Source organism: Alnus glutinosa, chromosome 10, assembly GCF_958979055.1.
Source record: "Alnus glutinosa chromosome 10, dhAlnGlut1.1, whole genome shotgun sequence".
NCBI classification, from domain to species: domain Eukaryota; kingdom Viridiplantae; phylum Streptophyta; class Magnoliopsida; order Fagales; family Betulaceae; genus Alnus; species Alnus glutinosa.
This window is the reverse complement of record NC_084895.1, coordinates 6,203,816-6,347,994: the sequence shown is the minus strand read 5'-3', so window position 1 is coordinate 6,347,994 and position 144,179 is coordinate 6,203,816. Positions and strand designations below refer to the sequence as shown.

Below are 144,179 nucleotides of genomic sequence, written 5' to 3'. Positions count from 1 at the left end.
CGAAACCGTAATAGGTGGTGGAGAGAATTCGAATCAATCAAATGAATCAAGTCAATCATCTCAATTTTAAATGCAAATTAATTTATCTATGAGTATTTTGATTTATTATATCCATGTTCAAGGAGAAATTAGTTTTCTCATATATATTTGATAGCACAAAGATGCTCACTATTTCTGTGTAATAAATAAAGAGTTTGTTTGATTTAAGATAACTCTCCTTATTATATAAGTTTTTTATGTTCAATTTCATTTTCTCATACTTGAAAAATGAATTTGAGTTTGAAGTTTGAGAAGATATGTTGTTATTCTTCATTCTCTACTAATAATCCTCTGCTTTGTACATTTGGCATATTGAATTAGATCAATCCTTGTCATTTGGAGATGATATTGTTGACATTCATGAAATTTATTTTTTGAATGTGGAAGCCAACAAACAATTTGAGCAACTATTTCTTTGAAAGGTGAAGAGTAGCATTAGTCTTCGTTTTTGCTCTTTTTCCTTTTGTAGATAAGCAAATAGTTGACGACCTTAGAACTAAAAAGGGCAAAAATAAATAAATAAAATAAATAAATAACAAAGACCCGTAGTTTGCCAGATATCATTTTCTTAATAGCCCATAACTGAGATTGGACTTGGGCCTTGCGTCGGGTTGGCAATTGTGGACGATAAAATTCAAGCTGAATCAGAGAATTCACTAGCTTACTAGATTTGCCATTTGGGTTAGCTTTGCACGATAAGAGATAGGAATCCACTCTTAACTTATAGTACGTTTGACATTGTGATTTTATAAACAAAAAATGTGATTTTAAACTAAATCATAGAAGATGTATCATTTTCATCTTTTTGACAAGAATTGGAACCATAAAAAAAGAAGAAAAAAATACCTTGACATATTAAATTACCTCACATATTTATGATTAATGTTGCTAAACATTAAATTTGTGTAAGTCATATTACACTATGTAGATACATAGCATTCAGTGTAGATAGCCCCAAAGTTCAAGGGTTGTTTATATTCTTATTTATTAACCATTCATACTATTTTATTAATTAGAGTCTATTGTATTTGTATAAATATATGCTTTTGTTGGTAATTTTCTTTGGTTAAAACCTCTACTTTGAACTGCCCTGGTTTGGTGGAATTTTTTTTAAGTTTTGGCATCTCTCTCATGCCCATTCATATTTTCTAATGTAAATTTAGTTACGACAAAATAAATTGTTGAATTTGAAAACTAGTGCTTTAGAAGTTGATGATTGCATTTATGCAAATACATTGCGCTTAAAGTTTATTTCTTTCAGATTTGTTAGCATATGTTTGTAAGGATAATTTGTTGGTCAGACTCCTCATGTTATTCTGAGGTCACTAAAAAAAAAACACTGTTGAGCAAATTATCATAAGTAAACAACAAATCAAACTAATTGATGACCACAAAGAGCAACTTAAGATATACTCAAAAAAGCACAACTCATCTGAAGGTGTACGTATGTAATTTGGTCCACCAATATTGTATTTACAATCAATTATTTCTTTGGAAAAGCACAACTTGTTTGTTCTTCTTTTCCCCTTTTGTTTGTGGAATGAAATGAAATTATTACTTTGAAACATGAAACAGGTAAAATCAATCCAAGTTTTTTTCTTTATGCATGTCTCATTGTTACACTGAGCAAGTCCAAATAAGACTAAACTATTGTCTGATCTAATACAGCAAAAGACCTTGTAAAGAATGAGCAACTAATTAAGTTCAGTTATCAACAGACAAATTCTCCACGTAGTTATAAAAATGCATGTCTCTCCATCTATGAGCTTCGATTTACCAGATGCCGCCATAGAACTCAATAAAATTACGGAAGACAAATATTCTGAGATTGTATACCGAAACCTATGATGACTATATAAATGAATACAAAACATTGACCTTTATAGGCAGAGCATATATCTTTCCCTTGCCATTACATTTCATACATCTGCAAAGACAAAATATTAATTCTGAGTGAATGAACCATGATCACCACTGCAAGAGTAATAGCTAGCTATCCAGTTCCAAAACATGAAGCTACCATTAAACTGCATATCCAACTTAACAGTCAAAACTGTCGATTTCAAATATCCTGTTGTAGTATTTGGGTAAAAATGAAGTACACAGATAAGTTCTAGTTAAAGATATGTAAAGAACAGCCATTGAAGTTTGACTGTGTAATAATTATGTTTCAGCTTAAAACCAGATGTGATTACATTCACTTAGAGATGAATTACTAACAAACAACTCACATTATGTCAGATCCATCTCTATGGGCAAATCCATAGGCATATAAAATGCCCAACCATGCAAATGCATGTACAATCTCATTTTAAATCCTTCTTAAATCCTAATAACTATTTTCCAAGTACAGAACTCTATGGAAAATTGGCTTGTCGCCTTTAATATCCATCAAATTAGAAATTTGATACAGATTTCCCAGAAATTCAGAATCCAATTCAAGATAACAGCTGAGCGTATTTTCTCATTTCAAGAAATCAATAAAATTTATCACTAACTTATGTTGTATATTTTGCAGATGGTTACCTCTAGGATGTTTATAATGAAGTTAAAGAAGGAAGGCAAGGCTCTGCCTCCTTACATGAACTTCTGCTTCAACGTTTAGGTGCTCAAATCGGACTTCAATTGCTGGAAGATCAATTCCAACTCAGAGAAAATTCCAAGAAACAAGAAAATCCATTATGGTACTGACGAATACGTATGAAAATAAAGTATAGTTCAGAAACAAAACACGTTAATCTCTGATTGGTTACCAGGAAAAATTGGAAAAAAAAAAAATGAAAGCATAAAACAAAATATATACCTGTTTTGGTGGTTGATTTTTGCCATTATAGAACCGGAATAAGTGGGAATAACGAAAATCTTCACAAAACAACCCAAATCAAAACAAAAATCAAGAAATCAAGCCTAAAAATTATACTTACCCAAAAAAAAATGGATTTTCTACTGCTTGGCTACCGAGAAAATGCCAGAACTCCAAGATTTTTGCCTCACTGGCGTTGAATCGTGACCCACCCGCCCCGGCGCCGTCGTCCGCCACAAACGGTGGCTAGCCCACCGCACGCCTCTTCTCTCAAGCTCTCTGTTTCTCTCCCTCTCTCTCGGTCTCTCTTTCTGTAAGGGATATTATGTTAGAACCTGTGGGCTTGGGTTTAAATGTAAGGGATATTGGGTTAGGGCCTTTGGGCTTGAGTTTATAATTGAATAGTTAGTTGGGCTGAATAATAATAGTTAGGCTCATAGTTAGTTTAGCTATCAGGGAAAGATTGTATGTGTATCAAAAGAATTATCAAAAGGATTATGCAGGGAAATGTTCTTGGAGATTAGCTGTTCTCAAATCGGCCATTGGAGTTCTTGGGCTTCTTGTTCTTTCTTCTTCATTTCTTCTTCTTCATTCTTCTGCCCGAGCGACCCACAGAGAGAGAAAAGAGATCGGAGAGAGAGTTTCAGAGGGAGAGACCGAGAGATGAGATCGGGAGGGGGGAGAACCGGAGTACCCACAACCTAGGGGAGGTCCGATCCTCCATGACCGGCGCCCCGATTCGAAATCCGGCGGAACCCGATGGATTTTCGGCGAGGCCGCAACCTGAAGAGACTCGGAGACCCGAGTAACCGCCAGACCCGTGTGTGTAACCCGCTGTACCCGTGAGGACCCGATCCTCCATGATCGGTGGCTAGGACTGAAATTCGGCGATTGAGGAGCTCCGGTGGAATCCAGGAGCTTGAACTTACGACCCGTGAGCCTAGAAAACCCGAGAACCCGATGCAGCCGTGAAACCCGAGCAACCCGTGACTCGTACCCATGTGACCCGGTTCTTCATAGCGATTTCTGGCGGGAATCAAAGGCGATTTTAATGGGTTTTTGAGGAAAATCCCCAAGATATATAAATCTTATAATTTTGTGGATTGATTTGATTATTATGGAGTTAAGGTTTGATAGTTTTGGAGTTTTTCAATCGATTGTATTTAAATAGGTTGATTGAGTGTTTGTGGGTATTCTGTTTTCTGTTTGGGCCGGCAGTAGGTGTGTTAGCCGATTGTCTATGGTGTTCGGTGTCTATGAATTTTAGTGAGTGCTTGTGTGGAGTTCGGTGGCTGTGATTTCTCTGAGTGTGTTATTGATGAATCCATGTTTTGGCTATAGCGTGTATTGTTTTGAGGTTCCCTGTTCCGGTTGTGTTGTGATTCATTGTCCATGTTCATGTTTTAAGTGTTAGTATTTCCTGCTTGTGGTGATTTGTGGGATATTAGCTGTGAGTGTTGTATTGATGATTTTGTGGGCTTTGGCGATTGGGTAACATGCTGTTTTGATAAGTATTGCAGTTAGAATTTCAGTGTGTTTGTGTGTTACTGTGATGTTTTAAGTATATGTAATGTTCGGGACATTTAATTAATAATTAAGTATATATTTAAATAAATAATTAATTAAAATTAATTAAGTGTCATTAAAAATACAAGTGAATATTTTTAAAAGTCCAAAGAAATAAGAAAATAAATAGAAATAATAGGAAAAAAAAAAAGAAAAGAAATATAAAACAAAATAAATTATAAAAGAAAATAGAATAGAAATAAAAATTGAAAAGAAAATTAAATAAGAAAATAATTAAAAAAAAAAAAAACTAATTAATACATGTGGGGCGACATGCGCCCCCACATGCTTAAAGTGAAGGGCCAGATGGCCCTTCACGAAAAAGAAAGGAAGGGTTCAAGGGCCACATCTGGCCATTCCCAAAGAAAAAAAAAAAAATAATAATAATAATAATAAGGCGTCCGGCGCCTTATCTCGAACAAAAAAAAGAAAGAAAGAGAGGCAGAACGCCTCTCTCTCTCTCTTGTCCTCTTTGATTTTTAACAAAAATTATGACCTACGAAGATCCGACCGTTCAAACTCAAATATGATTTCGAAAAAGTGATCTACGAAGTCTGATCTATGTTTCTACCGATTGATTTGAAGTATTTTCATAAACTATTGTCATTTGAGATTTTGAATGAAATCTTGAAATGTGGAGTTTAATCTTTGTTTATCTTTAGGATTTACATGGTTTGGAGTTTCCTAAATACTTTCCTAGTGTTAGATTTTATTTGGGCAAATTTTAGGTAAGTTTTCCTCAAGCCCTAACTTTTAGATATTTGATTTTAGTTGTATTTTTATGTGATTAACCTTTAGTAAATGCTATGGATTAATAATATTGCGTTTAGGATAGTGATTTATAAATTACGGGTTAAGATTAGAAACTCTAATTTGATGGGTTAAATTAACTTGGGTTTTTTATGTGCTTAAAATGTAAATTGTTAATTTGTGGATTAATTGTAGTTATAATGATGATTAATTTCAAATTGGCTATGAGTTTTGTAAAAATAAGTATTTATGGGTTAGGTTCCAATGTTAGTAAAAAATAAATAATTATAGGAATTTAGTTTAAATTGTATTTGTGAAGTTAACTCTAAGATTTTCTTATGGGTTAATGTTATTTTAAATACGGTAGTGTTTTATGTAAAAGTTTAATTAGTATAATTTGAAGGTTAATGTTATAGAGAAAATGTTAGTAAGAAATAATTTAGAGATTAGTGAATATAATTTTAGGGCTAATATTATTATAAGTGTTAATGAAAATAATTTTATGGTTTAGTGAAATTAATTGCGGATTAGTAAGTAATAATACGAGTAAATAATTTAAACCTTAGTAAATGCTTCGGGTTAGTATTGTTTGAGTTTTACTTAGTGTATAGGATTTATGGGTAGACGTATGGAACCTTTAAAAATATTATGAGTTTTCCAACGGTTTAGCCTTGAACGATTCAAGTGCTAATTAGAGTGTTAATATTTAAAGTGCTAAATAGTGCAGTGTGTTATTCCACAATAATACATTGCAAGGTGGTATTTAGGAGACCTAGTGATTGAATCCGCGCAGCCAAGGTGAGTATCTACTCACTGAGAAAATATATTTTTCATATTTTATAGAAATGCAAATGATATATGATTTTCTTACTGAACCAACGATATTTTTCTGCTGAAAATTTCAAGGATAAAATTAAGAAGCAATTGGTCATCATGGGCCTAGGGCTACAATCAAAGTTAGCCTTCTCTATTTCCTAAATACAGAGCTTGATAGCTTTTGGTTCTAGCTTGTTTATGATGCTACGCCCGGTAAGAGCTTTTTTGGTTGATGAGAGAACGGTAATATTGATGGTTAAATATTATTGAGAAATTTCCCTAAGGGAGAGTACCAACAACCCTTCAATTATGTACACATCTCCTTGTAGATTGTAAATTAATTTTCAACACCTGTTGCCATTAAACTTAAAAAGATTTTTTTTTTTTCAAAAAAAAAAAACCAAAATTTTGTTACCAAAACGAAAGAAAATGCAAATTAATTTATATATGAGTATTTTAATTTATTATATCCTTGTTCAAGGAGAAAATTAGTTTTCTCATACATATTTGATAGCGCAAAGATGCTTAACATTTATGTGTAACAAATAAGAATTTGTTTGATTTAAGTTGACTCTCCTTATTACATAAGTTTTTTATGTTCAATTCCATTTTCTCATACCTGAACAATGAATTTGAGTTTGAAGTTTGAGAAAAAATGTTGCAATTCTTCATTCTCTACTAATAATCCTTTGCTTTGTGAATTTGGCATATTGAATTGGACCAACCCTTGTCATTTGGAGATAATATTGTTGACATTCATGAAATTTTATTTTTGAATGTGGAAGCCAACAAACAATTTGAGCAACTTTTTATTTGAAAGGTCTGGAGGCATAGAATGTTAAAACAGTGGTTAAATATTTATAATCACCCTAAAAAGTTTTGGATAGTGAATAGTGATAGAGGACATCAAAAACCTTTTCCCAAAGATATCAATATCTAGAGGGCCATCCATATTCTTCAAATATTTTCTTCACCAAAAAGCATCAAGCACTATAGCCTATAAGTTTCTATTACTATGTGAAATTTACTTACTAATGGAAATTACAATTTCAAGTTAATTAAAAAACTTTAATTCAAGAAAAAAGTCCACATACCCCACTTCAAACTACCACACAATTGACAATATCCCCCATATACTTTAGATTGCGACAATATGCAACGTCAATCAATATATAACGAGGGTGAAGAATAGCATTAGTCTTCGTTTTTGCTCTTTTTCCTTTTGTAGATAAGCAAATAGTTGACAACCTTAAAACTGAAAAGGGCAAAAGAATAAATAAATAACAAAGACCCGCAACTTGCGAGATGTCATTTTCTTAATAGCTCATAACTGAGATTGGGTTTGGGCCTTGCATTGGGTTGGCAATTGTGGACAATAACAGTCAAGTTGAATCAGAGAACTCACTAGCTTACTAGATTTGGCATTTGGGTTAGCTTTGGACTATAGGAGATAGGAATCCACTCTTTACTTAGAGAACATTTGGCATTGTGATTTTGTAGATAAAAAATGTGATTTTAAACTAAATTACAGAAGATGTACCATTTTGATCTTTTTGATAAAAATTGAAACCATAAAAATAAAATAAAATAAAAGACCTTGACATATTAAATTACCTCACATATTTATGATTAATGTTGCTAAACATTAAATTTGTGTAAGTCATATTATACTATGTAGATGCATAGCATTCATTGTAGATAGCCTCAAAGTTCAAGGGTTGTTTATATCCTTATTTATTAACCATTCATACTATTTTATTAATTAAAGTCTATTGTATTTGTATAAATATATGCTTTTGTTGGTAATTTTCTTTGGCTCAAACCTCTACTTTGAACTGCCTCTGTTTGGTGGAATTTTTTATGAGCATGTGTAGTCTTGGGTTTAAGTTTTGGCATCTCTTTCATGCCCATTCATATTTTCTAATGTAAATTTAGTTACGACAAAATAAATTGTTGAATTTGAAAACTGGTGCTTTAGAAGTTGGTGATTGCATTTATACAAGTAAATTGAGCTTGAAGTTTATTTCTTTCAGATTTGTTAGCATAGTTTGTTAGGATAATTCGTTGATCAAATTCCTCATGTTATTCTGAGGTAACTACCAAAAAAAAAAAAAAAAATCATTGTTTTGAGCAAATTATCACAAGTAAACTACAAATCAAACTAATTGATGACCACATCGAGCAACTTAAGATATACTCAAAAAAGCACAACTCATCTGAAGGTGTACATAGGTAATTTGGTCCACCAATATTGTATTTACAATCAATTATTTCTTTGGAAAATTAAAGCACAACTTGTTTGTTCTTCTTTTTCCCCTTTTGTTTGTGGAATGAAATGAAATTTTACTTTGAAAAATGAAACAAGTAAAATCAATCCAAGTTTTTTTCTTTATGCATGTCTCATTGCTACACTGAGCAAGTCCAAATAAGACTAAACTATTGTCTGATCTAATACAGCAAAAGACCTTGTAAAGAATGAGCAACTAATTAAGTTCAATTATCAACAGACAAATTCTCCACGTAGTTATAAAAATGTCTCTCCATCTATGAGCTTCGATTTACCAGATGCCGCCATAGAACTCAATAAAATTACGGACGACAAATATTCTGAGATTGTATACCGAAACCTATGATGACTATAAAAATGAATACAAAACATTGACCTTTATAGGCAGAGCATATATCTTTCCCTTGCCATTACATTTCATACATCTGCAAAGGCAAAATATTAATTCTGAGTGAATGAACCATGATCACCACTGCAAGAGTAATAGCTAGCTATCCAGTTCCAAAACATGAAGCTACCATTAAACTGCATATCGAACTTAACAGTCAAAACTGTTGATTTCAAATATACTGTTGTAGTATTTGGGTAGAAATGAAGTACACAGATAAGTTCTAGTTAAAGATATGTAAAGAACAACCATTGAAGTTTGACTGTACGTGTAATAATTATGTTTCAGCTTAAAACCAGATGTGATTACATTCACTTAGAGATGAATTACTAACAAACAAACAACTCACATTAACGTCTCTATGGGCAAATCCATATGCATATAAAATGCCCAACCATGAAAGTGATTTAAAATGATTTACAATCTCATTTTAAATCACAAGTAGCCTATCGATAGAATTGAACACAAGTTCAACAAACCTTATTTGCCAAGTACAGAACTCTATGGAAAATTGGATTGTCACCTTTAATATCCATCAAATTAGAAATTTGATACAAATTTCCCAGAAATTCAGAATCCAATTCAAGATAACAGCTGAGCGTATTTTCTCACTTCAAGAAATTAATAAAATTTATCACTAACTTACGTTGTATATTTTGCAGATGGTTACCTCTAGGATGTTTATAATGAAGTTAAAGAAGGAAGGCAAGGCTCTGCCTCCTACATGAACTTCTGCTTCAATGTTTAGGTGCTCAAATCGGACTTCAATTGCTGGAAGATCAATTCCAACTCAGAGAAAATTCCAAGAAACTAGAAAATCCATTATGGTACTGACGAATACGTATGAAAATAAAGTATAGTTCAGATACAAAACACGTTAATCTCTGATTGGTTACCAGGAAAACTTGGAAAAAAAAAAATGAAAGCATAAAACAAAATATATACCTGTTTTGGTGGTTGATTTTTACCATTATAGAACCGGAATAAGTGGGTATAACGAAAATCTTCACAAAACAACCCAAATCAAAACAAAAATCAAGAAATCAAGCCTAAAAATTATACTTACCCAAAAAAACTGAATTTTCTACTGTTTCGGTACCGAGAAAATGCCGGAACTCCAAGCTTTTTTGCCTCACTGGCGTTGGGCCGCGACCCACCGGCCCGGGGCCGTCGTCCGCCCCAAACGGTGGCTAGCGCACCGCACGCCTCTTCTCTCAAGCTCTCTGTTTCTCTCCATCTCTATCGGTTTCTCTCTAACTTCTCTCTCGTTTGGGACGAAAAGAAAAGAAGAGCAAGAAAGAAGAAAGAAAGGGCAGGGGAGAAAGGAAGCGAAAAAGAAGGAATTTGGATCCTAAAACGACTCCATGTAAAAAAAAAAATCATTATTATTATTATTATTATTATTATTATTTTGGTAATACTTGATATAGCACAGCAAAGTAAAACAAATCTTGTAATGTCAGTAAGTGTAACAGCACAGCAAAATAAAACAGAGTAAATCCCTTCAAAAAAAAAAAAAAAAAAAGAAAGAAAGAAAACAGAGTAAATCAAAACTTGGTGAAATAGTTGTTGGGACAGTTGCATTCAGTTGAGGATTTCTGATCTAATGATTTAGTAGAGACATTATTTAAGTGCATAGAAGATAGTGAAAACAGAAAATGCTGAAATGAAATTTCAAGGTAGCTAAATTGGAGTTGTTTTAAAAACGGCTCCAACTGTTTTTAATTTTTACTCAATTTATTAATAGTAATCAAGGAAGGGTTAAACTAGCTAGCTAACATATTAATTTGTTACTAATACTTAGTATATAACATATATTGTATATTTAGTACATAATAATTAGCATATATATGTATATATAAAGAGAGAAATAATTCACCACCACCCAAAGATACATCTTTTCATCATCTTACCTATGTGACAATGTGGTGAAAAGGTGTATGTTTAAGTGATGTTGAATCATTATTTCTATATATATATATATATATATATATATATATATATATAAACACACATATATCACATCAAACATGGTTAATTAATAATAGTTATATAAAATATATTAGATTTGCTTCTTGCTTACATTATACATATATATACCATTAGTTTATGAACTCGAATGGCATTTTCAACGAGTTTGAGCTTGAACTCGCCCGAATTCTAAACGATCGAGCCGAGTTTTAACACACAATTCATAAATCAGCTTTAGTTCGAGATTGACAAGTTAAGCTCAAAAATAGTTATATATATATATATAGTTTATGAACTCTATTTATATATAATAACATATTGTTAATTTGTTACTTATAGGCTATAGATATGTTACATATTATATATTTATGTTATTAATATATGTATAGAGGTTGTTCACAAATTCAAATTTGAACTCCGTGATCATACATTGAAAAATATTTTAATAACCTAGCTCAAGCTCTAGTTGAGCTGAGCTTGTCGAGTAACCCGGATCGATTCGAATGGCATTCTCAATGAGCTCGCCCGAGTTTTAAACGAACTAAGCTTGAACACACATTCCATATATCAATTCTAGTTCGAGATCAACTCTTTAATTAAGCTTAACTAATAAACGAGCCAGTCTTGAAAGTCTTAAAGCTCGGATCGTCTCAATTACAACCTTAAATGCAACTTATGTAGTGCTATATATATAATATATCTTGGTTTATACATATTAATTAGTGCTATATATAGTATATAACTATATAAGTTTAGGGTTTATACATATTTTGGTTAATTTAGTGTTATATATAGAATATAGGGTTATAGTTATTACAAATGGAGTTGTTTTTATTTTTAAAAATGGCTCAAATTGGAGCTATTTTAACAAAAACGGCTCAAAATGGACCCGCTTTAGAAAAAACGGGTCCATTTTTCTTAAACGGCTCAAAAATACTGATTATTTTTAGTGGGTGTTCTACTAATTGATATGTTGTAGTTTGCTACTTTTGGTTTCACTTACTTGATTTTGGTTGGACCAATGGAGGGTAGTATCTTACTGAAGAGCTCTACTCAGAAAGTTTTGAAGCTATCAAAGATAGACTTAAGTTCTTCTTCAACTGCCATAAGTAAAAGAAAAGTGATTCACTTTGTATAGAAGTAATTCATCTCTTTTGATATGAATCTGGTAGAGCTGGGTGCTTGACTTGCTATCTTTATTTCTTTTATAATTATTTTTATTTTTTACTATGCTTTATCAAGACCTGTTTTTCAAAAAGGATTTTTGAAATTAAATTATAATAATAATAAAAAGTAAATTAAAAAAAAAAAAAAAAAAAAAAAAACAACAACACAGTGTGCAAGTTATATGCAAGTTTTGGATAATGAAAATGAATTTTTTTTTTTTTTTTTTTTACTTTGTAGTTTAGGACTTCCGATCCCCTTGAGTTTGATTTCCCCTTTGTAGGCCCAGATCTTGAAGAAAAGGAAAAGAAAGTAGAAATATATGGAAAAGTAGTAAGTAAAATTGCGTTGCTCAATGGTGCTCTCATGATGTTAGTGTTGTCAACGGTTATCTTAATCTTCCTCTGTTGAAATCAGTTCGTTTTCAACACTTGATGTTAGTTTACTTCTCTTATATGTTTCTCTCTCTCTTAGGTGGAAGGATACTTATCATTGGAGAACAGAATTCTCAGGTCAATTGAGGTTTGTCCTTGATGTTGTAATGAACCAGCACTAGCTATTTAATTTGTCAATTGATCTTAGCATTATTACAGCTGTTCTGCACAGGAGGAACATGATGAACTAAGAGTTGCCCTCAGAAAGAAGAGACAAGTTGCTCTGAGAAAGAGGAACCCATCGATATTGCCACCTTAGTATGTCTTTTAACTGATATCCTAGTTTTCGATTCCTTTGTTTGATATCAAATCTTGAAGTGTATCGAAGTACACATAGATATTGCTCATTAAAGGTGCATGTTTTTCTTTAACCTGGTGATTCTTGTCTCTTTTACTACATTGATCAGATCTTGCTCTTTTTGCAAGGTCCATAGCAATTGTAGCAAAGTACCTTACCATTATCTCCATATAATATATAGTGCTTCATACAGAGTTCCAGTGCTTTTTTTCCATGCTTACTACAGTGGTATGTTCATCTCTGTTTAATCACCTCATATATAGAATGTAGAGTATATTGTACACACACACACACACAACTACATAGATAAACACATGACAACATGATATATTTACATATATGTCTCTATGTATGGATGACGCGCACACAAATGACAGTATGATACAAGAAAATGCTTGCATATCCTTTTATATGTTTGACAGAAACCAATTATGTCTTTGATAATGTTACACAACTTTTTCCACAAACAAGTACCATCATAAATTTGGTCTTTGATAATTTCTTGTTTTCATCAACATATGGTAATATTTTTCTCTTTTTAAGAAACACGGTACAATTTGTTTTAACTCGACATACTTCTATAAATGATTGAAATCATGCATATTAGTTAGATTGGCCAGATTTGTTATTTCAATCAATGTGTTTTTTAGTGGTTATTTGCAACTTTATGATGTGTTCACTTTTTGGTTCTGTATTTTTGGTTGATCCTTAAAGAGCTTTCAGGTAATGCTTTAAAATTGATATTTCTTAGATCTTTCTCTTTCTTTCTTTTTTCTTTTTTTTTTTGGGATTTCTGCTCTTGGAAGTATTCCTATTTCTTCTCCTCTGGACTTTCCCGGTTTGTTGCATTTTAGATTGTATCCCTTTAGGAGAACTTGTTTTATGCTCCACTGTACTAGAGATGTCTTCCTTTTCTGATAAGTTTTGTTTTTTATACTTAAACGGAGAAAAAAAAAAAAATGTGGCTACAAAATGATGCAGGATATCGTTGAATTAATTGTTTCTAAGGTTGTCTTGCTGAGAAGATGGTGATAATTGAGTGGCGAAGGTTAGAAAAGAATAATAGAATCTTAGGTGGGATATAAAGAGGGAAAATAATCATGTTTTTGTTCGGGATCGATTATGAGAGAAAAAAATAGATTATATTTCTCAGAATTGCAGCAAGCAAGAGGAAAGAACTGCTGAGAACTTCAACAAGAAAGAAAATTGAGAAAGAAGATCAGATAGGAAGAGACAAAGGAGGGAAGGGATTCCAAACTAAAAATCAAACAACTACTCAACTTTCAATACATTGAATCACTGCCTAAAGAGTAGAAGTAACATCCTTTTATAGCCACGGTTACTTAAGGAAATACTCACACATTTCATCGAAAAGCAAGTAGAACAGCTCATTAGCTCATATATTTGAAATATAAGTTCCAACAAAACACTGATGTTGTTCAATTATATAGATGGAGAACCTTTGGGGTTTAATGAAATCGAAAAAGACCTTCCTGTTCCCTCTGCAAAAAAAGCATTGTTGGACTCGAAATGGACGTTCATAACCCAGGAGGTATGTTTTTATTTCAATTTTCTCTTATTTTAGTTTTCTTTTTGGGTTCTGTTATGAAAATTTAGCAATTTTGAGTCTTTTTTTTTTTTTTAGCCCTTTTTGGGCATAAATACGACTCAAATCGTTTTGAGTCCTTTTCTTGTAGTCGTTTTCAAAACGACTCAACATATAGTGTGTTAATTCTAGGTTAGTCATTTTAGTCCTAAAACGATTCCAACTAGAGTCATTTTTACCAAAACGATTTAAACCATTTTGAGTCTTTTTAATAAAAAAACGACTCCAAATAAAAATAAAAATAAAATCTAATAATTTCATTAATTTTTTTTTTTTTTTTGGGTCCATTTCATTTTCATTCTTTAGCATAAAGATACAAAAAGGCTGATAAGAGAGCATTGCAAATGGTATTACTTAAGAAAGAACAAAAGGAGAAATTGGTGCTTATAAGGAAGTGATAACAGAAGGATGGACATAACACAAATATGCAGAAATTAGTACAATAAGGAGAGAATATACATTTATTAATTAATGCAGGGAGCTCCAAAACTAAGTTTGCTTTCTCATACGCATAGGACTTGGTAAATCCCATTCTTGGAAAGTTCAAGAAAGAAAACTTGTGAAGACAGAGCAAACGTGCAGATGAGGATAATAGAGTCGGCTCAGACTCAACTATATCTTATGTACCAACATTCAATAAGATCCACTGCATATCAAGGCACATGACTCCCTACAAGCATTTTTGACTTATACTAATAAGTTGAAAGCAGACCATACCATCCTATATATTTAACCATCCCTGTAGCCTAGCTTGTAGGGAATTGGAGCTAAATTAAGTAGAAACATTGTGTTTAACTCATGCCTCAATAAGAGACAAAAAAAAAAAAAATTGCTGGTTAAACTTACTCTTAGAAGAGACAAATTGGGAACTTGCTGACTTAATAAAAATACCTAAATATAAATACTGTGAGAAGTGAGTAGAAGTTGGGAACTTGCGATTTCAATGGTTTCATTAGTTTGAAAATTGAGCGGCGATCAAATTAAATTTTGGAGCATTGAGATCGAGTTTTTTAAGAATTGTTATATATATTATTATATTATATATTACAATTCTTATATTATAATATTATATTAATATAATATCAAGTCACCAAGCTCTTAAAAAAAAAAAAAAAAAAAAAAAACTAGCTAGTTTGGTCAACACCTCACAAAATCAAGTGTGTGCCTGAATGCTCTTGTGTTCGCGTGAATACTAGTGATAACTCTTAATATATAATATAATATTATATTATATATTACAATTCTTAAAAAACTCTCAATGCTCCAAAATTTAATTTATCTTAATTTGAACTTAGTTCAAACTGTTCACTTCTCAAATTAAATGGAGAACACAAAATTAGACATAAAAATATATTTTTACAATATATTTGATCTAATTTAATACTAATATTTATACCAAAATATTCTTAATCACCTTAAAAAATTCGTTGGGTGTTACAATATATGTCTTTGTAGAAAGAACAAGCATTAGAGGACATATCAACTGAATTGTGGAGTTTGTTTTATTTCCTTTAGGAGAGTAGCTTCTCGAAATAGGTGAAACTAATATTGTAATTCCTTTGTAATTTTGATTCCAGTAATCCATTTAATCTATTCCATGATCTCCATTAATTTGTGTCGTTTTAGTTTGAAACTATGCAAACAAATGTCTTTTATAAACGACATTACGAGAAACAAAAAAAAAAAAATTATGTCTTTTGAACCGAAATGATGATTTTTTTTTTTTTTTTTTTTAAATGATGTTTATTGTTCAAACGAGTTCAAACGATGTTAAAGTGACTCGTTTGGACCACCAAACGACATCACTCCTTTTAATTTGAGGAGGGCGCGGAATATACAAAACAACCCCGCGCCCTCCTCATTTTTTTCTCCTCTCTCTCTCTTACAACCCCACGTCAGGCGCCCTCCTCCACCCCAGCTCCAAGCATTCCAGCTGTGAGTTTCAAGGATTATTTTTGAGGGAAAAATATAATTTAGCCTTCCAAATTACTACATTTTCTCTGAATAGTTTCCCAAATACTAAGGCTTGCACTCTGGCTCTCTAAACTACCAAAACCTCTGAAAAATGCTAATTTTGACAAAATATCCCCATAATACCCATGCCACGTGTCATTTTTCAATCCAAAAAAATAAAACAAATTCAAAAAAATTCAAAAAATTTTAAAAAATTAATTAATTTAAAAACTAAAATTTTATTTTCTTATTTAAAAAAAAAATTGCGATTGACCGGAAGACATACTACTTCTTTCAAGTATCGTTGTTGGGCACGATGCACACCTGCATCTTGGTGAGCTTGAGCCCGGTCAAGATCAACGAGCTGATGATTGCGAATCGGAACTTATCAAGTCGGGCTATAAAATTGGTCATCATGGCGTTGTAAATGGACGGTGGCCGCAAGGGTGTCGGGAAGATTGGGTTGCGGTTGAGAAATAACGCCACCTCAAACATCCATTTTTTTAAAAAAAATAAAAATAAGAAATAAATTTTAGTTTTTTTACTTTTTATTTTTTGAATTTTTTTTGAAATTTTTTGAGTTTTTCTAATTTTTTTTTTGATTTTTTTTTTAATTGAAAAATGACACATGACAAGGGTATTATGGGAATATTTTTCCAAAATGAGTCTTTTTCAAAAGTTTTGGTTGATAGTTTGGGGGACTATCCGGATAATAACTGGTAGTTTAGAGGGCTAAATTCTATTTTTCCCTATTTTTTATTAGCTTATAGTCACGATCCTCTCTGTTTACAGTTCTTTCTGTTACAAATTTTTGTCCAACTTCTTCGATATGCCACTTTCTTACCGCCTCCTTGTTATCCTACTCTTTGTTTGTCTGTTTTTGATTCATATGCATTTTTGCTAAGCACATGAAGCTGGGCTATGGTCAATATGGCTATCTTGGTTTGTGTTAATTAGTCTCTCTCTCTCTCTCTCTCTCTCTCTGAGAGGTCGCCTTCCATCAGGGATCAGATCAAAGTGCCCAAAATTAATTACAGGGCTCTTGGCGATCCGGGAATCCGAAAATTACCATATTCTTAGCGCCTAGCCCATTTAATGCCTCTGTTGGGGCTAGGCAGAGTCTAGCCGTTCGGTCATGCTTCCGTTTGTTATATTGAGGTTTGCTGGAGAACAAATAGATGAGTTTATATATTGGTGTAGTTATCTCTAGTTGTTGATTGGGAACAGTTTTATATGAAAACATATCAATACTATATGATATTGAAGAATGGAGTGTTTGGTTGTCCTGCAGGAGACTTGGGATTTTTTCCTTCTTGTCATATATATGAATTCCGGGATTTCAATTGACTTATGCTCCGTTTGTTTCGGCGTAAAATGATTTTCAGAAAATGATTTCGGTATTTTACGGTGTTTGGTAGGGGCAAAAATAACGGTCAACGAAAACCATTTTCGGTTTGACCGTAAAACCTTCTTTAATTTTTGGAAAACGATTTACGGTTTTTAAAACCGTAAATCATTTTCCAAAATTATATTCTTCGTCCTTATACGCACGTTTGATATCTGACTGCCCGAATCCGACAATAATCGGTCGTTCAAAAATAGGCAACACCGGAATCTGGCATCATCAAGTCACTGGAATAATGCCGACGTCGGAATCTGGCAACATCTGGCAACCGTGCAGAATGCCGGCAGACCAGAATCCGGCCTAATTCGACTAGATCTGGACATTGATCCGGCCGGATCTGGCCAAAATGGCCGGAATCCGGCCTAATCTGACCGGATTCGAACACTGATCCGGCCAAATTTGGCCGGGATCCGGCCAGATATGACCGGATCCGGACATTGATCCGGACGAATCTTGCCAAAATGGCCTGAATCCAGTCGGATATGGCCGGATCCGGACACTGATCCGACCGGATATGACAGGATCCGGACACTGATCTGGCCGGATCTAGCCAAAATGGCCGGGATCCGGCATGATATGACTGGATCCGGCCGGATCTGGCCAAAATGGCCGGAATCCGGCCTAATCTAACCGAACCCGGCCACTGATCCGGCCGGATCTGGCCAAAATGGCCGGAATCCGGCCTGATCTAACCAGACCTGGCCACTGATCCGGCTAGGATCTGGCCAAAATGGCCGAAATCGGGCCTGATTTAACCGGACCCGGCCACTGATCCGGCCGAGATCCAGCCGGATTTGACCGGGCCCGGAGGAGTCCTGCCGGAATCCGGCAATTTTGGCCAGATCCGGCCAAACATGCTCGCCGGATTCTGGCAACGGCGACCGGTCGTTGCAAGATTCCGGCGACAGCTGCATTTTCACTTTTGGTAACTTTTTCATGCGAATCAAACGCCGAAAAATATTTTCGAGAAAATAATTTTTTTTGAAATTGATTTCGTCGAAAATATTTTACAATGGAAACTATTTTACGTTGAAACAAACGGAGCATTAATAGAAGAAGGTTTCGTTAGTGAATCTAGAAGTAGATATTATGTATATCAGAAAATTCTAGATGAAACAGGTTAAAGGCATTGGAAATAACTGATGTTGTTGTGTCAAATCTAAATGATCTAATCAAAAGTGATGCAGATTACTCAAGATTATTTGCATCGTGTGTTTCTAGCCCAAGTATGTTCGTTCAACCACATTTGAGGAAGCTTTCTTTGAAGTTTAGTTTTGAGTACTTTTTTTATTTATTTTTTTGGCTTTTGCTTTCCAACCCAATTGTAGGATAATGCTCTTCAGCTGGTTCCTTTCTTCCAGGTTTTCACATTTATTTTTCTGGACTCAAATTCAGGTGCTTATTTTTGTATTTGTTCAAAATATTTTTCCTCTTATTTTCCTATAGTTGATCTTTATTTTCCATTGTATGAAGCTTTTGCCTTAAAATAAAATAATATATACAGTAGAATTATTAGAAGAAAATATCTTAGTTTGTTGACAAGTCAGTATCATTTTTAACGCGGAAGGGTAAATATATCTCAGTCTATCTTTAAACGCAAAGAAGGGGAAGAGAGAGAGAGAGAAAAAAGTTCTTAAAAACTTAATATATATCTTACAACATTCTCAAGTCTATCTTTATATTATCACAAACAAGCTGTTGTCTATCCTTCTTTGGAAAAGAATAAACCCGGGTCAATCCTAGGTTTTGGGCTTCAATTCTGGCCTTTGTTGGCCTGTTTTAAATAGTGAATCAATCCGACCAGCCCAATTCCTAACACATGCTAAGACTTGTGTCTTAACCCAGCCCAATTCTTAACACATTAGCTTAGTAGAATAGGAATGTAGTATGTATCATTACTCATGATTTTTTCTATAATCATCGTAGTTCCAGAATTTATTTTTTTACTCTCTTCCCAAAATTGTTTTATTAATTCCTTTCTTCTAAATGATGCAATTTTTTAAATATATAAAAACCTTTTTTTTTTTGGGGGGGGGAAATCAGATTATAAATACTTTCAAATGATTCTATATTTCTAACCTTGTAAGTTAAGCAACTCTTAAGCATCCAAATCAGAATGATTAAACACATATGTACCTGACCACCACTTTAGAAATGCTATTGAAATGTTTTTCCATACCGTTAGATAGTGAAATCATATGGAGCCAATTTCTTCCAAGGAGAATTTTGTGTCATCATGATGATTAAAGAGGCAATTGGCCCACCAAAAGTAACACCACTTTCAACCTAATATGGTCTTAGAGATGGTGAGAGTAATTTCATTGTTGATAATTTATTCTGTTTCATATGATGTTGTCATATGATGAATATGTTGTTATGTTATTTAAAATTATCGTTAGGAGAAAAAAAAAATGAATATAAAATCTTGATCGTAAAATAGTGCATCTTCATTGAAATTGAAATGGAGCAAATCCTTGTCCACTTTCAGCAGCCTTAGCCACAATTTAAATAAGAGTAATGTTAGAAATCACATTTTTATCTCACAACGATTGCACAATACTAACGTGACAATCTCAACCAAACCTTGAATCAGTCGTTATTAAAATTAAAAAAATAAATAAATTAAGAATTAGTTCAAATTGTCACGTCAACGTTGTCAAATAAAGCTGTAGTTCCTAGCATTTCTCATTAAATAATATATACGAAAATTCTTTATCAAGCCCACCACTCTTTAGAGGGGACTTAGGGCAGCCTTTGCAAGAGAACTCAAATGATCTTTGCAAGAACCTGCACAAAAAATCCAGTTTAGTAGAGGATATCTTCTTCCAGTTTTATTCAAATTCAATGCCAATTTGTGTTTTATCTCATTTCCCAATAATCAAAATGGAGCCTTAAGGGACAATTAGTAGTAGAAAAGCCACACAAATCAATAAATAATTTCATGCATTCTAATCAAGAAGTATGCAAAAGGGTTGAGAAGATGGAGATAATAAAACTATGTAATACATGCATGGAATCAAGTTTCATATTACTTGGATACTTCAGTCTTATCAGATGCCTAGGACTTAGACTTAAGTCCAGTCCACCAATGTGTCAAATGATTTTGGTAGTTTATAGGCCTGAGTTATATGGAGTCATATTATAGAGATTGAAGTACGAATTAGATGTTAGTTTGAGAAATAGAGTGTAATTTACCTATATATAATTTTAGTTATAAATGAGGCTTTTCAAAATCACTTATATATAAAGTGTAGTCCTTCAGCAAAACATAGGGTTTGTTGTTGCTCATCCAGACGCCCGATGACCTGTCCGGACGCCGCCGAGTAGAAATAAGAATTTGAGTAGAATTAGGATTTCTGAAGCCTATTTAAAGAAGCTTCTAGGCATTGTTTCTTTAAGGATTCTGAATAGAATTTCAATGTGTTAAGAGAATAAAGTTTAGGCAGAAAATGTTTTACGTCTTATTTCTCTTAGAGTTATTTATGTTGTAATCGTTCAGCCGTTTGAAGTCTAACTATAAATGAGCTCTAGTTAATGAATCAATTGAAGAACTCTACATACGGGTTTGGTAGAGAAGCGTCAAAGTATCGATACTTGTTAGAGTTCAAGGTATGACTACTGTAAAGGTACTATAAGTACGACTGCCTTCTAACTAGTTATTTCTTCTGTTAGTTGATTTCTTGGGTTTGGTTGCCCCAGAATGGTTTCTCTCTTTGATGTAAAGAGTTTCGACCTCGTAATCAAATATCTATGTCTATCTTTTTATTGCTTTACATATTTGGTTGTGCTTGCTTGGTTGCGGTTAATATTAGGAGTCTAATTTATTTTCAAGAAGCATCCCAATTCACCTTAATGAGACCATTAGGAGGTGGCTGCCAGATTGTATTCCTTCTCTCCTGTCCGCTATTCTCCTGCAGAGATTGGGGCCTGTTCATTATTGGTACAGAGTCGAGAATCTTCCAAAGAAGCTACTACTTTAAAAACCGCATTTGGATGAAGGAAAACCCCATCAAACACCGATTTATTCCTACTTAGCCATATCCCTCAGGCAACCACAGCCATGAGTTCTAGTTTAATTTGTCATTCCCGGGTCGTTGCATGCAATATTAAAACAGCTGCATAAAAGAGTTCCCTTGATAATGGCATTGCTGGAAACAAGAGGACTCTCCTCCCCAAACATCCCGGGCAGCTGGGCAATTCCATATTGCCTGTAAAATATCTTCCTCTTCTCTCCCACAGCAAGGACATTTGGTATCAGACTATCAGTGACCACTCGTTTATGGAATAAGTTCACCCTTGTTGGTGGCAAATTGTTACATGCATGCCATATAAAGATTTTAACCGGGTTGGTGAAATTTTGTGACCAAATAGCTTTCCATATATACTTCATGTCCTTTGTCAACAAAGGAGCATTGGCCTCTAGATGATTCCTGCAATTCGACCCCCAGATGGGAGGCACTTCGGACATAAAACACTCCATTGTTCGTTCCCCTCCAAATCAGCCCATCTTGTGGAAAATTAGGGGTAAGGGGGATATTTAGAATCACTTGTGCTTCTTCTTCTGAGAATATCTCATTTACCATTTGTGTATTCCATCCCTTTTGATTTCGGTCAATCAAAGTTGTAACATTGGATGAGCTTGCAATAATATTTTTGGGGGATTGGACAGTGAATGAAGTGGGGGTGTGATGTGATAATTTTAAATACTCGCAAGTGTACGAATCATTTTGCAATATAGTGTTATGCAAGTGCGAGGTCGATCCCACAGGGAATTGCGTTGCAAAAATTAATTTCTATTTAAACTAATTCTATTTTAACCTAGTTCCGAATTTGGTGAATAATAGAAACATAAAATAAAATAAGGGACAAGAAAAGAGAAATGTACTAAGGTTTTAGAATCCACACCCACCTAATCACAACAACATATTCTCAAGTTTGTAAATACACATCCGAAGTTGTCACTTTACAAATCTTTTGTGTATTCTACTATGCTTCAAAAATTAATTAAATCATTCAATGAATCCGTTCTTTTGCACAAATCACAAAAGATATCCGGTTTTTAACCAAATCATCAAATGTATCCGTAGAACGAAACACAATGAATATCCAATATTTTGATAAACGAAAAATCCAAGCAATCAATTAAATGAGACTATTCTCAAATCATCACTTGTATCCGGAAATCACAAGAGATACCCAAGTATTCATCTCAACAATTGAAAAGAAGTAGAATATTGGAAATATTAAATCTAATTAAATCGGATGGTATACACTCACATAAAAATATAATTGCTCTTCAAAGGTGAGGTTTCATCCTCAACCTTAGTTGAAAATATTAGCTACTCATAGATAAAAATAACTACAACTTAAAACATTAAATTAAAAGCATAAAAATCAAAGAGTTACAAAAGGAAAGAAAATAATCTACAAGAAGGAAAAAAAACAAGAAGGAGAGAAGCAGGAAGGCTCACGCCTCTACTCCCGCACTCTCGCTCTCTCGCTCCCCCCGCTCCCCTTTTCTGTCTTCCTCTCCTCTCCTATTTATAGATGGCCGAATGGGTATGTGGAAAGGGTGAGTGATTGTTTAATGGTTGAGTGGAATGAAGTGTTATTATTTTATGTGGGAGTGGGGAGCATTTGGTTGGTGGAGAAAATGGAATGAATATTTTATGGTGGAGTGAAGCTGCAGGTGGCGTGGAGATGAGGAGAAGCTGCTGGATGGACGTGTGCTGCTTCTTCACGTGCTGTCTGGTGGAGCTGCTGCAGTTGTGGCTTGTTGTCCTGTTGGTGGAGCTGCTGCCCATGATGTCTACGTGGTGGCTGCTGCAGGTTGGAGATGGTGCAGGTGGAGAAGCGCTGCAGATGCTGTCCATGTGATGCCCATGTGATACCCATGCTGTCCAGTTGGTGCTAGGTGGCGTGGAGGTGCTGCAGGAGGTGAACTCATGCGTGTCCAGCTGCTGGTTTTTGAGGGAATAAACGTATGAATATTTTATGGGAGACAAGCTTGGGAAGTGGGATAGTGCTGCTGGTTTTTGAGGGAATAAAAATATGAATGTTTGATGGGAGACAAGAGTGGAGAGATTATTGTGTTAGTGGATGCGGCCAGTAGGTCTTGGAAGTGGGAGAGAAGTTGCTGCCCATCACTAAGTGCTGCTACAGGTGGCTGCCCATCATTGGGAAGACAAGAATGGGACAAAAAAAATTAAGAGAGATGGACAAATTTTCGGATTTTCGGGATGATCCAACGACTAAAATTAAAACAACCATATCTTTTTGTATGCATCTCCAAACTGGCTGAAATTTGTTGCGTTGGAAAGCTGACATCTTGAAATTTAATTTAGACCTAAGAAACTCTCAAAACGGATATCGTTTGGTCCTGTTATGATATGTCTAAATCTAGTGGTCTGCTGCATCCGAATTTCCTTGTATTTTGCTTGAATTATATCATTTCTCTCTTATTGTCCTACAAAAAATATAAAAATACTAAAACTAACCAAATCATTAGAAAATAACAAAGCTAAAGGTTTAACTAATGTAAATTAAGGGGTCCAAATATACATTTTTTGGCACTCATCAGGGTGGGCAGCCACCTATCACTCCAAACTCGGATGGTGCAACCATCTCTCACCTGCCATAAAAGCCCCTGTTTTAACAGATTCTTAAAGCCCAAAATACTCCTCCAAGCAAAGGAGGGCCGAGACCCTAGTGAGGAATCCAGAAAAGACTAATGAGGGAAGTATTTTGCTTTGAGAATTTGGGCAGTGAGAGATGTGGGATTCTAAATTAGCCTCCAACCTTGTTTTGCAAGAGGGGCCTTGTTAAATAAGCTAAGGTCCCTAAAACCGATCAAGTCCTCCAACTGATTTGGATCTTCCCAATTTCTCCCAACTCCATCAATTAATTTTTGAGGTGTTTGCCACGTGATCCCACCATAAATTTTGCATCATGCGATTCAACTCTTTGCACAAGGAAGCCGGTAGTTAGAACACACTCATAGAATATGTACGAATCGCATGGACAACTGCCTTAAATAGGATTTCTTTACCCGCTTGGGATAGAAACTTAAACTTCGAGTTATTTAGTTTGTGCCCTACCCTCTCCTTAATATTGCTGAAAGCTTGACCTTTGGCTTTTCCAATCAAAGATGGCAAACCGAGGTCTGTGTCATAGCGATGAGCTTCAGTCAACCTTAACAACCGAAGTATTTCTTGCCTCCTCTCTTGACTTGTGCTCCTGCTAAAGAAAATAGAAGTCTTCTGCAGGTTTAGTTTTTGTCTCGAGCCTGCTTCATAGACGCCCAAAATTTTCAGAAGTCTTCGCCATTCAACTAAATTTGCCTTCCAGATGGCTTAACCAATGACCCCTAGGAGATGTAGGAACCCCTGTAATGGTCCCCTTTTTGCTCGGCTTTGTAGAGTAGGGAACTTAAAGTCTCTAGGAGATGTAGGAACCCCTGCACACAATAGGAACAAATAGGGGGAGATTGGGACTCCTTGCTAATACCTCTGGTGGGCTTGAAACATCCCGTTGGATTCCCATTTACAACCACAGAGTAAAAGACCGATCTAACACACGCCATCACCAAGTGAATCCATTTGCTTGCAAAACCAAACCTAGTCATATCAGCCTCCAAAAACTCCCACCCAATCTTATCATAGGCCTTGCTCATATCGAGTTTTAGGCCCATAAACCCCATCTTGCTCCACATCCTTGATTGCATATTGTGCATACTCTCGTAGGCTGCTAGGATATTATATGTTATCAATCTACCTGAAATGAAACCACTCTGTGTGTGAGATATTATATCTGGCAGCACTACTTTAAGTCTGTTAGCCAAGACTTTTGAAATCAACTTGTAAATAGCATTACATAAGCATATTGGCCTAATTTCAGTCACACTAGCAGGAGAAGGTATTTTAGGCACTAGTATGGGTAACATTAATTTTCTCATTTATAGTTAAATGATCTTAAATAATCAATATGTGACTTATGAGAATTAGAAGAGTTACATAATCAATATGTAATGTATGATAATTATGAAAATAAATAACACATTAACATTGACCTCGACTAAGACATCCTATAGTCTATGTTTTTACAATTTTTTTATGATTAAATGACTGTATGTTCTGGACAGCTCTAGTGCCTTTTTATTTCCAGATTTTTTTTCCCTTCTAAATTTTAGATTGTAAATTTAGTTGCAATTGCAATTTTTGTATACCTCCTGTAACTTTATTTTTTTTCTATATTCTTTTATAGAATATCCTTAATTTATGAAAAATAAAACTTTTTTTTTAATTTTTTATTTCCCCATTTAATAAACAAACTCAATAATATTGAAACTTGGGTTTTATTCGATTATTTCAGATCACCAAAAAGAAGCTTGGTTCCAAAGTCATCTGATGGTGCTTCGAAGGGTAGCTCATCTTGAAGTAAGACTTAGGAAAGACTGTAATGCCCCGGCTTTAACATAAGCCTCAAGTTTAAAATATCTAGTAATAGAACTGTCGCTACTACATATAATAGTGATAGAACTCTTGCAGCGGAAATAACTTGAATAAATTTATTTTTATTTTTATTTTTACACTACAAACTCACCTAAAATTATAAATAAACGAGAGCATCTAATAGAAACTTATATTACATAAATACCTTGCACATTGTTATTACACAAGCAACTTGCACATTGTTATTACACAAGCAACATATCTCTATCTAACATAGTTTCCAAAACTGCCACAAGCAGCAGATCAAAACATTACAACTTACTATCAAGGGTAGAGCCAAAAACTATTACGGACAGGGGCCAGGGACAAAAAAAGTTTTTACCAAAAGACAATGGGCTAAATTTTTAATTTTTTTTTTGGTTCTTAGGCCATGCCCCCCCCCCCCCCCCAATCGTCACTACTCACTACAGTAAGTTAGCGTTCTCAAAACTGAGGCTTCATGTGAAGCCCATAAACAATAGTTAAGACCTGCACATGGGTATACATATTCTTCCTCTTTAACTGTAATATCTAAAAAATATTTAATGCATTTGTTACGATTAAATAAAAATATATATATTGGATTAGTGTGGTAAAATTACACTTGAAAATTTAATGGAAAAAAGGTCTATTAAGTTTATTGTGATTAAAAAATATACTATAGTTAATGTGGTAAAATGAAATGAGGTGGTTTATCTCTTATCTCTTATGTACATTAACCATGGTAGTTAACTAACATCACCGATCAGTTGATCAAGTTTGAATGGAAGAGACCTCAAAAGAAAGGTTTGAATGGAAGAATATTATGTTTTAATTTTAACAAGTTGTTTCATCACGATTTATTAATGAAAGTCATAAAGTCCTACTTAAAGAACGAACAAAAAAAAAAAATTTGATTTGGGCAAAAATACCCCAAAATTGATTTGGGCCTCATGTAAGAAGGCTCGTGTCCTATATGATCAGAATTTTGTTTTGCTTTAAAGGCAGAAAAACAACTCCCTAGAGGATTGAGCCTTGTCAAATAATACCTTAGTTTCAATTTTTATCTTTTAGCTCGTTGAGTTTATTATGGTTACCAAATCACTTGTTCCATCTGATTTCATATAAATTGCTTTAATCTTTTTATGGAGTTCCTATAAAATTAGAAATATTCCCTTTAAAAAAAAAAAACACACACACACACAAAAACAAAACAAAACAAAATTATAAAGGTGGCACTACCACCTCCACGGATTGAATATGGCTGGCTGCCACCTTACTAACAAAAATGGTGGTTGTGCAAGTCACCCCATTGTTAAAGTATTGATTAAGTGATTAAATTTTCCTCTTCTTATCAGGTTAAACTTTTAGGACAAGTGGTGATTTAACATGGTATTCTGAATTCGAATCTTGACTCCGTCATTTACCTCCCACTTCAGTGAAATATTCCACGTGTTTGGCCTCACCTATATTAAAAGGAAGTATGAACCCACATGTGAGGAGGAGTGTTAAAGTATTGATTAAGTGATTAAATTTACCTCTTTCTATCAGTTTAAGATTTAACACCTACAACAAACATATAGCTCGCATGGCCACACCTAAATACTGGGCACGGCTCGCGCAACCACCCCATAACATAGAGGTAGCTTGTAAGATATTATCTTCTTATATGACCTTTATATCACATATTACGGTGTTTATTATATTGTTTATAAATAAATATAATATATGGTATTACGGTTATAGTAATTTCTATTAATTTAAATTACCGTAATGGAATCGTTTAATTGATTTAAAATCAATTAATAATATTATTTTTTTGATGGGAGGAACAATACGGTATTTACTGTATTTGAGGGTTCTTGACCTAACATATAAATTAATAGTCTGTGTATACCATTAGTACGGTAATACTTTAAGGCATAGATTAGAAGATCCATTAAATAATATTTTTTGTTCTTCAGATCTTTGTGAAAATGCTTGAGTAAAGATGGTAAAAGGTAAGTTTAGATCCTTGTCTTTTGTTTTTCGCTACTCATGTTAATTTGAGTATAATATGTCACAAGTCACCTTCTAATTTTTGGATTTTTATTTTATTTTTATTTATTTTTTTGCCTTTTTTTATTTTTTTATTTTTTTATTTTTTTTCCTTTGGAAAAATGGTAGAATTGGAATTTTATATAAACTCAGTAGAAAAAGATTGACAAAGTCATTACAAAATTGGGCAAAATGATTGATTTCATAATGAGAACAAAATTTAAGGAATTGAAAAATAGAAACTAAACAAGTGATTTAATAAACGTTCAAAACAAAGTCATTTAATAATTATTTCACACAGATTAATATGCTAGGATAGAAATTTCCTACCATCCATATATAAAAATGACACGTGTCCTTTAAACATATAAGAAATACATATTTTTTTATTAATACTATTAAAAAATCATGTAAGAAGCACATGCTATTTAAATAAGATGTGCTTCTCAAATGCCAAGGGACACATGTCAATATTGTATATGGTTGTAGAAAATTTCCTACAATCTATATATAAAAGTAACATGTGTCCTTTAAACATGTGAGAATCACATATTTTTTTTATTAATGCTATTAAAAAAGCATGTAAGAAGTACATGCTATTTAAATAACATGTGATTCTCACATGGGTTATAAGAAATTTCTTACAATCCATATATAAAAATGACACATGTCTTTTTTATATGATATGAAGTTACCGATAAAGAAAGAGTAATGCTTAAAACTAAATTTTTATATCATAATGCTGATGTGACAGTTTCAATAAATTCTTAAATTAATTTTTGTTTTTTTTGTAAAAAACAATACAGACTCATTTGAGACTGCTTGTTAAAATTATGTGATAATTAGGAGATAAAAATATAATTTATATCTGTTCTCATAAATATGTTACTGCTGAGTACGACTATACATATTTGCTGGATAACATAATATTGACCATGCCAAACAATCAATTCCCTTTCTGTTTTAAACGTACTTTTTTTTTTTTTTTTTTTTTGTGTGTGTGTGTTTTTTTCTAGATAACAACGGGGGAAAGGAAGAAGGGAAGCTCTTTAAATCCCTTAACAGTTTTTTTTTTTTTTTTTTTTTAAAGAAAATATCATCGATATTTCATTGCAAAAACCAACAAACATATAAATTAGAGCCCAAAAAGCTCTAAATAACCTGAGACGGTCACTTTGAGTTTAATATAGATAAAAGAAAACCATGGATAATATTTAACCAAATTGTATCAATGCCATGCAAGACACCCTCCTTCCCCAAACTATGAACTGCCTTATTCCCTCCGCGATTCGTATAACGAATATGCCAACTTTCAAAACAATATCATTCGTAATTTTTCTATATTTGTGCTAATTATCATCCCTATTATTAAGTGCTGTAATCACAATCAAAGAATCTCCCTCCAAAATAATGTAAGAAAAACCTATATTTCTACAAAACTCTACAGCCCTTAATTGCTCACCATGTATTCGAAAGTTTTTTAATTTTTTAAGGAAAAATACACATATCCTTCTAAAATTACTCCTCAAATTATTCAATTGTTAATATCTTTCCAAACTATCAATTGTGTTAATATTCCTCCTAAACTACTAAAAATTGTCAATGTTCCCAAGACCAACAGAAAGACAAAAATAACCTTAAATTTTTTTCAATAAGAGGAAAATTTACTTATAATTTTGAAAAAGAAAAAAAAAACTAAAACTAAAAAGAATATACACAACTAAAAAGATTGAAAATTTAAAAAACAAAAACAAAAACAAAATAGAAAAAAAATTAAAAACCAGATTTTCTTTTTTCTTTTTCTTTTTCTTTTTCTTTTTTTTTTTAAAAAAAAAAAAAAAAAAAAAAAACCAAAAGCAAATACATGCCACTTGCGGATATCATTTTTTTAATAACCTAATACTTAGATTGGGCTTGGGCCTGGCATCAAGTTTGCCATTGTGAACATTGGAATTCAAGTAGTACAAGAGAACTCACTAACTTAGTAGATTTTGCATTTGGGTTGGCTTTGGACTAGAGGAGATAGGAATCCACTCTTCTACGCAGAGTTTGTTTGGATTGCGATTTTGCACATAAAAAAAAAATTCAATTTTAAACTAAATCGCAGAAGATGTATCGTTTGAGAGTATTTTTTTTTTTTTTTAAATGCAATTTAGAAAACATAGAAAAATTTGTGTATTCAAATCGGAGATAAGGGGGTGTGTTTTTAAAAATGTATGATTTTAAAGGCTAAACTGCGATTTTAGTGGCCAAACTGTATTTTTATCAAACCCTTAACTGCAGTTTTACAAACTGTATTTTTAAATCGTAAACTCAAACAGACCCTTACACTTTTTTTTTTTCCTTCTTCTTTTAACTACATATATTATGATGAGGATGATTATTTGATGCTAATTTAAATACTGGACAAACAGTATTGATCTAGAAAAAGTGTAAATTACATCTGTGCTATCTCTTCAAAACGATTATTCATGTTGCAATTGAAATTCCCTAGAATTGCTCATAAAGTACAATCTTACTTGGAAATGAATCAATAAAAAACATAGCACTCATGAGTAACTTTATAATTGATCAACTCTATATGGACTTTACTCATCTTTTTAATATGAAACAGAGATTTTGCAAGCACTTTATTTGCTAGGTAGACACTTGTATTTTATGGAAGCTGAAAATTTGTATTAATATGATGTATATAATAATGACAGCAACTTTGAACCACTTTTCTAAAATAAAAACTCTGAAAAATACAACATCCCTGATAATGACAGCAACTTTACGAAATAGTGATTTTGTCAACAGAACGTAGCCAACACAAACTAATAATATTCTTTTTATTATTAACATTCTATTGTATATTGACTAATTGGTTTTATAACTTTTGTTTTTCTACCATTGAGTAAATTCATTACCTTTCGTTTTGTTTATTTAATTTGAGTACATTTTATAGGACCCGTTTTTGTAAAAAGAAATTAATAATAATAAACATAACGGATAAAACTAAAATAAAATAGTAGTGTTTTACAAATAAAATAGTAGACCATGAATAGTAGAACACATGATATTCAGAATTGAACATTTTGCAGAAAAAATAAAAAATAAAAAATTCTTCCCCTCAATGGATGATCCAATATCCAAATAGAACAAAGAAAATTTTATCAATAGCTTATGTGTTAAAAGATAAATTCCCAACATAATCAATGCTCAAAGCGTGCAAAGTAGGCATGAGAATCAAAAGATGAATAGATCAAAATTTTCTTTAACAAAAACAAAGTAATATGTTCTACTCAACCCATGCTTGTGTATTGTGTGTGATAAAATTCTATTGAGCAAGTTTAAAATTTTATTTGGTAAGGAAAAAGCTTAGCAAGCAAAAGCTCATAAATCCTCATAAAGAAAGTTGACATGCACATCAAGTCAAAAGTCAAATCTTATTATACTATGGATTAGCCCCCTCATTCAATATACTCTCCCTAGATATAACACAAACTTTTACAGTCCTTTAGTGAGTATCTTTTTCTCCAATGATTTGGCAATTTACTGTTTCTAGATGAACATGTTAAACAATAATTTAACGCTAACTTTAGTTTATATATTTTTTTTTTGGAAAGTGCCTTTAACCCTTTAGTGCTTTCTTTTCTACTTTTATTAGTCCCACTTACTACTTTTACTTTTCAACTTTTGCTAGTCCCACTTAGTGTTTTCTTCTTTATTTTGGTCTGCTCCCACTCACTAGTTGATTAAAGCAAAAGGTCCCCAGAGGATCAACCACAGACAACTGTGAAACAAAATTGAAAAATCGGGTAACGTCATGGATAAATGCACAAAGCAGGTGTCATTGTTTACATAAATCAGCAATCCTGTAGCACGTTTTGCTTACCTTTAAGTTGATACGTGTGTCAAAAAAAAAAAAAAAAAAAAAAATTTGATACGTGTAGAGCTAGCTGCCACCACACTAACAAAAAGGGTGGCTGTGCAAGCAACCCCACAACTAACATAAGGGTCGCATGGCTACCTCTAAATACTGGCCATGGCTTGCGCAACTACCCCATAACAGGGGTGGCTTGCACAACCAAACCCTTAACTATGCAAGCCACCTTCTAATTTTTGGATTTTTTTTTTTTTTTTTTTTTTTTTTTTTTGGAAATGGGTATAATTGAAATTTTATATAAACTCACTAGAAAAAGACTGGCAAAATCACTACAAAATTGGACAAAATGATCAATTTCAAAATGAGAACAAAACTTGAGGAATTAAAAAATAGAAACTTAACAAATGATTTGATAAACGTTCAAAACTAAGTCATTTAATAAGTTTTTCACATTGTTTAATGTGATAATGAAGTTACTGACAAATAAAGAGTTGCTTGAAATTATATTTTTATTTCATATTATTGATGTGACAATTTTAATAAACCCTTGAATTAATCCAAGTTTCTATTTTTTTCTTCTTCTTCTTCTTCTTTTTTTTTTTTTTTTTTTTTTTTTTCATTTTGGGTAAAAAACAACTCGTAAGTCATTTGAAACTATCATGTTAGAATTATGTGATAAATACACGATAAAAATGTAATTTATAGTATTTCTCGTAAATATATTACTGCTAAGGGTGACTATATTTGCTAGAGAACATAATATTAACCACGTCAAAACCGTCTATTCCTTTTTAGTTTTGAACGGAATTTTTTTTCTTCCACTTTAGCTAATATCTCATTCTCTCTTTCTTTCTTTTTTTTTCTTTTTTTTTTCTTTATTATTTTTGTGTTTTTCTAGATAACAACAGAAGAAAGGGGAACTGGGGAAGGAAAGCTCTTCCTTTCCCTTAATTGCTCACCATGTATTCATAATCTTTTTTTAATATATTTTTTTTTTGGGGAAAAAGTACACATATACCGTTAAAACTACCACTCAATCGTCAATATTTTTCAAATTTCAAATTGTGTCAATATTCTCTTAAATTACTAAAAAATGTCAATGTTTCCAACACCAATAAAAAACAAAAAAAAACAAAAATAGCCTTAATTTTTTTTTTAATAAGATACAAATGTCCTTATAAATTCAAAAAAAAAAAAACTAAAACTAAAAAAAAAAAATATGACAATTAAAAAGATTGAAAATATTTAAAAAATAAAAACATATATATATATATATATATATATAATTTATAGCATTTCTCATAAATATATTACTACTAAGGGTGACTATATTTGCTAGAGAACATAATATTAACCACGTCAAAACCGTCTATTCCTTTTTAGTTTTGAACGCAATATTTTTTCTTCCGCTTTAGCCAATATCTCATTCTCTCTTTCTTTTCTTTCTTTTCCTTTTTTTTTTTTTTTTTCTTTATTATTATTATTATTATTATTTGTGTTTTTCTATATAACAACAGGAGAAAGGGGGAACTGGGGAAGGAAAGCTCTTTCTTTCCCTTAATTGCTCACCATGTATTCATAATCATTTTTTAATATTTTTTTTTGAAAAAAAGTACACATACACCGTTAAAACTACCACTTAATCGTCAATATCTTTCAATCTTCAAATTATGTCAATATTCTCTTAAATTACTAAAAAATGTCAATGTTCCTAACACCAATAAAAAGACAAAAATAACCTTAATTTTTTTTTTTTTCAATAAGATAAAAAGTCCTTATAAATTCGAAAAAAAAAAAACTAAAACTAAAAAAAAAAAATGACAATTAAAAAGATTGAAAATTTTTAAAAAATAAAAACATTTTTTTTTTTAAAAAAAAAAAAAGGAAAAAAGCAAAAGTAAATACGCGCTGCTTGCTAGATATCATTTTCTTAATAGCCCACAACTGAAATTGGGCTTGGGCCAGGCATCAGGTTGGCAATTGTGGAGGTTGAAATTCAAGTTGAACTAAAGAACTCACTAACTTACTAGATTTTGCATTTGGACTGACTTTGGACTAGAAGAGATAGGAATCCATCCAACAACCAGATAGAACACAAGAAAATTTTATCAATAACTCAGGTGTTAAAAGATGAATTCTCAACATAATCAATGCTAAAAGTGTGCAAAGTAGGCATGAGAATCAAAGATGAATGGATCAAAATTTTCTTTACAAAAAATAAGGCAATATGTTCCTCTTAACCCATGTTTGTGTGTTGTGTGTGATAACATTTTATTGAGCAAGCTTAAAACTTTATTTGGTAAGGAAAAAGCTTAGCAAGCAAAAGCTGATAAATCCTCATGAGGAAAGTTGACATGCACATCAAGTCAAAAGTCAAACCTTATTATACTATGGACTAATCACCCTCATCCAATATACTCTTCTTGAGATATAACACAAACTTAAACAAAGTCCTTTGGTGATCGTCTTTTTCCATATTGATTTAGTCATTAACTGTTTCTACATGGACATTTTAAGTAATAATTTAACACTAACTTTAGTTCATATATTTCTTTTCGAGAAAGTGTCTTTAATCCTTTAGTGTTTTCTTTTCTACTTTTATTAGTCCCACTTACCACTTTTACTAGTCCCACTTACTAGTGTTTTCTTCTTTTTTAAAATCGGGTAACGTCATGGATAAATGCACAAAGCAGGTGTCATTATTTACATAAATCAGCAATCGTGTAGCACGTTTTGCTTACCTTTAAGTTGATACGTGTGTAAACACCAAAAAAAAAAAAGGAGAGAAAAGGTTGATACTTGTGTGGCTAGCTGCCACCACACTAACAAAAAGGATGGTTGTGCGGGCCACCCACAATTAACATAAGGGTCGCATGGCTACCCCTAAATACTGGGCATGGCTCGCGCATCTACTCCATAATAGGGGTGGCTTGCACAACCAAACCCTTAACTATGCAAGCCACCTTCCAATTTTTGGTTTTTTTTTTTTGTTTTTTGGTTGGAAAAGGGTATAATTAAAATTTTAAATAAAGAGTTGCTTGAAACTATATTTTTAATTCATAATATTGATGTGACAGTTTTAATAAATCTTTGAATTAATCCTAATTTATTTTTTTATTTTTTTGGTAAAAAACAACTCACAAGTCATTTGGGACTATCATGTTAGAATTATGTGATAAATACACTTTAAAAATGTAATTTATAACATTTCTCATAAATATGTTACTGCTAAGTGTGACTATATTTCCTAGATAACATAATATTAACCATATCAAAACCGTCTATTCCTTTTTAGTTTTGAACGTAATTTTTTTTCTTCCACTTTAGCCAATATCTCATTCTCTCTTTTTTTTTTTTTCTTTTTTTTTTTCTTTTTTCTTTATTATTTTATTTTGTTATTTTTGTGGTTTTCTAGATAACAACAGGAGAAAGGGGAACTGGGGAAGGGAAGCTCTTTCTTTCCCTTAATTGCTCACCATGTATTTGTAACCTTTTTTTAAAAAAGTTTTACGAAAAAAGTACACATACACTGTTAAAATTACAACTCAATCGTCTTTCAAATTTCAAATTATGTCAAGATCTTCTTAAACTACTAAAAAATGTCAACGTTTCCTAACACTAACAAAAAGACAAAAATAACCTTAATTTTTTTTTTTCAATACGATAAAAATGTCTATATAAATTCAAGAAAAACAACTAAAACTATATATATATATATATATATATATACAATTAAAAAGATTGAAAATTTTTAAAAAAAAGAAACAATTTTTTTTTAAATATATATATATATATATATTATTTTTTTTAGAGAAATGTTTGGCTATATACTCTCATCCCACTTCTATCCCACCTTTATTTACATGAACCAATAATGTAAGAGATAGTAGAAAGAGTATAGTAAGACCCTGATTTTTTTAACAATATTATTGGTCTCTATAGACAAGAGTGGGATACGAGTAGGATGAGAGTGTATAACTAAGCATTCTTTTCTTTTTTTTTTTTTTAAAAAAAAAAAAAAAAAAAAAAAGAAGCAAAAGTAAATACGTGCCACTTGGCAGATATCATTTTCTTAATAGCCCACGATTGAAATTGGGCTTGGGCCAGGCGTCAGGTTGGCAATTGTGGAGGTTGAAATTCAAGTTGAACTGGAGAACTCACTAACTTACTAGATTTTGCATTTGGATTGGCTTTGGACTAGAAGAGATAGGAATCCATCCAATATCTAGATGGAGCACAACAAAATTTTATCAATATGTAGAACTTGTGAATTTTTTTGGGAAATTGGATAATAAAATAGCTCAGTATTAGAATCAGATCAACTAATCATCGTCTTTCATTAGTTTTCACTTATTTGTACTTTGTTTATTTGTGTTTTACACAAATAAAAATAAACCAGAATACTTTCAGATTTTCTATTATAGCAAGAAATAGAGACTCGAAATTTAAATACGTAAGGTATCAAGAAAAGAACTAAAGATTAAAGAAATTTTGTTATCTTTTTATTAATAATTGAATAACAGTTACTTCTGTATTGTGTTGAATAACTGTTAATCCAACCGTCCATAATTGCTTAGGTAACAGTCATAAACTACTATTTTAGCAGACACTTAATTCTGACCACCACATCAAATAACTGTTAATGATTATTTAATGATTGTTATTAATTAATCTCAATCGTTAGATCAAATGTGATTTAACCTGACAGTTTACTTTAATGATAATCCAGTAAATCCAACCACTGAATGTACCTAAGAAGCATCCTATGGTTTAGATTAAACCACCAAATCGAATGATTATGACTATCCAAAATTGAATGGACATGATTAGATCGTTCCCGTGCTAAGGGCCAAGTGCGCTCTACAACCCGACCACTACCACACGCACGCACGTGTGCGTCCGGTGCTTCGCACCTTACTATAGTATACACGTAAGTGTATACACCCAAGCATTAAAAACCATTTTTTTTTAAAAAAAAAAAAAAAAAAAAAAAAAAAATTGTGTCTCCCATTACTTGATTCTACGTATAATAGTTGGCACTCAGCAAACCTGACTCAAAGACAGTCAAATTAAAAGTGCAAGCTTCGCTGCAAGTCTGCTAGTTAGATCATGAGTTGGACCATGTAGTGCACGCGAAGACTAATAATCATCCAATCCAGTGGACAACATTCATCCAACAACAACGGCGATGGTGAAATTGCCGTCAGTCCCGTTTGCATGCACTAATCCCTATAAATAATTGGTCCAAACCTTCACCATTCCAGTCCTTCTTTCTGGGTCATCACTCACACTTTCTCTGTCTATGTATCTTTTTCATTAAGGTGTCCAAGTCATGGACATAACAATCAACCCTTCGTCAATCATACACTTTAGATTCCAAGAGAAATTTCCAATACGATTTAGGGAATGCATGTGATGTGTGAAAGCAGGAAAATTTGTAGTTCAATAGGATTGGAAAAGATTAATAGTCATCCAATCTAGTGGACAATATTCATCCAACGACAACGGCGATTGCGAAATGTCTAACTCATAAACTACTGTAAGATTACCGTGAGCCACATTTGCATGCATAATTGGTCCAAACCTTCACCATTCCAGTCCTTATTTCTGGGTCATCACTCACACTTTCTTTGTCTATATATCTTTTTCATTAAGGAGTCCGAGTCATGGACATAACAATCAACCCTTCGTCATTGCCCCTCTTCAATCATACACTTTGGATTCCAAAAGAAATTTCCAAGGCGATTCAGGGAATTTATATGAAAGTAGGAAAATTTGCAGTTGGATAGGATTGGAAAAAACAAGAGAATTATGTGAGAATTACGTTTCTACGCATTCATTCAACGTTAAATTTACGTTTCTAAAAATATCAGTGAATTTTAAAGGTCGAACAGGTTTTGTTATGATTTTAATAAATTTATTGTGTTTTAATGAGTCATTATAGTCACATCATGTGATGAGATTTTTTTTAAATATTTTAAATTAAAAACATACTAGATTCACTACTCATCATATCATAATATTTGGCATTTACATTTTATTCTTGCTGTTATTTTTTTTTGTTTTTTTTGTTTTTTTTTTTTTTATAAATATCTTTTTGTTATAAACTATATCTATGTGAACAATTATTTTTAAAAGTTTTTTTTATGAATTAAAATAAAATTAAGAGTCTTAACATTTAATTTCTTTTTATTAAACATATATGATTTTTTTTACACGCATTTTTTAACATATAATAAAAAGTACGATGAAAATGTGTTTAATTTTTAAAATTAAATTATAGTAAAGAATTTCGCGCATAACACGAATTATGAGCTAGTGGACATGACAATCAACCCTTCGTCATTGCCCTCGTCAATATTATATCATACACTTTGGATTCCAAAAGAAATTTCCAAGACGATTCCAGGAATGCATGTGAAAGCACGAAAATTTGCAGTTCGATAGGATTGGAAAAGACGAGAATTCCGTGAGAATTACGTTTCTATGCATTCATTCAACGTCAACCCAAAATGACCACAAGTTTCCCACCTCTCATCTTTCTTATTAAAGTGTCCCCACTCTAGGGCTGGCAAAACGGGTCACCCGACACGACCCGTTAAGACCCGCGACCCGTTTAGCCTAGACACAAACACGACCCGTTTATGTTAACGGGTCGGGGCTTCAGACACGACACGAACACGATAATTTCACGGGTTACCAGACAAGACCCGTGAAACACGTTTAACATAAATGGGTCGAATCGGGTCAACATGACCCGTTTGACCCGTGTATTGTAATGGAGTTGTTTCCACTGGGTAGAGTACCCTTCATGCAATCTTGGGCTCATAAAATCAGTAAGATACAAGAGAGATTAATATTTACAAATAATCAAATCATTTTATCATTTCATGTCAAAATGCTGTAAAAAAATTAAAAATGGAAATCAAGTTAATCAACAATTTACTATTAACATACCGGATGCTACATGGTAATTCGGCGGAAGAGGGAGACACCGAGAGAGAGAGAGAGAGAGCGGCAGAGAGACGGGGAGAGGCTGGTCCTGGCTGGAGAGTGGAGAGTCTTGGAGAGAGCCGAGAGACCGAGAGCAGCAGAGAGAGTCGAGAGACGGGGAGAGGATGGAGAGTGGACTGTGGAGAGCCTTGGAGAGACCGAGATAGAGAGAGTGGTAGAGTGACGGGGAGTCGGGGAGAGGCTGGAGAGTGGAGAGCCTTGGCAGTCGGCAGTTCGGCAGTCAGCACTCGAGTGGGTCAAGGCGTCCAGCAGTCCAGACTCCAGCTGACTCCAGCGGGAGCTGCAGGACTGCAGGAGGAAGAAGAAGGGACGACGGTTGGCAGCGGCGCGGCGGGGAGCTGAAGAAGAAGAGAAGGGCGGCAGGCGGCAGCTGAAGGAAAAAGGGAAATTTTGGGAAAAAAAAAAAAAAAAAAAAAAAAGTTAGGTTTTCACTTTTCAGACTTTCAGTTTTGATTTTTGAAGTTTGAAATATTTCCTTTAGGAGAGTAGCTTCTGAAAATAGGTGAAACTAATTTGTAATTCCTTTGTAATTTTGATTCCAGTAATCCATTTAATCTATTCCATTATCTCAATTAATTTGTGTCGTTTTAGTTTGAAACGATGCAAACAAATGTTTTTTTTTATGTCATTTATATATAAATGCATTATGAGAAAAATAATAATAATTACATCTCTTGAATTGAAATGACGTAATATTTTTTTAAAAATTGATGTTTACTGTTTAAACGAGTCCAAACGACGTAATATTGAATTAAAAAATGCACCCAATGACGATTTTTGAATTTCTTTTTCTTTTTCTTTTCTTTTTCTTTTTTTTAGTATTTTATTAATTTTTTTAAAGGGTATTTTCGGCATTGGAAGAACATTGACAATTTTTTGGGAGACTTTGAAAAAAAAAAAAAAATATAATCCTTGTAGAGAGAAAAAGAAAAATTGAATAGAAATAAAATGTGATTGATGTGATATGAAGTAAAAATAAGTTTTAATTTTTTTTTTATGGAAAAATAAAAATGTTTTCTTTTGTAATGGGTTGTTTTTTTTTTAAAAAAAAAAAAAAACCAAAAGCAAATACGCGCCGCTTGCCAGATATCATTTTCTTAATAGCCCACAACTTAGATTGGGCTTGGGCCTGGCATCATATTTCCCTTAATTGCTCACCATGTATTTGTAATCTTTTTATAAAAATAATTTTAGGAAAAAAGTATGCATACACCGTTAAAAATACCACTCAATTGTTAATATCTCTCAAATTTCAAATTATGTCAATATCTCTTTAAACTACTAAAAAATGTTAATGTTTTCCAACACCAACAAAAAGACAAAATTAACCTTAATTTTTTTTTTCAATTAGATAAAAATGTCTTTATAAATTCAAAAAAAAAACTAAAACTAAAAAAGAAAAAATTATAATAATTAAAAAGATTGAAAAATTTTAAGAAATAGAAACAATTTTTTTTAATATATATATATATATATATATATATATATATATATATATATATATATATATATATATATATATATATATATATATATATATATATATATATATATTTTAGAGAAATGTTTAGCAATACACTCTCATCTCACTTCTATCCCATCTTTATTTATATGGACTAATAATGTGAGAGGTAGTAGAGAGAGTGTAGGAGGACCTTGATTTTTTTAACAATATTATTGGTCTATATAGACAAGAGTGGGGTAGGAGTGGGATGAGAGAGTATAACTAAGTATTTCTCTTTCTTTTTCTTTTTTTCTTTTTTCTTTCTTTTTTTTTTTTTTTAAAAAAAAGAGCAAAAGGAAATATGTGTCGCTTGCCGGATATCATTTTCTTAATAGCCCACGACTGAAATTGGGCTTGGGCCAGGCGATAGGTTGGCAATTGTGGAGGTTGAAATTCAAGTTGAACTGGAGAACTCACTAACTTACTAGATTTTGCATTTGGATTGGCTTTGGACTATAAGAGATAGGAATGCATCTAATATCTAGATAGAACACAAGAAAATTTTATCAATAGCTCATGTGTTAAAAGATGAATTCCCAACATAATTAATGCTCAAAGTGTGCAAAGTAGGCATGAGAATCAAAAGACGAATGTATCAAAATTTTCTTTAACAAAAACAAAGCAATATGCTCCACTCAACTCATGCTTGTGTGTTATGTATGATAACATTCTATTAAGCAAGCTTAAAACTTTATTTGATAAGGAAAAAACTTAGCAAGTAAAAGCTCATAAATCCTCATAAGAAAAGTTGACATGTATATTAAGTTAAAAGTCAAATCTTATTATACTAGGGACTAGTCACCCTCATTCAATATACTCCATCTGAGATATAACACAAACTTAAACATAGTCCTTTAATGATCATCTTTTTTCACAATAATTTAGTCATTAACTGATTTTACAGGAACATGTTAAACAATAATTTGACACAACTTTAGTTCATATATTTCTTTTTGGAAAAGTGCCTTTAACCCTTTAGTTCATATAAAAAATTAAAAATTCATGTACTAATAAGATAATTAAACCTTAATTTTTTTAACCATCAACTCATGATAAAGTGTCACGTCAAAAGGTGTACACCTTATCAACGTAAAGGTCTGCAAAACGTGCTACACGATCGCTGATTTATGTAAATAAGCAATGACACCTGTGCACGTATATCCCAGTGAGTGGGTGGTCGATATTCGTGGACCTTTTCAATTTTGTTTTGCATTAATGTCTGTGGTTGATCCTCGTCCTCGTGCATGGACCTTTTTCTTCAATAAACTAGTGAGTGGGACCAGACAAAAATAGAAAAGAAAGCACTAAACAAAGCACTTTAGTAAGTGGGAACTTTCATATATAATTCATGGACTTTAGTTTTGTTTTTATCAATAAAAACATATTCATGGATAAGTACTGCACAAAGCAGGTGTAACTTTAAAATATTCTTTATTAATTTCTAATTCAACAAAATTCAAATCTAAATAACAAATCCTGACTACATGCATGGTCACATGATCAGGTATACCTTTTGCCCCACTTTATCAACGTAAAGGTCTGCAAAACGTGCTACACGAATATTGCTGATTTATCTAAACAATAGACACCTGCATGTGCATGTATATCCTAGTGGGTGGTCGATCTTCGTGGACCTTTCCAATTTTGTTTTGCATTGTCTGTGGTTGATCCTCGTCCTCGTCGAGTCGCCGTGGACCTTTTTCTTCAATAAACTAGTGCGGGGGACCAGACAAAACAGAAAAGAAAACACTAGACAAAGCACTTTAGTGAGTGGGAACTTTCATAATTCATGGACGTTAGTTTTGTTTTTATCAATGGAAACATATTCGGGTAACCTCATGGATAAGTGCACAAAGCAGGTGTTTATTTTTTATTTTTTCAAAAAATAAAAAAAAGAAAAAAAAAATATTTCAGATTAAGCATGAACATTTTTGCAAATAGTTTTGAATTCTAACCGACATTTAAATTCTTGTAATTTTTTTTTCTTTTTCTCCCTAAAAAAGAAAATTGATATTTTGAAAATTTTGACAGGATTTAACAGAAAATTCAAATAAATGTCTGAAATTTAAAAAAATTGAAATATGGATACTCTAAATTGACATTTTTTAAAGTTTGAGTACTTAATTACAAAAGTGATGAAAGATAAGAAGTTATAAACAAAGTTTTTCCAAAATAATATGACAAATAGCCTGTATTTTAAAATTAGAACTTGTAAATTTTTTTGGGAAATTGGATAATAAAATAGCTCAGTATTAGAATCAGATCAACTAATCATCGATCGTTTTTCCTTAGTTTTCACTTATTTGTTGGACAAATTAAGGAGTACGTTAAAATATTAATTTAAATAATTAAATTCACAATTTTCTATCACCTTAATCACTTAGGATAAGTGGTAATTTATCATCGTATTAGAGTAAAGTCTTAAGTCTGAACATTATGTATCCATAATTTATCAAATATTTCGATTAAAATATAAGTTAGATAAAAGTAAAAGAAAGCAAAAAAACAAAATGCTCCTAAAGCGCGTTACAATGTTGTTTTCGTCAAAAAATTATTTGCCCCTATCAGAAAGGTATGCAAAGGGTTACAACAAATATTTCTCCAGGATACGATGTAACCCATAATACTTTGTTTGTTTAATTGTATTTTGCACAAACGAAAATAAACCAGAACATTTTCAAATTTTCTATTATAGCAAGAGATAGAGACTCGAAATTTAAATACATAAGGTATCAAGAAAAGAACTAAATATTAAAGAAATTTGGTTATCTTTTTATTAATAATTGGATAGCAATTACTTTTGTATTGTGTTGAATACTGTTAATCCAACCGTCCGTAACTGCTTAGGTACAGTCATAAACTGTTATTTTAACAGACACTTAATTATGACCACCACATCAAATAACTGTTAATGATTATTTAATGATCGTTATTAATTAATCTCAACAGTTAGATCAAATTCTTTCAACTGATTCTATATTTCTAACCATGTAAGTTAAGCAACTTTTAAGTTAAGCATCCAAATCCGAATGATTACACATGTATGTACGTGACCACCGGCCACTTTAAAAATGCTATTGAAAATATTTTTCTGGACCGTTAGATATCTAAGGAGAATTTTACGTCATTATGATAATTAAAGAGGCAATCGGCTAACCAAAAGTCACACAACTTTCAGCCTAATATGGTCTTTCGAGATGGTGAGAGTCATTTCATTGTCGATAATTTAGTTTGTTTCATCCAACGGTATATATGATGTCATCTAATGAATATGTTGTCACGTTATTTAAAATTATCGTTAGAAAAAACAAGATAAAATCTTGATCGTAAAATAACTCATCTCCATTAAAAGTGAAATGGAGCAAATCTTTGTACACTTTCAGCAACCTTAGCCACGTTTTAAATAAGAGTAATGCTAGAAATATTATTTTTATCTTATAACTATCTCATAATACTGACGTAATAATCTCAACTAACCTCTGAATTAGTCATTATTAAAATAAAATAATAAATGAAGAGTTAGTTCAAATTGTCACGTAAACATTGTCGAATAAAACTGTAGTTTCTAACATTTTTCATTAAATAATAGATACAAAAATTCTTTATCACGCCAACCACTCTTTAGAGAAGACTCAAGGCAGCTTCGCTAAAGAATTCAAATGATCTTTCCAAAAATATGCACAAAAAATCCAGATTAGTAGAGCATATCTTCTTCTAGTTTTATTCAAATTCAATGCCAATTTGTGTTTTATCTCATTTCCCAGTAATCAACATGGAGGCTTAGGGTACAATTAGTAATAGAAAAGCCATGCAAATCAACAAAAAATTTAATGCGTCCTAATCAAGAAGTATACAGAAGGGTTGAGAAGATGGAGATAATAAATCTACTTAATACATGCATGAAATCGAGTTTCATAATAATTGGATACTTCAGTCTTATCAGATGCCTAGAACTTAGACTTAATACAACAATGTGTCCAAACATTTTGGTAGTTTATAGGTTTGAGTTATATAGAGTCATAGTTTAGAGATTGAAGTATGAATTGGATGTTAGTTTGAGAAATAGTGTAATTTAAGTTATAAATGAGGATTTTCAAAATCACTTATATATAAATTAAGCGCAGTCATACTTAGAGTACGTTTGGAAGTGCAATTTCACAAAAATAATCTGCATTTTTAAAAGATATTGCAGAACGTGAAGTGTTTGGAATTGTGATTTAAAAGATACAGGTTCTAAAAGACAATAAGGGGTTGGTGAGTTGGTTGAAAATTGAGGAGAAACCCACCAACCATTTGAAATAGGCCAAGGGTGTCGGGGGCATATGTGAGTGGGGGGCATATGGAGTGCTTGGAACTTGGAAGAAGCAAGTGAACTGCGCGCAGTAACCCACCAACCAAAAACCTCCACTACTATCCTTCCATGCAACTTCTGTATATCGTCACCAACCCTTTACCCCTTCACCAACCGAGTCAATCTTTTATTTGAGGGCCGCCCTTTTTTGTTTTAAATACCTTGAAAAGAAAACACCAACTAACAAGCTTAAGAACAGAAATAAACCAAGCAACTAATAACTAATAACTGCCAACTTATCAGCCTAATAAGGGGTGGGTCTTTCAATTCTCACTTACAAGAGGGAGTAAGGGCCGCCCTTTAGCCCTTCGATCACTGCTATAAATACATAACAAAATGTGATGTTGGGAAAGAAGGTTAGGCAAAATGTGTTTTGTGTTAGATATGCGTGCGGATGTTTAGAACTTGAATATTAATTAGACTCAGTTTATTTAGCTTGATTTAGTCTTAATATTTTTTTCCCGTCTATTTAGCTTGATTTAGTCTTAATTAGACTCAATTTTTTATTTAAAACAAAATTATCAAGAAAAACTATTCGCTAGAGTATTGAGGATGCCAACGCATTGCGATTTCGTAAATAAAAAGTACGATTTTAAATCTAATCGCAGAAAATAAATCGTTTGGAAGTGTACTTTTTTAAAAATTGTAATTTGAAAACATATAAAATATTAGTTTTTTTACAAAATATAAGTTCCCTACTTATTCTCACATTTTTTACAAAATTCCAACACAATCTCCAATGAATGGCAAAGAGATGAGAAATGGGAGTTGAGAAAAAAATATTTTGTATTAAAATAAAGATTAAATACCTTTGACCCCACGTAGTTTAACAACTTTAGTTTTTTTCTACCTAGATTTCATTTTGTATTGTCTATGATATATTGATTATGGCTAAAAACGGAGATGATACCTCATTCTAACTTTCGTCCAAAAATTGACGGAAGTCCACGTCAATATTCCTAAAAAAAATAGACACATGTCCATATGGCTCATTAATTGTTTTTAAAAAAATTAAAAATCAAAAATCATAAGAAAAAAACTAAAAAACTAAAAACATTAAAAAAAAAAAAATTAAAAACATTGAATAAATAAATATATTAAAAAAAAAAACTTCAAAAAAAAGAGAGGCGGCTCGGGTCACCCTTTGGGCAAAAGGCCCTTGGGCCAAATAAGGGTGGTGAACCACCCCCAATCTAAATGGGGGTGGTTTCGGCCACCCCATTTTGTTATTTGGGGGTGGCTGAAATACCCGCCATGACCCAATTGGGTTGTTTGGTCACCCTCAATTTTTTAATATGTATATTTAGTTTTTTTTTTTTTTTTTTTTTTTTTGTAAAAATGAGTCATAGGGACACATGTTTTTTGTTGGTATTAACGTGGACTTCCGTCAATTTTTAGAGTGAAATTGGAAGAAGGTACCATTATTTTTTTAAGCCATAAGTGATGTACCATCTATGATGCAAAATGAAACTTAAGTGAAAAAAAAAAAAATAAAAAAAAATAATTGTTAAACCATAGAAGGCAAAAATGTATTTAACCCTTCAAATGATGAAAGGGAAATTATAGGGAAGCTCATTTCGTAGCATTGTAGCAAACCCAATATTTAGAAAACCTATAGAGAATATGTTCCAAGTGATTTTCTTATTTTTTAGATTTTCTTTATATTTAAGGAAGAAAAAGGAAATATAATGTAGCTATTGTAAATTATCTAAAAGAGAGATTGCATCGGCCGAAAAGATATTTAAGTTAAAGACTTTAATTTCTAAGTTTCTAACTTTTTAAAGAGTTCTTCTTGTTTTTGTCTCTAGTTAACAAAAACGAAGGATAGACTACAGAGACTAGAAGACATTTAAGCTAAAGACTCTAAGGCTCATTTGAATGTGCAATTTTTTTATATTGTTTTTACAATTGTGAATACCGAGAAAAAAAATAATTTGAAATTATGTATAAATGGTTTAGAGAATAGTTGAAAAAAGAAGAAGGGAATATATGTTTGGCAAGGTGAATTAAATTGAATCTAATTAGGAAAAGTAAAACGAAATATGAAAAAAGAAAAGAAAAGAAAAGAATAGAAAAGAAAAATAGGAAGGGGGTTTTTGAACCACCCCTAGATGAGGCAGAGCAACCGCCAAGTGTTTGGAGGTGTTCAGTCACCCCTGTTAGATTTAGGGGTGGTTGAGCCACCTCAAACGCTTAGGGGGTGATTTGGCCACCCCTAGGTCTGGCTAGGACCCCCATTGTATATGATAAGTCTGCTCCCGCCTAATTTGTCGAGATAGGTGGGCTCTTCAACCCCCTCTTTCAGACCGTCTAAATTTAATATAAAATTTGAACAACTTGCATAAAATCTCGGTTCCTTGATGAAACCTTGAGAGTTGCACGTTATTTGTCACATTTGTTTCAATTCTTATTGCCAATCAAATGCAAGATTGTGAAGCACTCAAGTTACAACATTTGATAGCCTTCCAAAATGTTTAGGCTTTAATCTTTGAAGACCATCAAATGTTGACTACCACCGATGATCATTAAACTTGATATGAACGCCCATCCTCCAAACCGATATCGTGGAGGAGAAATGACATTTTATGTGCAATATTAGAATCCACAATAATCATATCAATTTACTCATTTAATTTTATTCTTGTTATTAGTCTTCGGCCACTCATTTATTCAGTAAAGTCAAAGTGCAACTTCGCAGCAAGTAAATTTGTCGTGAGTCACGTTTGAATGCACTAATAATCCCCAAAAATAATTGGTCCAAAGCTTCATCATTCCGGTCCTTCTTTTTGGGTCTTCGCTCACACTTTCTTTGTCTATATCTTTTCCATTAAGGTGTCCGAGTCATGGACATAACAAAAGAAATTGCCCTCGTCAATCATACACTTTGGATTCCAAAAGAGATTTCCTAGACGATTCAGGGAATGCATGTGAAAGTAGGAAAATTTGCAGTTCGATAGGATTGGAAAAGACAAGAGAATTGAATTACGTTGGTATGGATTCATTCAACGTCAACCCAAAATAATGACTCCCAGTCCACAAGTTTGCCCTCTCTCATCTTTCTTAGTAAAGTGTCCCCACTCCCCAGTCATGTACACCACAATCTACCCTTTTGCCATTGCCCTCCTCAATCATACAGTACTACTAACTACAGCTAGCCTCTCTTCAAGAGCATTTAAATGCACTTAAAGAAATAAATATAAAGAAATTGATTCCCACATACCTCGTTGTCTTTGTAGGCCATTAATGTGAATTTGTCATGATTTTTAATATTTCTATTATGCATAAAGAAAGGGATATTATTGAGCTGATAATATACAAAATGATCTTTAGCTATTTTTATAAGTAAAATTTAGTGAGGTTACTAGAAATAATCCTGCCAATTTTCCCATTTAGAAACAAAATGTACTTAAAAGATAGTTTTTTCTTTTTTGGTAACTTTTTGTTACGTCTAAGAAGAGAATAATTGAAGGGAAAAAAACAATAAATATCCTTTGATTGTTTGATTGTCGGGGCAATGATCCATTCATCCACCAGCATGGGCTGATTGATAATCAAAGAATCCCCTTCGAGTATGAGTGCTTGATCAGGGGTAACGTGATTCTTCATATTTGCTCATATATGCTTGAGATCCTGCAGAATCAGCCAACCTCACTACAAAGAGGGCACCAAAAGCTTCGCCCTTTATCATTAATTATTAAAATATAATTACCATTGCCTTCATCAATGATGCTATAAATTATTTTGAAATTCTTATCAAGTTATTGAACTGGCTTGAGGGAGCGTCTGCAGCCCTCTTATCAAATTGTGATTGTCAAATGATGATTTTAAAATTCACCTCATTTTTTTATGGACACTTGATTGACATTTAATGTACTAATATAATTACTCGGCATTTAAAATTACCATTGGACATGTGATTAATGAAATGATGATTTTGATCAAATGGTGATTTTAAAAACCACTTTATTTTTTGATGGACACTCAATGTACTATTAGAATTACTCGTCGATCTTTTACAGATACCGTGCAGCATAATATACATTGCGTTGTTGTGCTTCGGAAATAAATGGTGTGACTAGAAACAAATTCATTCTTAGATTATATGACAACCTTAAGAAATTGACAATTGAAAAGGGCAAAAAAAAAAAAAAAAGCAGATAAAAGAAAAAAAAAATAGTAAATAAAACTGTAGTTTCTGTCATTTCTCAGTAAATAATAGATACAAAAATTCTTTATAGGAGACTCAAGGCAGCTTTTGCAAGAGAATTCAAATGATCTTTCCAAGAACCTGCACAAAAAATCTAATTTAGTAAAGCATATCTTCTTCATTTATCCAAATTCAATGCTAATTTGTAAAATATTTCCTACAAACTGCTTTGTAGGGAATTTTTATCTCTCTCTTTCTATATATATATATATAACTAAAATTTTAAAGAAATTCAAAATTAAAAAAATTAATTTTTTTAGTTGGGGCGGCTGCTGAGCCACCAATTTTCTTCTTGTTTCTTCTAATTGTTTTTTTTTTTTTTTTTAAAGTTTTTAATTTCTTTAATTTTTTAGTTTTATATTAATAGACTAATAGTTTTTCCAAGTTTTTTTTTTTTTTTTAAATTTTTTTTAAGAGAATAAGGGTATTATAGAAATATTTCAACAAGAGAAACTTTTTTTGACACACTTTGATAGTTTGATACGTCGCACTAGTGCACTTAAAAATTCAAGAGGTTATTTTAAAATTATATATATATATCAAGGCTGTATTTTATGTCATGGTCCGCACCATCTTTGTTGTCCAACACTCCATAATCTTCCGGCTGTCCTCCATTAATTTCACACACTTTCCCATTAGTGTTTTTTTTTTTTTTTTTTTTCTTCCATGTGTCATAAGGACACATGTCTATTTTTTATGAGTACTGAGATGGAATTCCATCAATTTTTAGACTGAAATTGGAAGGAGGTACCATTCTCTTTTTTAGTCCTAAGCAATGTACCATCTATGATACAAAATGAAACTTAAATAAAAAAAATAAAAAAATAAAAAATTAAACCAGGGGGAAAAATATATATTTAATCCTTCAAATGATGAAAGGGAAGCTATAGGGAAGCGCTTCTGGTACCATTGTAGCATAGCCAATATTTAAAGAACCTACATAGAGCATCAGTTCTAAGTTTTTTTTTTTTTTTTTTTGGATTTTTCTTATAATTAAGGAAGAAAAAGCAAATATAATGTAGCTATTGTAAATTATCTAGAGGAAAGATTGTAGCGGCTGACAAGATATTTAAGCTAAAGACTTTAATTTCTAAACTTCTAACTTTTTAAAGAGCTCTTTTTTTTTTTTTTTTTTTTTTTTTTTTGTCTCTAATTGACTTAGTTGATTTGAAGATGGCATATAGATCCAACTAAAGATAATATAAAGAAAACTTGACTAATAAGAATACAACACGTAAATGATAGACTATAGTGACTAGAAGACATTTAAGCTAAAGACTCTAGGGCATATTTAGATGTATGATTTTTTTTGTATTGTTTTTAAGATTGTGAATACCGAGAAAAAAAAATGATTTGAAATTATGTATCGATGATTTAGAGAATAAAAATAAAATAAAATAAAAAAAATAATAATAAAAAAAATTGGGAATATAGTTTTTGGCAAGGTGAATTAAATTGAATCTAATTAGAAAAAGTAAAACTAAATTTGAAAAAAGAAAACATAAGAACAAAAAAAGAAAAATAGGAAGAGGGTTTTCGAACAACCCTAAGGAAGGCAGAGCAACTGCTAAATGTTTGGAAGTGTTCAGCTACTTCTGTCAGATTCAGTGGTGGTTGAGCCACCCCAAACACTTGGGGGGTAATCTGGCCAACCCTAGGTCTGGCTAGGACTCCCATTGTATATGATAGGTCTGCTCCCGTCTAATTTGTCGAGATAGATGGGCTCTTTAACCCCCTCTTTCGAACTATCTAAATTTAATATAAAATTCGAACAACAAATCTTGGTTCTTTGATGAAACCTTGAGAGTTGTACGTTTTTTGTCACATTTGTTTCAGTTCTTACTGCCAATCAAATGCAAGATTGTGAAGCTCTCAAGTTCATGTGTCCCATTCTTTTTAGTTTAACGTGGCGTTGATGTGACATTTAACAAAATCTGTCAAAAATTTTAACGAAATTTGACGTCAGGGATCGATTTGTAATTATTGCTTATTACAAAGACCTCCCATGAACTTTTTAAACCATAGGGAATGAAAAATAATTATGGCATACTATAGAGACCAATTGTGCAATTATGCCTAAAAATAATGCAAAGCAGACTTGACTGTGAATACAACACGTAATGGCCTTTGGTTTTTGTATCAATAATTGACAAGTTGATTAGGAGATGGCCTCTAGTTTCAAATAAAGATAATGTATAGAAGACTTGACTGCGGATACAACACGTAAAGGAAAGATCACTACAGTGACCAGAAGACATTTAAGCTAAAGACTTTAATTTATAAGATAACTTTCCACAAAAGGCCTTTTATTTTGTCTCTAGTTGACAAGTACTTGATTAGAAGATGGCCATTATTTCCAACTAAAGATAATGTAAAGAAGACTTGACTACGAATACAACATGTAAAGGCCTTTTGTTTTTGTTTCTATAGTTGACAAGTTGATTAGGAGAGATGGCCTCTAGTTCCAAATAAAGATAATTGAAGAAGACTTGACTGCGGATACAACACGTAAAGGAAAGATGACTACAGTGACCAAAAGACATTTAAGCTAAAGACTTTAATTTATAAGTTTTTAACTTTCCACAAAAGGCCTTTTGTTTTGTCTCTAGTTGACAAGTACTTGATTAGAAGATGACCACTATTTCCAACTAAAGATAATATAAATAAGACTTGACTACGAATACAACACGTAAAGAAAAGATTACTGTTACCGAAAGATATTTAAGCTGAAGACTTAATTTCTAAGTTTATTCTATAGCCCCGCCCCCGACTCAAAGACTATCAAAGTGCAAGCTTGGCAACAAGTCTTCTAGTTAGAGTTGGACCGTGTTGTGTACGCAAAGACTAATAGGCATCCAATCCAGTGGACAACATTCATCCAACAACAACGGCGATTGCGAAATGTCCAACTCATAAACTACAGTAAGATTGCCGTGAGTCAGGTTTGCACTAATTCCCAAAAATAATTGGTCCAAATTGAAGGTAACCTTCACGTCCAATCTTTAATTATTTCTGGCTCATCAATCATTCACTTTGGATCCCAAAAGAAATTTCCAAGACGGTTCAGAGAATGCATGTGGAAGGAAAATTTGCAGTTGGATAGGATTGGTAAAGACAAGAGAATTGAATTTTGTTGGTACGCATTCATTCAACGTCAACCCAAAATAATGACTCCCAGTCCACAAGTTTGCCCCCTCTTATCTTTCTTATTAAAGTGTCCCCACTCCCCAGTCAGGTACATAACAATCTACCATTTTGCCATTGCCCTCATCAATCACACACTACAAGCTACAACTTGCCTCTCTTCAAGAGCATTTAAAGGCATTTACAAAAAAAAAAAAAAAAAAAAAAAAAAAAAAAAAAAAAAAAAAAAAAAAAAAAAAAAAAAAATTGGTTCCCACATACCTCTTTGTCTTTGTAGGGCCATTAATGTGATAAAGACCAGATTATGAATTTGTCATGATTTTTAATATTTCTATTATGCTTAAAGAAAGGGATCTTGAGCTGATATATATTCAGAAATATACATTATTCTTTCTCTCTCTCTTTTTTTTTTTTTTTTAACTATTACTTATTCATTTATTTACCATTATGATATGAGCCGTTTTTATTATTATGGTAAATGAACGGCTCATATCATAATGGTAGATAAATGAATAAATAATAGTTAAAAAATATTTCAAAAATTATCAGTTTTTCCATAAATACATTATTTGGGAATTTCATCTCTCCCATAATTTAGTTGTTGAGATCCACAATTCTAGGTTTAGAAGTAGAGATCATTTCCGATGTGTCCAAAATAGCATTAACTAAAACAATAATATACAAGGAAAGCATAACTTTAATTTCCAAATAAGTGGGTAGAAAAATGGCCAACAAAATAACAAGAATGAATATCGAGTCTCTATGCCGAAGACTACGTGTAATTTCAATCATCATCAGCATTTAAGCTAAACGCCAATTTTTAAAAGCTTATCGATGCAATGATGAATATGGAGTCTTCATACCAAAGGCCATGTGTTGTCTCAATCATTATCGGTGTTTAGGATAAACACCGATATTTAAATGTTAATTGGTGTCTTCGCTTAACGCCGGTAAACACCATATTTTTTAGTTGTGCAATAATGAGCTAGCGTGGAGTCTCCATGCCAAAGTCTATGGGTTGTATCAAATATTATCGACTGATATTGAAAAAAATTTATCAGTGTTTCCATTTAACGCCGGTAAACACTGAGTTTTTAGTAGTGCAATAATGAGCGTGGACTCTGCGTGCCAATGACTATGTGTAGTCTCAATCATGGACTCAAAATACATAGAGACATTAGCTAGGGAGATAGTGGTGTGGTCCAAATCCAATCACTCGTAGGATCTTGGAAATTTCTTTTGGAATCCAAAGTGTATGACTGACGAGGGCAATGACGAAGGGTTGATTGTTATGTCCATGCATGACTCGGACACCTCAATGAAAAAGATATAGACACAGAAAGTGTGAGTGATGACCAAGAAATAAGGAGTGGAAGTGAAGGTTAATTTGGACCAATTATTTTTGGGGATTAGTACAAACCTGAATTTGTAGGGCCATTAATGTGATAAAGAGCAGATCATGAATTTGTCATGACTTTTAATATTTCTATTATGCATAAAAGTAAGGGATCTTGAGCTGATATATATTCAGAAATATACATATATTAGTCTTTTACAAATACCGTGCAGCAGAAATATACATTGTGTGGTGCTTCATAAATAAATGGTGTGGCTAAAACAAATTCATTCGTAGATTATATGACAACCTAAGAGATTAACAATTGAAAAGAAAAAATTGGCAGATAAAAGAAAAAGAAAAAAAAAATAATAGCCACCTTTTTATAATCATCGAATTGAAGTCCCAACATTGATTACAAAATTAATAAGTTCTAGGATTACAAGATCATTGCAACATATATAGTAATTATTACATATGCCAAGTTTACATATAATTATTCTGATTCAGGAATCACTTCCAATTCATTGTTTAGACGTTTTGTAGCCATATTTTCTCTAGTTTTTATGAGGCATGCAGAGGCAAAGGGATTAGGAGGCATCGTTAATTTATCTCCTTCTCCTTCTAACATTTGAACCACATTTTTAATTGAAGGACGATCCATTGGGTGCCATTGGATGCACCAGAGTCCTACAATTGCAAGTTTCTTTGCAATTTTAGCATCTCCATCATCCTCAACAAAGATTCTTATGTCTTCTTTTTGTTCCAAGAGATTGTAGATCCATTCTGGAAAGTAGACTTGGTCAGTGTTCTCAATTGCAACATCAACATTTTTCTTACCTCCAACAATTTCAAGTAACAATATTCCAAAGCTATAAACATCAGCTTTTGCAGACACATTTCCAAAATTTCTAGAGAACACTTCAGGTGCAATATAACCCATAGTCCCCCTAGCTGTGGTCATAGAAACTGCACTTTGATCCTTAGAACACAACTTGGCAAGACCAAAATCAGAAATTTTTGGATTAAAGTTCTGGTCTAACAAAACATTGTGAGGTTTGATGTCAAAATGGAGGATTCGTTGGTCGCATCCTTGATGAAGATATTCGATTCCTTTTGCTACGCCGAAAGCAATATCTTGCAGCTTATCCCAATTATGAATAAGGTTATTGGCGGTCGTTGAAGATATAAACTTGTCTAGTGAATCATTTGGTAAGAACTCATAAACTACGGCTCTTCTAAATCCATCAGCACAAAAGCCAACCAAGCGAACCACGTTAACATGATGGATCTTAGCCATTGTTCCTACTTCATTTATGAATTCTTCCCCATTTCCCATTGATGTCTTCAAGATCTTCACTGCAACATAAATTTCATTGGAAAGCTTTCCTTTGAACACTGTTCCATATGCTCCTTCACCTAACTTTTCAGCAAATTGATTTGTAATCCTTTTAACATCAGCATACGAGTATCTCGTGGGTCTAAAATTTCTGTAATCCTCCAAAAACTTTTCGATCTTTGCTTGATGTTCTTTTTCAACTTTATCATAAGTATAGAAACGGTAGAGAGCAAAGATAGAGAGCAGTATCAGAAATGGACCTAAGATGACACCTACATGATCAACATTGATAAATCAGTAACTTCCATCTCCGCAATAAGAATAATTTCAAATATCTAATATATGACTCACCGGAAATCTCTAACTTTGATACTGCACCTGTCAAAGATTTAACACAATTAGCTTCTCATTAATGTACATTTTAAGAAATAAATAATTGTTCACCTAAAAAATAAAACAGCCAAGTTATATTGAATTCAAACCTTGAGTCCAATTGGAGGCTTCTAAAAGGACTTAGAGCATTCAGAATAAGCTCTTTACATTTAGCTTTTCTTAAAAAATCTAACAAAACTCATAAAAATACCTATTTAATAAGAGCTTTGTCTTCTTTAATTCAGTTTTAACTAAAACAAATAAAACTTGCTACTTGAAACACTGCAGTTAAACTGGTTGGTTTAAAACACAAAAAAACAATATTTAACTAAAGTAGAGAAAGATGTAAATAGAGTTTGATGTTGGGTCTTTTTAAAGGTGGCTCTCCAAATGATATTTCATGAGTTAACATGTGCATGATAATCTCTTGCCTAACAATTAGTTGGAAATCCTCCCGTGGAAAAGCAATGTACTTGTAGAAAGGTTGAAATGAATTGAATAGACAGAATACCTTTAGTATGTGTAGGGATGCACCGAGTTCCAGATCGACTGCTATTACTCTTCTCACATTTCTTGCCTTTCAATTCACAGCGTTTGCAATCTGGAGTGGACCAACTCAATTGAACAAATTTATCTTGATCCACTGCTATTAAAGCAACTGGAATTTGATAAAGATTATACATCTTTGTACAAGATATGAGGGACGCATTGATCTCAGTCGCAGGGTAAACTCGGTAGGTAGAACCACTAAGACAATAGATGAGATATTGATGTTTGTTTTCTGATCTTGGGGAACAATTAAATAAGGCATAGTCGTAAAGGTAATCAGAGGAATTTAGTTTGAATTGGAAAGGAGAGGAATTGGACAAATTGAGCCGCTGAAGCTGCGGCCTTGGTAAGCAATGTTGTGGATCATATAATTGAATTACTTGAGATGTGTAGTTAATCTCTTTGACAAGGAGCTTCACTGAAACGGGCAGCTCGAGCACTGTATCATTTGTGTCAGTGCAGGAGAGATTAAACCCAGGATACCCACAGTGATCTGCCTGGGTGTTAAGTCGGAAGGGAAATCGGATGGGTGGGCCATGACCTCCACAACGGGTTTCATTACACATATTTTGGGCATATCCAAGGTCTATGGTGAAAGCCACAAACAAGAACAAGTATGAGATTACCATTTCTATGCAAATATCCATCAGCAATGGTTCTCAGCCTCTTAAATACTTCATAAAAAGCCTATTTTTCAATATATGACGTAGGTGCTTACGCCTTACATTATTTATTTACTTTTTCTATATATTGGCTTTAATTGCTGTGGAATATGTGAAATATCTGTCTCTCTCTCTCTCTCCAGATCTCCATGGCAAGAGGAATGGGACTGACGGCCCTTATTGTTGTTCTTGTCCTAGTTCAGCAAACTTGCAATACTACTGCAGAGGATCACTGCCCTCCTTCTTCCTGCGGCTCCATCCTTAACATAAGTTATCCGTTTCGATTAACGAGCGATCCAGTAAACTGCGGAGTTCAAAGGTATAATCTTTCATGTGATAACAACCAAACACTATTGTTACACTTATATCAGAGCCGGCTGGAGCTTTAGGCGGATTAGGCGACCGCCTAAGGCCCCCAATTTAATAAGGCCCCTAATTTAAAAATATTAATAGAGATTTATTTCTAAAAAAAAAAAAATTTAAGATCTTAAATATGATCAATACACTTAAATAAAGCCTCAAATCTTGGTAAAAATAAAATTAAAAAAGGCAATAATATTAGGCCCCAATTAATGAAGATTTATTTTATGAAAAAAAGTGCTTACAAAAAGACAATCATCAAAGCATTGTTTCCGGTAATGCCCCCAGTTGATGCCTTAAAATAGCTGCCTAGGGGCCTTCTCCCGTAAAAAAATTGCAGAATAAAAAAAAAAAATGGTAGGCCTTAATTAATTACCAACGACTTGTGAGATATGGAAAGTCTAAATTGAAGGCCTTTAATTTTTTGTATGTCTAATTACCAATGACTTGTGACCTGTGAGATATGGAAAGTCTCTACATTAAAGGTCTTCAATTTCTTTGAACGTTGACGTTCAAAATAGAATTAATGAGATATGAAAGCTTCTAAATTGAAGGCCTTAATTACTCGCATTAAAAATTGAAAGCTTTATGTTCAACGTTCAAAAAATTAAAGGTCTTAAGTCCAACGTTCAAGAATCAAAATAAAATGAAAAAAATAAAAAATAAATGCTAAGAAGATGAAAAGTCTCTAAGTTTCCATTTTAAATCCTACTATTTATAAGTTTTTATTTTTTATCTCAATTTCCCTATTCAAGTCTTATTTGAATTTGAATTTCTCACTTCTCAATTTTCATTATTTCCCAATAGCTTATCATTCAAGTCCTAAAAATCATTCCATATATGATTAGTAATTAAAAAAAAAAAATTAATTACCAAAAACTCAATTAATCAATTGCATTAATATTTTTTATTCGGTTTTAGAAAATAATCTAACACTAATTTGTCTTTCCTTTGACAAATCAAGTTTTACCATTCTATTTTTTAAATTAATTATTATTTTATTATTATTTTTTTTTTAAAAAAAAATGACTCATTTAAAATTTTCGCCTAAGGCCCCAAAATATATCGAACCGGCCCTGACTTATATGATGGAAGATACTACGTACGACAAATTAATTATACCAACAACAGAATCAGAGTTGTAGACCCAGGTATTGGACTCAACGCTCACTACAAAAATACTATCAATTTGACGCGTGTCTACAGTACCCGTTACTGTAGACACGCGTCCAATTTGACACGTGTCATTGGAGACACGTGTCAAATTGTAGAGCCGTCCAAAATGGACACGTGTATTGAATACACGTGTCCAAATGGACACGTGTATTAGTTACTCGTGTCCAAATGGACACGTGTAATAATACACGTGTCCAATTGGACACGTGTATTCCATATGCGTGTCCAAATGGACACGTGTATTATTACACGTGTCAGTTTTGGACGCGTGCTTCAATACACGTGTCCAATTGGACACGTGTATTTCATATGCGTGTCCAAATGGACACGTGTATTAATACACGTGTCAAAAATATATTAATTCGCTAAATATATATTAAAAGAAAAAATTATGTGTTGTATTAATTATTTAAAAAAAAAAATTAAAAAAAAAAAAACTCTTACATTATTAATCATACAAATCTAATCCAAAAATACGGTGTAGATTACCCTAACCTAATTTACATATTGTACTATATGCTATATGTAAATTTGTTGGTTGGAATTTATACTTTTTAGGTTCCTTATTTATATATATATAGTATACTAATAAGCACGTAAACCCTAACCTAATTTACATATTGTACTATATGCATAATTAAACAAATTTGGTGCTAAATATATAATTAAACCAAATAGTTTAAATTAGGGTTTAGTTTTATACACCATCTACGTTTAGAAACCAAAAAAAATAAAAAATTTAAACATAACAAAGTTAAAAAACCTATAATTAATACTATATATATAGATATGCATGCATGTAAACGGTTTAGAAACTATATACAGTAACCTTCTTATTTATGTCTATATATAGTAAATGTAATTATTTTTAGAGTTCTGCGCTACATAATGAATTAAATACTTATAGTTTAGTCCCTCATAAATTTATGGCTATATATAGTACATACCCTTAGGGTTAGGGTTTATAGCTATATATAGTATATATAGTATATACACTTAGGGCTAGGGTTTATACCTATATATAGTATATATACTTAGGATTATGGTTTATCGATATATATAGTATATACACTTAGGGTTTGGGTTTTAGGGTTTATAGGTATATATAATATATACACTTAGGGCTATGTGTTATAATTTTATTGATTTTACGTTTAACGAATAATAATGTCAATATATTTTTCACGTGTCATTATTGTACACTTTTAAATATATATATATATTAAATCATGAGCAGTTCAAAATTAGATTGTTCCGATATATATAGTATATACACTTAAACTTAGGATTTATAGCTATATATAGTATACATACTTAGGGTTAGGGTTTATCGCTATATATAGTATATACACTTAGGGTTAGGGTTTATAGCTATATATAGTATATATACTTAGGGTTAAGGTTTATCGCTATATATAATATATATACTTAGGGTTAAGGTTTATCGCTATATATAGTATATACACTTAGGGTTAGGGTTTATAGCTATATATAGTATATATACTTAGGGTTAAGGTTTATCGCTATATATAGTATATATACTTAGTGTTAAGGTTTATCGCTATATATAGTATATACACTTAGGGTTTGGGTTTTATGTTGTATAGGTATATATAATATATACACTTAAAGCTATGGGTTATAATTTAATTGATTTTACATTTTATGAATAATAATGTCAATATATTTTTCATGTGTTATTATTGTATACTTTTAAATATATATATTAAATCACGAGGATTAGGGTTAGGGTTTATGACTATATACAGTACGTACCCTTAATTAGGATTATAGTTTATAGCTATATATAGTCTATGCACTTAGGGTTAGAGTTTAATTTTATGGTTAGGTTTTAGTTTTTATTTTTTATTTAGGGTTTAATATATTATATATACTTAGTGTTAGAGTTTAATTTTAGGGTTAGGGTTTAGTTTTAAATTATAGTTTATGGGTTTGTAATTTTTTTTTATGTGGTTAAATTATATAAATACATACATATATATATATATATATATATATATATATATATATATATATATATATATATATATATATATATATATATATATTTTATGCATGCAAATACATTTCGGGACGTGTATTTAAAAAAAAAAAATATCCTACACTTTCTAAAAAAAGAAACCCTAACACTAAAACAAAATTCCTAACCTTAAACCTTAAACCCTAAACCCTAAACCCTTAAACAAAAATATCCTACACTTTCTAAAAAAAGAAACCATAACACTAAAAACAAAATTCCTAACCTTAAACCTTAAACCCTATACCCTAAAAAAAAAAATTATCCTACACTTTCTAAATTAAGAAACCCTAACACTAAAACAAAATTCCTAACCTTAAACCCTAAACCCTTAAACAAAAATATCCTACACTTTCTAAAAACTTTTTTCCTAACACTAAAAACAAAAATCATAAACTTAAACCCTAAACCCTGAGAAAGTAAAACCCTAAAGCCTAAACCCTAAACCCTAATCCTAGATCCTTCAAAAAAAAAAAAAAAAAAAAAAATCAAAAAAAACCTACACTTTCTAAAAAAAGAAACCCTAACACTAAAAACAAAAATCCTAACCTTAAACCCTAAACCATAAACCCGGCCTTAAACAAAAATATCCTACACTTTTTTTTAATTAAATAAAATTTCTACAATGGGGGACGTGTATTTTAATTACACGTCTCCCGCGCGCCGCCGTTTTAAAATTCAAAATAATATATAGTACATATACTTAGGGTTAGGGTTAGGGTTAGGGTAGTATAGTATATATACTTATACTTAGTGTCATGATTTAAATTTAGGGTTTATATTTAGTTTTAATTTATAGTTTATGTTTTAGTTTTAGGTCTTAGGGTTTAGCAATGTGTACATGCAGTACATGCAGTGCATACACGTTCTGGGTTGCATGGGTTTATATGAAATATATATAATATATTAAATATATATATATAATATCTCGCTCCGTCTCTCCCTCTCTCTTCCTCTCTATCTCTTTCTCTCTCTGTCTACCTCTCTCTCTCTCTCTATCTCCCTCTTCCTCTCTCTCTCTACCTCTCTCTCTCTCTCTCTATCTCTTTCTCTCTCTGTCTAAAAGTATATACTATATATAGTATATAGTATATATACTATATAAAGTACAATTTCTTTGAGGGTTAGAGTTTAATTTTTTAGGGTTATGAGTTAGGGTTTATGACTATATATATACTATCCCTTAAGGTTATAGTTTATATCTATATATAGTATATACACTTAGGGTTAGAGTTTAATTTTTTGGGCCATTAAATTATTATTTTTTAAATAATATATATATATATATAAAATTATTATTTATTATATATATAGATATATTTATTACTTTTTAAATTAAATACAATTTCTACTATGGGGGACGTGTATTTTAGGGTTAGGGTTTTTTGCTATATATTGTACATACAGTTAGGGTTAGAGTTTTTTGCTATATATAGTACATACAGTTAGGGTTATGGTTTTTTGCTATACAAAATACATACACTTATAATTAGGGTTTATATGATGAGTTATATATATATATATATATATATATATATATGGTGTACTTATAAGTACGTAAACCCTAACCCTAAATTGACATATTGTACTATATGCATAATTAAACCAACTTTGTGAAGCATATATGTAGACCCAAAAAAAAAAAAAAAAAAAAAAACTTTGCAACATGAGTTCATGCAGTGCATGTACATGCAGTACATGCACTGCATGAACTTAGGTTGCATGGGTTTATATAAAATAGATATAATATATATATTAGGTTGCATGGATTTATATAAAATAGATATAATAAATATATATATATATATATATATATATATATATATATATATATATATATATATATATATATATATATACCATGTGGAGACGTGTATTTATATACACGTCTCCACTTGGGCACGTGTACTACGTACACGTGCCCAACTGTTTGGCCAGATGCTGCGCGGGAATTCTCCCGCGCGCCACCTGGCCAAACATTATATATTATATAATGTTTAAATAATTTAATAAATTAAATATAATATATATTATATTAAATTAAATATATATTATAATTTAAATGGGTAGCTTCCAGAGGAAGCTACCCATTTCGGTCGAAGATTTATCTCTCTCTCTCTCTCTCTCTCTCTCTCTCTCATTTCTTCTGTCTCTCTCTCTGTCTCTCCGGCGAGCTCTTCCGGCCGGTGTGGTCACCTCTCCCTCTCACCGACTGTCTCTCTCTCTAGCTCACCGACCTTCCCTCTAGCTCTCTCGCTCTCCCTCTCTCACAGCCGGCTCTCTCTCTCTCTCTCTCTCTCTCTCTCTCTCTCTCTCTCTCTCTCTCTCTTTCTCTCTCTACTGGGACGTCCCTCCGGCAGCGCGAGCAGGCCGTCGGTTCCCTTTCCTCCGGTCCGGTCAGTGGCTCTCTCTCTCTCTCTCTCTCTCGGTTCAGTCGCCGGTTAACCATTTAGTGTTATATATATGTTCTTAATATTATTTGCACATAAATTTAGTGTTATATATATATATACATTTGCTAACTCTTTTTTTTTTTTCTCCATAATGTATATCTGAATATGCAGGTATATATATATAGAAGGAGTCCTAAATTCATAGGAGATACCTACCGTCGACAGTGAGTAAATTTCCCCTTAAATTTGTATTTCATTTTTTTTTTCAACATGTAAATGAAATACTAACTATATATATATTGTAATAATTTTTATTGTAATAATTTGGACATTTGTTCTTGATTGATAATTGGTTATGTTTTTTGGACTGTGTTATAATTTTTTTTTTTCAATTTTGCTGAATTAGTGTAAGCTTAAATTTCTGTTTTTTTTTTTTTTTTTTTTTTTTTTTCAATTTTGCTGAATTAGTGTAAGCTTAAATTGCTATAGTTTGTGTTTTTGTTTTTACTATTACTGCATGTATTTTGAAAGCCATGTTCTTTTTTGCCATGTTGTGTTTTTTTTTGTTTTTAATTTTTTCTGTCCTAAGTTTTTATTTGAGAGGTTATATATATAGATATTTTTGAATGTGTTATTATGGACCACAATGTTTTTTTGTTAGTCAAACAAAATCAATCAATATCCGATATTAGTTTAGCGTTATAAACCAACGATGACACTTTTGAAAATAATAAATGGGACAAACAAATAAAATGGGTACGAATAAAATAAGATAAAAATTAAAATTGACCGTTACACTTTACCCAAAAAAAAAACTTTATATATGTTCTAAAAATAAAAACCCTAACCCTAACCCTAAACACTTTACACAAAATTCAAAAAAAAATAACAATTATACACTTCCTAAAAACCCTAACCCTAAACCTTAAACCCTAAACCCTAAACAAACCCTAAACCCTAAAGCCTAAAAAAAAATATCCTACACTTTCTAAAAAAAGAAACCCTAACACTAAAAACAAAAGTCATATCCTTAAACCCTAAACCCTAAACCCTAAAAAAGAAAAATATCCTACACTTTCTAAAAAAAGAAACCCTAACACTAAAAACAAAAATCCTAACCTTAAACCCTATACCCTAAACCCTTAAAAAGAAAATTTCCTACACTTTCTAAAAAAAAAATTCCTAACACTACAAACAAAAATCCTAACCTTAAACCCTAAACCCTAAGAAACTAAAACCCTAAACCCTAAACCCTAATCCTAGATCCTTAAAAAAAAAAAAAAAAAAAAATTCCTACATTTTCTATAACCAAACCCTAACCTTAAACCATAACGAACCATAAATCCTAAACCCTAACAAAAAAAAATATCATACACTTTCTAAAAAAAGAAACCCTAACACTAAAACCCTAAACCCTAAACCCTAAACCATAAACTCGTATAAAAAAAAATAAAATAAAACCATAAACCTATACCCTAAACCCTTAAGAAAAAGAAAAAAAAACCAAAATCATACATTTTTTTTTTTTATAAAAAAAAAAAGCCTTAAGAAAAGAAAAAAAAAAAAAACAAAATCCTAACCCTAAACCCTAATCCCTTACAAACCTTAACCCTAAACCCTTAAGAAAAGAAAAAAAAAAAACAAAATCCTACACTTTTTTTTTATAAAAAAAAAAAGCCTAACCATAAACCCGAACAAACCCTAACCCTAAACCCTAACAAACCCTAACCCTAAACCCTAAAAAAAAAAAAACCTAAACCCTCCTAAACCCTAACAAACCCTAACCCTAAACCCTTAAGAAAAGAAAAGAAAAAAACAAAATCCTACACTTTTTTTTTTTTAAAAAAAAAAGCCTAACCCTAAACCCTAACAAACCCTAACCCTAAACCCTAAAAAAAAAAAAAAAACCTAAACCCTCCTAAACCCTAACAAACCCTAACCCTAAACCCTAATCCCTTACAAACCCTAACCCTAAACCCTTAAGAAAAGAAAAAAAAAAAAAAAAAATTCTGGTTAGGCTTTTTTTTTATAAAAAAAAAAAAAGCCTAACCATAAACCCGAACAAACCCTAACCCTAAACCCTAACAAACCCTAAACCCTAACAAACCCTAACCCTAAACCCTACAAAAAAAAAAAAAAACCTAAACCCTCCTAAACCCTAACAAACCCTAACCCTAAACCCTAATCCCTTACAAACCAACCTTAAACCCTAACAAACCCTAACCCTAAACCCTAACAAACCCTAACCCTAAACCCTACAAAAAAAAAAAAACCTAAACCCTCCTAAACCCTAACAAACCCTAACCCTAAACCCTAATCCCTTACAAACCCTAACCCTAAACCCTTAAGAAAAGAAAAAAAAAAAAAAACAAAATTCTGGTTAGGCTTTTTTTTTATAAAAAACAAAAACCTAACCATAAACCCGAACAAACCCTAACCCTAAACCCTAACAAACCCTAACCCTAAACCCTACAAAAAAAAAAAAAAAAAAACCTAAACCCTCCTAAACCCTAACAAACCCTAACCCTAAACCCTTAAGAAAAGAAAAGAGAAAAACAAAATCCTACACTTTTTTTTTTAAGAAAAAAAAAAGCCTAACCATAAACCCTAACAAACCCTAACCCTAAACCCTAAACCCTTACAAACCCTAACCCTAAACCCTTTAGAAAAGGAAAAAAACAAAACCCTACACTTTTTTTTTTTAAAAAAAAAAAAAAGCCTAACCATAAACCCTAACAAACCCTAACCCTAAACCCTAAACCCTAAACCCTTACAAATCCTAACCCTAAACCCTTACAAACCCTAACCCTAAACCCTTTAGAAAAGGAAAAAAACAAAACCCTACACTTTTTTTAATAAAAAAAAAAAAACCCTAACCCTAAACCCTAATAAACCATAAACCCTAAACTATAACAAAAAAACTAAAACCCTAAACTCTAACCATAAACCCTTTAAAAGGGAAATAAATTCGTACACCCCATGTTGCGTGACATGCTCAACTTTTTTACACGTTTATTTGTTTGACGTATGATTTGTCTTGTCCTCTTAACCCTATACAGAGGAATATGGACAAGTCTTGGATGTCAGCACCTAGGGGTACGACAACGTATAACGACGGGTGTAGGGCGTTTGTGACATTTGCCGTTCGTAACTGTACGGCCGGCGATGGAAAAATTTACTGCCCATGCAAGTATTGTCGAAATAACCAGCGTCACACTCCTGAGTACGTTCTTGCCCACCTGACTGGAGGTCGGGGGATGAATCCGGGATACAATTTGTGGTATATGCACGGTGAGACTACGACTGGTTCCGCTATTCCTAGTCAGTGTTCGAGTCATCACAGTGGCACAGAGGCCGCTGACCGTAGCACTGAACATGGTGATCATGTCACAGAACAGGAGGGTGTCGCCGTGGAACAGGATGATAACATGCACGCCATGTTGCGTGACGCCTTCGGCGTGCACGATGTTCCTGAAGGGGTCAGTACTCTTCCGCAACAAGTTGATGAAGATACCTCGTGCGGGGACGCATTGAAGTACCAAGAGCTGTTAAAGACTGCCGAGAAGCCCCTTCACCCTGGTACGAAGCACAGTAAATTGAGTGCTACTGTACACATGTACAACTTGAAGTGCGTTGGAGGTATTAGTAACAAGATATTTTCAGACATTCTCGAATTCATCAATCAGTTGTTGCCTCCTTGCGATGAGGCATTGCCAGATAACACGTATGAGGCGAAAAAGTTCCTAAGTGGCATGGGTCTGGGGTATGAGAAGATTCCGGCGTGCCGTAATGACTGTATGTTATTCTGGAAAGACAATAAAGAATTAGATTCATGTACCGTATGTGGAGAGTCTAAGTGGAGGGCTGATACACATGTAGATGATGATGGTGAGATCATATCAGCGAGAAAAAAATGCCCGGTGAAGATCTTGAGGTGGTTTCCACTCATCCCACGGTTGCAGAGGTTATTCATGTCTGAGCATACTGCGCCCCATATGAGATGGCATGCAGAAGGCCGCACTAGGGATGGAGTATTGAGGCACCCGGCCGATGGTGAGGCATGGAGATCGTTTGACATTTTACACCCAGATTTTATGGCAGAGAGTAGGAACGTCTGGCTTGGTTTGACAGCAGATGGATTTAATCCATTTGGGAACATGAGCACATCCCACAGCACATGGCCCGTAATGCTTGTGCCGTACAATTTGCCACCTTGGATGTGCATGAAACAGTCGTCCTTCATCCTTTCCATGGTTATCCCTGGACCGAGCTCACCAGGTATGGATATTGATGTTTACCTTCAGCCATTGATTGATGAGTTGCTGGAACTGTGGAATGTAGGGGTACGAACATTCGATGCTTCAAAGAAGGAAAATTTTATTATGCGATCTCAGTTGATGTGGACGATAAACGACTTGCCAGCGTATGCAGATTTATCTGGTTGGCCTAACAGGGGTGCGAAGGCATGTCCTTGCTGTATGCAATCGACGCGTTCTATACGCTTAAAGAACGGATGCAAATTTTGCTATATGGGGCACAGGAGATATCTGCCGCCTGAACATCTGTGGCGGCTTAACAGGAGGACATTTGACGGTACTGAAGAATTTGACAGCGCCCCGATTGTGCCATGCGGATACGAGGTTCTCCAACAGTTGGACGGAGTTGCGTTTGGGGATGAGACCGCGGGTAAGAAGAAGAAACGGAAGAAGCGGAAGAAGGGTGCAGGGAGTTCTGATGTTATATGGAAGAAGAAAAGTATATTTTTCAGATTGCCGTATTGGGAAGACAATTTGCTTCGGCACAATCTTGATGTTATGCACATAGAGAAAAATGTCATGGACAATATACTTGGCACTATTTTGGATATAAAAGGGAAAACGAAGGACAACTTGGCAGCTCGGCTGGACTTGCAGGAAATGGGGTTGAGACCTAAGTTGCATCCGTTCACGGCCGCCAATGGTAAAACGTATATTCCCGCTGCCTGTCACACCATGACTAGAGAGGACAAAGAAAGTTTTCTGAAGGTTCTTCGAAATGTGAGGGTCCCGGACGGATACGCCTCGAACATTTCACGATGTGTTCGGCTGAAGGACCGTACAATTTCCGGGTTGAAGAGCCACGATAGCCACATACTGATGCAACAGCTTCTTCCAATTGCACTGCGTAAGTCATTGCCTGATAAAGTTGTTAGACCTCTTGTGGAGATTTCGGCATTTTTTAGAGGCATATGCTCAACAAAGCTATCACAAGAAGATATGGACCGACTGCAGGGTGACGTCTGTATCACTTTGTGCAAACTAGAACAGATATTCCCTCCAGGGTTTTTTACGAGCATGGTCCACTTGGTCGTGCATCTTGTGCGCGAGTGTAGACTCGGCGGACCCGTGCAGTATAGATGGATGTACCCGGCAGAGAGGTAAAATTTGGCGTAATATGTAAATATATAATTTGATTTAAATGTAACCATAATTGACGACAATTAAATTGTCGTGTATGTGTGTACACCAGGAGTCTGCGGCATTTCAAGTCTACTGTGCGCAATAAAGCGGCTCCTGAGGGTTGCATTGTGGAGGGGTACATAGCGACCGAGCTGGTAACGTTCTGTTCAAGGTATCTGAATAACGCACCAACATTCCACAACAGACCTCAGAGGAATCCTGATGGATCCAAGGGGGCGGGCACGCGTGTTACCCTGAACCGGTTGATAATGCACCAGATTCATCGTTATATTGTGTTCAATTCTGAAGAGTTTCACAATTTGCGGACGTAAGTAGTGTTTATATATTTAACAGAATTCGAATAACGCAATTAATTGATTTTACTACATAATTGTATACGCTGAATGTAGGAAGCACAAAGACGCGCTTAGGCGATCATGCACTAGAGGTCGCATTACGGAGGCTCTTATTGAAGCAGAACATCATGAGCAGTTCTGCGAATGGTACCCTGCATATGTAAGGAAATAGTTGTAATTTTTAAGTTGGATAAATTTATGCGGGTTCAATATAATTACCCAATACACGTGTTTAATATTTGTAATTATAACATAGGTCGATGGCCTTGACGATCAACGTAGGGAGGAATTGGGCCACAACTTGGTTATGCGTTGTAGAGGGCTGAAGGAGACAGCGGTCAAGTACAACAGGTACGTGGTAAATGGGAAATTGTTTCGCACGCTTGCCCATGATGTGGGAAGGAGGACTCAGAACAGCGGCGTATGTGTTCCTACCGTTGAAGGCAAAACGTACTACGGGCAGTTAACCGATATAGTTGAGGTCGAGTACTATGACAGGACTACGTACGTCCTATTTAAGTGCAATTGGGCAGACCCCACGATGGAAAGAGGATTCACAATAGACGAGTATGACCTAGTGTTTGTCAACTTCAATCACCTCGTCCACAGGGGAGAACTGATTCAGGACGAGCCGTACGTGCTTACATCTCAGGTGGATCAAGTATTCTACGTCGAAGATGGAAGGAACCCAAATTGGGTTTGTGCGGTTAGGACCAAACCGCGCAACGTGTACGACGTTGGCCAGGGGGATGGGAGTAATGAGGATGGTACAACCTACCATGAATGCGTACCGCTCGTACTAGCCACTGATGACCTACCCGATACGAATGATGAATTCGAGTACGACAGGCCCGACATTGATCCGATTGAAGCTCCCGTGATACAATGATTGATGTATTTCTTGTGAGTGTAATTAGCTTGAACTCAACACACTTGACTGATATATATATTGTTTGTACAATTCGCTTGAACTGAATACGAATTTCTATTATTTGCATAAATTTCGTTGTATAATTTGCATATTCATTAAAAATATATTACAAAAAATATTCTAATTAATTTGTCTACATTTGTTCGCAGGTATTGATGGACCAGGGACGCCATCCTTATGCATATCGGGCACCTCGCCCACCCGTGCCCCCCATGACCACGCCCACTGATTCGACGCCAGTATATTCTGCGGCGTGGCCACACCACCCAGACGGGGCTTATAGACCATTGTTGCCGGGTATGGTGGCCGTGCCCACGTCCGATCACGGGTAGACCAGCACAGCTGGACCTTGCAGCTCTCCATTGTCGGAGCTGCCGACATTATCTCAGATAGGGTTCACCCAACCGGGTAACGCCTATCGATGGTGGGTGCAAGAGGGGGTGGGGTCACAGGGTTATGCGCCGTACTTTCCGTATACGTATAGTCGACCTATGACGTGTAACCCTGATAGTGAGACGCAGGATTGTGGATTTCCACTGTCACAGACCGGGGAGATGCAGATGCCGGCTGTGGGGTTGGGACAGATACCGGCATAGGCGGCGATGCAGAGGCAGATTTTGGGGCCGAGACAGATGCCAGCATCGGGGGCGAGTCAGGGCCCGGGGCATGTAGAGAGGCAGATGCCGTTACCTGGTGAGAGCCAGATGCCGCTTTCCGGTGAGAGTCAGATGCCGCTTTCCGGTGAGAGTCAGATGCCGCTTTCCGGTGAGAGTCAGATGCCAGATGTGGGGGGGAGCCAGACTACCCATGAGGAGGACGTTGCGATGTTGGGTACCGATCAGTTGGCCCTCGGTAGCCCCCAGGGTATGGATTCAGATGATGATCAGCATCCTCCACCAGCCGGAGAGGTTGGCGAGGAGGTTGCAGGCGACCCAGCGACGCAGCACATAGGGACTGGGCAGATTCGGTTGATGGGTAAGTACATATGTAGACATCCTTAAAACTCATATTATGTTACCAAAATATTTTTTTTGGTTTGGAAAAAAATAACTATTTGATTACATTTTGTTTATATATGTGTGTGTGTGTGTGTTATTTAGTGTTAACCAATTAAATTAATGTTGAATATATTTTTTCATTAGGGTACAACCCAGACGGGACCATTTATTATGAGGTGATTGACGACCCAGCGAGAAACTGGGTGCTCCCGAGGGGGAAGAAGGTTGTATTGCAGTACAATGCTGCTATACAACCTGTAGGACGAGCCTGCAATCGTTTTCGGCGGGAAGTGGGCAAGATGATCAGGAGTGGGTCCTACATACACATGCGGGACGAATGGGCGAGGGTAAATAGGCAGATTAAGCAGGCAATGTGGAACGCACTGATGGTATGTTTATGAATATAATTTAATTATTTATTTGAATTAAACTTGAGCTTAATGTTTAGGTTGAAGTTTTTAAACCTATAATGCTTTGATTGAAATGTGCAGGAGGAGTTCTATCTACCTGTATCAGTTGACATGCGCAGGGCACAACAGGAGGCGTGGAATGATATTGGACGTAAGCACCGCTCGTGGAAGTCGAGGTTCAAAACCCAACTACGAATTGGAGACGGTGACACGCCCGAGAGTATCCGTGCGAGAATGCCGGAGAAATTTTTTGAGCAGTATGATGCAGAAGATGTAGAATTCCTGCTGAGAGATTGGTGCAGAGAGCATAAAATCGTATGTAGGCCAAAAAATTGTCAACTATTTTTTAATAACAGTTCATTTAATTTTAGTTTTAATTTAAGTGTGTCAATTGTTACATGTTTATTTTCATGTTCAATGCGTAGGCAACCTCTGAACGGATGAAGAGGTTGCGGGAGCGGAATGACCTACCCCATTGTGCGGGATCTAAAAGTTATGCCAGATTTAATCACGAGGAGGTAATTAAATATATATGTTTACGTTTTTAATATTTGTTGGTAATTGTTTTTCTTTTTCTTTTTCTTTAAACTATTTTTATCGCTATCTGTTTGTTATATATGTCAACTACATGACGACAGACATGTACATCTGGCACGCCCCCCACTCGCGCCGCGTCGTTCGTGAAGACCCACACAAGGAAGGACGGCACTTTCGTGAACGACCGTACACGGGTCTTATGCGTATGCTACTGATTTAGTTTACTAATATTTTTAAATTATGTGTGATATGTCATTATTCAATATATGACTTTTTCATGTTGACGACGTACAGGAGAGGATGACGCAGAGTTTAGCCAGTGATCCAGCCGCCACGCAAAGCGTCTCCGCAGACACGGTGCGTTGGGCACCGAACGACGCTTACGAACAGGCGATTGGGAGGCCTGAGTATCCAGGGAGGGTTCGGCAGGTTGGGCCGAACGTCACACCTGTTCGAGGGACATGTTTTTCATATAGGCCTCGGTCACAGGGGGGACCATCTCAGGGGACGTCTCGGGATTGGGCCGAACAGTCTCGGAAGATGGAAGAGATGCAAGCGGAGCTACATGCTGAGCGAGCGAGGAATGACCGGTTGGAGCAGCGCGTGCAACAGTTCGACGGCATAGAGCAGCGCTTGCGAGAGATGGAGGTCTTCATGTCCTCCATGGCAGTACCAGCACCATGTGTTGGTAATCAGTCTTCTCCTGCACACGTAGGTAGTACGTCGTTCGTTGGTAGTGCATCTGCAGGTATGATTTATATTGTGTATAGGACAAAATTAATTTCAATTTGTTTCCATTACCCCTTTAATTTTGCAAGTAATATTATATACTTTAATTGTCTATATTATTTGCAGGTAATTCGACAACGGTTGGTACGTTGTCACCTGTTGGACGACAGCTGAGCCAGCACTCCACTGTCGCTACACCTTCGCCCGCTACACCATTCATTGCGCAGCAATCGCCGGTGGGCGAGAACACGCCTGGGACGGTACCTCGTGATTCGCAGAGACGCCTTTCAGATTTGTAGATATTTTGTGTAATTATTTTTTGTTCGTAAATATTTGCTTGTTAACGAATATGTTATTAATTATTTGTTTGTGTAGTATGATTTCGTGTTGGTTTTGGGTAAAATAAATGCTGCGTTATTTGTGGTCGAAAATTACAAAATTTGAAAAATTCAAAAAAAAATTTAATTAACCCAAATAAATTTTATAAAACAATAAAAAAATTATTTTTTTTTTAAAAAAAACTAAATTCAGTTTTTTATTTAATTAAAATTTTTATTTAATTTTTTAATTGTATTTTTAATTAAATTAAAAATACAATTAAAAAATTAAATAAAAATTTTAATTAAATAAAAAACTGAATTTAGTTTTTTTTTTAATTAAAAACATTTTGACACGTGTATCGGAATACACGTGTCAAATTTGACACGTGTATTACGATACGCGTGTCAAACTGTGCAGTTTGTAACATGCACATTTGACACGCGTAATACGCGTGTCAAACTACACGTGTCTAAATGTTTGACACGTGTACGACATTGTACACGTGTCAAACTGCACGTGGCTATTTCATGCGATTTTTGTAGTGGCTACTGAGTACGACTCCTTCATCCCTCGTTATTCTCTAGACTACAATAATTTCAGTTCAGGGGATCCATATCAATCACTTGGTCAGGCAGTGTATTTTGTGAAATGTGAAAAGCGAGTGAATTCTCGGTATCATCTAAACATTTCTGCTTGCTTTGAGGGTGGAGTGTATTCTTCCAAGAGGTATACATATGCTCTATTCGAGTATAATAGTGCACAAGATTATCGTTATGCAGAACTGGAGTTGGGGGAATTGTGCCAAGTAGAGCAAATATCTCTCATCCCCTGGCCAAATCGTTATTATTATGATGATGACTTAAGAAATATTTCCTGTACAAACTTCCACAATGAATTGCTACGGGGTTTTGAGCTTTACTGGTACCGATCTGGTACGTATATAAAAGAACTAATGCATGCGAAAAAAAAAAAAAAAAAAAAATACACATAACACTTGCAATTTCTAATTAAATTTCTGTTTCTTTCTTTTCTCATCGCTAACCATATATTGATGCTTCTAAACGCTAGCTAATGGTGTTCTTTTCTTAGGTAAACCAGGAATCTTTGACTATGTTAGCATGATATACACAAGTAAGTTCTCTATCATGAGAATTCGATCAATACGATCCAATTCTAAGACACCTCAAGTCTAAGAGGTTATTTATATCTATTTTTACCATGACCAAACGGAAAGTTGTTTATGCAATTTTATTAGGTCATATACTTTTAAATTATTCAAATCACCTTTTTTTTTGATTGATTAATGATTTTAATTTTTTTTTCTTTCATGCTGCAGTTATTCTGGCAATACTAGCACTACCACCGAACATCGGTAAGAACTTTAATTTAGAGCTTGTTTGGAGGGTTTTTTTTTTTTCATAACGACAAATACTATATTTTCAACTTTAGAAGAAATGCTGAGTTTTAATTCTATGTTTCCAAACAGTACTGATGCATGTTATTATTTCCTTTGTCAAAACAGTATCTGATCTACTACGAGGACTACTAGGACTACGAGTACCACCACCACTACGACCACTAGTACGAATATATGAGACATTTGTCAATGGTGAGGCTCCAATCTTACAAATTTATTTGCAGGATAAATTCCCTGTGGGCAATTTGGTAAATTTAGTATAGAATGAAACAACGACATAGAAATATGGAATATTGATTGTCCTCGATGATCGATGAAGCAAGATGTTTATACTGTTGCCTTTATTTCTTCTTAATTAAGCATGGCCCTAGCTAAAGTGACATTTGTTTATGCAATTTTGTTAATTAATTAATTAATTAATTAATTAATTTTTTTTTTCATACTTCTTGCAGCTCCTCCTCCAATCAATTTACTAGCATACATGATCCTGGACTACGGTGAATTTGGTCCACCAATATTGTGTTTACAATCAATTATTTCTTTGGAAAAGCACAACTTGTTTGTTCTTCTTTTCCCCTTTTAATTTGTTTGTGGAATGAAATGAAATTTTACTTTGAAAAATGAAACAGGTAAAATCAATCCAAGTTTTTTTCTTTATGCATGTCTCATTGCTACACTGAGCAAGTCCAAATAAGACTAAACTATTGTCTGATCTAATACAGCAAAAGACCTTGTAAAGAATGAGCAACTAATTAAGTTCAATTATCAACAGACAAATTCTCCACGTAGTTATAAAAATGTCTCTCCAGGTTCTGCTTTATTGGCTAGCTGGGCTCTTCCTTTGTATACTCCCTGTGTACTAAGGGGCGCCTTACGCTTTTTTAATGAAGTTCCGATTACTTATAAAAAAAAAAAAAAAAAATGTCTCTCCATCTATGAGCTTCGATTTACCAGATGCTGCCATAGAACTCAAGAAAATTACGGAAGACAAATATTCTGAGAGTGTATACTTTACCTATGATGATTATATAAATGAATACAAAACATTGACCTTTATAGGCGGAGCATATATCTTTCCCTTGCCATTACATTTCATACATCTGCAAAGACAAAATATTAATTCTGAGTGAATGAACCATGATCACCACTGCAAGAGTAATAGCTAGCTATCCAGTTCCAAAACATGAAGCTACCATTAAACTGCATATCGAACTTAACAGTCAAAACTGTTGATTTCAAATATCCTGTTGTAGTATTTGGGTAGAAATGAAGTACACAGATAAGTTCTAGTTAAAGATATGTAAAGAACAACCATTGAAGTTTGACTATACGTGTAATAATTATGTTTCAGCTTAAAACCAGATGTGATTACATTCACTTAGAGATGAATTACTAACAAACAAACAACTCACATTAACATCTCTATGGGCAAATCCATATGCATATAAAATGCCCAACCATGCAAATGCATGTACAATCTCATTTTAAATCACAAGTAGCCTATCGATAGAATTGAACACAAGTTCAACAAACCTTATTTGCCAAGTACAGAACTCTATGGAAAATTGGATTGCCACCTTTAATATCCATCAAATTAGAAATTTGATACAAATTTCCCAGAAATTCAGAATCCAATTCAAGATAACAGCTGACCGTATTTTCTCACTTCAAGAAATTAATAAAATTTATCACTAACTTACGTTGTATATTTTGCAGATGGTTACCTCTAGGATGTTTATAATGAAGTTAAAGAAGGAAGGCAAGGCTCTGCCTCCTACATGAACTTCTGCTTCAACGATTAGGTGCTCAAATCGGACTTCAATTGCTGGAAGATCAATTCCAACTCAGAGAAAATTCCAAGAAACAAGAAAATCCATTATGGTACTGACGAATACGTATGAAAATAAAGTATAGTTCAGATACAAAACACGTTAATCTCTGATTGGTTACCAGGAAAACTTGGAAAAAAAAAATGAAAGCATAAAACAAAATATATACCTGTTTTGGTGGTTGATTTTTACCATTATAGAACCGGAATAAGTGGGTATAACGAAAATCTTCACAAAACAACCCAAATCAAAACAAAAATAAAGAAATCAAGCCTAAAAATTATACTTACCCAAAAAAAAAAGGATTTTCTACTGCTTGGCTACCGAGAAAATGCCAGAACTCCAAGATTTTTGCCTCACTGGCGTTGGATCGTGAACCACCCGCCCCGGCGCCGTCGTCCGCCCCAAACGGTGGCTAGCCCACCGCACGCCTCTTCTCTCAAGCTCTCTGTTTCTCTCCCTCTCTCTCGGTCTCTCTTTCTGTACGGGATATTATGTTAGGACCTGTGGGCTTGGGTTTAAATGTAAGGGATATTGGGTTAGGGCTTTGGGCTTGGGTTTATAATTGAATAATTAGTTGGGCTGAATAATATTATCATAGTTAGTTTAGCCTATATTAGCTACCAAGGAAAGATTGTATGGGTATCAAAAGAATTATCAAAAGGATTATGCAGGGAAATGTTCTCGGAGATTTACTGTTCTCAAATCAGCCATTGATGTTCTTTGGCTTCTCGAATTGCCCTACCTTATTCATCATCCATCTTTTACATTCAATCACCATTATCCATCTCAATTTCATATTAATATCCATCAATATCCACAATTTACATTTTATAAACAAGAAAGCGCATTACACTTTCTTTGACAAAAAAATGGGGGCGTGAGCACGAGACACGGAATTTGAGCTGTTTTAGAGCCGTCTTAGCACTAAAACGACTCAAAATAATTTTTTTTTTTTTAAAAAAAATATTATTTTTTTGAGTTGTTTTAAGGACCCTAAAATGATTCTAAGTAAAAAAATTTTTTAAAAAAAATCATTATTTTTTTTTTTGGTAATACCTGATATAGCAAGAATAAAATTAAAGTACAGCAAAATAAAACAAATCTTGTAATGTCGGTAAGTGTAACAGCACAGCAAAATAAAACAGAGTAAATCAAAACTTGGTGAAATCATTTCATTAGAATAAATGATGGCATAATGAAATCATCCTACTTAGCATATGAGTTGTCCAACATCTACTTACACTTGGGCATGGCATTGTTGCTATTATTTTTGTTAAGTTTCTGTTAGTTTTTGTCAGATGGTTATCTTCAGTCACTGCAATCACTCCACAAGCATCATCAGTTACTGCTCTGGAGGTAAACAATTTTTGATCTATGTGATAGGGGGTTTTGCATATTAAGTAGCTTACTTCTCTAATTTCTTTTGGTTTTTGAATTTGGGGAATTGGGTGGCAAACAGGTGCAAGTCCTAGTGATAGTGATACCATCCCAACTCCTGTAGTTGTTATCAACCAAGACTCTGATCCAAGTGCAACTATTGTGGAGATAACTTTTGGGGATCGAGTTGGAGCTAGCTCTTCTCGATACTGTATGAAGCCAGTTACTTCCTCCTTTAGTTTATTGAGCATGAGAAATTTTTTTGATTCTATATGATTTATTAGAATATGTTGGTTTGTGGACATTAAGCATCAGCAAATGAGTTGCAGATGAATGCACTTAAAAATCTTGGACTCAATGTTGTTAAGGCCAATGTTTTTTTGGATTCTTCTGGGAAGCACAACAAGTTTGCCGTCACTAGAGCGTAAGTTATATTATGCCTTACATGTACATATGAACTTCAGTTCTTGTATACATACTGTCTACTCTGCTCTTATACTGTCCTGACAGCTGCCAAATTTGCAATTGATGCTAGTATTTTTTTTTCTCTTCTTTTTTATTTTCTGGCCATTTGACTGAAAGTTCAAATCTCTATTATCCTTGAAAGAAACACTTTCTTATATGTTTTCTGGAGTGACCTTCCTTACAATTGCTGGTATTTGAGTCACAAATTTGACAATCCCTTGAACTAATGCGCGGAAACACCTAAAAACAAAAAGAGAATTGGTGTTGGTGACATTTGTTCCTGGATAAGAAAATAGCTAGTTGTTTCTGATACGGTTGGAAATCTTAGTTTCCTAGATAACTCTGAAATCCTTAAAAATTTGACATGTGACTCATTCCTTGTTGTAATTAGTTCTTTTTGTCACTGTTTTATATGGATTTTCATTTATTTGTTGGTGGAGTTTGTTTGCAGTGACACTGGCAGAAAAGTAGAAGATCCAGAGCTGCCTGAGGCAATTCGCTTAACAATTATAAAAAACATGATCGAGTATCATCCGGTATTTCATCTTTAAACCTTTTATTTTTTTATTTTTTTATTTTTTTAATGTTCATATTTAGATAACACCTGGTAGAGCACCACTTCTTGGAGTTCCTTTCTTTATCAGCTTCGTCAACACGTTCCAGGAATCAAGCGGCCAATTAGCAATGGGAGTAGCCTTTGGAGTAATGCCACCAAAACAACAGGTTCAAATCTTTCTATTGTTATATTTTCATTTTTGAAGTTTAAATCTGGTTGGAGTTTGTGTGTGGTGGAGCACTTTTTGTTGCAAAGTTAACTATCTGGGATAAATCGGTCACATTTAGAATATTATTACTATGTTTACTTTCGTTGAATATGTTTGTGTTATCTTATTCATAAAAAAAAAAAAAAAAAAAAAAAATGTTGTGTTACCTGCCATTTCATGAATGTTGTACAAACCAGTGGCTTGAGGTCTCTTCTGCTGTGTGTGCATGTGCACTCTGCGTGTGCTTGTGTCTTTGTGCACACTGTTAATATGCATGCACAATTGAGCGTGAAAATGTGCACTTGGCACTGATTTTGATGATGCCAATTTTCAGTTTGCCATAGTGACCCTTGCCTTTGCCCATCATACTCATGGTAGAAATGTTCTTATTCAAGAAGTGATTGATAGATCTGCTGCGACTGGAAGTGGAAGCACCCTATCGCCCCACACCACCCCTCCCCCAACTGGTCCCTTGCTAGAAAAATAAATATGGCTAAAATAAAGAAGAAACTGCATGAGTAAAATACTTTTTTGCACTTCTTTTTATGCTCCCTTTGTATAACATAATGCAGTGGCTTGAGACTTCTTAAGTAATATTATGTCCAATTCCCAAAATGCTGATTTTCTATCATATTGAGTTGCTTGTGTCATGTAATGATATATTTTTCACTAATTAAGGTGTGGAACATGGTGGAAGTAAGATAGTATTGTCCAATTGGCTTTGTTTTCATATCTTATGAGGGGTATATTGTGTCAATGCATCCTGATAGATTTATGGGTGCACAAAATATATGTCGATTGTTGAAGTCCCACACTTTTGTCCCAATTCAGATATGCCGTGTTGTTATTCCTCAGGTTGATGTGTGTTGATACAGTTTCCGGTATGGTGACGTGTCGCCTGGTGATTCGCTGCTGGATCCTGATCTACTACTCCAATCCTGCAAAAATAACAAACAACTCGTCGGGGGTGCCGACTACGCCCACTCCGATGCCTAAGTCAGTTTAAATCAATTTCCTGAAGAATATTCCGATCTCAAGCACTTAGAGAATGCGTAGATCATACCTGGTACGGTGGTCTTTATTTATAGGCCGGGCTTGTGGTCTTACCAGACTTGCAACCTTATTAGACTTCTTGACGCCTAGTTGGATTATGAGTTTGAGTCCTAGCTTAGCTGAATCTTATCTTCAGAGAATTTGAATAATGATGTGAATTTTAAATGTACTCGCAAGTGCACGAATCGTTTGTAATAAAGGGTTTTGCAAGTGCGAGGTCGATCCCACAGGGAATTGTGTTCTTGAAAACAAATTTATGACTAAATTAATTAAATCTTAACCTAGTTCCAAAAATTAATAGATTTTGATAAATAAAGAAAACATAAACTAAATAAAGTAAAATAAAACAAAAGAAAAGGTACTAAGGTTTTGAAATCCACACCCACCAAATCATAGCAACATATTCTCATGTTCATCAATACACATCCGAAGTTCTCACCATACAACTCTTATGTATGTTCTACTATGCTTCAAAAAAATCATTAAATCATTTAATGAATCCGTTCTTTGCACAAATCACAAAAGATATCCGGTTTAAACCAAATCATCAAATGTATCCGTAGAACGAAACACAATGAATATCCAACGTTTTGATAAATAAAAACCCAAGCAATCAATTATGTGAAATTATCTCAAATCATCAAATGTATCCTTCAATCACAAAAGATATCCAAGAATCATTCCACACATTGAAAAGAAGTAAAACATAGGAAAAATTAAACCAAATAAAATCGGATAGTATAAACTTACATGAAAATATTGTTGCTCTTCAATGGTGAGGCTTCATCCTCAACCTTAGTTGAAAAATTAACTATGCATGACTATGAAAAATAAATTCTAAACTAAAGAAAAAACTAAACTAAAAAGAAAAGAATATTTTGGTCTCTAGCTTCTCACTTTTTCTCCTTGAGCCTTAGAGGTCTATTTATATGGAGAAAAAAAATCTTAGAAGCCCTAGAATTCCTAGAAAAATCGGAGGTTAGTCTCCTAGTTTGAGTAGGAGACTCAAAACACAATCCAAGAAGGAAAAGGACTCCAAATCCGTCCAAATTTGCGGCCTTTTATTGCGGGGCACTTTTGGCAAAGCAGACGTCCGAATTAGGAAAATCCTATTTCATAAGGATTTGTAGAAAATTGAGTTAGCTTTCCAACTCCACTTGATTCACCTTAATCGGATACCTGAGCTGAAAGTTATGGGCAAAATACTGTGACATATGCTGAATTTAAAATTTAGTCCAATCCGATTTTGACTCCAATTAGAGAAATTCCGATTTAGTCCTCTTCTTGATTTGGTTGAACATAACCACATCATCTAGGTCTTCTCAAAGTGTGCTTTCTTTCACCTTAAAGCTATTGTTTTCTTTCAATGACCTGCAAAATACTAAAATACCAAAACTAACCAAAAACATTAGAAAATAACAAAACTAAAGGTTTAGTAAATGCAAATTAAGGGGTCCACATATGCAATATTTGACACTCATCAAATAACATTGTAGAATTCGCAGTTTGATTGCGCTTGTATCCTTTTAAATTGAATTCCATATCAATAACTATCTTATCCCATTAATTATGGAATTGTGGTTTATCCCTGATCTTCTGGGATCCTATCCTCATCGCATTCTAAGACAACTGCGGCACACTTCAGCCAACCTCCGAGGTGATGATACCCGAGATATGTTCGCTCCGACTTGGAGATCTCGGGGTATCGCCGCACCATAACAAGGTTGTGAAGACCGAGACGTCGTTATACATCCGAGATGTCTTTATATGTCCGAGACGTATTTATATGTCTGAGACGCCTTTATATGTCCGAGACGCCTTTATACCTAGACGATCTTTCTTCGCTGGGCGGAACAAATGTCCGAGACATAACTCCGAGATGTCTTTGAATCCACGTGTCTCTAGGGTTGATTTTATCCCTAACAATGTGGATATAGCAACTCATGTAAAGGTCTGTAGTGATGGCCCTGACCAGAGTAATGCATGTATCAGTTTTGTTTACTCATGTGATTAACTCCTGCAACCCAACAACAGTTGCTCCTATGACAATTGTTGAGGTTGTAGCTCCACACCCACATTAGCAATTATCTGCTAGGCATGAATCATGACATCTTGACATGAGAATCCAGCTGGCAAAAAATAAAATTTCTTGTTGCCTCTACCTCCCCTACCCCCACTACAATGTTATTTGTGCAATTTACTACTTGTGGAGACAGCTGATCACCCTGGATTATTGGTGGATCTCGTGAAGAACATCACCGACATCAATGTTTCAGTTAAATCAGGAGAATTTGACACAGAGGTAATAATTTCTCACTCACTGTCTGCCGGTTTTTGTTTTTATTTTTTCTTTTCTTTTCCTCTATTGTATGCTGAGTATACTAACATATTCTCTACATTTTGTTTTTGGGACCTAGGGTTTGTTAGCTAAGGCAAAGTTTCATGTTAGTTACAGGGATAAAGCCATAAGCAAGCCTCTCCAACAGGTAATCCAGCATTCTGGCAATGCTAAAACATTAGAATTGTTTTCAAAATTATCAGGTGAATTTTAAAAAACTAATTAAGGACATAGCTTGTATGCTACTATACTTGTCTTTCCAAACCTAAAGGATAAATCTGATCCTCTCGTGTCCTTTCCCTCCTAAATTCACAATGATAATATCAGATTGTGTTGTGCTGAGCTTGCACCCTGCATCTCTTTTGTTGTAATACGGATGTAGAATTTACTCCACCCAATTGGCAGGTTCTTGCTAATAGCTTGTGATATTTTTTGAGGCGTCCGACAACGAAGGAGGCGAGTTTTTGATTCGTTTAGAAGACCAAATCCCGGACAATATATACAAGGGATTTTGGCATTGTCAGTTAACAACATTAGGGGAACTGTAGGATGTTGTCATTTCCACATTTTAAGGGATATACATACAGAATAGTGAGAGAAAAAAAATCCAACAAATTTAAATTTGGTAAATTTGCTGCTAAAATAGAGATGTAAAATGATAACACTTTGTTATGGTGATAGCATTATAATAACCCTTTGTGCTTTTATGCATTTGCTGATTAGGTCTCCCAAAAAAAGGAAGATTAGTATTTGTAAATCTCAAATGCTGTGGCTTTCTGAATTTTTAAATTGGTTAAGAGTAACTTGATTTCAATTCTTGTTCACCTTACAAAACTGCCCGAGCAATGAAAGTCAATGAATGTGCATGGCCAACTTTGGCTTTTCTTCTCAAACAAAAATGGAATAGATCCACTTTATGGACCGTCTTTTGCCAAATCTATCGAATTAGGCATGCTTATAATGTGTGCCCAATTGTTGCATCCTTTTTATTTTTTTTCAATAACTTCCAATTTTCAAACTATACTAAAAAATACCCTATTTTACTTCAATGAAATCAAGGGTACGTTATAATTTTCACTTCAATTTGGTTTATTTTCGTGTAATTTCTAGGAAAATAAAATGCATGTTTTGTTTATTTAAGAAATTACGAAATGCATAAAATACCTACTAAAGTCAAAATAAGGTAGGGTATCGGAGCAAATGATATGTTTGGGGAAGGGGGAAGCGATATATTTTTAGCTTGAAAATGTGCTCACCGAGCGTAGCTAGTGACCGCTAAAAAGAGATTTCCGAATTGGGGTCATATGTGTGATTTCGACATTTTATAGAACTCATTTTTGGTTTTTAAAAAAGAATAATAATAAACAAATTGGATAAAAATAAAATAAAATAGTAGTGTTTTACGTACCAAAAATAAGTAGCATCTTTTAAGATGTTGTTATTGTTTTTTTTTTTTTTTTTTTTAAAAAAAAAAAAATATAGCAGCATTTTATAAAACATTGTGATGCAGGATGAGAAAATAATATATGGTCTTTAGATTTATTTAGATTTTATTGATTCCTTTTTTATTTTTTTTAATGCCCATATTTCCTAGCCATATCCAAACTACAATTTTATTTCATGGATATTTCACAATACTAACATAACAGTCTTAATTAACCATTGAATTTTTTATTTTTAAAATAATGATTAGTCTAAGAGTTGATTGATACTACTCTATGTCAATAATGTAGGGCAAAAATGTAGATATCATTTCTCAGTTTAATATATATTATGAAGGTTTTGGAATTGAGATAAAGTTAAGATTAACTCAAATTTTTTTATATCATTTCTTCGTTTAATGCTCCGTTTGTTTCGACGTAAAATGGTTTCCGTCGTAAAATGGTTTTAAGGAAGTCATTTTTCAGGAAACCATTTTCCGTCGAAAGCATTTTCCGGTATTTGGCGCGTACGAAAAATCGCAAATTTTTTTTTTTATATATTTTTATTCAATCATATTAACTTATAAAAATCAATTTTTATTCACAACATATTAATATTAATAATATAAAAATCATCAATAACGAGATTCGGTCACTGACCGACAAGATTCTGACCATTTTTACCTGATTCTGGCTAATATAGCCAGAATTCGAGATAAAGGCCGGAATCCGGACAGTTTCGTCGGAATCTGGGATAGCCGGATTCCGGCGAAAGTGGCCGGATTCCGGCAGTTTCGCCGGAATCTGGCACAAAAGGCCGGATTCCGGCCATCTGGCCGGATTGGTCGCTGGAATCTGGCTGACCGGATTCTGGTGAAGGTGGCCGGATTCCGGCGACATTAACCGGATGTTGTCGGATTCCGATACCGGCAATATTTCGATGGTGGTCAGCTGCTTGAACGTGAAGGTCGACTGTGCCGTTTAAAATAGATTGACTGTGTCTGGCGTCTTCGGAAAACGATTTACACTTTTAAAAAGCGTAAATCATTTTTCGAAATTTACTAAGCATTTTTGGTCAAATAGAAATTATTTTCCGATTGACTATTATTTTCGCCCCTACCAAACACCGAAAAATGCCGAAATCATTTTCCAGAAATCATTTTACGCCGAAACAAACGGAGCATAAGATTATGAAAGTTTTGGAATTGAGATAAAGGTAAGAGTAACTCATTTTCTTTTTTCTTTTTAATTTTTTTTTACAAGTAGAGTAACTCAAATTATTGTCTGTCTTGATTTCATAAGGGTAGTCAAGTTTAAGAAGAAAATATTAAACTAAAAATTAATTTTTATATCATGTCTTGCAGAGGAAGAAAAACAATAATACATCATTGAGAAATTTCAACTCGATTAATTAATTTATGTATTCTTGTCCTTTTGTTTCTTTTTATGGATAAATAATTGGGTCTTTCTTTCTTAGAAAATTTTCCACCTTACCAAAGTCGTTGCTCAGGTCATCGATCGTCGAAGTCTTTGCTAGTTTATGAATAGCAAGTCACCGGTAGGATATCGCCATCAAGATTTATGTGGAAAGACTAAATCAACGTCAATGGAGAGTTTGAGCACTCACGAGTCATTTCCCCACCTTTTTTTTTTTGATAAGTCATTTCCCCACCTTTTTTCAGACCAAAGAACACGGCATGATCTGTTTCCTATTTTATATATTACAATGAGTCCTCAAAATATATATATATATTTTATAATACTTCGGCCAAATGCTTTGTTAAGTGCTAGCTTTTACAAAGGTGCATGCAACAATACTCCGGTGACTTTCTCCTATCATCTCATTGGTGTTGCTTTTTGAGGGCTTCACGTTTTGGCCAACCACAATGTTTTTTTTTAGAGTCGTTCGGAGAGGCAGGGATGAATTTGCTGAGCTAAAGGCGTGCATCATGCCCAATGATGATGCTGGAAAGAAGTAGTATATCCTCCGGTCGATCACAATATTTTTAAAAAAATAATAAAAAAAAAATTATTTTTTTAGTTTTTAATATTTATAATTTTTTCTATTTTTTTTTTTGAATTTTTTTTTAATTGAAAAATGACACTTGACAGGGGTATTTAAGGGATATTTCGTCAAAAATGACATTTTTCAAAGATTTTGGTAGTTTGAGGGGTCAGAGTGCAACCCTTGGTAATTTAGGGGGCCATCCAAAGAAATAGCAGTAATTTGAGAGGCTAAATTATATTTTTTCCAATAAAAATAGCTGAAAATAATAGGAAACTTAAACAAGCCATTTGTTTCTAAGTTTTTAAATTTCTACCATGCTGTAGATACTTGTTGACTAGAGGATGGCCTCAAGTTCCAAGTAAAAATAATGTAAAGAAGATGTGACTACGAATACAACACGTAAAGGCCTTTTGTTTTTGTCTCTAGTTGGCAAGTACTTGATTAGAAGATGACCTCTATTTCCAAATAAAAATAATGTAAAGAAGACTTGACTTCGAGTATAACACGTAAAGGCCTTTTGTTTTTGTCTCTGTAGTTGACAAGTTAATTAGGAGATGACCTCTAGTTCCAAATAAAGATAATGTAAAGAAGACTTAACTGCGAATACAACACGTAAAGGAAATATGACTACAGTGACCAGAAGACATTTAAGCTAAAGACTTTAATTTCTAAGTTTTAACTTTCCACAAAAGGCCTTTTGTTTTTGTCTCTAGTCGACAAGTACTTGATTAGAAGATGGCCTCTATTTCCAACTAAAGATAATATAAAGAAGACTTGACTATGAATACAACACACGTAAAGGAAAGACTACAGTGACCAAAAGACATTTAAGCTAAAGACTAATTTCTAAGTTTCTAACTTCCCACAGAAGAAGGCCTTTTGTTTTTGTCTCTAGTTGACAAGTTGATTAGAAGATGGCCTCTATTTCCAACTATAGATAATGTAAAGAAGACTTGACTACGAAAACTGTCACGTAAAGGAAAGACTACAGTGACCAAAAGACATTTAAGCTAAAGACTTTAGTTTCTAAATTTTGAACTTTCCACGTAATGCCTTTTGTTTTTGTCTCTAGTTGACAAGTTGATTAGAAGATGGCCTATAGTTCCAACTAAAGATAATGTAAAGAAGATTTGAGTACGAATACAACATGTAAAGAAAATACTACCGTGACCATAAAACATTTAAACTAAAGACTTTAATTTCTAAGTTTTTTCTACAGCCCCGCCCCCGACTCAAAGACTATCAAAGTGCAAGCTTGGCAACAAGTCTTCCAGTTAGAGTTGGACCGTGTTGTGTACGCGAAGACTAATAGGCATCCAATCCAGTGGACAACATTCATCCAGCGACAACGGCAATTGCGAAATGTCCATCTCATAAACTACAGTAAGATTGCCGTGAGTCACATTTGCACTAATTCCCAAAAATGATTGGTCCAAATTGAAGGTTAACCTTCACATCCAGTCCTTAATTATTTCTGGGTCATCAATCATTCACTTTGGATTCCAAAAGAAATTTCCAAGACGGTTCAGAGAATGCATGTGGAAGGAAAATTTGCAGTTTGATAGTATTGGAAAAGATAAGAGAATTACGTTGGTTCAGATTCATTCAACGTCAACCCAAATGACTCCCAGTCCACAAGTTTGCCCCCTCTCATCTGATCTTTCTTATTAAAGTATCCCTACTCCCCAGCCATGTACATAACAATCTACCCTTTTGCCATTTGCCCTCATCAATCACACACTACAAGCTACAGCTTGCCTCTCTTCAAGAGCATTTAAAGGCATTTACAAAAAAAAAAAACAAAATGGGTTCCCACATGCCTCTTTGTTTTTGTAGAGCCATTAATGTGATAAAGACCAGATTATGAATTTGTCATGATTTTTAATATTTCTATTATGCTTAAAGAAAGGGATCTTGAGCTGATATATATTCAGAAATATACATTATTCTTTCTCTTCTTCTTTTTTTTTTTTTTTTTTCTTAACTATTACTTATTCATTTATTTACCATTATGATATGAGCCGTTCTTATCATTATGGTAAATGAACGGCTCATATCATAATGGTAGATAAATGAATAAATAATAGTTAAAAAATATTTCAAAAATTATCAGTTTTTCCATAAATACATTATTTGGGAATTTCATCTCTCCCATAATTTAGTTGTCGAGAATCCACAATTCTAGGTTTAGAAGTAGAGATCATTTCCGATGTGTCCAAAATAACATTAACTATAACAATAATATACAAGGAAAGCATAACTCTAATTTCCAAATAAGTGGGTAGAAAAATGGCCAACAAAATAACAAGAATGAATATCGAGTCTCTATGCCGAAGGCTACGTGTAATCTCAATCATCATCAGCATTTAAGCTAAACGCCAATTTTTAAAAGCTTATCGATGCAATGATGAATATGGAGTCTTCATGCCAAAGGCCATGTGTTGTCTCAATCATTATCAGCGTTTAAGATAAACACCGATATTTAAATGATCATCGGTGTTTTCACTTAACGCCGGTAAACACCGTATTTTTTAGTTGTGCAATAATGAGCTAGCGTGGAGTCTCCATGCCAAAGTCTATGGGTTGTATCAAATACTATCGGCCGATATTGAAAAAAATTTATCAGTGTTTCCATTTAACGCTAGTAAACACTGGGTTTTTAGTAGTGCAATAATGAGCGTGGACTCTGTGTGCCAATGACTATGTGTAGTCTCAATCATGGACTCAAAATACATAGAGACATTAACTAGGGAGATAGTGGTGTGGTCCAAATCCAATCACTTGTAGGATCTTGGAAATTTCTTTTGGAAACCAAGGTGTATGACTGACGAGGGCAATGACGAAGGGTTGATTGTTATGTCCATGCATGACTCGGACACCTCAATGAAAAAGATATAGACACAGAAAGTGTGAGTGATGACCCAGAAATAAGGAGTGGAAGTGAAGGTTAATTTGGACCAATTATTTTTGGGGATTAGTACAAACCTGAATTTGTATGGCCATTAATGTGATAAAGAGCAGATCATGAATTTGTCATGATTTTTAATATTTCTATTATGCATAAAGTAAGGGATCTTGAGCTGATATATATTCAGAAATATACAATATTAGTCTTTTATAGATACCGTGCAACAGAAAGATAAATTGTGTGGTGCTTCATAAATAAATGGTGTGACTAAAACAAATTCATTCTTAGATTATATGACAACCTAAGAAATTGACAATTGAAAAGGAAAAAATGGCAGATAAAAGAAAAAGAAAAAAAAATTAGTAGCCACTTTTTTATAATCATCAAATTGAAGTCCCAACATTGATTACAAAATTAATAAGTTCTAGCACTGTATCATTTGTGTTGGTGCAGGAGAGATTAAACCCAGAATACCCACAGTGATCTGCGTGGGTGTTAAGTCGGAAGGGAAATCGGATGGGTGGGCCATGACCGCCACAACGTGTTTCAGCACACATATTTTGGGCATATCCAAGGTCTATGATGAAAGCCACAAACAAGAACAAGTATGAGATTACCATTTCTATGCAAATATCCATCAGCAATGGTTCTCAGCCTCTTAAATACTTCATAAAAGGCCTATTTTCAATATATGACGTAGGTGCTTACGCCTTATAAATCTAAATTATTTATTTACTTTGTCTATATATAGGCTTTGCTGTGGAATAATGTGGAATATCTATCTCTCTCTCTCTCTCTCTCTCCATATCTCCATGGCAAGAGGTATGGGACTGACGGCCCTTATTGTTGTTGTTGTCCTCTTTCATCAAACTTGCAATACTAGTGCTGATCAAGATCACTGTCCTCCTTCTTCCTGCGGCTCTATCCTTAACATAAGCTATCTGTTTCGACTAACGAGCGAGCCCAAAAACTGCGGCGATCAAAGGTATAATCTTTCATGTGAGAACAACCAAACACTATTGTTACACTTATATCATGGAAGATACCACGTACGACAAATCAATTACACCGACTACATAATCAGAGTTGTAGACCCAGGTATTGGACTCAACGCTAATGAGAACTACTCCTTCATCCCTCGTTATTCTCTAGAGTACAATAATTTCAATTCAGGGGATCCATATCAAACATTTTCGTTGAATCGTAGAGAGTACTACATAACGCACAATCTGATTTTCGTGGAATGTGAAAAGCCAGTGAATTCCCGGTATCATCTAAACATTTCTGCTTGCATTGAGGATGGAGTGTATCCCAATTCCAAGAGGTATAAATATGTTCTATTCGGGTATCGTGCTGCAATGGAGTTGGGGGACTTGTGCCAAGTGAAGCAAATATCTCTCACATCCTATTCAGATCGTGATCATTATGACTTGAGAAATATTTCCTGTACAGACTTCCACAATGAATTGCTACGGGGTTTTGAGCTTTCTTGGTACGGAGCTTATTGTGGAAGCTGCAGAGTTGAGGATTGCTACCTCGATGGGGCGGGCAATATTGTTAGTTGCTATCGAAAAGGTGCGTATATAAAAGAATTAATGCATGCGAAAAAAAAAAAAAAATACACATAACACTTGTAATTTCTAATTAAATTTCTTACATGTTTAAATTTTAATTACCATTAAATTTCTGTTTCTTTCTTTTTTCATCGCTAACCATTCATGCTTCTAGTCGCTGAAGCTGTTCCTAAGGAAGGAATCCTTGAGAAGATATACTATTGTAAGTTTTCAATCTCGCAAACTTGTTTGAAGGATCTTATACTCAAATCACCTTTTTTATTAATTGATAAATTAATTAATTTATTTATTTTCATGTTGTAGTTATTGACGGAATACTATTTCAAGTGTTCACCTTCGGTAAGAACCGCGCGTTATCTTTTTTATTTTGATTATCTTCTTCTTCTTTTTTTCTTATTCCTTTGTTTTTATAAACAGATCATTCCTTGCAATTAATGTGATGTTTACATAAAAAAAAAAAAAAAAAAAAAAAAAAAAAAAAAAAAAAAAAAACGACAACTTTAAAAGAAATGCCGAGTTTTAATTCTATGTTTCCAAACAGTACTGATGCATGTTATTCTCTTGTTTGTCAAAACAGTATTAGATCATCTACCAGTACCACTACGACTACGACTATATGAGCTATATTATCAACTAGAAGAACGAATACTACCAGTACTATATGAGCGATTTGGCAACAAATTAGGTGAGGCTTCAATTAATCTTAAAAATTTATTTGCAGGATAAATTCCCTATGGGCAATTTGGTAAATTTAGTATAGAATGAAACAATAACCACATAGATCGAAATGGAATATTGACTGTCCTCGATGATAAAGCAACAGGTTTATACTGTTGCTTTTATTTCTTCTTAAGCATGGTCCTATGTGACATTTGTTTATGCAATTTTATTAATTCATTCATTTTTTTTTTTCCCATATTTCTTCCAGCTCTTCCAATTTATTTACTGATGTACATGACAATTGACTATGGTAAGAATCTTCTCTCCTTTGATCTTCGTTAGTTTTTTTTCTAGCTTTTTCCTTTTTAGCAGATCGATCATTCTATAAACTATTAAGCATGAATTAATTTATAACATGTGGCCAAAATGAAAATTTGAATTATTACCTGAAAAAGATAACAAGTATTGTAATTAATTACTAGGATCTATATATATATACTAAAATAAATATATATTTACGGCAATGCAACAACATGTTGGCTTACAATCCATACTTTGGTGATGTTCTTCCATAGGACTAATATTCCAAGCACCAAGAACGATATTGGGGACTCCATTTGTGATTGCATTCTTGATCTATAAATGGAACAGGAGACATTTATCAATGTATGATGTTGTCGAAGAATTTCTACAAAGTCACAATAACCTCATGCCAATAAGGTACTCTTATTCTGAAATTAAGAAGATTACTAAAAGTTTCAAGGAGAAATTGGGTGAAGGAGGTTATGGCACTGTATTTAAAGGAACACTTCGAAGTGGTCGTCTTGTGGCTATAAAGATGTTAGGTAAGTCCAAAGCTAACGGACAAGATTTTATAAGCGAAGTTGCAACCATTGGAAGGATTCACCATGTTAATGTAGTGCAACTCATTGGTTTTTGCGTTGAAGGATCGAAACGGGCTCTTGTATATGAGTTCATGCCTAATGGTTCCCTAAATAAATACATTTTTTTGTCAGAAGTACGCACGCTCCTAAGCTATAATCAAATGTTTGATATAGCTCTAGGAGTTGCTCATGGGATTGAATATTTACATCAAGGATGTGACATGCAAATTTTACATTTTGATATCAAGCCTCACAACATTCTTCTTGATGAAAATTTTACTCCTAAGGTTTCTGACTTTGGACTAGCAAAATTATATCCAGTAAATGATAGCATTGTTTCTTTGACTGCTGCAAGAGGGACATTAGGATATATGGCTCCTGAGTTGTTCTACAAAAATATTGGAGGCGTCTCATACAAAGCTGATGTTTATAGTTTTGGAATGTTATTGATGAAAATGGCCGGTAGAAGAAAGAACGTAAATGCATTTGCAGAACACTCAAGCCAAATATACTTCCCTACTTGGGTTTATGACCAATTGCAAAATGGAAACGACGTAGAATTATTGGAAGACGCCACCGAAGAGGAAAAGAAAATGGGCAAAAAGATGATCATTGTTGCATTATGGTGTATACAAATGAAGCCTAACGATCGCCCTTCAATGAACAAAGTCGTTCAAATACTTGAAGGAAAAGTTGAATGCTTTCAAATGCCTTCCAAGCCTTTCCTCTCATCACTGGACGAAACCATAATAGGTGGTGAAGAGAATTCGAACCAATCAAATGAATCAAGTCAATCATCTCAATTTTAAATGCAAATTAATTTATGTATGAGTCTTTTGATTTATTATATCCCTGTTCAAGAAGAAAATTAGTTTTCTCATATATGTTTGATAGCGCAAAGATGCTTAATATTTATGTGTAACAAATAAGAGTTTTTTTTTTTAATGTTCAATTCCATTTTCCCATACTTGACCAATGAATTTGAGTTTGAAATTTGAGAAGATTTGTTGCTATTGTTGACATTCATGAACTTCTATTTTTGAATGTGGAAGCCAACAAACAATTTGAGCAACTATTTCTTTGCAAGGGTTGGAGGCATAGAATGTTAAACCGGTTAAATATGGAAGGTAGTAATTAGTGATAGAAGACATTGAAAAAGCTTTTTCTTTGATAACATGCAGTACTTTTTTTCCCAATGATATCAATATCTAAAGGGCCATCGATCCATATGTTCTTTAGATATTTTCTTCACCAAAAGGCACCAAGCGCTATAGCCTATAAGTTTCTATTACTATGAGAAATTTACTTACTAATGGAAATTACAATTTCAAGTTAATTAAGAAACTTTAATTCATAGAAAAAGTCTATAGACCCCATTCAAGCTACAATCCAATTGATAATATCCCCCATAAACTTTAGATTACAACAATATGCAACGCCAATCAATATATAATAAGTGTGATTTCCACAAAAATATTATTTCTTTTTGCAGTGAGTGGTGTACCCAGTGTATTCAATTCTTTTCCTAGGTATCCAAATATCTTCCAGTTGCTATGCTATCTAATTGTCACATGTCAAATGGTTTCAACGGTTTTGTATGTAAGTTTAATCAGATATAATCCAGCTATTCTGCTTGTTTGAGAAGATCCTACAGTCTAAACTGTTGCCATGTGCAACTTTTCCCGTCATTGTATTTTATTTAACTTCTTCCCTCCCTTTTTGCTAGGCATGATTTAAGCCTAACGCCTACACAAATTTGACGGTGTTGTATCACTATTTAAGCGTAGCCTCAATAGTTCAAATTCAATTTATGGTTTCCAACTATACCCTGTATTGGTGGTGAGGGATGGATTGGGATCATGCAATTTACAGAGTATGCGCAGCTGAATACTGATCTCATGACAATTTTCTTCAAGATAAACAAGGTTAGATCAATTAAATAAATATGTTTAGGGTACTTACAATTGATTTCAGTCTCTCCTAGGCAATTAAGGCTATTTGATTTTGGTTGAGTTGCTCATTGCATGTTGATTGAAGAATGCATTTTTGGTGTTCTTGACTCAACCTCGACCGTGAGTGTGGACTTACAAACTTGAAGCAGTGAATTGATAAATAATACTTCACTATATCCCTCTATTTATAAATTTCGATTTACAACTCATAATAGGGTTAAGAGATACATTAGAGCTGTAGTAGAGATAGGACTGGAGTCATAAGAGAACTAGATGGTATGTACGTATGAGATGTTCAAAAGAGTTCCAAATTTTTTATGCAGAAGCAAAGATTTTGTCATAGTTTGATTACAGGAAAATCTTTTGTAACATGGAATTTGTAGCATATCAGGTTATTGTGAAATTATTAACATTCAAATTTCCAAATTTCCAAACAGAACTTGCTTAAATAGTCTCAAACCTTCTTATCCTCACCCAATTGAGCATGCACATATTATTATTCCAGTGTCCACTACATGAAGCTACATTTCTCTCAAGCATTCCATCAAACATTTTTCAAGCATTTATGATTTTCATACATTTTGCAAATATGTCAACAATGGAGTTCCAACAAATGCATATATGAAATGAAGCCAAGACAATGACATTGATATCAGTGTGTATCTTCTTTCAGCCTACTATTACAGTAAGACATAAATTTTATGCTTAATAATACATACGAAAAGAATCTCATAAGTATAAAAGAGACTAGACGTGTTTTTTTTTTTTTTTTTGATGAAAGAAATCTTTTATAGAACCAAACACCAACAACATACACATCAATACAATCTACAAAAAGGGCAAGAGAGTAACATGCTACACTCATAGCCATACAACTTGAACAAAACAGGATGCAACCTGTAAGCTAAAACTCAAAACTTCCACATTAGAACAAGAACCAACAACAAAGAAAAAACAACTAAACCAGCTAATGAACAATCTTTTGAAGATTCCACAAACTAGCAAGCTGCATATTCTCTACTGACTTTTTGTAAGGACCTTTACTCATGATACAGGCCCTAACATCCCATTTAATCTTTGCTACAATCTGCTCCTCAGAACTAAGACTATTCCCATGTAAAATGCCATTCGTATGCTTCCATAAGTGATAGACAGCAGCCCCCAAGCACAATCTACAAAGTCTAGATTTCAAGCAATTTGATCTTTATTCTTTTCTGCTCCAATTTTCGACATCTTCCCAAGAATTCCTCAGCTGCCTTACCAAACAAAGAGCCATCACTTCCTTCCATATTCGTTTGCTGAAGCCACATAGAAAGAATGGATGTTCTCTATTCTCCATACTTCCTTTGCAAAACAAACATAAACAATCCCCTTGAAAACCCCATCCACACATCCTTTCCTTAGTAATCAGTGCATTCCTAAAAACCAACCACAAAAGGAAGGAGTGACAAGGTATAGCCACATAATTCCAAACCAATTTCCACCACTTCACTGGAAACCCTTTCATCTGAATGGCTTCCCAAGTTTTTGAGCATACATACTTCCCTTTTTTAAAATTCCAAACTGGCTGATCTTGAGTACCAACCTCCACCTCCGGGAGCTTGCTTTGCAAATCCACAATTCTATCCGATCTTGCATGAGGCTAATACCGTTCTCCATTGCAAATTATAGTTGAGAGTTTAGCATCCAACAAACTACCAGCTTCGTAGACAGCTCTAGGCCCATATTTATCAAGTAGACATCCATCCGGATGCCATACATCAAGCCACATAAAAAATTTGCTTCCATTACCTACTTTGAACTTCAAGATTGAGGAATTGGGATTTGCCAAAAGCTCCTCTCCCTCAACCAATTCTCATTCACCCATGCTACCCAAATTGAACCGGCTTAAGCAAAAAGATTCCATATGTGCCTAAGCATAGCAGCTTGGTTCCAAGTATCTAATCTTTTAATCCCCAACCGTCCCTCCTTCTTTGGCGCGCACACTTTTTCCCAAGAAACCTTAGCCTTAGCCTTCTCATCTTTTCCACCCCATAAGAAATCATTCAGCTCTTCCTCAAGAGCCTTAAAATAGCCTTAGGGAGATTAAAAATGCTAGACCAAAATACTTGGAGACTGAAAAGCACCGAGGAGATAAGTTGTAGCCTACCAGCAAAAGTTAAGTGTTTAGAACACCAAGAGTCAATCCGAGAAGTAAATTTATCCATAAGAGCTTCACAATCTGCAGCAGAAAGTCTCCTTGTGATAAAGGGTACACCCAAGTACCTAACTGGAAGCTTCCCCTCAACCATTTGCAAAATATCCAGCAACTCCTGCTTAGTATCATTAGACGCACCCGAGCAGAAAAAAGAACTCTTAGCAGGGTTTGCCTTCAACACGGAAAGCTCCTCAAAATCACTCAAAACTGCTAGAATACGTCGAATAGAACTTGAGTTGGCAGTTGAGAAAATGAACAAATCATCCACAAAGCACAAATGAGTAAGTCCTAAAGAATGGCATCTAGGATGAAAGCCGAACCTAGAAACAATACCAATAGAATCAACCAACAACAAAGACAACCTCCATAGCTAGAACAAAGAGGTAAGGGGAAATGGGGTCTCCTTGCCTGAAACCCTTCCTTCCCGGAAAATATCCTACCAATGATCCATTGAGAGCAATAGTGAATCGAGGGCTAGTTAAGCACTCCCTGATCCATTTGACAAACCTCATAGAAGCACCAAAACATTTCAAACAATGCAAGATGAAATCCTAACTTACCGAGTCATATGCCTTCATAAGGTCTACCTTAAGAGTACACTTTGGTTTACCATTGTGCTTATGATAGTCACAAACTATCTCTTGTGCAAGGAGAATATTTTCAGCTATACTTCTCCCTGGAATAAATGCACCTTGATTCTAACTTAAAACATCATTGAGGCCCACCCTTAATCGGTTTGATAGAATCTTGGTTATAAACTTGTAGACACATTACAGCAAGAAATAGTTCTGTAATCACCCACAGAGGAAGGATTTTTCCTCTTGGGAACAAGTGTAATGATGGTTGCATTAGTCTCTCGAAGCAACCGGCCATATTTTAAAAACTCCAGCCCTGCATCCGTGACATCATCCCCTACCATAGCCCAAGCTCTATAGTAAAACCCTGCAAAAAAACCATCGGGACCCAGGGCTTTGTTTTGATTCATAGCAAAAATTGTTTTCCTAACTTCCTCTCTAGTAATCTCTGCCTCCGTTCCAGAAATGCAAGATGAAGGGAAGTTGTTCTGAATGAGTTTGGAAACCCGTTCAGCTTTACTTTGAGTAAAAGCATGAGAAGTCTCTCCCAACAACTTCATATAGAAATTAGTCACTAAATTTTTTATACCCTTCATATCATCCACTACATTCCCCTCCTCATCCTTAAGAGATTTAATCATGTTAAAGGAATTCCTCACCTTAACCTTTGTATGGAAGAACTTATTGTTTCCATCACCCAAATTCAACCATTGGTTTCTGGATTTTCTTCAAAAAGTTCTCCTAAGTCAAAGATATAGAGAAGAATTCATGAAGGCATTCCTTCTCCTTTAAATAACAGTTAGGAGAACCATGAAAAGCAATGAAAACTTCTTGAGCCATAGCAAGAGCCTTCCGAGCTAGAACAATCCTCTCCCCCAAACCATTAAAAAATTCCTTGTTCTTGGCTTTCAATATCTGTTTAACACCTTTCAGTTTTGAATACAGTTTAAACATAGAGTAGCCATCAACTTCAGAATTTCAACCCTCCTTAATCCAATCCAAAAACTGCCCATGGTCAGACCAAAAGTTGAAAAACTTGAAGGACTTGGGACCATAGCTAATATAATCTTCTATCGAAACTAGAGCAGGGGAATGGTCTGATATTCTCCCTTCAAAAAAATCAACAAAAGTATCTACAAAAGCCTTAATCCAACCAAAATTAGCCATGACCCGGTCTAACTTTTTGAAGATAAAATTCTCACCCGCTCGCTTGTTCGACCATGTATGAAAGAAACCTGTAGAGGCCAGATCCTCAATCTCCAAACTTTGAATGCAATTTCCCCATTTCTCTTGTTGACACCGCACCACATTGAAGTCACCTGCAATGAGCCACGGAAAAGCCCCCACTTGAACTTTAACTGAAACTAGCTCCTGCCATAGCATCCTCCTCTCAATTCCTTTAGTGGAACCACGCACAATAGAGAGAGAGAGAGAGAGAGAGAGAGAGGGAGAGAAAAAAAAAAAAAAAAAACCAATTTCTTTTATCATGAGAAACTATCTTACAAGTAATAGCTTGCTCATGAGAGGAAATATGTTGAACAGATGATCCCAACAAACCCATCTCCTACCTTGCCAATGGTTTCCATAGTTATGTATCCAATCCCAATTTGGAGTGATAAAATCCTTGATTTTTTGAGCCTTCTAAACTACCATAAGACACTTTATCCCCTCAAATTACCATTTTCATTCAATTGGCGCCCTCCACCCTCTGTTAGTGGTTGACATTAAAATTGATGGAAATTTGTACAAGTTACTTAACATGCTTTTTTTTTTTTTACTTAAAATATCCAAATTAGAAAATGAAAGCCATAAGAAGGATGCCAACACAGCACTGGACACTGGCCAATTTCATAAGCTGATGAAGTTACATCAGCTCGAAAATGGGGAATATGGGCTTAAAAGACTCTTGCGATTCAAGTATGACACAATAGAGCAACTTTTTCTCATGGGCATTACACTAATTCACAAAAAAAAAAAAAAAAAAAAAAAAATTTATGGACAAAGACATTTCTACACATACCCACACATTCAACGAAACCCGCAACTGTGAATTTCACAACTTACGCAAAATAAGTCTCATATGTTGCTTTACTGAGTAGGGGAATCAAAGAACGAAATTAGAGGAATCAAACAATGGGAGAGAAGAGAAAGTTACCAGTAAAATTTTATCCTCTAGAGTGACAAAGAGAGCGGCTGGAGGTGGATAGACGGTACCCCCTTGCGCTATGAAAGAGACGATCCTTGTGAAGAGAGAGAGAGTGAGAGAGAGATTGTGAATAACCTAGATGGAGGTTTTTTGCCTTTCAAAACAATCAAAGGAGACTTATAGTGAATATTAACCAAATTAAGAGAGGGAGATTATTGAATTAATCAAAAAAAGAGATCGAGAGAGATTGTGCTTAAACATGGAAATTGGGGAAGCAACTCACGAGTTTTGAAATACTTCACTTGTTATGCAAGACCCCAAGTAAATTTTTTTTTTTTTACTTTACTTATCAAAATATTTAAAAAGGATGTTAGTTATGTGAATAATTCTAGTCTTTTGTTGTGCAAATGACATAAATAAAATTGGGGTCTTTACTCTCGTCGTTTCGGATGATAAAAACGACGTGAATTCACATCCCTTTTAAAAAAGACGTGAATTCACGTCGTTTTTGCAAAAGAGACGTGAATTGACATCATTTCTAATAAAAAACGTGAATAATTCACGTTGTTTGTTGTAACAAACGATGTGAATTCACGTCTCTTTTAAAAGGGACATGAATTCACGTCCTTTTTTTTAAAAGGGACATGAATTTACATCCCTTTTAAGAAAGGACATGAATAATTCACATTGTTTCTTGTAAAACAAAAAAACGTCGTCATTTATTCAGTTCATATCGTTTGTAAAAAAATGACATTAGATTTTTTAACTTTGCGTCCTTTATAAGTAAAGAACGTGAAAATTACGTCAGGTTATAAGTTCTATGAAAAACTCAGAGAATTTCAAAGGTTTCAATTAACAACCCAACAACCAATAACACGAACCCATGAGATTATCTAAGGGTTAGACACACAAATTGTTAATTTACAACATACTAAAAATTTAGGGTTTTAAGTTTTACCTGAATTTCTCATCAAAATGATACCCAATGCTCAAAATTCGTATAGAACACCACGAAATACACAATACCTAAAGGATTCTAGAGTTGGATTCAAGTTTGGAGGCCTCAAACTTCAAGGATCAAGGGTTTATAGCAAACCCTAGGAGAGAGAGAGATGAGAGAAATAGTTTGGGAGAAGAGAAAATGCGTCCCAAAACATGTCAACACGTTTTTATACCTCGTCCTGACACGCGTGTGAAGTCGAGCATCAACTCACGGGTTGGACACTCAAATGTCATGTCCGGACACTCGCATAAAACTAAAACTCTTGACCAATGTTGTCCGGACATGAAATTGATCCGTCCGGACATGGCAGAAGACATAGCCTTATTACCAAAGCTGTCTGGATATAGAATTGCCCGTCCAAATGCACAACTCAGAAATTCTAATTAGCATAATTTATGTTTTTAATGCCTAATTAATATCTTGGACGTTACAGTTATAACGACCCACTTTTTATACAAAAAAACCTAAGTGGAAATTTCGATTCTCACGTATCATTATAACATCAACAACGACGTCATCAGAGTATAAATTGACAGCGGAAGACATTTTTCTTTTACAATAATACATCAAAGCTAACTGAATAAACTCAATATATAAAATAATAACCATTTGTTCTAATATAATAAAATACATCTAAATAACGACATACGTACCACATGCGGCACAAACATTACATAACCATTATATATAAAATCTACAAACTAAAGGTCTCATCCTTCATCAATCTAGGAGCTCCTGTCTTCATTCCTGCAAAATTCACATACGATTGTGGTTGACACCACAATCTCATGCTGTGGTCGAGTGAGTCAACGGTCCTCAACCACAATGACACACAGATTTATATAACCATTTACAATACATCCAAATGATAACAGATATTCACACACACACAATCATTTCCACCTACAATTATGCTTCTTCCTCTACTTTAATTATTCACATACTCAAAATCATATCTCTTGTTAACACATTATTAGCGCTATATTCTCCGCTAATTTAACATACCATCATCACTATTTTCTCCGCTAATTTAACATACCATTAGCACTATTTTATCCGCTATTACTGAGCCATACCTCTACTACTGTTTTTCTCTATTATTTCTTCAACCATTGGTTTATCCATCGGTCTTATCAGTGTATTGATGCCTTGGTACCTAAGTTTTCGTTTTTCCGTTGATCTCCTCAATTCACTGACACCTTGATACCTAAACCTTAAGTCTTTTTATTAACATACTCATATTACACCATAATATAATCATGCAAGCAACATCATATACATAATTCCAACCAAAACATGTTAAACATATCAAATGCCAAACCGTATGCATACAATTAAATAAAACAGCAATCACCAGTCATTAAAGACTAAACCACATGTATCATCCTAAGTGAGTAAGAAATACTCACAGTTATATCCGCAGTCTCACAACTCGTTATCTGCAATAAATATATACATATACACATAAAGTGTTAACATCATCGTTCACAAATCCTAATTCTATTTATATAATTAGGTACCATTATCTTGTAAAGATCATTATATTAATTATCATTATAGAATTCATTATACATAATATCCAACCCTATTTACTGAAAGAATACCACAATTACTCCAAGATAGCTTGCTTAATGCTTAGCCATGAGGACAAAACTCCAAAAATAGAGGACCTACAACCAATCGGTTCAACAAAAACCTAAACTTACAACCAAACTCAATACCCTTTCGATTTAAACACCAAGCCCTCAAAACACAACTTAACCAAAACCCAAAGGCTCCAAAGGGAAATAACACTCAACTGGGTAAACAGGGGATACAATCCAAATCATCACCAATAAAACATAACACCTTCAACACAATCGGTCAAACCCATAAATGGCCAAGAATCCTCAAATCACCCAACTCTCAAAATAATTCCAGCAACTTTCTACTCCAAAAATCACAATAACCATCGATCCAATAGATCAATTTAACCAAAACAGTAGAGCACGGCTAGGGGAAGATCAACCTAAATCACTCCAGCTCAATCGTAATATACTACAAATAATCTACAATCGAGGCAGGGAAAGTTTGGGTAGACACCACACACAAAACACCCACTGGCCGAAATACACAGGGAACCCCAAATAACACTCTAGTCTGCTATTACTAAAAAACCATAAGAGACAGAAAGAAATGAACCTAAATCAGACCTCAATCGGTTCATAACAGGGGAGAATAAACCAGTTTTCAATACCCATTAAAACCCATTCAAAACGACACCCAAATCCATTTACACAACATCCCATCCGGCCCTCACAACCAACCGGCCGAACAACCTTACACGGCCGAAACACCCATGGCCGACACACACAAGGAAACCCAGCCGAAAAACAATCAGCCAATAAAATCAGTAGAAATTCAATCCAGAGTATGTTAGGACTAAATTAGTAGTAATCACAAGAAATTAATATACTAGAAATTTCTTCCTAAAATTACAAGGTTTTCCGGAAGAAATTACAAGGTTTACCGGAAATCGCCCCTCTAGACGGTCTCCGTTCGTAGGCCTTTTGCCCAGTCGCCGAAAATGGATTCTGGCCGACGACCCATGGACGTGGGTCACTGGGTTCGTCTCGGATCCTCCGGGTTCTCCACTGGTTCTCTCGGTTTCACGGGTTCTCGGCTCCACGGGTCACGGGTTCCACCGGAAATCAACTTCTGGCCACCGAACATCGCGCTCCAGACTACCCACCGGCGAGCCATGGAGGATCGGACCTCCGGCTCTCACGATCGGCCTATGGTCTGTTCACGGGTCTTCGTGGATCGGGTCACCTCCGGTTCTCTTCACGGGTCTTCGTGGATCGGGTCACCTCCGGTTCTCTTCCTCTCTCTCCGACAGCATCTCTCTCATTGGGCAGTTAACCTCTCTGCAGTATTTCTCTATTGTTGGGTTTGATGAAGTTGTAACAGTGGGTCATGAGTTTTGTGGCAGCGGGTCTTTTTCAGTTAAGCTATTTGATGCCGTAAAAGTTCTAAGGTTCAAAGAGATGCGAAAGTGGGAGGAATGGGTTACTTTTGGTACTGAAAATGGAGGTAGTGCTTTTCCTAAATTTGAAGAGCTTTGTATTAAGTACTGCGATAAGCTAAGAGGTGGGTTGCCCATCCTTCTTCCTTGTTTACCCAAACTTGAGATTTATGGATGTCTGCAGCTAATGGCTCCACTCTCAAGGACTCCTGCTATTCGTGAATTAAAGCTAAGCTATTGTAATGAGATGTCGCTAAAGGAATTGCGAATTGAAATGCATAAGCTTAGAATTGAAGGAATTAATGCACTGGAGTCCCTAACAGAGGGAATGATAGACTCCAATGGCGGTCTTCAAGAGTTTGTGATCGGTGAGTGTTCCTCACTTGTGTCCCTTCCTAAGGATAGTCTTCCCTCTACATTAAAAACCCTCGACATCAATTTTTGTTCCTCACTTGTGTCCATTCCTAAGGGAATGATAGACTCCAACAACTGTCTTCAAGAGTGGGTGATGAAAGATTGCTCGAGTCGAACACATATGGATTGATGAGGAATTGATTGAATAAGCTACAAGTCTAGCAAGGGTCCCCAATTTCGGTATGTGAACTTTTGAACCACCTAATTTATCAATATAATTTACCCTTTGTTTTCATTTGCTTAGTTGCTAACTTGCTATCTTTAATAAAATAGAATGCTCTGTCCACTTCACCATTCCAGACATAAGTAATTGACAACTCCATAGAGAATTGGGGATGCTTCAATTCGAACCAACAAGGTATATCTAGAATTAAATATTTACTAATATGAACTTATAGGATTATATATCCATTGGTATTAGAGACACGTTTACAGTTTCAAATTAATTAGACAAGATTATTGGACCTTAAACTATAAATCAAAATGAAAATAATTATCTGGAGATAGGTGCTCAAGCACCAAAACCGGCGGTCGATCTCATGGGCAATCGATCGCCATAGTTCTGCAGATTGCAGATAAACTGAACACTTGTCTTTGTTTTTGAAAAATATCTCTTATTTCCAATCCTTTACAACCGTTGAATGCGATCAAAATAAGCTAATCTCCACCGTCCAAATGTAACGACCTAGGGAAAAGCGCTAGCCACATCTGCGATATAACCCCAAAAAGACTAGTTAATTTGGAGCTTTCATAGAATCCCTTATAAAGCCCAGTTTCACCTAGTAACTAGGCAATGTAGGACTTAGCACCCATTAGTATCTTTATAAACCACTCACTTTATGTGAGCTATTCATCTCTTTCTAATATGGGACCGAGGTGTTACACTTGCACCAAATCTGTTTAAATTGAGAGATACCATTTCGGTTTAACACGTACATAATATATATATAAAACTAATTAGTTGATCAACTCAATTGGTCAGTAATTAATACAGACGGAGACATGTTACATGCACATCACGTGTACATCTTTTGCACACCACCATTAGATCTGTAGGACTTACGTGTGAATCCTTGTGGGTCCTACAAATCCAATAATTAATTTAAAAAAAAAATTATGTACAAAAAAATATACAAGTGATATGCAAAAATCATTTTTTGAGCTCAAAATACTCATTTTGTGGGGAAGAGTGGCTTGATTTGTTGTTGCACGTCACGTGCCACACCTTAAGGACACCATCAAGACTTCCGGTACAAATTGTGCAGGCATCCTCAGTGTCGACTTCTTGAAATGCAGTGACACACCTAATCGGCCCTCTGTGACCCACCAAGATTGCAAGACACGTGTGGTGCCCATCTTGTGCTCTAACCCAAACCCTACTGGTTAAGTCAGCTGATCCACTAACAACATAGTCACCCACAGTGGCTAGGCACATTACCGCGTGGGTGTGACCCTGGAGCGCACCACCGTATTGGTATTGCCCTGAGAACCAGCCCTTGACCCAATAGTGTATGTAACCATCTGTGCACCCACCGTACAAGAACCCGCCGTCTTGGGTTAGGGCTAGGGTTTTTACTGGCGAGCACCTGGCCGGGAGGGTCACGGTGAGTGAATGCGGCTGCTGGTCCCCTCCGTGAAAGTTGTGGCGCCACACCTTCACAGTGGCGTCATCGGACGCAGTGAAGAGTACCCTGTCGTCGGCCACAATGATGGCATTGATTGGCTCCGGATGGGCGTTGATGGTTCCAATGCATTTGAGGTCTGAAATTCGCCATAGTTTCACTGTTTTATCCAGGGAAGCCGAATACATTACGTCGTCTGATACATTGACAGCTAGGGATGTTATGGGTCCTGTATGCTTCATCTGTTATATTTTTTGATAAAATAAATTATTTTCTTTTTCTAAATATTAATAAGAAGGTATATATATATATATATATATATATATATATATATATATAGATTTCAGATGATCTGGAAAATTAAAGGCAGATGAAGTAGGTCCAAGCTATTAATAGTGCATCATCTACTACTTTTAGCAACACCACAATTTCTGGAGCTAAAGTAAATTTGGAGCTTCAATCTTATCTTCCTAAAATAATGAGCACTTAAGGTACACCAATATGTACGTATGGATTGATTATAAAGTGGGTCGGGCGGGGGACATGCATAATATGCATTCTTATATATATACTATATATTACTAGTTAGCCATCAATAGTAATGGAGGTAATTAACTTGAGCCGATCCATCGATCGATAGAGTTAATGTACTGTTGTCGACTGGTACGGTACAGAATTTGTGGACTTATTAATAATTCTTTTACCAATATTTCTAAAGAAAAATGAATAAATAATAAATATAACTCCTAAAATCATATAATTAAGATTTTGGTCACAACTCAGTTGTGCTATTTAGATATATAACTTCCCACATAACCTATATGCATATATATATATATATATACACACACAAAAAAAGAGTTTGGGTAAATATTGATGATATATACCCACTAAAAATTAATTAGGCAATCCGGCCAATTAAACATTTCTTATCGTGACGTACAGGATACGTACTTGGGTGCCTGAATTTCCACGCATGGTTGGTAGATATATTAACCAGTGAGATCGACCTAGAGTTATATGATAGAAGAAGAAATTAAAAAGGCTTTTAGATTTCTCTCCCACTATATATGCATGCTTCCTACTTCTTCGTTGTACCAAAAGAAACTCTAAGTATTTAATGCTCTTTTTTCAGTATTACGTACACATTTTCTAAAGAAAATTTAACCCTTTTATACAATTGTCACTTTTACATGAGCAATTATAATTTTGAAAAAAAAAAAAAAAAAAAAAAAGGAGAGAAAAGACAATATATAGACTAGTTGACATGACGATCGATCCAACTAACACCGACAATAAAATAAATAAAGCCATAAACGTAAATTAATAAAGTAAAACTGATGAACCATTACCATTTTATCTTTCCCAGCAATGTAGCTCCGGACAAAACTTCCGGTGGTGGGGATGGTGGCCAATCGGATGTGCTTCCAGGCGCCATCCCATGTTCTGCGCCACACACGAATCTTGGCATCACCATAGGCTGCATAAACTCTTTCATTGGAGACCTGTAGCGCAACCACCATGCAAGCCTTGGTCTTGAGCTGCCCACACTCGGTGAACTCCGGGAGTCTCCAAATCCTTACCATGTTGGTATCGGAGCCAGTGTAGGCGAAGCCGTTGGACACGGCAATGGACAAGATCTGGCCGTCCTTTTTAAGGACCGAAGAGACGCATCGGTAAGCGGAGGAGGGGACGTCGGTGAGCTTGGTGGGCGTGTGAGAAGAGTGGAGAGGGGAGGAAAGTGGTGAAGTATGGAGGCTCTCGGAGAGTACTGCCGGGCCGCTTAGGTGAGGTGGGGTGTAGGGGAAGTTTGAGAAGGAGGCTTCTTTGGTGGAAATGCTTCTTGAGAACTTGTTTTGGGTGGTGGTTGTTCCTCTTATTGCAAAAGACAGGTTTGGAGGGGAGTCTCGTGATGATGCCATCTCTCTCTCTCTCTCTCTCTCTCTCAATGAAAATTAGAGAGGGCTGGTGGTGTAATGTTTCCTTTGTAGGGTAATTGTGTGTATAAATGCATCTCTCCTTGGGATGCATAATGTGTAATATATGGTTTTGGTAGGATGTATAAATGCAATACTAGTTCCACTTTTTCCTACCCTACCCTACCCTACCCCCTTTTCTTTTTTTCTTTCTTTTAATTTTTTTTTTGGGAGGGGAGGGGAGCAAGAAAAAGGATTTCCTAGCCTATAATTAGGGATTTCAATTCGACAATTCCATTTGCTCCCTACCCAAGGTGCATGAGAGGCTTCCTGAAAATAAAGCTTTTGTAAGTGGAAATATCTAAATTTATTATGTCATGCTATTATTTGTAGTGACCCGGATTTTAAGATATAAAATATAAATATCTTAAAATAAAATTTAAAGTCTAATGTCAAATAATATAAAGATTATTTGAATATTTATAGATCCTCTTCCTCTTTGACAGTAATGTCCAAGAAAATATTTAATAAATTTATTACAGTTAAATCACTACAAAAATACTGACAATTGGACGCGTGTCTACAGTACCGGTTACTGTAGACACGCGTCCAATTTGACACGTGTCTTATGAGACACGTGTCTAATTGTACAGCCGCCACAATTGGACGCGTGTATGTAATACACGTGTCCAATTGGACACGCGTATTAAATACACGCGTCCAATTTGACACGTGTATTTAATACGCGTGTCCAATTGGACACGTGTATTAAATACACGCGTCCAATTTGACACGTGTATTTAATACGCGTGTCCAATTAGACACGTGTATTTAATACACGTGTCAAACTGTTATTTTTTTCAAATATAATTTTTTTTTTATTAAATAGAATTTCAACAATTGGACACGCGTATTTAATACGCGTGTCCAATTGGACGCGTGTATTTAATACGCGTTTCCAATTAGACACGTGTATTAAATACGCGTGTCCAATTAGACACGTGTATTAAATACACGTGTCAAAATGTTATTTTTTTCCAAATATAATTTTTTTTAATTAAATAGAATTTTAACAATTGGACACGCGTATTTAATACGCGTGTCCAATTGGACGCGTGTATTTAATACGCGTGTCAAAATGTTTTTTTTTTTAAATATAATTTTTTTAATTAAATAAAATTTTAACAATTGGGGACGTGTATTTAAATACACGTCCCGGAATGGTGTAGGTAGGCGCGCGGGAATTATCCCGCGCCCACCTGATGAGCATTCAAAAAGAATTTTTTTTTTTTTTTTTTTTATACACTCTCGTTCGCTCTCTCTCTCTCTGCGCGCTCTCACCTCTCTCTCTCGCCTCTCTATCTCTGTCTCTCGCGGGGTCACGCCGGAGGGCCGGCTGGGTCGCGGTTCTGGTATCCTCTCCTCACGGGTTTCGCTGGAAGATCACTGGAGCCGCCGGAAGTCAGTCGGGTTCCGTCGGACTGCAGCGTACCTGCTGGGTGGTTTCACTCGGAGGCAGTTCTGTAGGGCCCGGAACGGCTTTGCGCCGTTCCTGGAGTGGAACTCGGCAAGGTGGGGGCAGGGCTGGGTTCCCCTGAGCTCACCGATCCGATCAGCCCTCCCTCTCACGCAGGTTCACAGCCACTCCAACCCACTCTCGATCTCTCACTCTCTCGCTCTCTGTCTCTCGCTCTCCGTCACTCTCTCTGTCTCTGTCTCTCGCTCTCTCTCACTCTCTCGCTCTCTGTCTCTCGCTCTCTCTCACTCTCTCGCTCTCTGTCTCTCGCTCTCTCTCACTCTCTCGCTCTCCGTCACTCTCTCTGTCTCTGTCTCTCGCTCTATCTCTCTCTCTCTCGCTCTCTCTGTCTCTCGCTCTCTGTCTCTCTCTCGTCAATACCGGACCACCGGCCAGTTCTAAGTGGACGACGACTGGTTCTGCATGTGTTTCGAAACTGGTTCTGCATGTGTTTCGAATTCGTATAGCAATATTCAATATTTTTGATTTTAGCAATATTTTAAATAACAATTTTCTTTTAAATAGCAATATTTTAGTAATATTTTAAATAACAAGTTTCGAAACTGGTTCTGCATGTGTCAATTTTCTTTTTTTTAAAGCAATACATTTAGCCACGTGTATGTATACACGTGGCTAACAATTTAGAATTTTTTTTAAAAAAAAAACGGTTTGACACGTGTATTAGAATACGCGTGTCAAACCGTTTGACACGTGTATTCTAATACACGTGTCAAATTGTGCAGTTCGTGACATGCACATTTGACACGCGTATCACGCGTGTCAAAATGCACGTGTCTAACTGTTTGACACGTGTACGACACTGTACACGTGTCAAACTGCACGTGGCTATTTGCATGCATTTTTGTAGTGAATTAAAATAAGTTGGATTAGTGTGGTAAAATCACACTTGAAAATTTAATGTAAAAAAGGTCTATCAAGTTTATTGTGATTAAATAATATACTATTAATGTGGTAAAATAAAATGAGGTGGTTTATCTCTACTCCCTAGCTCATTGAGTTTATTGTCGTCACCAAACCACATGTTCTATCTGATTTCATATAAATTGCTTTAATCATTCTATGGAGTTAGTATAAAATTAGAAATCTTCCCTTTTCAAACAAAAAGACCAAAAAAAAAGAAAAAAAAGAAAAAGGGGAAAAACAAAATTATGAAGGTAGTACTAGCTGCATTTATTTCGTTTCATCTACCAATTGTGAGTTTTGTGGTGGCAACTCATCCTGAAATTATTTCCTTCTCATCATGCATGTCAAGTACTACCTTAGTTACTACCTATGTGGTGGCCACCCCTATGTTATGGGGTGGTTGCGTGAGCCATGGCCCAGTATTTAGGGGTGGCCATGCGCGCCATATATTAGTTGTGGGGTGGCTATGCGTTAGTAAGGTGGAAATAATTTCAGGATGAGTTGCCACCACAAAACTCACAATTGGTAGATGAAATGAAATAAATGCTAACGCTAAATTAATTGGTTCGTTTCCGGTTGTCTTTTCAACGTACATTTCGTTAGATAGATAAATTGATTATGCTAACCTGTTTTTTCATACACCGACCACTCCTCCAAACACACCTTATTAGTCTTGTTTGGAGTACTTGGAACTTGGAAGAAGTGAACTGCGCGCAGTAACCCACCAACCAAAAACTTCCACTACTATCCTTCCATGCAACTTCTGTATATCTTCACCAACCCTTTACCCCTTCACCAACCGAGTCATTCTTTTTTTTTAGGGCCGCCCCTTTTTTTATTTTTTATTTTTATTTTTAAATCCCTTGAAAAGAAAAAAAAAATAAATAAATAACAAGCTTAAGAACAGAAATAAACCAAGAAACTAATAACTAACAACTTATCAACTTATTAATAAGGGGTGGGTCTTTCCCGCTTACAATAAGGATGAGGGCCGCCCTTTATCCCTTCAATCACTCCTATAAATACATGACAAAATGTGATGTTGGGAAAGAAGGTTAGGCAAAATGTGCTTTGTGTTAGCTATGCGTGTGAACGTTTAGAACTTGAATAGACAGCATATCAGTGCACAATGATTAATCAGTACCGTACACCATATTAATTTAAAATAGAAATGTGAATTCACACGCATATCACTGTAAAGTGTACAAAGAAAAAACATTTGTCAATTTTGTCCAAGGAGAGAAACGTACAACTTTTGTCAAAATAATTGTTTTTGTAGTTGTACATATTCTATTTATTGTTTTTGTAAGGTGTTTGAATTTGATTGTATTTGCTATTTATGTAAAGCACTAATTATTGTAAGTCTAAAGTCTTATTTATATTAAAATTTTGCAATTTGTAAATTAAGTTGAAAAATGTGTAATTTAAATTAGTAATAGTTTAATAATTTTTTTTATTATCATTTATTTGGATTTTATTTTCTTCAATTTTCTACTAAGTTAGCAAAAAAAAAAAAAAAATCAACTAAGCTCAAGCGAGCAAAGAACTCGATGGAGCACTCGATTTTTCATTATTTTGCACATTTCTTGTTCATTTCTATACCAGAGATGTGTAAATTCACCATTAAATCTATGAGAACACCCGTAGATATTTCTTTGTTTAGGATGTTGGAAACATAATCCTCACATAATGCATTTTTTCTTTTTCTTTTTTTGCTAGAAATAGGCCAAAAATGATTTGAGCCTCATGTAACAAAGCTCATGTCCGATCTGAGCATTTTTTTTTTTAAAGATTTTTTATTTTATTTTATTTAGCTTGATTCAGTCTTAATTAGACTCAAATTTTTCTTTAAAACAAAATTATCATAAATAAAAAAAAAAAAACCTACTCGCTAGAGTATTGAGGATGCAAACGCATTGCGATTTCATAAATAAAAAGTACGATTTTAAACCTAATCGCAGAAAATAAATCGTTTGGAAGTGTATTTCTTAAAAAATTGTAATTTGAAAACGCATAAAATCTGCATTTTTAAATCGCAGGAATTAGAGTTTTTTTTGAAAACACACAATTTTAAAGGTTAAACTGCGATTTTACCAAATGTTTAGCTGAATTTTTTAAAATCACGTTTTCAAATCATACATTTCAAAATCGCTACTTTTTGAAATCACAAACCCAAACGAACATTGAGACTCTTTGTCAAATCACTTTCTTTGTTTCTATTCCTTTTAGCTCGTTGAGTTTGTTCCCTTTATCAAATCACTTCTTAAGTCTAATATCATATAAATTCCGTTAAATTATAAATTCCTTTTAGCTCATTGAGTTTTTTTATGGAATTCATATAAAATTAGAAATCTACCCCATCTCCAAAAATAAATAAAAAAACAAAACAAAACAAGAAAAAAAAAAATCATAAAGATAGCACAAAGGGGTAATTGTGCAAGCAGGGGTAGAGGGAGAGGGAGTCGAGAAGCGTCAAATGCACCCCCCCCCCCCCCCTCCCCCCCCTCTCAGCCCCCAATTTTTTTTCACCCCGGTAGAAGTTCCCCTCCGCCTCTGGTTGCCCACGCTCATAGGCAAAAATATTTTAGAGGACTAGGAAAAATTCAATACATGACATCTTTGTATTTTATATAGAATCTCATAGTAATCTAAAGCGATAAAGCATGAAAAAAATACACAGAGATTAAGGTGGTTTGGCCTATGGCCTACTTCCATACATTAAAGTCTTTTCTACTACATCTTTCATTGATCATTTGACTTTATAGAAATTTACAATGATTTGAATAATTTTACTTACAAACGAATTCCTTAAATTAAAGTAAGTAAATCTCTTAATTTATGGTAATCAAATAATTTAAATCCTTCAATTTAGGATAATCAGATCATAAAAGATTTATATCCTTTTCATTTTACTTTTTTGTTTCATCATTGTTTCTCAGTAACTATGTTTGTGTATCAAATTTTCAAAGATTCAGGGCTAAAGAATGAATTAAGAAGATAACAAAAGTCTTTTATCAAAGCGGTGCATCTAAATTAAGTAGAAACGTTGTGTTTTAACTCATGCCTAAATAAGAGACAAAAAACTCGCTGGTTAAACTTACTCTTAGAAGAGACAACACACGAGTAATTTTAAAAGTTTCCCTAGTGTCATTCTAAAAAGGGAAATGATAGACATCCCATATTTTGTTTTTTTTATTCCAAAAGTTAGTTTTTAAATGATGTGTCACGATCTCATGTGATTTATCATGAGATTGTGATAGATCACACCTTTTTCTTTTTCTTCTTCAGAAATCAACTAAATTGACTAAAATTAAAAGCAATGTGTTTTCATGAGTTCAACGCTGACATAATAAAAATACCTAAATATAAATACTCTGAGAAGTGAGTAAAAGTTGGGAACTTGATTTCAATAGTTTCATTAGTTTGAAAATTGAACGGTGATCAAACTGTTGAATCCTTGTTCTCCTCACAATTAACTATAATTATAGTTAAATGAGATTAATTCGAAGAGCATATCTACTAAAAGGACCATGTCAACCAATTAACCATGATTTTTCAAAAACACAATCTGGAAAAACTTGGCATCATTTTAAAATATGAAGAAATCATGCATGCAATGATTTCAAAATATGTAGACTCGTCAAGAGCAATTGAATAAATTAACTCTAGGCGTGACAAAATATATTGTAAATTACATTTGTATGTTTTAATCAATAATTAAATTTTGTTTAGTTGTTTATTTCGTTACTTATATATATCTTTTACTATTTTTACTCAATACTTTTGAAATTTTATTTTTTAACCTTGACCCATTTGAACAAAAATCATGGCTCTACCACTACGAGCAAGTCGATCATCCTGCAACTAAGAGGTGGCTCGGGTGGCCACCACTAAACACTGAACAGTGGGCATGACCCATGCAATCAACTCATAATAGAGGGGCAGCTCGTGGGGCTACCCCTTAACTACACTAGCCACCCCTAATTTTTGGGTTTTTTTTTTTTTTTTTCTTTCAAAAAATGATAGAATTATAATTTTATTTAAACTCAGTAAAAAACGATTGATGGAATTTGTAAAAAATTAGATGAAATGATTGGTTTGGTAATGGAAACAAACTCAAAGAACTAAATAAAAAAAAAGAAACTTAGAAGGTGGCTTGATAAAGGCTCAAAACTAAAGTCGTTTAATAATTTTTCCACAGTGTTTAATGCAATATGAAGTTACCGATAAATAAAGAGTAATGCTAGAAATTACATTTTTATTTCACAATTATTTCATAATGTTGACTTGACAATTCCAAATCTGGTGTAGCTGACGCAGGGATCCAGTGTGATGCAGTTGCAACAAATCTAGTGTGGCGCGCGTGGATCTCTCGCGCGGGAGAGAGTGACGGCGCAAGGTGGCGCATGGTAGCGAAAAATTAGATCTGTTGGTGGCGCGTGGAAAGTCTTTTGAAGACTATGTTTTCCATAAACGCCGATCTGAGGCTGTTCGGTCGATTTTGAGGATTAGTTTGGCAAAAAAAAAGTGGCATGTAGCCGCGACAACAGTGAACAGTGGGGGCGCGTGTGGCAGCGGATGGACTCCAAATTTCTTTTACGTGCAAAACAAGCTCAACAAAGTGTTTGGAAGACTATTGTCGCAGTAAAAAAAACCCCAAAAAGAAACTCTCAAAGAGAAAATGCACAAACAAGAAATGGAGATTTTAAGAGAGGCACTAGAATAACGGTGGCTCTGATACCTTTAAGAAAAAAATAACAGAATATAATTGTGAAAGAAACTTGTATTTCTAATCTAATTTACTCGTATAATAAAGTGGCCTATTTATAATTGAATGAGGCTAGAGAATAAGGAAAATACTGTAATTATAGACTAAGGTAAATACCGTAAATACAAAATTATACAATAATCATATTTACAATAATATCAAATAGGAGTAATGATTCACTACCACCTAAATATACAACTTTTCACTACCTTATCTATGTGGCAAGGTGGTCCCCCACTTTAATTTATTTTTAAAAAATAAAAAAACTCAAAAAGTAGTTGAGGATCACCTTACCACATAGGCAAGGTGGTGAAAAGTTGTATATTTAGGTGGCATTGAATCATTATTCTATCAAATAGTACTGTAATTTGTGAGAGAATATTTTCTTAATATGCTAAGAATATTACAAAAATATGCTACCATAAATATGGCAAGTAATGTATTATAACAATTTTTTTTCTTTAAGAAAATGATAAAATTATAATTTTATTCAAACTCAGTAAAAAGCGATCGATGGAGTTTCTACAAAATTAGATGAAATAATCTATTTGATAATGGAAACAAACTTCAAGAACTAAATAAAAATAGAAACTTACGAGGTGGCTTGATAAAGAGGATCCGGCTACTGTGCGGTACTAAAAAGTACCGCACAATCTGCTGTAATTTTGGGAACGGCTGGGATACAGCCGTTCAAAAAAATTGCCAAACAAGAAACGTATATGGTACGTACCGTACGTGCCACACATGGATACAGCCAGACTGTTTTTTTTTGGGAAACGTATAGCCACTTTGTGGTTTTTTTGTCTTTTTGTTTTAACTCCGTGACCTCACCTTCGTTAGCCAGCTTTTTTTTTTTTTCTCTCTCTCTCTCTCTTTCATTCAGCTACCGGGAAACCAAACAAAAATTGCCAAACAAACGTCTCTTTGCTTATGCTACGCGGGAAACCAAAAGTACTGAAACAGTGAAACGTCTCATTTTACACCGCAATTCTGGTCATGGAAGATGAATTAAGCTTCTGACCTCTGGTTTGTTTGACCTCCAAAATCAAATGCACTCTCAAGACAAAGATCGACCACCCTCTTGTTTAATTTGATTGAAGGCACAGTCATTTTCACTGGCAAAGTCTAGCTGGGGTATTGTTTGTGCTAAAGTTGAAGAGTTGGTTGATGACATGATCACTCCCTGGAAATGGTGATCTTGGTGTTGCTGAAAGCCCGGGAACGGGAGAGGGTCTCGGAGGAGAAACTCATTCCAATTGAAGGAAGAAGATGGCAGAATTTACGCTTGAGATGATTGTGTAACGTTAGAAGAAGATGATGAACAGGATGAAGAGGTAGCTTCACTAAAGAACTGTGGCTGGATGGTCTCAAATTGGTTAATGACATGAAACTGAGACGGGAAGTAGTCCCATGAGGCAATGTTTTCATTCGAGATGCTATCATAAACTTGCTCTGCCATAGGCCTTCTGATCATCGTGTCAGGATTTGGAAATGATCCTATGAGGAGGACTGAAGAGGGTTCTACTAGTTTGGACATTGCTGTGTAGTTTATGTTTTTATTGAGAGATCCATGGCTTCCAGTACTGTTTTGGAGGCCACTAATGTTTCCATAATCAGAAAGGATCTGTGAATGAAAGAGAGAGAAAAAGAAAAGGACAAAAAAATTTTGTTTAACGGACGGCACGGTGTTAGAAAAAAAAAAAAACAAAAAAAACAAATACGGATGGCTCTTTGGAACGGCGTATCCCAGCCGTTCCCAAAATTACAGCAGATTGTGCGGTACTTTTTAGTACCGCACAGTAGCCGGATCCTGATAAAGGCTCAAAACTAAAGTCATTTAATAATTTTTCCACACTATTTAATGCGATATGAAGTTACTCATAAATAAAGAGTAATGTTATAAATTACATTTTTATTTGACAATTATTTCATAATGCTAACTGACAATTCCAATTCTAATCAGAATCTCTCACCTTGAGTTTGATAGAGGATATTAGATAATATATTCTTCATGTAATTGTGATTGAATATAGTAGGAAAATATATGAGTTTAATTTGATGGTATTCAAATCACATTGATTTGATTGCATACTTATCTACCACAATTCTTCTATAAATAGGAGTCTCATGTATTGTAAATATATCATAAAAAATAAGTGTATAATGTAACCCTTTGAGCTTTATCTGTAGACGTAGGCTATAGACCGAGACGAAGCCATGCACGTAAAATCTCTTGTCTCTACTTTTATTTAAGCTATTGCTTTTATATTTCCACTAGCATTATGATTTTCTTCACTTTCGTAGACCACCTTTTTATCATGGATTTGGCTTACGTGTTATTAATTAAAAAAAAATTACAGGAAATTTTATGTAGTTTTTTCAAATGGTTCAGATTTAATTGAAAAAATTATTAAAAATCATATATATGTTTTTAGAGTACTTAGGCGAATTCCTTTTTTTAGTGCTTGCTTTTGCGAAGGCGCAACAGTACTCGGGTGACATTCTTATATGAATATGATCATGTCATCAGCGTTTGCTTTGTCAGTATTCCATGGTATATGAGAGTCTTATTTCTTGGCGTAACCCACTTTGGTCTTTGGGTGATAAGACTGAATCCCACTTAAAGTGATCAGATTCTATTATCTCAATTGATCATTGTTTGCGTTGATCCGGCCTTCTGGACCTTTTTCTTTGATCAACTTGACAACTTATGAAGAAAATTAAATATAAGAGAGAGGAGAGAGAGGAGTGGAAGCGACTAGAAGACAACTAAGATAAAGACTTTCAGTTTCCAAAAATTTCTAACTTTCTACATAATGTTTTTTATTTTTGTCGTCTCTAGTGGACAGTTGATTAGAAGATAGCCTCTAATTTAAACTAAAGATAATATTGTAAAAAAGAGTTACTTGGCTACAAATACAAAACGTGAAGAAAAGACTAAAGCAAGTAGAAGACATTTAAGCTAATGAAAAGGGACGTGTATTTTTGGAACGTCTTGATTGATTTTTCTTGAGATTGGTGTAAAATTGTGAGCCACGTAAATAATGAAGAGTTTTGGTTGAAAAAGAAACTGGCCAGTAGAGAAGCGTGACACGCAAGGACAGAATTCATCAATGGCCACCAAATTTTTTTATTTTTTTATTTTTATTTTTATTTTTTTTAAGTATATCAGAAACTATTACAATGAAAATTTAAAAGAACAAAAATAGGAGGGCTTGGACAACCCAAATTTAAAACTAAGAATGAAAGTACGCCGGGGCAATGCTTCCAAAGATGCGGGCCCTTTGGCTCGAGGCACTGATGCCTCAAAGCCGGGGTCACCAATAAAGGTGATATCACAAGTGTATTGAGTCACAAGGACCCAAACACAAAAACAGGGGTAAACTGGGGGAGAGGGATACAACACATAAGCCCAAAAAAACAACAAAGAAATAAACACATAAACAGTAACAGTAGCCGTCCAGTAGGAGGAGGAGCAGTGGAAGCCGTCCGTGACGGCGTGTGAGGAACACGCGCCGCCGAGAGGAGGCCTCTTAGCAACAGGAAACACCGGTTTCACCCGGAACCACTGGTGGCCGAAGTGGTGGGAAGCGGTGGGATCAAATGGGGTGGCCACGCGCCGGCCAGAACGAGGAACACTCTGGAGCGTGCAAGCCACGCGCCGGGAAGCAGGCGGCGGTGGAGGAATTGGAGACCATCGGTGGAAGCCGGGGACACCGGAGAACCCGGTGGTGAGGTGCGTGTCTTGTAATAGTTGGCGGAGGAGTGTAGATCTAGATCCGAAAAATTGAAACGAAACCCCTTGCCAAAAATTACAAAAAACTCGGTGGAAGGCGGAGGGAAATAGCATGAACAGCCGTTGTAAAGACACAAAAACCAGTACAAAGCAAGTAAGATAGGTGGGTAGATGGAGCTTATGCCTTAACTCCAAAGGCTTGAAAAACTGGAAAGAAGGTAGAAGGTTGAAGAGATAGATGATGGAAAGTGAGAAGTAAGGGTGGTCGTATGTTGGGATGGAAGGAGAAGAGATGAAAACGGAGATGGGTGGTGGGGAGGGAAGCACAGTGCTTCCCTCTCAAGGCGGCTTGCACAAGAAAAAAAATCAGGGAGAAAAGGATAGAGGAGAGAGAATGGAGTGTTTTTTTGGATTAAAAGAGCTTTTTGAGTATGGCCACCAAAATTTGATCAGCTAAATTAGCGCACTCAACGTAATTATCAGTGTTTTCTTCTTGTTGGCCCCGTTTGAAAACCACTTTCCCATCCCCTCTCCTCCCCTTCCCTTCACTTCTCCTAAAAAACATCAACTTCAAAACATTCTTAACTTTTTTCACTTTTTATATCACATCAACACTTTCTTATTACTTTTTAAATAAAAAACTCACTACAATACAAAAATTTTTTTGCACTTTTCCATATAAATTATATCAACTTTATATCACATCAATTTTAATTTTCAATCATTCAAAAAAAAAACTCAAGAGGAAGGGAGGGCAATGGGGTTTTCAAACGGGGCCAACCTCGAATGCGGTGGTGGCACATGATACACGACTAAACGTATAACAATATTTGAAATAATATTTATAATTTTTGTGCATAATAATTACACTCACACCAGATACATCGGAGTGGAGCCCAGTGTGTGGGCTCCACCCCAATGATATTTATTCCTTGCGACTACTGCAAGTTTGTGTTCAGTCTATGACAGCAATTTTTGGCACGTCCATTATTGTGATAAAGACTAAATCATGAATTTGTCATGATTTTTAATTTTTTTATTTCTTTTTTTTTTTTTAGTTATAAGCGAGGTATAATTTACGATATAAATTAAAACTTAAGAAAATAAAATTATTAAACGATAGGGGCAAAAATGTATTTAATTCTTCCAATAATGATAAGGAAGCTAAGCCATAGGGAACCTTCAAAAATGTATTTTTAGACTGCCTTTTCCCTTCTTCTTTTTTTTGAGTTCTGTGTAAAAAGTTGCCAAACATAATTTTTAAAAATAAATAAAAAATAGTTGAAAATAATAGGGGACCCAAACAAGCCCTTTGTTACTTCCAAGTTCCAACTAAAAATAATGTTTGACTTTACCATGTAAAGGAGATTGTGAAGCACTCACGTTACAACATTTGATAGCCTTCCAAAATAAGAGCAAGAGATTTCTTTAGATGATGTTTTCTGACAATAATTTCCAAAAACTGTTTTAAGAGAAAGAGGAAAAAAAAAAGAAAGAAAGAAAGAAAGAAAGAAAAATCACATACTGTCAGGGTTTTCCAATGAAAAACTATTGCTGAATAATGCATTTCGAAAATGATTTTATGCTTTAATCTTTGAAGACCATCATACATATTTTTTATGTTTTTTTCCTAAAAGCGGGGTTGTTGGAGATATTTAATATAATAATCATATTTGTTATTGAATGCTTCAAGAGCATTTAAATATAAAGAGAGGCACTTAAAATATATATATATATTTATAAGATCACCTTTTAACGAATAGATCAAAGATAACGTGTCTGTGTGCTTTAGACAAAGTAGGTAACTATAATTAATGTGACAGCAGTGATAGAAATATCTGAAATATGACAAAGTGTGACTAAAAACAATTTCTTTTTTAGATTATTTGACAAATCTAAGAATTGACAATTGAAAAGGCCAAAAAAAAAAGCAGATTAAAAAAAAAAGTAGGCGCTTTTTTATAATCTTCGAGTTTAAGTCCCAACATTGATCATTGAAACATATATAGTAATTATTACATAAGCCAAGTTTAAATATAATTATTCTGATTCAAAAATCACTCCCAACACATTGTCAAAGATGTTTTATAAGCATATTTTCTTTAGTTTTTATGGGGCTCGTAGAGGCAAAGACATTAGAAGACATAATTAATTTATCTCATTCTCTTTTTAACATTTGAACCACATTTTTAATAGAATGACGATCTATTGAGTGCCATTGAACGCACTAGAGTCCTATAGTTGCAAGTTTCTTTGCAATTTTAGCATCTCCATTATCCTCAACAAAGATTCGTATGTCTTCTTTTTGTTCCAAGAGATTGTAGATCCATTCTGAAAAGTAGACTTGGCTAGTGTTCTCAACTGTAACGTAGACATTTTTCCTCCCTCCAACTATTTCAAGTAACAATATTCCAAAGCTAGCTATAAACATTTGCTTTTACAGACACATTTCCAAAATTTTTAGAAAACACTTCAGGTGCAATGTAACTTGATGAGTGTCAAATATTATATATTTAGACCATTTAATTCACATTTGTTAAACCTTTAGCTTTGTTATTTTTTAATGTTTTTTGTTATTTTTTGTATTTTGGTATTTTTCAGATCATTGAAAGAAAACGACAATTTTAAAGTGAAAAATGCAAAGTTTGGAAGGAAGCACAAAGTCAAAATCGGATTGGATTAAATTTCACATTCTGCACAAGTCATAATATTTTGATCAGAACTTTTAGCTCAAGTATCGGATTAAAGTGAAATCAGCAACGTTGGAAAGCTAATTCAAAATTTTACAAATCATTGTGAAATATAATTTTCCTAATTCGAATGTTTGCCACGTCATAAATGCCCCGCAATATAAGAGCGCGAATTTTCTTGTTCCTAGCGGCCCCAAACACTCCAAACCCTAACATTCTTTTCTCTTATTAGGGTTTAGAGAGGTAGAGGTGTCATTTTGTAAAAGTTAAGTTTAGCCTAATTTTTCACTATAAATACCCCATGCTATGCACCACTTAGAACATCGAATCCCAACATTGTACATAGCAGCAGCTGGGTTATTTGGCTTCTATTCTTTGTAAGTTTTTATTTTTATGTTTTTAATAAAATTTAGTATTTTCTTTTTAGTGATGAGTAGCTAATTTTTCAACTAAGGTTGAGGATGAAACCTCACATTTGATAATACTTTCATTCTTGTTATTTTATCTTATGCAATTCCGATATTTATCAAATTATTGTTCAAGTCCAATATTCAATTAATTGATTTATGTCTTTTAATTGAATGATTATTTATGAAAAGTTGGATATTTAATGTGTTTCAACCGATAGATACATCGAATGATTTGGTTGAAAGAGGATATCCATTGTGATTTGTTTGTCAAAACGGATACATTAGATGATTTGATTTCAATTGGGTATTCGTTGTGATTTGTTATTAAGTTGGATTCATTGAATAATTTAATATAGTTTTTACGGAACCTTGAACAATGAATATGTCTTAATTGTTTATTGGGTGTATAAATAAAATACAAGAATGTGTTATTTGATATGGTGAGGTGGATTCTAAAACCTTAGAGTTTTTTTTTATTGATTGTTTCTAATTTAGTTTTTATTTAGTTTACTATTTTACATTATAAAATTCCAAAATTCGGAATTAGGTTAAGATAAAATTAGTTTATATAAAAATTAATTTTTGCAACGCAATTCCCTATGGATTCGACCTTGCACTTGCACATACACTATATTGCAAACGATTCGTGCGCTTGCGAGTATTAAAATTTGCGCATCATAACCCATAGTCCCCCTAGCTGTGGTCATGGAAACTGCACTTTGATCCTTTGAACATAACTTGGCAAGACCAAAATCCAAAAATTTTGAATTGAAGTTCTGGTCTAGCAAAACATTGTGAGGTTTAATATCAAAATGGAGGATTCGTTGGTCGCATCCTTGGTGAAGATATTCGAATCCTTTTGCTACGCCAAAAGCAATATCTTGCAGCTTAACCTAATTAAGGATACGATTTTTGGCAGGCGTTGAAGATATAAACTTGTCTAGTGAATCATTTGGTAAAAACTCATAAACCAAAGCTCGTCTAAATCATTTGTCTAGTGATTTTTTATTAATTGATAAATTTATTAATTTATTTATTTTCATGTTGTAGTTATTGTACGAATACTTTATCGAGTGTTCATCTTCGGTAAGAACCGTTATCTTTTTTTATTTTGATTATCTTCTTCTTCTTTTTTTCTTATTCCTTTGTTTTTATAAACAGGTCTTTTCAACTTTAAAAGAAATGCCGAGTTTTAATTCTCTGTTTCCAAACACTAGTACTGATGCATGTTATTCTCTTGTTTGTCAAAACAGTTTTAAATCGACTACCAGCACCTCTATTACATCAACTAATGGTACGAGAATATGAGCGATTTGGCAACAAATTAGGTGAGGCTTCAATCTTAAAAATTTATTTGCAGGATAAATTCCCTATGGGCAATTTGGTAAATTTAGTATAGAATGAAACAATAACCACATAGATCGAAATGGAATATTGACTGTGCTCGATGATACGATGAAGCAACAGGTTTAATTATACTATTGCTTTTATTTCTCGTTAAGCATGGCCCTTTGTGACATTTGACTATGGTAAGAATCTTCTCTCCAATTTTATCAATTAATTCATTTTTTTTTTTTCAAATTTCTTCCAGCTCTTCCAATTTATTGACTGACGTACATGACAATTGACTATGGTAAGAATCTTCTCTCCTTTGATCTTCGTTAGTTGCAACCATTGGAAGGATTCATTATGTTAATGTAGTACAACTTATTGGTTTTTGTGTTGAAGGATCGAAACAGGCTCTTGTATATGAGTTCATGCCTAATGGTTCCCTAAATAAACACATATTTTTGTCAGAAGTATGCACGCTTCTAAGTTATGATAAAATGTATGATATAGCTCTAGGAGTGGCTCGTGGGATTGAATATTTACATTAAGGATGTGACATGCAAATTTTACATTTTGATATCAAGCCTCACAACATTCTTCTTGATGAAAATTTTACTCCCAAAGTTTCTGACTTTGGACTAGCAAAGTTATATCCAACAAATGACAGCATTGTTTCTTTGACTGCTGCAAGAGGGACATTAGGATACATGACTCCTGAGTTGTTCTACAAAAATATTGGAGGCGTCTCATACAAAGCTAATGTTTATAGTTTTGGAATGTTATTGATGGAAATGGCCGGTAGAAGAAAGAACGTAAATGCAGTTGCAGAACACTCAAGCCAACTATACTTCCCTACTTGGGTTTATGACCAATTGCAAAATGGAAACGACGTAGAAATATTGGAAGAAGCCACAGAAGAGGAAAAGACAATAGGGAAGAAGATGATCATTGTTGCATTATGGTGTATACAGATGAAGCCTAATGATCGCCCTTCAATGAACAAAGTTGTTCAAATGCTTAAAGGAGAAGTTGAATGCTTACAAATGCCTTCCAAGCCTTTCCTTTCGGCACTAGACGAAACCGTAATAGGTGGTGGAGAGAATTCGAATCAATCAAATGAATCAAGTCAATCATCTCAATTTTAAATGCAAATTTGTTTATGTATGAGTCTTTTTGATTTATTATATCCCTGTTTAAAAAGAAAATTAGTTTTCTCTTATATATTTGATAGCGCAAAGATGCTTAGTATTTCTATGTAACAAATAAGAGTTTGTTTAAATTAAGATAACTCTAGCTCCTTATTACATCAGCTTTTTTTTTTTTTTTTTTTTTAATGTCAATTCTATTTTCTGATACTTGACTAATGAATTTGAGTTTGAAATTTGAGAAGATATGTTGCTATTCTTCTTCATTGTCTACTAGTAATCCTCTGCTTTGTGGATTTGGCATATTGAATTGGACCAATCCTTAGTCGTTTGGAGATAATATTGTTGAGGGATCTCAATCCAAATTAAGATTTAATGTATTAGTGGAGGAGATTTGGTATATTGACACCCCATGACACAATTATTAATTTTTTTTAATTAAATAAAAAATCACAAAACCATATAAATGGGTTGGGTCTGACTTAATATTTTATTTTTTAAAAAAAAAAAATTAAAAAAATAAATAAATGTGTCAAAAATAATTATGTCTTTGGTGGCAAAATATCATTCTAACCACGTCCGGACAGCTTCCAACTAACACTCTATTTAGCTTTTTTAAGATTGTGTTTGTTCGATCCAAAATGAGTTTGCCCAAACAAAAATCAAATCTCTACGTGTCAACTAACGTGTGGGGTTTTGTGGGGACGAGACGTCGCATGACATCATTTATTGCAAATTAGATCAAACGAAAGTTGCTACTCTACGTGTCACTTGACCTGTGATGTTAGGTGAGACTCAATGTCATTTGATTGCATTTAATGCCAAAGTTGATCGAATGAAAATAAATTCGATCGAATGAAATGAACATTAATTGCACAAAAAGATTATATTTAAAGAACGTAAAAGAACGAAAAATAATATTTGTTCATAGTGAACCATAGAGGGTTTTGAACTTTTTCCTTGAGTGTTAAACCAAAAGATTGAGTGTTTGTGTGAGGATTTATTATACGGAGGACATTCAGGCAGGATTTTCGAAGAGTTTCTTCAAGGGTGAGCATTTTTAAGACATAACTCCTTATATAATATAGTTGTAGTAGTGATCAAATAAATGATATAGACAATGATGTTAATATGTTAGGACGGTTAACATGCTAGAATGAACAACTGGCTTAAAAAATGAATATCGACACTTGGCATTTGGCCTCTTTCAAACTACCATACTACGGGTACTTCATTGTAAGACACATGAGGCATGAAGCACATGTGCTAAATTTTTACATGAAACACTCAATTTAGACTAAAAAATACAAATAATAATAATAATAATATAAAGAGTTCTTTGAGTGTTGGTCGAGCCCCCCTTAGCTGTAACGACTCACCCCCAATGACACAATATTGTCCGCTTTTGGCTCCCCAAACCAGACTTCCCAGGAGGTCACCCATCCTGGGATTGCTCTCGCAGAAGCACGCTTAACTGCGGAGTTCTAATAGGTTCATAACCATCACGGCTTTAAAACGCGTTGTTGTCATAAAGGGTACATTTATACATATAAGCACATCCTCATTCTCAGGCGATGTGAGACGTCACATTAGCCATTTTTTACAGTGGCCAAATCACCTTATCAACCGGGCTTGGTCAACCACCCTATCAGCCTTTCTTTTGTCTTTTTGTCTTTTTTTTTTTCTTCTTATTTTTCTTATTTTATAATAATTTTAAGGGTAATTTAGGCATTTCATGTAAACAAAATTAGCATGTGTGCATTACACATGCCATTTCCCAACAATTTTTAGGTAAGAAACTAACAAATGATGCAACTTATAGTACTTAAGTGGTAGTTTGAGGAAATTAAGTATCACTTTTTTAAATTTAAGGATAATTTAGACATTTTAAATAAAAAGCTATCACCGACGAGTTCCGAGTTATTTTTCATTCAATTTAATGTTAGAAGAGCTGGCTAACAGAAGGTATAACTTGCAACAAAGTGGTGATTTGAGGGGCCTAATATTACTTTTTAAAGTTTAAAAGTGTATTTACAAAAAAGATGTCAATTTAAGGAAAATTAAGTGTAATTTCTCAATTTTCTTTGCTTTGAAGGATATTTTTATAATAAATGTATTTGCTTACCTAGTTGTTTCATCATGATTTATTAATGAAAGTCATAAATTCCAAATAAAAGAAAGAAAAAAAAAAAAAAAAAAAAAAAAAAAAAAAAAAAAAAAAAAAAAATTGATTTGGGCTCATGTAAGAAGGCTCGGTCCGATATAAAAATTTTTTTAGCTTTTGAGACAAAAATCTTCTACCTATTTTTATCTTTTAGCTCCTTGAGTTTATTGTAGTTACCAAATCCTTGTTAGATCTGATTTCAAATAAATTGCTTTAATTTTTTTCAAAAGATTAAAGCAAACCGTACAACAACAAAAATAAAAGTTCAATAGAAGCTGTAAGGAACAGTCGTGTATAGGGCAGCAGACCAATCACTAGCTATTAGAATTACAAAAGAGAGAATCAGGTGGTTTACAAGGTCTCTCAATCCACAAGTTTTCCTGATTCTTTTGAACTTCCTCGAGAGAAACCAATCTGATTGAGAATCTTGGGTCTATATTTAGTTAGCCTGGTTGGATTTGCAACTCTTGGGATTAAGGTAATAATAGTAAGTAAACATCCAGAAGCAAAGAAAGATTTGATTTCTTCCGGTATATCTTTCCCAATTATATGTGAAGTCTTTGTGAAAAACAAGGTGTTCTTACTGTCTCTGAGAGAAAACATTGAGTATCTAATGTACCGACCCTTTTTTTTTTTTTTTTTTTGACAAAACGTAAAACGAGTCCTCACAGTAGCACGACGATATGTCGCAAAGCCAACATAATAGAGTCTTATTATCTCTGAGAGAAAACATTGAGTATCTAATGTACCGACCCTTTTTTTTTTTTTTTGACAAAACGTAAAACGAGTCCTCACAGTAGCACGATGATATGTCGCAAAGCCAACATATGGCACATGCCCCATAACATGTACCTGATATAATTGAAACAATTTTGCATAATTTAAATCCCAACCGCAGCACACTCAAACACTTTAACTCAATTCAACACATTTCACTCTTGCATCAGTTTTTAATCATCATTGATATAATTGAACATAATCAAACTAATCAAATTACTAAAACATATATTTCATCATATAGTTGGTTCAGATTCATAAAACAATATAAATTTTACAAATCCATAATACATAAAAAAATATAATTTCTCAGTGAGTAGAATACTCACCTTGGCTGTATTGGACTCTTGACTCGAGCACTCATTTGGACTCTAGTCACTTGGACTCTCCATTGGAGAACCAATTAAAGCCTCAAATCCGGACACGATCCTACAAACATTGGTATCGTTAGATTACACTACCGAATCCCATACTCTATGACATCCTAACTACCCGCGTGCTCACACGTCGCATCACTCGCTTCTAAAGCTATCTAGATACCTTAAGCTATTATTAGATTAGTCACTAGTTATAAGTTTGTGTCTTATCTTATTTATTAACCAGAAGACGCATCTATTATTTCATTAGCTTATTTGTTATTGTTGTGTCACATTATTATTCATAATCTTTTTTATAGCTTGTTGCTTATTTACTAAGTTCACAATATATATATTTAACTCATATATATACATATATACCTTCAACGCTAAAACCTATTCCGATAATATACTAAAACACTTGGTGTACATGGATGGGTGAATTAGGTACTAAGTTGTCTTGTTATCATTATTAACTATTAAGTCCCCATTTAAGCTAACTAAGTATATTCGATCCCTATATATATACCTATTGACGTAAGATTATATTAGACATCACAAATCTATGTTCTTTTAACCTTAACCAATACTTTACTAGTTTCTAACCTTCCAAGTAATTTAGATTATAAGACCTGGACACACTAGTAATCACTTATCTTATTTCTCATTCTCACTTAGTACCAAGATGGGGACTTAATCAATAATTAGCAATTCATCCTCCTCTAAACATTCAAATGGATTATAATAAAGAATCTAACTTTAATTAATTCCACTTTATCCGACCTATACCCAAAATCTTCATAGATGGTCTCTTAATCAATCCAAGCTTCAAAACATACTTACAACACTAAAATAACTCACAGTAGAGAACCTACTAAATTCCAATAAATCCTTTGCACTCTCTTTTGCATAGTACCATTAACCCATTCTCTATTTCCACCTCATTTGCCATTTATACCAAAAGGATCTAACACATTAACTTCAACATCATAGTTCACTCCAAATCAACACCAAATTTGAATTCAACTACATACACACATCAAAGCCATAAAACCAACTCTAAGGGTACCAATTCGGTAATTCTCAACAAAGCCCTCAAAATCAATCTCCAACAACTCTAGGAGACCAATCCTAACTAATTTCAGCACCCATACACAAGCCATCTTCGAATAATACCCAACCATTTCCAAATGAAATTAACCGGAACCCATCCTCAACCAAGTTCCACCAACAAGACTCAATAAAACATCATCAAATCAACCATCAACAAAAATCCAGAATTTCATCAATAAACCCAACAATTTCCATCCTGAAACTAACACCCAAAAATCACCTAAACCGATAATCCATAACAAATTAACACAACTAATTCACTTAGCCTTCAATCCCCCAAATCAGCCCTCAAGATACTCTAAAACACCACTAAAAATCACATCTTCCCTTAATCGGTGAACATCAAAACAAAGAAACTAAACCAAGCTTCACAACCTACAAAATCCATAACTATTTTGGTTAAAACAAACACCCAACTGAAACTCCGAAAATCAACACGACCAAGACACTCATCCGGCCGTGAATCGAGTCCAAATAGCACAGAAAAATACCCAAAGTAAATCTATAATAACTCAGGAATGAAATCACAAGAAATTACAGAAAATCTACCGGAAATTCATCCAAGGAATGATCCTCTACCCGGACGCCGGAAATTGGCTCCTATTCGCTTCACCGGCGTCACCCACCGGAAATCACGCCCTCAGCTCCGCCGGCGTCGTCTAGTCCGGAAGGATCGGGTCTCTCTTACTCTCGGCGATGATCTCTCATGCTGGGTTTCACTCGGGTTGTGCGGGTGTGATGGAAGAGAGGAGAAATGAGGAAGGGAAGAGAGGAGAGGGAAAGTGGGGCTGGGCGACAGAACAGGGGAAAGAGAATGGAAGAAAAGAGAAGAGGGGGAGAGATCGTGCTGCAAGGGAAAAAGGGGAAAGAAAGAAAATGAAGAAAAGGAAGGAAAAGAAGAGGAATGTGGGGAGGGCTGGAACGTGGGGATTGAGGGGAGAAAAATATTTCCCCAAAGTAACCATTGAATTTGGATCCTCACCCTTTAGTGTAAAAAATGAGGGTATAGAATATGAAAAAACAATTAGAAGTTCATTTTTACACTAAATCGATTCTCTTCATTTGATACGGAGAGACTTTTTGTTCCACAGTAACCATAGCCATACACATGGCTATAGATAAGATATAGCCTTGCTCTTATTTTAATATTAGCCTTTAACCTTTCTAAATTGTATTTTTGCCCAATCTTATTTTATTTATTTTCTTAAATAATTATTACTCAATCTCATTTTATTCAATATCATTGCAACTTAACCTTACAATTATTATTCATTACAATAGGATTCATTATTGTAATTATTTATTTTAACTCAATTATTTACCTTAAACTCATTTTATTTTCATAATATAAATGTTGTCAGTTAAAATTTAACTATTGATCTCATCTACTTAATAAATATAATTTATTAATTGCTAAATTATCTATTTATTTTCTTCATCTTTACATCTAACCTCTTCATCACTCACCTTCTTGAGTCAGCCAGCCCTCCATTGATGTAACATCAAGCCTTTCTGAAATAGCAGAATTCAATCTTTCCTCATTCAGCTCAACAAAGTTAGAATTTACACCCAGAAGCTTTTTGGAAGAAGCTTACCATTTCATAGTTGACCTCTTCAGGGTCTTCCACCCTATTTCCATCTTTCTTAAACACACATCTGTGATTTTCTTTCTACTGTTTCTGCTCTTAACAGATTTGAACTATGCTTAGCCACCGCCCTCTATCCTTTATCTTATAGAAGCTTTCTTCAGCCCTGCGCATATCACAATGCATCTGTAACAACTCTTTTTCTTTCAACAAAAGCTCACCCTTTCCAGTATTCAGCTGAATTTGCTTCTGGATGCTCTCAAGTTTTTCTCTAGCCATGACAATTCTCCTTGATATCTGAGAGGCTGTTCTGGTTCAACTCAGTTCTGACTTCAGCAGCTTCAACTGGCTGGAAACTTTATCCATAGGAGTCCCTTTCACTGCTGTGATCCAAATTTTCACCACTAAAGGCAATACTTCATACTGCCCAAGCCAAAAAATATTTTAAAAAATTGAAAGGCATTTTCTGAATTGGAGGCTCAAGAAGGACCCTACTGGGGAGTGATCAGAAATGCCTTGAGGTAGAAGGACTCTAATCACCACTCTAATCATCCACGTTTCATTAACTAACACTCTGTCTAGCTTTCTTAAGATGGGATTCTCAGGCCTTCTGTTAGACCAAGTATAGAGCCAGCCCATAAAATTCAGATCTTCCGTCTTGGCAAGTCTGATGTAAATCGTCCATACAGTCTGTCCAATCAACAGATCCCCCTTTCCTCTCAGTCACATATGCATTTAGAATTATGTTTTTCCATTTTGTTAGGATTAGACAATTTGTTTCTCTATTTTACTCAACTTGGCAAGCTTCATCTTTTAGGGATATGTATTTAGAATAAATGATGGCATAATTAAATCATCGTGCTTAGTAGCTGAGTTGTCCAACATCTACTTACACTTGGGCATGGCATTCTTGCTATTATTTTTGTTAAGTTTCTGTGGGTTTTTGTCAGATGATTATCTTCAGTCACTGCAATCACTCCACAAGCATCATCAGCTACTGCTCTGGAGGTAAACAATTTTTGATCTATGTGATAGGGGGTTTTGCATATTAACTAGCTTACTTCTCTAATTTCTTTTGGTTTTTGAATTCGGGGAATCAGGTGGCAGACTGGATGCAAGTCCTAGTGATAGTGATACCATCCCGGATCCTGTAGTTGTTATCAACCAAGACTCTGATCCAAGTACAACTATTGTAGAGATAACTTTTGGGGATTGGCTTGGAGCTCTTCTCGATACTGTATGAAGCCAGTTACTTCCTCCTTTAGTTTATTGAGCATGAGAAATTTTTTGATTCTGTTTGATTTATTAGAATATGTTGGTTAGTGGACATTAAGCATCAGCAAATGGGTTGCAGATGAATGCACTTAAAAATCTTGAACTCAATGTTGTTAAGGCCAATGTGTTTTTGGATTCTTCTGGGAAGCACAACAAGTTTGCCATCACTAGAGCGTAAGTTATATTATGCCTTATATGTACGTATGAACTTCAGTCCTTGTATACATTATTGTCTACTCTACTCTTATACTGTCCTAACAGCTGCCAAATTTGCAATTGATGCCAGTGATTTTTTTTTTTCTCTTCTTTTTAATTTTCTGATCACTCAACTGAAAGTTCAGATCTCTGTTGTCCTTGAAAGAGACACTTTCTTATATGTTTTCTGGAGTGACCTTCCTTACAATTGTTGGTATTTGAGTCACAAATTTGACAATCCCTTGAACTAATGCAAACACCTAAAAACAAAACGAGAATTGGTGTTGGTGACATTTGTTCTTGGATAAGAAAACAGCTAGTTGTTTCTGATACGTTGGAAATCTTAGATTCCTAGATAACTCTGAAAACCTTAAAAATTTGACATGTGACTCATTACTCCTTGTAGTTAGTTCTTTTTACCACTGTTTTAGCTTCCTAGATAACTCTGCGTGTGCTTGTGCCTTTGTACACACTGTTAATACGCATGCACAATTGAGCATGAAAATGTGCACTTGGCACTGATTTTGATGATGCCATAGTTTTCAGTTTGCCATAGTGACCACTGCCTTTGCCCTATCATACTCATGGTAGAAATGTTCTTATTCAAGAAGTGACTAATAGATCTGCTGCGACTGGAAGTGGAAGCACCCTATCGCCCCTCCCCCCCACCCCCCAACTGGTCCGTTGCTAGAAAAATAAATATAGCTAAAATAAAGAAGAAACTGCATGAGTAAAATAATTTTTTGCACTTCTTTTTATGCTCCCTTTTTATAACATAATGCAGTGGCTTGAGACTTCTTAAGTAGTATTATGTCAAATTCCCAAAATGCTGATTTACTATCATATTGAGTTGCTTGTGTCATGTAATGATATTGTTTTCACTAATTAAGGTGTGGAACATGGTGGAAGTAAGATAGTATTGTCCAATTGGCTTTGTTTTCATATCTTATGAGGGATATATTGTGTCAATGCATCCTGATAGATTTATGGGTGCATAAAATTAGGGCTGGCAATTTTGACACGACCCGACAACCCGACACGAACACGACACGAAATTAACGAATTTGGGTTTACTTTAAACGGGTTTGGGTCATAAACGGGTCTATGACCCGTTTAACTTAGTTTGGCGGGTCGGGTGGCGGGTCACCCACGGGTGACCCGCCAGACACGATTAACCACAATTTTTTTTTTTTTTTTTTGGAAAATTCGATTCAGGCTAAATGGGCTTATAAATTATAAGTAATAAGTTATACTGTTATATTGTTATAGGCTTATAGCTTATTAGTAATTTAGTTATTAAAAAAAAATAAAGTAATTTAGTTATTTAAATTATATTATTTTAGTAATTCTGATTCTGATTGTCTGATTTAGTGATTTTATCATTTTATGTTTAACTTTTAAGCTTTAATCACAAAACAAATGTTCAAAAATCACAAAACAGTGAAAAGAGTCAGAAAACAAAAGTTCAAAAAACAAATTTCATAAGACAACTAAAAGGTAAAGGCGTAAAGCTATCAAATTGAAAAGTGAAAAGTGAAAACCCTACCTTTTCCACAATTCCAAACTTCCACGGTCTTCCACAGTTCCACTTCCACGGTTCCACTGCCCTTCAGCGAATCAGCACTTCAGCCCCTTCTCTTCTTCTTTCATCTAATCACTAAATCACCTAATCATCAGTTCAGGCTGTTCAGCCCCTCTCTGACTCTCTCCAAGAGTCCAACAAATTTCCAAGTCCAAGCAAGTTAAGCAACGTCTCTCCACTGGCTGACAAAATCCATCACGGTAAGAGTCCAAAATTTGTTCAAATTTCAAACAAATTTCAGATTTTCCTCAAATCTATCACCGGCAACTCTAAGATTTTCTCTGTGGTTTCAGAACATGACTTTTGTGGGTTGTGGGTTTCGGTCCTTCGGAGCAAGATTTTTATTTGTGACTCTTTGAGTCTTTGCTATGGCCTATGGGGTTGTGGACCGTCGACGCCCTCTCTCTTAGTCTCTCTAGTCTCTGATCTCCAGCTCTCCGCTCATTGCCAACTGCCGACGGCCAACGCTTGACGCTTGTTAGTTGTTGCTGACTACCAACACTCTCCCCATCTCTCTGCCGCTCTCTCTCTCTCTTTTCCGCCAATGTCGCATCCCGTACCGCCGGTATGTCATTGTTAATAGTTAATTTACATTTTTAGAGCATTTTGATTTGTTTCGGGAAATGGATTGTCATCTCAGATTCTCAGCAGTGTTCTTACTTGTTAGTGTGAAACTGTGAATATAACCATATAGGCCCCCTCACTGCCTTTTCCAAATACAAGGGGATCTCTTTTTCTTTTCTTTTCTTTTCTTTTTTTCTTCTCTTCTTCGGAGTTCAAAAAGGCAAAATTGCTTGTATTAACTGATTAGGAGTCAAGTACTTCAATTGTAAGGAAAAAAAACATGTCGCAAAATGGAACAAAAAAAATTAAGATATTATGATCAAATTTACACTTCCTCCTAGATAGATTATATGCGTTGATTGGAAATTATATGATTATTTCATTTCATGTTAGAGGTTATGTGGTTAATAGTTAGTAGTGAAATAAAAATGATAAACTGATTTTGCTTGGATTAACTGATTTTGCTACCGAAGCATTGTCGTTGCTGAGAATTTAAAATAGTTGTTCCAATGAACAGAGAACCTGTTCCCATGTGATAAATATTTTTTATAAATGGGACCAATTAAGAACAAGTGAACAACACTATGATTGAAAAGACCCAATGACAAATAATTTGAAATAAATGACAAATATTTTCATAATGCTTGTGAATCTGTGATGATTTTTATTTTAGTTTTAATTGTGATTGATAATTTGGACAGAAATTAAATGTTTGTGAATCTGTGATGATTTTTATTTTAGTTTCAATTGTGATTGATAGTTTCAATCTAAAAACCGCTTATGAATGCTTGTTGTCACTTGTCACTAAAAGACTAATTAAAATAGAGTTAGTACACATTTAACAGGCAGGAATTCAGGGGATAGGGCACCAAGTTTAAAGATGTGGATAATGACTGCTGAATTTGATACAGTTTGCAAATGGTTTTGCAAGTTGTAGAATCAGAATAATTAATCGAGGACTGATTGATAGAAAGAATGGATTGTTTAATTACAATTTGGTTACAAGTATAAAGTTTCTTTTTTAATCCAATTAAGTTTAGCTTCATACAGAATCTTAAACTTTATTGAGCCAAATGAATTTTACTTTGCAAAATCTGCTGCTCCCCAAAAGGAAACAAGGTGAAGTAAAAGATATTCTATTAAAAAAGTATTCACAAGAAAAAAAAATAAAAAAATGATTGAGATCATAGTTCTGCAATCAATGTGCTTGTAACATATAAGCGATTCTAAAAATCTGAATTTGGGTTAGCACTCTAGTTTAAGTTGGTTATGACAAGTACAAATTTTAAAAAGTAGGCTCTTTATAAGTTATTTTTGTTTCAACTTGAAAGGAACCTTTTTTTTTTGGAAATGATTGTTACTGTTGAAGTGAGTGCCTACATTTGAATATCTTCTTTCTATTGCTATACTGAGTTTGGGATTCTTGTTTCCATTGTCTTGTAAATTGTAATTAAGTACATCTTGTTTTTCACTTCTCCCCCCTTTATTTTAACTGCCTATATGTTAATCTCAGTTTGGTTAAAAGGGTTCTTTTTTTTTTCTTTTTTCTTCATTCTAATTGACTAATGATATATTGATATGTCATATGTGTGTAGGTGATTAATGAAGATTCGGTTATATTCGATGACAATGTGGTTGAAATAGATGCAAGGGAGGATCCTTCGATTCCTTCTATTCATACAAATCCGATACCGACAAAAAATGTCCCGAAGAAGCGTAGGAAGACCTCAACTGTTTGGACACATTTTGATGAAGTTCCTTCTACAGATCCAAATGACACAAGAATATGGGCAAAATGCAAGTTCTGTGACCATAAGTATATAGCTAACAGTTCACATGGAACTGGAAATCTACAGAAGCATATGAAGGTTTGTGGAGGGAAAACTGATCATGATATTCAGCAGATGCTCCTATCTAGAGATCAAGGAACTCTGTCTGTAAGTGGCTCAAAATTTTGTCCTAAAAAATATAGAGAATTGTTGGTTGGTACAATTATAAAGCATGACTTGCCTTTCTCATATGTTGAATATGATGGTGTAAGAGAAGTGCATAGATACTTGCGTAGTGATGTACCATTAATTTGTAGAAATACTGCCAAGGCTGATTTGATTAAGATGCATATGTTGGAGAAACAAAAGGTTAAGTCTTTGTTAAATGTTTGTCAAGGGAGGATTAGTTTGACATCAGATTTATGGACTTCTTTGACAACCGATGGGTATATTTGCCTCACTGCACATTTTATTGACAAGAATTGGGCATTATCTAAAAGGGTGTTAAACTTTTCATTTATGCCCCCACCACATAATGGTGTATCTTTGGCTGAAAAGATATGTAGTTTGCTAGAAGAGTGGGGGATTGATAAAAAGGTTTTTTCTATAACATTAGATAATGCTTCTGCAAATGATTTGTGTGTTGTGAATCTCAAACCCAAATTAAACATGAAGAAAGCCCTTCCTTGTGATGGTGAGTTGTTTCATATGCGTTGTTGTGCCCATATTCTTAACTTGATTGTGCAAGATGGATTGAAAGAGATTACTGGTGCTATCCAAAAGATTCGAGATAGTGTTAAGTATTTTAGAGGATCACAAATGAGAAAACAAAGTTTTCTTCAAGCTGTCAATCAAATGTCATTGGATAGTAATAAGGGATTAAAACAAGATGTGCCAACTAGATGGAATTCGACATATCTTATGCTTGAGAGTGCAATTCATTATAGGCGTGCTTTTGCTTATTTGGAGATGATTGACAAAAATTATATGTTTTGTCCTAATGCACTTGAGTGGGAAAAAGTGATTGATATTAGTAGTTTCTTGGGATGTTTTTATCGTGCTACATGTGTTTTTTCTGGTACCAAATATCCCACAGCCAATCTATATTTTCCCGTGGTAGCATTGATTTATGTGAATTTGAAGCAAGAGCTTGTGAGTGAAAATGGATATAAGAGATTAATGGCAGGTCAAATGATCTCTAAATTTGAGAAATATTGGTCAGAATTCAGTTTAGTGTTGGCCATTGCAGTTGTTTTAGATCCTCGTTACAAGCTGCGCCTTGTAAAGTATTACTATACTAAGATTTATGGAGCTGAATCTCAAGAGTATGAGAATGTGACTAAAATGTTGACCAAACTTTTTATGGAGTATAGTGTGGCTAGTGCTCCTGCAACTTCAAGCTCCACGGTTGTTCAACCTCAAGAAGGCTCAGATTGGGAAAAGGTAAATAATATCACAAGTTTCTTACTTTCTTAGCTTGTTAGTAAGTAGTAACTTAGTATATATACTCATAATCACTTATTAATTTTATGTTTATGTTATCACTTTTTATGTAGGATTTTCTAGCATTTGATGGAGTCGATCCTGATGCACAAAAGACTCAATTGGAACTTTATTTGGATGAACCCAAGCATTTGGATAAGAGTACGACATTTGACATCCTTTCATTTTGGAAAGGAAATGAATTTCGTTATCCTGAAGTAGCTGCCATGGCTCGTGATGTTTTGAGTATTCCTATTTCTACTGTTGCTTCAGAATCCACTTTTAGTATTGGTGGACGTGTGATTGATCAGTATAGGAGTTCACTCAAGCCTGATATTGTTGAGGCATTGGTTTGCACTAGAGATTGGTTATATGGAGAGCAAGGTAATGTTAGTTATTTGCCTATTTAATTTCTTCATTTACTTGTATTTTTTTTTATCTTACTTTAATGACATTAATTTCTTTTATCTTTTGATATAGAACAAACTTCAATGAGTGTGGATAACGAAGAAGAGGATGTGTTGACATTGGATAGTAGCAGTTCTTGTGAGATCTCATGTTCTTTCTTTTGTTCTTATGTTATTGTTTGTGTTTTAGCATTTGAGGTAGAATGACCAAACTTTTTCACATCCCAATGTAATTATTTTGTTTTTTTTCCTTTAGGTATTGGAGTTGAATGACAAAGATGGACATGACAAACTAACTTGCGTTGGACCCAATCTGATGGACAATGAGCATATTCATTCAAGGGATCAAGACTCAAGAGTGGACAATTATGATGTGGTTTTTTGTATTTGAGAATTTTTTGCCATAGAAAGGGCTTTATGTTATTACTTATTAGAACTCTTTCTATCCTCCAAATTTTGAACTATCGGAGAAGTTCTCTATTGCCAAAAGATTAATTGTTAAATGTTAATGCTACTTTAGAAATTATTGATAGTTCTTTGCTTCAATGGGGTTAAAGTTGCTGTGTGCTTCATCCTCTCCAATATTGAATTCATTGCAGAATCACTTGCTTAGTGATCCCTTCAAACTCTTAGAATATTTCATTTTTGTATTTCCCTTTTTGCCAAGGTTGTCAGCATCACTTAATTGTTTGAAAGGTTATTTCTTTCATCATTAGAAGTGTTTGTATAGTCAACCAAAGCCAACATTTGTATACTGTTCAGGTTCCTATTCGCTTCAATTGCTGTAAACAAAGCCAACATTTGCAGGAGTTGCATTTAGAAACTAAGGTTTTGACTATAGTAGTAGTGGTCAAAATAAGTTGGTTCCAATGAAGCAATCTTTACTTATATGAATGATGCTTTGCATGCTAATTGAAATTTGGTTCTTTAATTTCTTTGTATTTGCTGGACATTAGTTTGATTTGATCTCCAAATATGATGTCTAGAGCTGAAAACTTGGTTGGCTCAAATGCGGATGTAACTAGTGAAGGAACCTCTTCATCTGAACCGGTGAAGTTGGAATACCTGCAACGTATCTTGAGTAATATTGGGCCTGCAGGTATGAATCTGTCTCCTTAAATTAAAGAATGCCTTTATATTTTATTTGTTTTTGTGCTCTAAACTCTCACGCTTTGTTATGTGATGATACATATTGCAGATAATGCTGGATATCCAGAGGAAGCTGATGATTTGATTTGTCATTTTTATATATCAATTTCTGATATCAGCTAGAGTGTAAAGAAGTCTGTCAATCAATAGTAATGCATGCTATTAAATATGCAACCTTTTGAAGCTGTACATCCCCGAGTTGTTCCCATCTAGGAGATTTCCCAGGACTAGTAATCCCATTTTCTTTAGTGATTTATTGTTATTTGCTTCTCATTTTTTTCCTTCTTTTGTATTCCCTATATTGCTAAGTTTTTAGTACATTATAACTGCAATGCTTGTAATAATGCCTTTTTATCTGTTACCTTTAAATGGGAAATCGAACATTCTTTTTACTTAAGGCTTCTCCCTAACTATATTTGTGGTTGCAGCCTCTCTATATATGTGCCATGTTCTATGGTACATAGAGTTTCATGTTCTGTAGACTATTACCAAGCCAAATATAGGGTTTGAATATAACATATCCACATAATCATCTTTAGAACATTAATCCTGCCATATGAAATGTGCAGATTTTGAAAAATCTGAAGAATGCTTTCTGGCCATTTCAACATGATCGTACCAGGAGTTTGTTCTTATGGGTAGCACATGCAACTATGGATAAACCAAATATTGCTGAGGAAAGGTATTCAAGTTTTCAATTCAATTGCAATGCAATCTGTACTTAACAAATAAGGTGTCCATATCAGATTCATATCATAATTTTTCCTTTCATAACAAATAAGGTGTTCATACCAGTTTTTGTTAGTGGTGTTCAGTGGCTTCATTTTCTTTTCTTTTTTTGGTTAAAAATCTTTCCTGCGTTTTACGACACTATGAATTACCGTCTACAGAAACAAGACTATAAGATGGATCTTAGAAAGTATCGGAAGGCTTTACGCTATCTGGATATCTGCTGGGAGAAAGAAGGAATTGATGAAGGTGAGCTATCACTTTTCTCATAGAGTTTATTTATGCACTGAGGATGATCTGAAAAATTTAACAATTACACATGCCTCAATTTTGATTGCATGCTTTATTTCTTCTGACTGCAGAGAAGTGTTCATGTTTGAGAAAGACAAAGTCACAGATTTTCACTAACAGTTCTGTAAGTCATATTTTCACTATATGATTGTTGATAATGACAATTGATCTATTGACTTGTTAAAGTGAAGAGGGTACTAGAATTTGGCTGTGGTAATGATTGGTCAAATAAAAATATCTATTAATGCTAAGTAAACCTGGGCCAATTTTGTCATGAACTCCAGATTTTTTGTAGCAATGATATTATAATTACGGAGAAGCTACATTGATTTTGCTAATGCTTAAGCCTTAATGTTTCAAACTTGAGTTTCTAGTAGGTTGTTTGATTTATCGTTTTTGGCAGTTCTTTGATGGACATTGCATAGGGCCATAGGGGGTCTCTTTTGCCTTTCTTGATACTTGTGTTAGAATTTGAGGTCTTTAGACTGATTTGTGCATACTGCATAATGTAGACATCAGGTAAATATCCTTTCTTTGCACCTCTTCTCTTTCTGTAATTCCTCTACCTTTGCATATAGAGCAAGTAATTGCTTAATATGATGAACCTTATCATACTGCTTGCATAATTTTTTACTTGTTGGGCACCAAATTGATTGAGAAGTGTTTTAATGAATCAGTGCCACACAACATTAAAAATCCAGAATTCCTAAATTGTAGAAGAAATTGTGATTCCTGAATGAAAAAAGATGTTACAGATTTAACAAAAGCAGTCAGATTGCCAACACTTTGCATCTGCAAACTCTCTGAGATGAAGGCTTCATCTTGTATGTTAGATGGAGCCTGTCCCTTCAAAGCCACATATTCTGCTATATGTTCCATGTGCTTTCAATAGCTTGTTGTTGCACTGGAAATCATCTGTACAAATTTTTAGATAATGGCTCCCTTTACTTTATTTTGCTTTATCAATTGGTGAACATATGAACTTGTGATGAGGATAACCCCTCATTATTCTTACCAACATATATGAATAGCTTTGATTTCTTGTTCCTTGTTCTGCAAAATTGGGACTTATAATCTCAATAGTAACATGTATATTTGAACAAGTTCATGTTGTTATGTAATCTATTTTGTAATGATGAGATTTCTGTTGCTTGATTATAAATTCCCCCCTCCCGTCCAAGTGATGAAGCTGTGAGAATATATACGTGATGTTACTTCACATCATTCTGCAGCTTTTGTTTTCCTTTTGCCTAATGTAGCAGATAATGGATGCCCATGTAAATTATGTAATAGAGTCCTCAGATAGATTCTTATAAGAAGTAGTTCTTCAGAATATAAAACTTTGGATAAACACAACTTTTAAGAATAGGATCTACAAACAGAGTAGTTTCCTAGATAGCTTTTACCATATTGTAAAGGCATCAAGAAAATAGAAATGCCAGGGAGTGCATATAGTTTTAGAGTCAGGATGAGCTAAACGGGTTAAACGGGTCGTGTGGACCCGTTATGATAAACGGGTCGTGCCGGGTCGTGCCGACCCGATACGACCCGTTATGCTAAACGGGTTTCACGGGTCGTGTCGGGTGACCCGTGAAATAGCCGTGTCGTGTCGTGTCTGGAGCCCCGACCCGTTAACATAAACGGGTCGTGTCTGGGTCTAGCCTAAACGGGTCGCGGGTCTTAACGGGTCGTAAACGGGTCGTGTCGGGTACCCGTTTTGCCAGCCCTACATAAAATACGTGTCGATTGTTGAAGTCCCACACTTTTGTCCCAATTTAGATATGCCGTGTTGTTATTCCTCAGGTTGATGTGGATGTAGCAACTCATGTAAACGTCTATAGTGATGGCCCTGGCCAGAGGTAATGCATGTATAAGTTTTGTTTACTCATGTGATTAACTCCTGCAACCCAACAACAGTTGCTCCTATAGCAATTGTTGAGGCTGCAGCTCCACACCCACATTAGCAATTATCTGCTACGCATGAATCATGTCATATTGACATGAGAATCCAGCTGGCAAAAAATAAAATTTCCTGTTGCCTCTGCCTCCTCTGCCCCTACCACAATGTTATTTGTGCAGTTTACTACTTGTGGAGACAGCTGATCGCCCTGGATTATTGGTGGATCTCGTGAAGAACATCACCGACATCAATGTTTCAGTTAAATCAGGAGAATTTGACACAGAGGTAATAATTTTTCACTCACTGTCTGCCGGTTTTTGTTTTTATTTTTTCTTTTCTTTTCCTCTATTGTATGCTGAGAATACTAACATATTCTCTACATTTTGTTTTTGGGACATAGGGTTTGTTAGCTAAGGCAAAGTTTCATGTTAGTTACAGGGATAAAGCCATAAGCAAGCCTCTCCAACAGGTAATCCAGCATTCTGGCAATGCTAAAACATTAGAATTGTTTTCAAAATTATCAGGTGAATTTTAAAAAACTAATTAAGGACATAGTTTGTATGCTACTATACTTGTCTTTCCAAACCTAAAGGATAAATCTGATCCTCTCGTGTCCTTTCCCTCCTAAATTCACAATGATAATATCAAATTGTGTTGTACTGAGCTTGCACCCTGCAGCTCTTTTGTTGCAATACTGATGTAGAATTTACTCTATCTAATTTGGCAGGTTTTTGCTAATAGCTTGCAATATTTTTTGAGGCGCCCAACAACGTAGGAGGCGAGTTTTTGATTCGTTTAGAAAACCAAATCCTGGACGATATATTCAAGGGATTTTGGCATTGTCAATTAACAACCTTAGGGGAACTGTAGGATGTTGTCATTTCCACATTTTAAGGGATATACATACATAATAGTGAGAAAAAAAAAAAAAAAAAAAAAAAAAAAAAAACCAACAAATCTAAATTTGGTAATTTGCAGCTAAAATAGAGATGAAAAATAATAACACTTTGTTATAGTGATAGCATTATAATAACCCTTTTGTGCTTTTATGCATTTGCTGATTATGTCTCCCAAAAGAAAAAAGGAAGATTAGTATTTGTAAATCTCAAATGCCGTGGCTTTCTGAACTTTTAAATTGGGTAAGAGTAACTTGATTTCAATTCTTCTTCACCTTACAAAACTGCCCAAGCAATGAAAGTCAATGAATGTGCATGGCCAACTTTGGCTTTTCTTCTCAAACAAAAATCAAATAAATCCACTTTATGGACCGTCTCTTGCCAAATCTATCGAATTAGGCATGCTTATAATATGCGCCCAATTGTTGCATCCCTTTGTTTCAATAACTTCCAATTTTCAAACTATACTAATGCTCCGTTTGTTTCGACGTAAAATGGTTTCCGTCGTAAAATGGTTTCAGGGAAGTCATTTTTCTGGAAAATATTTTTCGCCGAAAGCATTTTTCGGTATTTGGCGCGTACAGAAAATTACAAATATTTTTTATATTTTCATTCAAACATATTAACCTATAAAAATTAATTTTTATTCAAAACATATAAATATTAATATAAAATAATATAAAAATCATCGATAACGAGATTCCGTCACTGACCGACAAGATTCTGACCATTTTTACTTGATTTCGGTTAATATAGTCAGAATTCAAGATAATGGCCGGAATCCGGACAGTTTTGTCGGAATCTGGGATGGCCGGATTCCGGCCATCATCTGGCCAGATCCGGCCGGCATCTGGCCGGAATCCGGCCTCTCTGGCCAGAGCCGGCTGGGATCCGGCCAGAGCAGGCCGGCTCTCTGGCCAGACCGGCCGGATCCCGGCGATCTGGCCAGACCGACCGGATCCCGGCCAGATCCGGCCGGTCTGGCTAGAGAGTCGGCCGGCTCTGGCCGGATCCCGGCCGGCCTTGGCCAGTTCCCGGCCGGCTCTGGCCAGAGAGGCCGGCCGGATCCCGGGGATCTGGCCAGACCGACCGGATTCCGGCCATCTGGCTAGATCCGGCCAGATCTCCGGAATCTGGCCGGTCTGGCCAGATCCGGCCAGATCGCTGGAATCCGGCCGGTCTGCCCAGATCCGGCCAGTTTGGTTGCCGGAATTTGGGCTGACCGGATTCCGGCAAAGGTGGCCGGATTCCGTCGCCAGATTCCGACGACATTATTCTGATGTTGTCGAAATTCGATACGGGCAAAATTTCGATGGTGGTCGGCTGCTTAAACGTGAAGGTCGACTGCGTTGTTTGAAATAAATCGACCGCGTCAGACATCTTCGGAAAATGATTTACGCTTTTAAAAAGCGTAAATCATTTTCCGAAATTTACTAAGCATTTTTTGTCAAACAGAAATCATTTTCCGGTTGACTATTATTTTCGCCCCTACCAAACACTGGAAAATACCGAAATCATTTTACGCCGAAACAAACGGAGCATAAAAAATACCCTATTTTACTTCAATGAAATGAAGGGTACGCTATAATTTTCATTTCAATTTGGTTTATTTTTGTGTAATTTTCAGGAAAATAAAATGCATGTTTTGTTTATTAAAGAAATTAAGAAATGTATAAAATACCTACTAAAGTCAAAATAAGGTAGGGTATCGGAGCAAATGATATGTTTGGGGAAGAAGGAAGCGATATATTTTTAGCTTGAAAATGTGCTCACCGAGCGTAGCTAGTGATTGTTGCATGCGCGCTGAAAAGAGATTTCCAAATTGGGGTCATATGTGTGATTTTGACACTTGTAGCAAAGGTTATGACCGACTTATGGTCATGAGGGGGATTCTTTTGAATGAAAAATGGTTTGATTAAACGAATTAAATTTGCCACATGTCAGATGAGGAAGAAACATTCAACATAATCGAATAAACAGAAATTTCGATCGAATGAAAATAGTTCAATCAAACGAATTTAGAATCTTCATTTGTCCGATGGGAAGAAACCTACGATGTAATCGAACAAACACGTGACGAATTGAACAAACATTTGTGTTTGTTCGATCCAAAATGAGTTTGTCCAAACAAAAATCAAATCTCCATGTGTCAATCATCGTGTGGGGTTTGGTGGGGACAGGACGTCGCATGACATCATTTAATGCAAATTAGATCAAACGAAAGTTGCATCTCCACGTGTCACTTGACCTGTGAGGTAAGGTGAGACTCGACGTTGTCTGACTACATTAATGCCAAATTTGATCGAATGAAAATAAATTTGATCGAATGAAATGAACGTTAATCGCACAAAAAAAGTCTATTTAAAGAACGTAAAAGAATGAAAAATAATATTTGTTCATAGTGAACCAGAGAGGGTTTTGAACTTTTTCCTTGAACATTAAACCAAAAGCTAGAGTGTTTGTGTGAGGGTTTGTTATACAAAGGACTTTTAGGCAGGATTTTTGAAGAGTTGCTTCGAGGATGAGCATTTTTAAGACATAACCCCTTATATAATATAGTTGTAGTAGTGATCAAATAAATGATATAGACAATGATGTTAATATGTTAGGACAGTTAACATGCTAGAATGAACTACTGGCTTAGAAAATGAATATTGACACTTGGCACTTGGCCCCTTTCCAACTAACAGTACTTCATTGTAAGTTGCTTCCTCTATTAGTTTTTGGCATTAAAATGGACAAAGAATCGCATGCATGAAGCACGTGTGCTAATTTTTGACATGAAATACTCAAATTAGCCTCAAAAATTGAAAAAAACCACCCTATTAGCCTTCCTTTTTTGTATTTATTTATTTTTTATAATAATTTGTAGGGGTAATTTGGGCATTTCATGTAAACAAAATTAGCATGTGTGCATTACACATGCCATTTCCCATTAATTTTAAGTGTATTTTCTCAAAAGGGTGTCAATTTAAGGGAATATTACTTTTTAAAGTTTGAAGGTGTCTTTACAAAAGGGTATCAATTTAAGGGAATTAAGTGTATTTTCTCAATTTTCTTTGTTTAGAAGTATATTTTTGGAATAAATGTATTTGCTTAACAAGTTCTTTCATCATGATTTATTAATGAAAGTCATAAAGTCTTACTTCAAGAAAAAAAATTGATTTGGGCCAAAATATGCCAAAATTGATTTGGACCTCATGTAAGAAGGCTCGTGTCCGATTGAGAATTCTTTTACTTTTTAAGACAAAAAAACTAGTTCCTAGAGGATTGAGCCTTAGTTTCTATTAACATGTGGGTCCCACTCCATGTGAGATGGGAGGTGTGAAACCAGTGTTTAACTGGTGTGTGTAAAGACCAAGAAATTAAATAAGAAATTTAGCAATTTATAAATCATATTTATTAAATAAGATGGATTAATGTTAGATTCTAAGTGATATTTTATTATTTATGTTATTGAAATAAAATAAGTCTAAGATAAAATAATAGAAATAAAATAAATAATTAATTAAAATAGATAAATAGTATAATAGGTCTTAATTGAATAAATAATTAATCACATTTGTAAAAAAGTAGTTAAAATTAAATGTGGGGTTATATTAAATATTAAATGATAGGATTAATAAAAGTTGAAAATTTTAAAAATAAGAAAATCTCCCTATTACGTGTCAGCATTCGGTTGGTCCCCCCCTTCCCCATTCACACGCACGGTCCTCTCCCTTTTTCTTTTCTCTCACTTTCCATTTCTCTCTTCTTCCTCTCTTTCTTCTTCACATGCCTGAGAGAGACCGAAAATGAGAGCTTCTGAGAGAGAGAAAACTTGCAGAGATTGAGAGAGTGATCGCTGAGAGTTCGTGAGGGAGATGGAGAGGCCGTGA

The 144,179-nt window shown here is 34.4% G+C and overlaps 7 protein-coding genes, 3 long non-coding RNA genes and 1 pseudogene across 11 annotated transcripts in view; 7 read left to right on the top strand and 4 right to left on the bottom strand.

Annotated features, from left to right (window-relative positions):
• LOC133880293 (rust resistance kinase Lr10-like) overlaps window positions 1–212 on the top strand; it is a 1,255-nt gene extending 1,043 nt beyond the window's left edge. Inside the window, exon 1 of the mRNA XM_062319227.1 lies at window positions 1–212. This exon is cut by the window's left edge and continues 1,043 nt beyond it. Within this exon, the coding sequence (XP_062175211.1) occupies window positions 1–70 (70 nt within the window). The 3' untranslated portion in view covers window positions 71–212.
• A 53,575-nt stretch (window positions 213–53,787) lies between these two features.
• On the bottom strand, window positions 53,788–56,297 carry LOC133880290 (rust resistance kinase Lr10-like). 2 transcript variants are annotated; one of them, XM_062319223.1, is made up of 3 exons: window positions 55,632–56,297; window positions 55,100–55,126; window positions 53,788–55,020 (listed from the first exon to the last, which is right to left on the bottom strand). In XM_062319223.1, exons 1-3 carry the CDS (start codon window positions 56,233–56,235, stop codon window positions 53,906–53,908), a joined length of 1,746 nt encoding a protein of 581 aa, XP_062175207.1. In that variant the 5' UTR covers window positions 56,236–56,297; the 3' UTR covers window positions 53,788–53,905. The 2 variants fall into 2 exon arrangements, with proteins under 2 accessions (XP_062175207.1, XP_062175208.1); XM_062319224.1 differs by having other exon boundaries at window positions 55,100–55,120.
• A 13,328-nt stretch (window positions 56,298–69,625) lies between these two features.
• LOC133878959 (uncharacterized) lies at window positions 69,626–73,211 on the top strand. The gene is made up of 8 exons (XM_062317518.1): window positions 69,626–69,998; window positions 70,166–70,410; window positions 70,513–70,746; window positions 70,857–70,949; window positions 71,070–71,171; window positions 71,263–71,712; window positions 72,650–72,950; window positions 73,108–73,211. Exons 1-8 carry the CDS (start codon window positions 69,626–69,628, stop codon window positions 73,209–73,211), a joined length of 1,902 nt encoding a protein of 633 aa, XP_062173502.1.
• An 859-nt stretch (window positions 73,212–74,070) lies between these two features.
• Window positions 74,071–75,741, bottom strand: LOC133880377 (uncharacterized). The gene is made up of 2 exons (XR_009902254.1): window positions 75,160–75,741; window positions 74,071–74,535 (listed from the first exon to the last, which is right to left on the bottom strand). It is a non-coding gene; the product is annotated as an uncharacterized LOC133880377 (long non-coding RNA).
• Window positions 75,742–76,375: 634 nt separating this feature from the next.
• On the top strand, window positions 76,376–140,180 carry LOC133878958 (ACT domain-containing protein ACR11-like; annotated as a pseudogene).
• Window positions 88,385–91,632, top strand: LOC133879492 (putative cysteine-rich receptor-like protein kinase 16). The gene is made up of 6 exons (XM_062318064.1): window positions 88,385–89,176; window positions 89,330–89,377; window positions 89,479–89,514; window positions 89,753–89,860; window positions 90,104–90,145; window positions 90,411–91,632. The coding sequence occupies exons 1-6, from the start codon at window positions 88,414–88,416 to the stop codon at window positions 91,526–91,528; spliced, it is 2,115 nt and encodes a 704-aa protein (XP_062174048.1). The 5' UTR covers window positions 88,385–88,413; the 3' UTR covers window positions 91,529–91,632.
• LOC133879765 (uncharacterized) lies at window positions 97,324–102,368 on the top strand. Its single transcript, XM_062318544.1, has 3 exons — window positions 97,324–97,360; window positions 101,074–102,190; window positions 102,284–102,368. Exons 1-2 carry the CDS (start codon window positions 97,324–97,326, stop codon window positions 102,138–102,140), a joined length of 1,104 nt encoding a protein of 367 aa, XP_062174528.1. The 3' UTR covers window positions 102,141–102,190; window positions 102,284–102,368.
• Window positions 102,953–105,605, bottom strand: LOC133878812 (protein JINGUBANG-like). The gene is made up of 2 exons (XM_062317354.1): window positions 104,985–105,605; window positions 102,953–103,874 (listed from the first exon to the last, which is right to left on the bottom strand). The coding sequence occupies exons 1-2, from the start codon at window positions 105,552–105,554 to the stop codon at window positions 103,161–103,163; spliced, it is 1,284 nt and encodes a 427-aa protein (XP_062173338.1). The 5' UTR covers window positions 105,555–105,605; the 3' UTR covers window positions 102,953–103,160.
• Window positions 121,417–122,243, top strand: LOC133880717 (rust resistance kinase Lr10-like). Its single transcript, XM_062319717.1, has one exon. It carries the CDS (start codon window positions 121,479–121,481, stop codon window positions 122,064–122,066), a length of 588 nt encoding a protein of 195 aa, XP_062175701.1. The 5' UTR covers window positions 121,417–121,478; the 3' UTR covers window positions 122,067–122,243.
• On the bottom strand, window positions 125,142–127,576 carry LOC133880728 (uncharacterized). Its single transcript, XR_009902385.1, has 2 exons — window positions 127,026–127,576; window positions 125,142–125,436 (listed from the first exon to the last, which is right to left on the bottom strand). It is a non-coding gene; the product is annotated as an uncharacterized LOC133880728 (long non-coding RNA).
• Window positions 140,181–144,028: 3,848 nt separating the features above from the next.
• The window catches only part of LOC133880727 (uncharacterized), a 5,128-nt gene continuing 4,977 nt past the window's right edge, over window positions 144,029–144,179 (top strand). The window contains exon 1 of the long non-coding RNA XR_009902384.1: window positions 144,029–144,179. This exon is cut by the window's right edge and continues 186 nt beyond it. This is a non-coding gene — a long non-coding RNA (uncharacterized LOC133880727).

What these genes read in the sequence shown, in the direction of transcription:
- LOC133880290 (XM_062319223.1), bottom strand. Translation starts at nt 56,235, where the DNA reads ATGTGTAATGAAACCCGTTGTGGAGGTCATGGCCCACCCATCCGATTT. An exon ending in CATCCCTACACATACTAAAG is followed by an intron (nt 55,127 to 55,631) that starts GTATTCTGTCTA and finishes AATCTTTGACAG; the next exon opens with GTGCAGTATCAAAGTTAGAG. An exon ending in ATCAAAGTTAGAGATTTCCG is followed by an intron (nt 55,021 to 55,099) that starts GTGAGTCATATA and finishes TTGATCATGTAG; the next exon opens with GTGTCATCTTAGGTCCATTT.
- LOC133878959 (XM_062317518.1), top strand. Translation starts at nt 69,626, where the DNA reads ATGCAGAGGCAGATTTTGGGGCCGAGACAGATGCCAGCATCGGGGGCG. An exon ending in CCAGATTTAATCACGAGGAG is followed by an intron (nt 70,950 to 71,069) that starts GTAATTAAATAT and finishes ACATGACGACAG; the next exon opens with ACATGTACATCTGGCACGCC. An exon ending in GCTTTACTGGTACCGATCTG is followed by an intron (nt 72,951 to 73,107) that starts GTACGTATATAA and finishes TTCTTTTCTTAG; the next exon opens with GTAAACCAGGAATCTTTGAC.
- LOC133879492 (XM_062318064.1), top strand. Translation starts at nt 88,414, where the DNA reads ATGGCAAGAGGTATGGGACTGACGGCCCTTATTGTTGTTGTTGTCCTC. An exon ending in TGTTAGTTGCTATCGAAAAG is followed by an intron (nt 89,177 to 89,329) that starts GTGCGTATATAA and finishes TCATGCTTCTAG; the next exon opens with TCGCTGAAGCTGTTCCTAAG. An exon ending in GTACATGACAATTGACTATG is followed by an intron (nt 90,146 to 90,410) that starts GTAAGAATCTTC and finishes GTTCTTCCATAG; the next exon opens with GACTAATATTCCAAGCACCA.
- LOC133879765 (XM_062318544.1), top strand. Translation starts at nt 97,324, where the DNA reads ATGGGGAATATGGGCTTAAAAGACTCTTGCGATTCAA. An exon ending in AAAAGACTCTTGCGATTCAA is followed by an intron (nt 97,361 to 101,073) that starts GTATGACACAAT and finishes TAAAATTACAAG; the next exon opens with GTTTTCCGGAAGAAATTACA.
- LOC133878812 (XM_062317354.1), bottom strand. Translation starts at nt 105,554, where the DNA reads ATGGCATCATCACGAGACTCCCCTCCAAACCTGTCTTTTGCAATAAGA. An exon ending in TTGCTGGGAAAGATAAAATG is followed by an intron (nt 103,875 to 104,984) that starts GTAATGGTTCAT and finishes AAAATATAACAG; the next exon opens with ATGAAGCATACAGGACCCAT.
- LOC133880717 (XM_062319717.1), top strand. Translation starts at nt 121,479, where the DNA reads ATGCAAATTTTACATTTTGATATCAAGCCTCACAACATTCTTCTTGAT.